At 42.5% G+C, this 144,179-nt stretch overlaps 2 protein-coding genes, 1 non-coding gene and 1 pseudogene across 6 annotated transcripts; 1 reads left to right on the top strand and 3 right to left on the bottom strand.

Annotated features, from left to right (window-relative positions):
* Positions 1-1,252: 1,252 nt before the first annotated feature.
* HTR3B (5-hydroxytryptamine receptor 3B) lies at positions 1,253-35,802 on the bottom strand. Its single transcript, XM_066253632.1, has 9 exons — positions 35,763-35,802; positions 31,427-31,587; positions 14,462-14,506; positions 13,671-13,780; positions 13,094-13,263; positions 12,251-12,408; positions 2,816-3,026; positions 2,496-2,678; positions 1,253-1,488 (listed from the first exon to the last, which is right to left on the bottom strand). Exons 1-9 carry the CDS (start codon positions 35,800-35,802, stop codon positions 1,253-1,255), a joined length of 1,314 nt encoding a protein of 437 aa, XP_066109729.1.
* A 41,000-nt stretch (positions 35,803-76,802) lies between these two features.
* Positions 76,803-142,065, top strand: USP28 (ubiquitin specific peptidase 28). Of its 4 annotated transcripts, none has more exons than XM_066245030.1 (26): positions 76,803-76,917; positions 90,694-90,771; positions 91,769-91,901; positions 95,432-95,537; positions 96,461-96,620; positions 102,547-102,633; positions 103,330-103,467; positions 104,316-104,389; positions 105,742-105,821; positions 107,582-107,730; positions 109,848-109,975; positions 113,826-113,921; positions 118,485-118,664; positions 124,970-125,175; positions 126,569-126,639; positions 128,306-128,444; positions 130,232-130,426; positions 131,586-131,725; positions 131,885-132,070; positions 133,031-133,126; positions 133,789-133,967; positions 134,081-134,159; positions 135,532-135,611; positions 136,138-136,261; positions 138,300-138,495; positions 140,502-142,065. In XM_066245030.1, the coding sequence occupies exons 1-26, from the start codon at positions 76,861-76,863 to the stop codon at positions 140,675-140,677; spliced, it is 3,333 nt and encodes a 1,110-aa protein (XP_066101127.1). In that variant the 5' UTR covers positions 76,803-76,860; the 3' UTR covers positions 140,678-142,065. The 4 variants fall into 4 exon arrangements, with proteins under 4 accessions (XP_066101127.1, XP_066101112.1, XP_066101136.1 ...); XM_066245015.1 differs by having other exon boundaries at positions 128,216-128,444; XM_066245022.1 differs by lacking the exon at positions 76,803-76,917 and adding an exon at positions 84,498-84,548 and having other exon boundaries at positions 128,216-128,444.
* Positions 121,767-123,245, bottom strand: LOC136322727 (pleckstrin homology domain-containing family M member 1-like; annotated as a pseudogene).
* On the bottom strand, positions 126,382-126,457 carry TRNAS-GGA (transfer RNA serine (anticodon GGA)). Its single transcript has one exon. It is a non-coding gene; the product is annotated as a tRNA-Ser (tRNA).
* Positions 142,066-144,179: the final 2,114 nt, after the last annotated feature.

Raw genomic sequence — 144,179 nt, 5'->3', positions numbered from 1 at the left:
CTTGTACTTCTAGCCTCTAGAACCATGAGAAAATAAGTCTGTGTTTAAGCCACCCAGGCTGTGGTGTTTTGTTATGGCATCCCAAGAAGACTCATAGAGGACAAGCGAATTATAAATTCCTCACACCTGAAGGCCAAGTGTTAAAGCCTGTCCCCTAGCTTGGTGCCTTTCACATGGTGCGTATGGACTGCGTGTTGTGCTAGACTACACCTGGAAGCCTGGGCACCAGGATTCCCTCCCGCAGGAACGCACTAGCTGCTGATGTGTCACACAGAGAAGATGGACTCAACTGGGGAAGTGGAACTAGAGCTTCAGGATACAGTTATGGTGAAAATTCTGTATTCCGGTCAATACAAGGTTGACCTTAGGAATCAAGTCAAGCACAGAAATGATCTGTGACTAATGTGTTTTGTGTTTTCTGGTGTGCTTAACATAATGCCTAGAACTTAACCGACCCCCAATAAAGGTTTTGCTGAATGACTGACTAGGTAAGTGACTGAAACAGAGATGAGAGATGAAGGGATCTTACACTTAAAAAGGAAATCCTGGCCCTGGTCGGTTGGCTCAGCAGCAGAGCGTTGGCACAGCGTGTGAAAGTACCAAGTTCGATTCCCGGCCAGGACACACAGGAGAAGCTCCCATCTGCTTCTCCACCCCTCCCCCTCTCCTTCTTCTCTGTCTCTCTCTTCCCCTCCCGCAGCCAAGGCTCCATTGGAGAAAAGTTGGCCCGGGTGCTGAGGACGGCTCCATGGCCTCTGCCTCAGGTGTTAGAATGGCTTCGGCCTCAATGGAACAATGACCCAGATGGGCAGAGCATCGCCCCCCTGGTGGGCGTGCTGGGTGAATCCTGGTCGGGCTCATGTGGGAGTCTGTCTGACTGCCTCCCCGCTTCTAACTTCGGAAAAATACAAAAAAAAATCCTGCTAAAACATACATATCTGCTTGCATATACCTAGAAATCTTCTCAAAGAGACTGCTAACAGTGGCCACTTTTGGGGAGTGAACTGGGGTAAGAGGCAGGCTAACTCTTTCGCATAGGCTATACTGTTTATGCATTTTTATCACAGCAACATTACTCCTGGATCATTTACTAGCTCATCAGATATGCACACCTGGACTGAATGGGAAGAGGGAGCAGGGGCTGGAGTAGTGTTTAGCCACCACTCTTCTGCTCTGACCTCCCCACAGAAGATTCCCAACCTTCTCGAAGTGCTACGAGGGCATGTTGACTGAGACCAACCAGCTCCAGTCTTCACAGGCAGCTCCACTGTGCCCACAGGGAGCACAGGGTGACCGTGTAGAGTCCCAGCACGACCAAGTAACCTTGGAAGAGCAGTCGGTCAAAGCGTTCCAGGAGGGCCAGCCACCTGGCTTCCTGCTGGTCTGCCTGGTCCTGGGTGTGGAAGTAGTTGCTAATGGTTTGAAGCTGGGACAACACTTCCTTCAGGGTCCCTGACTGGGCGTGGCACTCTTGAGGAACAGGAGACTCTGTGTGAGAGAGAAGGACGTCTTAGATGAACCGGAGACTGACAGAGCCCCCCTGGACTTCCCCCTGAGGCTGATGCCCTCATCCTTCAGGGAAGGTTGTGGGTGGGCAGAAATGGGCAGTAGGTTGAGTCAGGATGGGAGACTCTGTCCCTGCTTGCTGGGGGAAGGCCAGACTGTGCTGAAGGAAGTCCCAGGTAACACGGCAGAATGGCATTCTCAGCAGGGTGTCTAAGCTAGATCCGCCAGGAGAGTTTCTGAATGAGTGGCCAGCTCTTGTTGACTCAGTCGGATTGTTAGTGGTTGAGATGATTCTTTTTTTTTTTCTAAAGTGAGAAGTGGAGGAGGCAGACAGACAGACTCCTGCATGTGCCTGACCAGGATCCACATGGCATGCCCACCAGGGGACGATGCTCAGCCCATTTGGGGCATTGCTCTGCTGCAGCCAGAGATGTTGTAGCACCTGAGGCAGAGGCCATAGAGCCATCCTCAGCACCCAGGCCAACTTTGCTCCAATAGAGCTTTGGCTGCAGGAGGGGAAGAGAGAGACAGAGAGGAAGGAGAGGGGGAGGGATGGAGAAGCAGAAGGGTGCTTCTCCTGTGTGCTCTGGACAGGAATCGAACCTGGGACTTCCGCACACCAGGCCCACATTTTACCACTGAGCCAACTGGCCAGGGCTTGAATGATTCTTAAACCTTCTCACATTGAGCAACTACAATTCAAAGCTACACATACAGTGTGTGTGGTGTGTGTGCACACCTGAAAGACAGAACCAGCTAAGGGGGTTGGGGATTTGACCTCCAAGCTAAAATGAGACTTTCCAGGAAGCCAGTAGGAGGCGGCCTTCAGTCCCCAGAGAAGTCATTGAAATGCAGCACAGAGGCCAAGAAGCAGATGTTTTCAGTTTTCCACACAGCCCTACACAAGGCCTGGTGCCCCCACCTACGGGAGCTGGTGCTGAGGGCGATAGAGCAAGACAACTGTAGGGACCTCAAGCCTTCTCACAAACCTGTCACCCCAACGAGCTGGGCCCCAGGGTCCACTCTAAGCCCATCAGCATTGGTGTCCTTGCGAAAGCACGAGAGGGGCTGCTCCTGTGTGCTGCACTTCTCGTCATGAAGGAACTTGACCAACAAAATGGACTTGGATAAACTGAGAACCAGGAAGGCCATGCAGACTGTGAAGAACACCCCTGAGGGAAGGAACCAGAGGAGGAGGAGTTGACTGGAATCTTAAGGAACTCTCCCTCCCCAAATCTGAAACACAACAGCAAGTCTTTGCTAGGAGCCATGCAAGATGAGGGTGCTGGGTGACCCCAGGGCTGCTCACCAATCAGAGGGGTGCTCACTGTGCTCCACGGCATCTTATCGGACATGTTGACCCTGAAGATGGTGTAGCCTACCAGCACGCTGGTCTTGAACACAACCCTGGCCCGGCAGGTGGGGGGTATGTAGAAGCTCCCCAGGTCCACAAGCATGAGGAAGATGCTGGGGATGAGCAGGCTCACGACATAGACCAGCGGGTGCCGGCGGATCACCACCTGGCCAGGAACAAGACACCTGTTGAAAAGCCGGTGGGCTAATATTTGGCGAAACCCATAGCCAAGGATGAACCCTGAAGTGCCAACATTTTTCATGATGTGAAAAGTCTATGTAGTTTAGGAACAGGAGACTATTTTGTGGTTTAGAAGTAGAAAAAATAATAATCCTTTAAGTTTTTACATAGAGCTAATATCAATCCAGGCATCCCCAAACTACGGCCCACGGGCCTCATGTGGCCCCCTGAGGCCATTTATCCGGCCCCCCCGCCGCACTCCCGGAAGGGGCACCTCTTTCATTGGTGGTCAGTGAGAGGAGCACTGTATGTGGCGACCCTCCAACGGTCTGAGGGACAGTGAACTGGCCCCTTATGTAAAAAGTTTGGGGATCTCTGAACTGTACTAATATGGAGAAGCTGCCATTTATTCACCACTTTCTGTTTGCGAAGCGCCAGACTGTTTCATATGTTTTGTCTTAGTCCTCACAACAACTCTGAGGGCTGGATGTCTTCTCCATTTCACAAACAAGGAAGCTGAGGTTCATAGAGATGAAATTGCGTGTCTAATCTCACCTAGCTGATGAGCGAGACACTGTTTTAAAACCAGGTCTTACACCAAAATCTTCCTTCCTGTACCACTCATTACACATCAGATTGCAGCGTTTTTGGTTTAGTCTACTTGGAGCACAGGCTCCTTAGCACCCGTGACTGTGTCTGTCAAGTTTGGGCAGGAACAAAGCATAAATAAACTGGGACATCTGAGGAGGGCGTAACAAAGAGACTGTTCGCAAGGTGTGGGCAGGGCATAGGAAACCACAAGAAGGGCGGCAGTGCCCCAGGGATTTGGGGGCCTGGGGGAGCTGGTCCTGCCCTTCGGCCTGAAGGGACCTGGGAGAAAGCTGTGTGGGGAGGACTGCAGACAGCTGTGGCTTCCTCGTTGAGATAAAGCTAGCATGGTGGTGACTTCACAGTGACACTTACTCCCCTCTCCTGCCACTGCCCCCTATTGACCAAACATGTTGAGAGATTCCCATCGTCGCGGGCCACAGCTCAGTCCCAGGAGCAGGGAGCCCGGGAGAACGGGCAGTTGGATGGCCTCAGGGCCACCCGTAGACCCAGTGTGGCCTGCAATGTGGCGGGGGCACATTGAGCTGCTGAGGGGTTTCATAGTTGGGAATTTGAGTCTCATAAAATTACTATGACCTCTGTGGCCTTTTTTTTTTTTTTTTTTTTTTTTTAGTTTCTCTGAGATAATGATAGGAAGCATCTTTAATAAAAACAAACAATTCTCATTCTCCCTGGAGAGATGCCAGGAAATGACAGAGCTGCTTTCCTCACCAGACAGTGGGCCCTTTGAGGATGAAAGCAGGAACTTTTTAAAAATCTCTCACAGAGCCAAAAATAATGTCTATTTTATAACGGGTATTTGATAAATGTTTACCAAACAAATGAACGGTCTGGGCCCTTTACTGTTGGATTTGGAAAAAGATATAAGGTCTGAAATTTCCCATTTCTCTGATTTACAAAAGGATGGGAAGTTTTCTACACATTAGAGAGTGCACTCGATGTCTTTATGCATGGGTGAGATTTATTTAACCCCCACTGTGTGCTTGTTGACAGGTAGTGTAATACCCCCACTTTACAGATATAAAAAATAAAGCTCAGCTCCCTAACAGAGGTGCGTGAGTGGCAGAGCTGGGCTGTGCCCACACCTTCTGAGTCCACGCCCTGTGTTCTTTTTCATAGAGCATAGCTGCAGCTCGTGGTCTGGCCAGACCTCTGCGTAGAGCTCTGAGTTCTTCTCCCTCATCTCTGTCTCCTGCTCTGGAGGAGAAGCACAGAAACAGAAGCAGAGGCAGAGGCCATGGATGGTGCACACCATGGCAGGGAATGAGCTTGACTAGGTGAGGCCAGACATCACCTTGTGGATGGGAGAGGGGAACCCCCTTGCAGTCACTGGGGCTGAGAGCCTGTCCAACCTCAGTGGAGCCTGACAGGCCAGCGCCGTTGGACGGATTATAGTCTGGCTGTTCTCTTTCGCATTAAACATAATTGGCTGCGGATACCTAAAGCAGAGCAACACTCACTGCTTTGCAATAATTTGGTTAAAACACATTTCTACCAAAGTGCAATCAACAAGAAAAACAACAGCAAAATGAACTGACATCAACCTGCACCTCGCTAGCTCCCTTCATCATGCTGGGACGGAGCTGGCTGTGGCTTCGTGGGGGCAGTAGGCAGGGAGCCCAGTGCTCAGAGTCTGTGGGGTCCTGGGCTATGGGCCAAGGTGGGCCTACTGGTGATCCGGACATATGGTATGGTGCTGGTGGGGGGCAGGGAGGTGGGGATCAAGCCTGCTGTCTCTTGTGGGTAGAAGCAGAAGACGGCCTAGAGACTTCATAGTGGATACATGACGGGGATGAAACACATGATAATACCACCTTAAAGAAAAGTACAAGTAGGCGCACTGGTTAGGCAGAAAGGGTCCAGACATACTCAGGGGAATAGGGTTCCTGAACCCTCGATTCTAAGTACCTACATGTGCTAGTCTCTGTGATTTCAGGTGAGGTATTTAACCTCTCCATACCTGATTTTCCCTCATTTAAGAGAGCGTTTCACTTTTGCCTTGCCAAACATCTCAGGTACACTTGAGGTTAGCTGTTCTGCTCTTTAAATAAAGTTTCTATGTCAGTAGCAACGTGCTGAGATGTCTCCTCTCCATCCAGAGGCTGATGCAGACAGTAAGTATAATCTGGGCCAGCACCAAGGAAAAGCAGTGTGGCTTCCAGGGCCCCTGACTTCCAAGACGGCGCAGCTGCCAGGGGAGAGCTGAGGCAGTGCCAAGCGGTGAGCAGGCGGGCTCCACGGGCACAGACCCGCGCAGTCACACAAAGCCCAGCATTTATGAAGGCTCTGTACTTTAACGTCCTTAATAACTTTTGGACAAGGTCTCCATGTTTTCACTTTGTACGAGGCCCCCACACATTGTGTAGCAGTCCTGTTGGAGATGTTCCTCTCTGTTTCCCCAGAGGCTGAATGCAGAGGGAATGCAGTAGGAACAGAGGACCATCAGCTTCTGCTGTAACAGAAAGCAGAAATCTTTCCTGTCTACGTTTGGCCTAAAAACTATAAATCTAGACAAGCCCTCCTCTGTCTTCCCACCTTCCGCAGGATGTTCCCATTCCTAAGACAGACCCAATAGCACCTGCAGTTTTGGTTTTTCTTCAAGAACAAATGGTCTGCCTTTTACTGTAGGCTGATTTAGGGGCAATGTTCCCTATGCACTATGCTAATTTTCTCTAAAAACTCAGGACAGCCTAAAGAAACATTAAATTTTTTTTAAGTGAAAGGAGGAGAAATAGAGAAACAGATGCCCACATGTGCCCCAATCAGGATCCACCTATCAACCCCCATCTGAGGCCAATGTTCTGCCCATCTGGGGCCATGCTCGCAACCAAACTATTTTTACCACCTGAGATGGAGGCTCCACGGAGCCATCCTCAGGGCTTGAAGCTGATGTGTTTGAACGAATTGAACCATGAGGGGAAGAGAGAGAGAAAGAGAGAAAAGGGAGGGGTGGGGGAGAAGCAGTTAGTCGCTTCCCCTGAGTGCCCTGACTTGGAATTGAACCCCAGACTTCCATATGCCAGGTTGACGCTCTACTGCTGAGCCAACTGTCCAGGGCCAAGAAAAATTAATTTTATCATCTAGTTTTCAGACATGCCTAATTGTTGTTATCTCATTTGATCCTCAAAGGTCTTCATTCTCCTGTTCAAAAAGCATGAATTGAGCAACAGAGCATCAGGCACTACCATGAACACCAGCCTCGGGGCTGTTAATAAGAAAGGTCCATCCCTTACCTCCCTCCCCATTGTATGGAATCAAGAACCAGACTCTGGTGGTTAGTTATTTCACAGGCCCACAGGTGAAGAGGAACTTTACCCCAGAATGGATCTTACCCAGAGTCTATGCCTGATCTACATTATGAAATTTGGATCCTTTTAAGTTTATATTTAGATGATATTTTGATTTTAGAGCTGGAGCAGGAATGGGTAAGATGTTCAGGGAGGTTGGAATAAGGTGAATGTGTTTTGCAAGTAGAACAGATATGAATTCTCAGGAGCCAAGGATGGGTGGACTATAGTAGGTTGAATAATGAGCCCAAGTATTCATAACCTTCCTGGAAGTTCCTATTGTGACTTTATTTGGAAATGATAAGTAGTTAAGATGAGGTGTCACTTAAGAAGATGTGCCTTCATCCAATATGACTAGTGTCCTTTCTAGAAGAAGAGAAGAGGCACACAAAGGAGAAGACCATGGCAAGGTAAAGGCAGAGACTGGGGTGACACAGCAATGAGCCAAAGGACACTAAGACTGCCGGCACCCCCCAGACACTCGGAGAGAGTCGGAGCAGTCTCCCTCAGGGTGCCCTGGAGGACCCAACCCTGCTGACAGCTGGGTTTCAGACGTCTGGGCTCCAGAGCTGTGCAAGACTAATTTCCGTTGTCTGATGTCACACGTTTTGTGGTGCTTGGTCATGGCAGTCCTAGGAAGCTAATACAGGTGGCCTGCCCAGTAACACACAGTGGACAGATGCCAAAGAATGGGCAAGAATGTCCTGCATTATGGTTAGTTGTGTCATCATCATGCAGACTTGGACACACTGTTTCTTGACTTAGAGTGCCTGGGTTCAAGTCCAAGCTCTACTAACTCCCCTGTACCCTAATTCACCCATGTGCAAAAATGCAGTTACTTAGGGCACCCATCTCATCGTGGTGAGAGGGTAACACACAGACAAGCTCTTAAAATGGGGCATGAGGTGGAGTAAATGATTAATTCTATGGTTATTGTTATTATGTCTCCCGGGAAGATGTTCAGGTCTGTGACAGGGAACAGGAGCCTTGTTTTATTCATACTTCTGTCCTTGGTGCTGACCACTGAGCTTGGCACAGACATAACTATGTTTGCTGAGTTGCTTTGTAGTCTTATTAATAATGTTACTGTCAGTTCATTGGGGTGGGAGTGTGGAGTTAGCCCAGAAGAGGGGCTCAGCCCTCTGAGGGCTGCCTCTCTGCAATCCATGCCCAGGGCAGCTGCCCCAGCTCACTCGGGGGGGAAAGGTATGTCACCAGCTCAGTGAGACACTGCTCTCCACGGAACTGCCCCTACTTAGAGCCCATCATTTCTAATGGACTAAAGGAGCTGGTGCCTTTAAATTTCGCAGAAAGGGAAGAAAAAGCACTTTAGTTTCAGTCTGTGTTCTCCATTAGACACCCTTCAGGTGTTAGCAATATTATGCCACAATTTCATTATCCATTAAAGCCAGGTAATAATAAGTACACAAAGGTATTTGAAGCCTATTGTTGGTAATGAAAGAGATCAATCTAATTCAGAATGTGTGTGTGGAGAGCTCCTTGGAGATGGGATAGGACCCAAGGTTAGCCTCTAATTGCCTCCTCGATGGTAGACCCCACCAGTACTCAATTTTGCATGACCGTCTTTATGACATAGTTGGAGTTTTGACACCCAGGCTCACGCTTCATACAGAAGCCCATTTTCTTCCTCTCCTGAGCCCCTCCCAACATTCCTAATTCAGAAAGAATGGGAAAGTTGCTGCCATTTAAGTAAGATCCTTCCACCGGAGTGAGAGTTTCTCAAATCTGGACCGTGGCTCAGCTGGATTAGCAGAGTCCATGATTCCAGGGCTACCTGAGTGATCCTGGAGAGGTTTCTAGGGCTCTAAGGTCTCTCCTCTCTCCGGACCTGGTGAGCTCAGGAGGGTCTTCTATCGAGTTTATGAGCTGTGTTCAATAGAAACAACAACAAAACATCCCTGCAGTGGGTCAGTGGATAGAGTGCTGGCTTAGTATGTGATGTCCCAGGTTCAATTCCCAGCCAGAGTGCACAGGAGAAACCACCATCTGCTTTTCACTCCCTCCCTCTTCCCCTTCTCTCCCTCTTTCCCTCCCACAGCCATTGGCTTGATTGATTCAACCATGGCCCTGGGTGCTGAGGGTAGCTCAGTTGGTTCAAATGTTGGCCTCAGGTGCTAAAAATAGCTTGGTTGATTTGACCATTGGCCCCAGAGAGTTTGCCAGATGGATCCCGGTGAGGGTACATGTGAGAGTCTATCTCACTATCTCCCCTCCTCTCACCTAAAAAAACAAAACAAAAGAGAAATATCAACAAAACAACTCTACCCTAAACAAGAAAACTATGTCAGAAAAAAAGATAAATGAGGCCCCTTTCTTACCCAAATGTCCTTCTGCATTTTTCTAGAAGTTTCCTATGGAGTCCCCAAGTCCTGCCTGAGTGAGCACTACTCCGTGTGAGGGTCTTTGGTTGGACTCACTTTAGTTCACCCAGCTGTCCACCCTTTTTAGTCCAACTTAAGTTTTTAAATTTTATTCCTACCTCCTCTCACTTCTACCCTCACTCTTTAGAAAAACAAAAAACAAAATGCCACTATACAGAAACTGTTCCCCTGCTGCTTCTAGGACCAGTGCCTCAGAGAGTGTACTGGGGGGACCTCCTCCTGGGGCTGCAGGATCCGTTCTGGCTGCACACAGAGACCCTGTAGGCAGAAGTGCCTGTGAGCTGGGCCCTTGTGGGACGCAGTCCGACCCCGAGCCTCGGCAGTGCCCTGTGATACACGACAGTGTCCTAGCGCTAGCTGGTGGGTCGGACTGCACCTTCGCTAGAACTAATGGGGCATCTGGAATGTTTGATTCCATTTTAATGGCAGCAGTGCACACCAGGCCCACAGTGAGAATGTATGTCGAATAGATCATTATGCCTCCAGCCTGGCCCACCTCTCCCCAAACCCCTACTGGGCAGCTGGACTGGGACACAGCAGGTGATGAGATTAAAAGGGGGGTGACTGCTGTCAGGAGCCCACTGGCAGGCCCAATGTTTGAATGGGACTGGGCTATACATTCCACATCATTGGCCATGGGCGGTTGAAGGACCCGAGTGTCCTGGTGGCTAACTTCAGAGCAGCACATCTGGTACGGAGTAAGAAAACATGAGCCAAGTCGCGTGCACGTAATAGGATGGGGAGGCAGGGAGGCTGCGAGAAATGGAGGGAGACAGAGAATGGGATAGTTACCAAACCTCCTTTATGCTCCTGGGTCTTGCTGCCTGCTAACTCCCCTGCTACCAAATATGATCTGTGACTCTACTGAGGACTCTCTCCCTACCTTGTTCCAGAGGTCTAGGGTGGAAGGCAATCTACTAGATAACTCACCTCAGCCCCCAGGGGGAAGGGGCCGAGAGAGGAGCGCTGCCCCCCTCCAGCACGCCTCAGGTATGCACACTGATCAAAGAGGGAGCGCGACAGTGAAGAGGACACAGTACCCGGACCACGGTTGCTGAGGCCCAGGAAGCCTCTCCTCCCTTGAGCAACACTTTTCCCTTTTGCTCATCATGGTTCCTAGGAAATCTCTCACCACTGTTGAGAAGACACAGGAATACTTAGGGCGCAGGGTGACATGTCTCTACAAACACGGCTGCCCTGCGGAGTGAGTGTGTGAGCTCACCTGCCCGGCTCCTGCCCGGCTCTTCCGTGCAGTGTAGGTAATGGCGTGTGCCGTGTTCTCCGGAGTGCCTGGCAGGTGACTGCGCCCCACCTTGAGCGTGCTACTCCCTCACATTTCCCTTTAATGCTCTCCATTATTCAGGCTGCATTAATAATGTTTGCGGGCTGATATCTTTAAAATTAATGAGGTGTTTACTCTTAGCCAAGGAAGTCATAGAAATTAAAAAGCTTTCTTTTTTTTCCCCTTTCTTTCCCTTGCTAAAAAAAAAAAGTGGACAAACAAGCCACCATGCAAGCTTTGCTAAAAACCAAGCAGAACACGCAAGCACCCAAACCCCATCACTAGGAGGGCATGAGTTGTGATTAGCTAGTACCCAGGGTTATACGTTAGCCAGGTTCAAACCGTAGCTGTGTCTAAGAGGCTCCGATTTAACAAAAGCTTTCCTTGAAAGCTTCACACAACATCTTTTAACCAACAGAGGGGCACCTGTACCCTCAATAACAGCTTACTTTATCACTTCCATCCCTTAGCACATAATTATCCACTGTAACCATAGCACCTTAGCCTAGTCTGAATTTTCCTTCTTGTTCAAAAGCTTTATTTCCAGGAGAACTCACCTTCTATCTAATTCTGATCTGTCTGTAGTCTCTATATATTTTTTTATTTTTTATTTTTTTTTTGAGAGAGAGAGAGAGAAGTAGAGAGAGAGAGAGAAACAGGAACATTGAGCTGCTCCTGTATGTGCCCTGACCAGGCAATCAAACCAAACCGACAACCTCTGTGCTTCGGACGATGCTCCAACCAACCAAGATGTATTCTCTATTTTTTAATCTAATACATTTTCTGGTTTAAAGCCTCTTACCTCCCCCAAACTACTACCATCACTAGCTAACTTTGTGCAGAAAAATAAAGCTGAATACTAATGATGTGAGTCTACTGGTTGCATGAACTCACTGTAGCCCACTTGTCAATGTCAGGATGGTTTGCCAGGAGGGCCGTGGAGAGGCCATGACTGTCTCTGGAGTGCAGAGCATTGGGCTTCACTGTCCTGTACCACACTGCTCCCCAGAGCCCTGCCAGACAATTTCTCTGTGAACAATGTAGCCAAGAGCATTCTAGGCAGTCCATTTGAGCAGTTCGGGTTTTCAGCACATCTGTTTAAGGCAGTTCTTTCTGATCCAGAAACCACCAGTGGTCTCTGAGGATGCTGCAGGTGATTTGTTAGCTAATCCCTCAAGACATTTAAGTCAATAATATGGTAATGTTATGCATCTGCATCTGGAATTAATAATTTACTCAATCAGAAACAGGACAATAATTTTAAAGAGATGCACTTCTCCCAATTTGCTGTTAGTGCTGTGTGTGGGTTTCCTTCCTTTTCTTTCCTAGCACCTGGAAGTGAGGGTGTGGGTGTGGACTAACAGGCATGAGGGTTCCTGCTGTGTGGGCAGTGCCTGTCTCTGGTGTCTGAGGACCATCCTCTTTATATTCACTTGCGAAATCCAGGATCAGTGACTGAACCTCTGGCCTGAAATGCAGGTGGCTGTACAGAGTCATCTGAATCAGCTGTTCTTGGATGATAATGAATGAGACACTGCAGCAGAACAGAGATTTCTCAGCCCTGTACAGGGGCCAGAGGTTGCAGAGAAGTGGGAGGCAGAGACAAAGGGAAGGGAAAGGAAGGACCTACATGAAGCTGAATCTGTGCAACATCTCCAGCGCTGCTCTGCAGGAGGTTGTATGTTGAGGACACAGAAAGAAGTTCCCACTCACTGTCATTCAAAAATGCCTTTTTGTCATGCTTAATGTCTTCTCTGCTCCTCAGGAAGGCCAGGTCTACATCTTCCACTAAAAACAACAGAAACAGTTGACTTTCCCATAGACAGAGAGGCACCAACATCAAATCCTTCCTGTCACTTCTGCCTCCACATGTACAGTCTTATTGAGATGGGGTTGAATATAATAACCATTTTTCCCAGTGACTTGGGGTGGGAAGGGAGAGAGAGAGAGAGAGAGAGAGAGAGAGAGAGAGAGAGGCATCAACTTGTTCCACTTAGTGGTGCATTCATTGGTTGCCCCACTGGGAATCAAACCCACAATGTTGATGGATCAAGATGACACTCTATCCACTGAACCACCTGCCCAGGATTGTAACCATTTTGAATTAGCAGTAGAGGTGTGGAATAAAATCTTTTTAGCCATAAAAAACCCTATGAATTTAGGATTCAGATTCCGCTATTCATAGAACAAAGGAGCTGCTCCTATAACTTGTATAACATTCTCAAAGGCAGTGGGGGGCTAATATTGTATTCCCAAACCAACAGTAGCAATTGGGCTACACATCTGGGCACAACACTACACTTGGTCTGAATTACAGCAGGAGCCAAATAACTGCAGGAAGATATTTAGATATGTAAAAAATCAATTACACACAGGAATAAAATAGACTGGAATAGTGTGGCATGATATAATTACACGTAAGTGTGCCAACAATCCAGCCCAGGTGTTTCTCCCTAGACGACTGGTGGTTTACCTGTGTGCAGAATGCTATTGAAGGTGAGGCTGCAGTTCTGGATATCAAATGGAAAAGCATATGTCTCTAGACTGCACACAGAGACCACCTGGATGGACTTAGAGTTCTTAATGGTCCCAGACGAGTTCACATAAACATAGGGAAGCTCAGGTAGTCTTTCAATGTCCACACTGTATGAAACACAGAGACCTTGTTGTTACAGGGAGAGCGTTAGTCATTTCAACACACAGAACTGATCATGGGATGGTAGTGACTGTACACCCAGGACAAGCCTAGAAGTGCAAAGAAAGAACCACTTTTCCCTGAGATAATTCACCCTCACAAAGATGGATTCAGCAATGACACTTCATACATGAACTCACTTGCTTCTGTTACAACACAAACATAATCTGTGAGTCATAAAATCTGTATCTTAAATGATATTGACTCATGGCACTTTTAATCTGAATATTCCCAACAATGTGTTCCTCTTCAAATTGAAAAATAGAAAAATAGCAATGAGTGAGCAAGTCAGCAGAAACTGGCCTGAATATTCTAAGCAGTCTAAACCCCATAGAAATATACCCAACGCACTTACAATTCATTAATGATGATATCAGGGGCCCAGATGGCACTTAGAGGTAGAGAGATCTCCTTAATATCATCAAACATGCTGGAATTCCATGATAAAAACTCGTCATCCCAAACCTGTTAGGAGTAGCCAAAAAGGCAACTTATCAGAAAGGGGCAATATCAATCTTACCAAAGAATTAAAGAGCCTGACCAGGCTGTGGCGCAGTGGATAGAGCGTCAGACTGGGATGCCAAGGACCCAGGTTCGAGACGCCAAGGTGGCCAGCTTGAGTGTGGGCTCATCTGGTTTGAGCAAAAGCTCACCAGCTTGTACCCAAGGTCACTGGCTCGAGCAAGGGGTTACTCAGTCTGCCGAAGGCGCACGGTCAAGGCACATATGAGAAAGCAATCAATGAACAACTAAGGTGTTGCAACACGCAACGAAAAACTAATGATTGATGCTTCTGATCTCTCCATTTCTGTCTATCTGTCCCTTTCTATCCCTCTCTCTGACTCTCTCTCTGTCTCTGTAAAAAAAAAAAAAAAGAATTAAAGAGAGGTTTTCATAAATAGCTCAGTTGATCAGCCTATTGGTACTATGTATCTAATAAGGTAGGGCTTTCCCTCCAACTCCTAAAGATGGTAGCCTCAACCTGAAACCACAGCATATACACATATATGAATTCTAATAAACCAAGTTTGCTGCAAATCTAAGGAACTGTAAACAAAAAGATACTATTTATTCCTTAGAGTCATAATATTTTCGAACAGATCAAGATCAGTAGTGCAGCAAGCAGGGAAAGAAACAATCATTTACCTCATGATACCATACACTGGTCTTTAATTTTTGGTTCTGCGCATCCTGTAAATAAATAAATAAATAAATAAATAAATAAATAAATAAAACGCACACCAAACATAAGCATGTCAGTAAATGAAAACCCATTTCAACAATATGACAATTCAGAAGGAGAGAATCAAATGTAAATAAATAATGCTGATTTTGAAAACATTATCTTGACTCTTAAAGATCTGAGTATTTTCAGTTCTTATTTATTACACATACCTGTCACTATGAGCATTACTATATTTCTATGACAAAATGGCAATTTGACTGTACTTGGCATCTTGAATGATTTACTAATCTCTTTCCCATTCTAATTAGTTACTCAGCCATAAATCAGACTAAAAAATGATATGTAGTCGAAGCCAATTCCAGGCTAAAAGGATAAAACCAAGCATTTATTTGTAATCAAGATATTATTCATACTCATTCAGCTAGTGTTACCTCAGCTGCCATTCTTAAGTTACCTTATGTTTGGAGTTCTTATAAAATAGACTAAATGAGCATGTAAATGGGGTACACTTTTGATGATATAAAAAGATGTAATTTCCCATGTCTACAATGAGTCAGTGATTTTTTAAAAAGACCCCCAGAAACAAAACCAAAAACATACTCCTCTTTATTAATTTTTTCATATCTAATCTGTAAAGAACATTCTAAAATGACCATGTTCTTAGAGATTAGAAGAAAAAAATCTTATATCATAATAATAAAAAAGTTAACTCAAAATGAATCATAAGTCTAAATATAAGAGCTAAAGCTATAAAACCTTTAGAGAAACACATGATAAATCTTCATGACTCTGAATTAGGCATTGGCTTCTTTGCTATGATACCACAAGAGCAAGCAACAAAAGAAAAAATAAATGGGTCTTTATCAAAACTAAACATATTTGTACTTTAGAGGATATCATCAAGATGTTAAAAGACAACTCACAGAATGGGAGAAAATATCTGCAAATCACTTATCTGGTAAGGGCTTTGTATCTAGAATAAACAAATAAGACATAATTCAACCATAACAACAACAAAACTTGAAATGAACAAAGTGCCAAATTCATTTTGAGAAAGAAAAATAAAGCTGGATGCACAAAGTTCCCTGATTCCAAACTCTATTGCAAAGCTTTGGTAATTAAAACAGTATAGAATTGTCATAAAAACGGACACATAGGCTCATGGAACAGAATAGAGCCCAGAAATAAACTCACACATATATGATCAATTCATTTACAACAGAGGAAACAAGAATATACAGTGTGTAAAGGACAGTCTTTTCTTTTTTTGTGGGTGACAGAGACATAGAGAGGGACAGATAGGGACTGACAGACAGGAAGGGAAAGATAAGAGAAGCATCAATTCTTCTTTGTGGCACCTTAGTTGTTCATTGACTGCTCTCTCATATGTTCCTTGATCAGGGGCTACAGCAAACCAAGTAACCCCTTGCTCAAGCCAGTGACCTTGGGCTCAAGCTGGCGACCTCGGGGTTTCAAACCTGGGTCCTCTGTGTCTCAGTCTGATGCTCTAGCCACTGCACCACCGCCTGGTCAGGCAGTCTTTTCAATAAATGGTGTTGGGAAAACTGGACAGCCACATGCAAAAGAATGAACTGGACCACTACCTCATATAAAAATTACCTCAAAACGGAATACGGAATGTAAGACCTGAAATCATAAAACTCCTAGAAAAACACATAGGCAATAATCTCCTTGACATAATTTTTGGCGATGATTTCTTTGACTCTGACATCAAAAGCAAAAATAAACAAGTGAGATGGGATTATGTCAAATTTAAAAGCTTCGGCACAGAAAAGGAAACCAGCAACAAAATGGAAGGCAACCTACTGAATGGGAGAATATAACTGCAAACCATCTATCTGATAAGGGGAAAATATCCAAAATATATAGAGAACTCACATAACTCAGTAACAAAATAATCTAATTAAAAATGAGCAGAAGATCTGAATAGACATTTTTCCAAAGAAGACACACTCAAGTACATGAAAAGATGCTCAACATCATTAATCATCAGGTAAGTGCAAATCAAAACCACAATGAGCCTGACCAGGTGGTGGCACAGTGGATAGAGCACTGGACTGGGATGCAGAGGACCCAGGTTCGAGACCCCAAGCTCACCAGCTTGAGCGCAGGCTTATCTGGTTTGAGCAAAAAGTTCACCAGCTTGGACCCAAGGTCGCTGGCTCGAGCAAGGGGTTACTTGGCTTCCTGAAGGCCTGTGGTCAAGGCACATATGAGAAAGCAATCAATTAACAACTAAGGTGTCGCAACAAAAAACTGATGATTGATGCTTCTCATCTCTCTCCGTCCCTGTCTATCCCTCTCTCTGACTCTCTCTGTCTTGTTAAAAAAAAAAAAATCACAATGAGATGTCACCTGACACCTATTAAAATTGCAATTATCAAAAGACAAGAAATAACAAGCGTTGATGAGGATGCGGAGAAAAGGGAACCCTTGTGCACTCTGAGTAGGAATGTAAATTGGTGTAACCACTATACAAAACAGTATGGAGGTTTCTCAAAAATTTAAAAATAGAACTACAGTATGATCTAACAATTCCACTTCTGGGTATTTATTCAAATAAAATGAAAACACTAATTCAGAAAGCTATAAGCACCCCCACGTTCATTGCAGCATTATTTACAATAACCAAGGTATAGAAACAACCTAAGTGTTCATCGATGGGTGAATGGATAAAAGAATTGTGGTATATGTATAGAATGGAATTTTATTCAGCCATAAAAAGAATAAAATCATGCCATTTCTTCAACAAGGATGAAACTTGAGGGCATTATGTTAAATTAAATACGCTAGACAAAGAAAGACAAATATAATACGATGTCTCTCAAATGCAGAATCTAAAAATCAAAAACAGGCCCTGGCCGGTTAGCTCAGCGGTGGAGCGTCAGCCTGGCGTACGGGGGACCAGGGTTCGATTCCCGGCCAGGGCACATAGGAGAAGCGCCCATTTGCTTCTCCACCCCCCCCTCCTTCCTCTCTATCTCTCTCTTCCCCTCCCGCAGCCAAAGCTCCATTGGAGCAAAGATGGACTGGGCACTGGGGCATGGCTCCTTGGCCTCTGCCCCAGGCGGCAGAGCGACACCCCAGAGGGGCAGAGCATCGCCCCCTGGTGGGCAGAGCATCGCCCTTGGTGGGCGTGCCGGGTGGATCCCGGTCGGGCGCATGCGGGAGTCTGTCTGACTATCTCTCCCCGTTTCCAGCTTCAGAAAAATACAAAACAATAATAATAATAATAAAATTAAATTAAAAAAAATCAAAAACAATAGCAAAATTCCAAACTCATAGGTAGAACAGATTGGTGATTGCAAGAGGTGGGAAGTGGCAAAAATATGTGAACTGGTTTTTTTGTTTGTTTGTTTAATTAAGTTAAAATTTAAAATTGTAAAAGAAAACAAAAGAACAGCTTGATTTTTAATCATAATAAAGGTTTAAAGGCGTTGGAAAGCACTATAAGACTTAGTGATTGTAAAAAGCCACTTATGATACAACATTAGTTTTCTAGAAGATAATTAAAATTGAGCGTAAAAACTATGATTTTTTTTTTTTCTTAAGAGAGAAAGTGGGCAAACCCAGGGTTTTGAACCAGCAACCTCAGCATTCCAGGTCAAAACTTTATCTACTCTGCCACCACGGGTCAGGCAAATTATGACTATTTAAAAAGAAAAAACTTGTAGTAAAAATAATAAGAAATTTTGTATTTCATAAGAAAATCTTAATATTCAAAATAAAACACTCAAGAGAACATCTACAAAGGCTTTGAAGGTTATGTGCTTCGTGTAATATTTATTGGCTTCCAGTTGATTTCTTTTTACTAGTAAGGATAAAATTCTATTCCTCTATGAGAAAATCCCATACAAAAAGAAAAAATGAACAAAGGACTGAATAGACATTTTTCTGAGGGAGATATATAATCATGCACCACTTAACACTGAGCTGTGTTCTCAGAAATGTGTCATTAGGTGATTTTATTATAGAGCCAACATCATAGGGTACACTTACACAAACATGGATGGTATAGACTACCACACACCTAGGCTTAAGGAATAGCCTATTGGTCCTAGGCTATAAGCCTATATAGCATGTTACTGCACAAAATAACAGGAGACTTAATCAAACACAGGAGAAAATGATGCAGTCAAGAGGTGCAGTAACACAAGTGTACAAGGCTGCTGCTAGCATATCACAGCACACTGGTAATACAACAAACTTTATAAGTAGAAAGAGTACATACACTCTATAATGAGAAAAAGCATATATTGTCGATACATAACCCAGCAGTAGAGTTGTGTATTATCATTATTATGTATGTACTATACATAATTGTGTGTGTTACACTTTGATATGACTCAGTGCACTAGGTTTATTTACACCAGCATCACCACAAACAACTGAGTAATGGGTTGTGCAATGACATTACTAAGTGACAGAAAATTCTCAACTGTCATTATTATCTTACTGAATCACTACCATCTATGCAGCCCATCATTGACCAAAACATTTTATGCAGCACATGACTGCACAAAATAGCTAATAAGCACAGGAAAAGATGATCAACACACTGCTATTAACCAAATTGTGTCTTTCAAAAGTCATGTGACTGTTTGGAGATAGAGACTTTAAGAGGTAATTAAGGTTAAATAAGGTCATAAGGGTGGAGCCCTAGTCCATTAAGGTTGCTGGCCTTAGAAGAAGAGAAAAAGGTCTCTCGCTTCCTCCATGTGAGAAGGCAGTCATCTACAAGCCAGGAAGACAACTCTAACCAGGAATAAAATTAGCTAGAATTTTGATCTTGGAATTTTCAGCCTCCAGAACTGTGAAAAATAACTTTCTGTTGTTTAACTCAGTCTATGGTATTTGCTATGGCAGTCCAATGTATGCTAAGTGACAAAAGTCAGTCACAGAAGACCATTGATTCTATGATTCCATTTATATGAAATGTCTAAAATAGGCAAATCTATAGAGACAGAAGTAGATTAGTGTTTGCCTAAGGCTGGTGGAGGTGGGCTGTAAGATGTGACTGCTAGTGATATGGTGGTTCTTTCTGAAGTGTTGACATATTCTAAAATTAGTGGTGATGGTTGTAGAACTCTGATCATACTAAAAACCACTAAATTATTAAGCTGCTGTTCTAAAATTGTATTGATGGAGAAAAAATATATTCTGAAGATATTTCCAGAAAATTTAAGTAAGAAGGCTGATACAAACCATTAATGAAATCAACTTGAACATTAATGAATCAACTTTTATACAACTTGAATATGTATAAAAATTGTACCCTTAGAGAGGAAGAGATGTAAAATTAAATGTGTAAAACATTTTCCCTAATGACTTAAGTTGAGAGCTAAGGAGTCATTTAGATAACCTTTATGTTTCTGTAATATTTAGTACAATCAAATTTTAATAAAATAATAGAGTTAGGGAAGTTGATGGCATGAAAGTAAATATTCCATTTTACTCCCAGAACAGGCTATATTAAATTCATTATCCAGTCAATTATTCAACCACATCAAAAACGCATGATTTTCATGCATAGGGTCAAGACTACCACTCTCTTCAATCCAAGTTGGGTGGGTGAGCAGGAAACACTATTGATGTTTAGTCCATTCGAATGGTGTACCTGGAATTGTGTAGTACACAGACTATACAGACATACACAGAACGGCATCATTTGAAAGAGAAACAATAAAATTTTTAGATTAAAGTTCCCCCTTTTTGCAATCATGGAAGCAAGTTGCTAATGAATAATCACTTCTAAGTACTTTGAGAAGAAAGAAGGAGTTGTGCAGCTATGGAGTGTCCCTGCTTTCGTGACTTGATAGCAGCTAGTACGAGCAGACTTGCTCTACACATTTTTGTGGACTTCAAATGGATGCTTGAGAAAGGCAGGTTTTAAAACAGAATACAACATGGAAAGGCTGAACTCAAAAGTAGTTCCACAAGTAACAGCTGGGAGGAGGAAGAGAGGGGATGCCCAGCCAAGATTAGCAATGACGGGGCCTGGCTGTAGAAAAAAAGACTTCTCCTGAGATCTTAAGGTTACATGACGCCATGACTTCCAAGTCTTACCAGCTGAGAGATCCTGAAATAAGTCACGTCTCACCCATGAAAGCATAAAAGGATTAGTTCTAGGCTTAGTTGCAATCAATGAGGGTCTCCCACAAATAGGAAGAAAAACAAATCCAAATGCAGTTCACATTACTGGGAAATATAGCTGTTCACTACTGTTTTTTTTCTTCCTCTTCTTTTCCGAGTGAAAAGAAGGGAGATAGAGAGATAGACTCCCACATGTGTTCCGAGCTGGATCCACCTGGCAATCCATCTAGGGCCAATGCTCTCTGCCTATCTGGGGCCATGCTCGCAACTGAGATATTTTTAGCACCTGAGGTGTAGGCTCCATGGTGCCATCCTCAGTACCTGGAGTTGATGAGCTTGAACCACTTGAGCCATGGCTGTGAGAGAGAAAGAGAGAGAGAAAGAGAGAGAGAGAGAGAGAAGGCGGAGTCTGAGGGGTGGAGAAGCTTCTCCTGTGTGCCCTGACCAGGAATTGAACTCAGGACATCCACATGCCGGGTCACATGCTGGGCCAACACTCTATCACTGAGCCAACTGGCCAAAGCCTTCACTGCTCTTTTACAACAAATACACTTCTCCATCTATGACATGCCTTGATCAGTTTCTTCATCACTGGCATGCCAAGTCACCATACCGCGTTGGCCCAGTCATGTGGCTGGGGGAAGGTTTCCACGCTTTATTTTCACTTTATTTTTGTTCAGTTGATTCCTATTAAGTGCCATGTTGAAGCCTTAGCTCATTTTTTCTCTCCTTACCCACTTGCTTCATCATATTATATGTAATAATAGTGTGAAGAATTTCTTTTCCAACATATGGGGGTGTCTGGAAGGATTCATCATTCAGCTAAAGAACACAATGTCAAAAAGGAGTTGGAGGCTAAAACTGAATCTTTTTTTTTTTTGTCAAAGGAAGTAAGTTTCTCAACACCAGCTGGTGAACATAATTGGTTCTCTAGTGGCGTTATTCACAGCGTTTCTGTGTGTGTGTGTGTGTGTGTGTGTGTGTGTGTGTCTTTTTTTCTTTAGATACCTTCCATCTTGGCTTGTTAAAAGCAAAGGATATTTCAGAGAATTGGAATTCATTAGTCTTCCTAACAGAGGGAGTCTATTTAGGTCTAAATTGGCGGTTAGCAAATATACAGATACTTCCCACACATCCTTATTTATCTTCCCCATTTCTGAAGACTATAGGAACAGATGCCTTGGCGTCTGGCTGGGAGGCGCTAGTCAGAGTACTGGAATACAAAGGTATCTGAGATTCCAAATTGACAAAACTCAATAGAAACAAATTGAAATAGAGTAGAAATTGAGTAGATTATCTCTATAATCAAATGTCCCAAAGGTACTCATAATACTCAGACATCTAAGACCAGACTGTAGTCTTTCATGTAAACAAAGGAAGAGGCAAACCATTCTAATGGCAATGAGATGTGGTGATGGAAGCTGAGCTGGAAGCTCTTCCTTCCAAACAGAAGTTGCCAGCAGTTCAGCTGTGTGCAGATGCATCTAGCAAGTTATCTATTCACACTGGGGGTGTCCTTGTCCGAGCAGAATCTGTGAAAGATTTGGTCAAGCCCTTCAAAACTGACCTTAGCCTCTGGAATGAACTCTAGGCTTTAACCCACCTGAATGTAATAAAGACATTTGCAAAGCATATTAGACTACTAATTCACTCATGAAAACAAGCCTAGAATTCATAGTTACATATTTTAATTGACTAATTAGTTTGTTAGTCAAATATCTCTTCAGTATCTTTGAAGTAAGATACTGTTTTGCATATTGGGGGGAATATGAGCAAGAAAGACCAAGTAGCTTATTAATAAGTTAGAGTACAGGACTTTTTTGTGTGTGACAGAGACAGAGAGAGGGACAGAGAGGGACAGACAGACAGGAAGGGAGAGAGATGAGAAGAATCAACTCTTAGTTGTGGAACCTTAATTTTTCATTGATTCTTTTCTCACATGTGCCTTGACAGGGGGCCTCAGAGAGAGTGACCCCTTGCTCAAGCCAAAGACCTCGGGCTCAAGCCGGTGAACCTTGCTCAAACTAGATGAGCCGGCACTCAAGCTAGCGATCTTGGGCTTTTGAACCTGCGTCCTCCGCATCCCAGTCCGACGCTTTATCCACTGTGCCATCTCCTGGTAGGTAAGTACAGGACATTTTAACAAATAACTATATGCATTGAGAAATATACAGGCTTCAGTGGATTTCAAGAAAGAAGACGTTGCTGTCAGCTGGAAGAACTGAGGGGAAATTTTACGAAGAGCTGAGATTTGAAGGACTATAATATTTTGCAGATGGAGAATGAAAAGGAAGACGTTCCATGGAGGAAACAGCAGAGTGAATGGCATACAAGCAGGAAACAACAAGGGGTTCAGTTGCAACGTAGTATTGAGCACATGTAGACGATAAGGTTCAGACAGCAGATGGGGATAAAAACAGAGGAATGGAATATAAGATATTTTCAGATTTCTCAAGGGAAGTTTGCCATATCCAATAATATGCTATGTCTAACACATTCTAGTAAAAATTAGTATTGTCCACACCAGTGGAGAAAAGCACATCTATTTAATTACCATAAGGGATCTGATTTTATTCTTTTTTTAAAATTAAGGTAGGAAGAAAGAGTTTGATAAAACTTTTCAGCTTGGTATAGTTGTTCTAAGGGAAAATATTAATATAGACACCTTACTCGTTTTCTATACTTATCTCCATAAAGCCTCTAAAGGAAAGTCAACAATTTTACTTTTTTCTTCTGCTTTTCCAAGTGAGAAGAGGGGAGATAGTGAGACAGACTCCCTCATGCACCTTGACTGGGATCCATCCAACAACCCCTGTCTGGGGTCAATGCTCTGCGCCTCTGGGGCCATGCTTGCAACTGAGCTACTTTTAGTACCTGAGGCAGAGGCTCCTGGGAGCCATCTTCATCACCTGGGGCCAATCTACTCAAACCAACTGAGGCATGGTTGTGGGAGGAGAAGAGAGAGAGAGAGAGAGAGAAGAAGAGAGATTGCTTTTCGGCCTTTTGGCTAAGATCAAGTGTAGAGAGAGAGGAAGAGAGGGAAGGGGGAAGGGTGGCAAATGGTCGCTTCTCCTGTGTGGGCTGGGAATCAAACCCAGGGCATCCACACACCGAGCCAATGCTATACCACTGAGCTAACTGTCCAGGGGGAATTTTGTTTTATATTAATCAATTTGAATTTAGAAAGTGGAAGGATGAGGAGAGGGCTACAAGGTAGTTTTAATTCCTTACTCAAGGCTAATTATTCCTCTGCCTGAGGTTTCACATAACATGACTCATATCATATGTCTTTTTTCAAATCCTGTTTTTTTTCTTTTTGCCAGTGTACAATTCTGATAATAACCCATTGACAACTAAGTAACAAGGATTAATTTTCTTAAGTGGGTGAAGATATAGCCCCAGGAAATTGTCTCTAAAATTCTCAGTTCAATATACAATTAGGAAGAGACTTAAAGGAGTTTTTATTGGAGTTTTGTGTAAGAGTAGATCTTTTAGAATAGAGGTGGGTATTTCCTAGCATTTAATTAAATAATATTTTCAGGATCATCAATCTATTTTTTCTACTAGTGCGAGTGAGAAATAAAGCTAGGAAAAATAAAATTGGTTGCTAGAAGTGATGGGGTTTTTTGTATTAGTGAAGCTATCCTACTGACAAAGAAATAATGATTAGGGGTTTATCTAAGCTGGAAGAAAATTATTCTAAAATAACTTGCATAAGACAGAAATAATTTAAGCCCTATTATAACATATCAATTATACTTTCAGTTTCAAATTACTTTTTATCAATTGCAATGTCTAATTCTCAGTCAGAAAACCAGAGTCTATGATTCAGAGCATAGCAGTAAGATATTGACATGGAAAAACACCTGCACTGGTTCCTCAAAAAATTTAAAATGAGACTATCTTATGACCCAGTGATTTCACCTCTGGGGATATACCTGAAGAAACCCAAAACACTCATTCAAAAGAATATACGCACCTCTATGTTCATTGCAGCATTATTTATAGTAGCCAACATATGGGAGCAACCAAAGTGCTCAATAAATAAGTGGATGGACCAAGAGGATATTCTGCTAAGTGAAATAAGTCAGACAGAGAAAGACAAATACCATATGATTTCACATCTATGCGGAATCTAAAGAGCAAAATAAATGAACAAACGAAATAGAAACAAACCTGTAGATGCAGAGAACAGACTGATAGTTGCCTGAGGGGAGGGGAGCTTTTGGAGGATGAAGTGAAAAAAGTGAAGAAATTAAAAAGTCCAAACTGGTAGTTACAGAAAAGTCACATAGGGAATATAGTCATTAATGTTATAATAAGTACATATGATGCCAGGTAGGTACTTAAAATATTAGGGGGATCGCTTTGTAAAGTATATGATTGTCTTACCACTGTGCTGTACACCTGAAACTAATATAGAATAATATTGAATGCAAACTGTAATCAAAAGATAAAATTTTAAAAAGGAAAGAAAAAACACTTCCATTAAAATAAATCAAAGAGGAATTATTTTAATTTAATTCAATTTACATATTTTAAAATGACATTGCATTGTAGAGTATATTATGTATATAAATGTAAAATTAAAAACAAAAGTTGTATAAAGGATGGGGAGCAGGTAAATGAAATGTTACTGCTATAAGATTTATACATTTTAGGTGAAGTATGATAACATTAATTCTAAGTAGATTATATTAAGTGAATAATGGATATGGAAATCCTTAAAAAATCATTGAAAAAAATATATATAAAGAGAGATGCTAAAAGACCAATAGAAGAACTAAAATCAAATATTTTAAAAGATCAATTTACCTAAAATAAAGTAGAATTAGAGGGAAAAAAAGAACACAGGACAAAACAAAACCAATGGGACTACCAGAAAACTAGTAACAAGATGGTATCAGTAAACGGACAAAACACTTCAATTAAAATGTGTAGATTGACCAGTTCAAAAAGCAATACCCTGGAATACTGCTCAGCAGCAAAAATAAATGAACTATTGAAAGGCACACCAGCTTTGAATAAAATGAAGGGAATTATACTGAATAAAAAATACTCAAATCTCAAAGGTTACATACTAAACAGTTCCATTTACATGTAGACACAAATCAGAAGCAACCCACATATCCAACAACTGTTAAATAGATAAACAAATTGCAATACCTTTGATGTACACAACAACGCAATGTGGATGATCCCAACAGTATTATATTAAGTGAAATAAGCCAAAACAAAGGAAAAAACACTATATGATTTCATTTATATGGCACTCTGGGAAGGCAAAACTATAATAAGAAAATAAACTCAGTAGTTTCAGGGGACTGGTGGGTAGAAGGAAAGGCTTTGCTTAAGAAAGATGAGTTCTGGTCCTGGCTGATTGGCTCAGTAGTAGAGCATCAGCCCAGTGAGTGGATGTCCCAGGTTCGATTCCTGGTCAGGGCACACAGGAGGGATGCCCATCTGCTTCTCCACCCTTCCCCCTCTCCTTCCTCTCTGTCTCTCTCTTCCCCTCCTGCAGCCAAGGTTCCATTGGAGCAAAGTTGGCCTGGGTGCTGAGGATGGCTCCATGGCCTCTGCCTCAGGTGTTAGAATGGTTCAGGTTGCAACAGAGCAACGCCCCAGATGGGCAGAGCATTGCCCCCTGGTGGGCTTGCCAGGTGGGTCCCAGTTGGGCACATGCAGGAGTCTGTCTCTCTGCCTCCCTGCTTCTCACTTCAGAAAAAAACAAAAAAATAAAAAATAAAAATGAAAAGATGAGTGCCATTTTGTGTCATTTACACTTCAACTTAAAAATGTTTCAGTGTTATAAGATGCAGCAAAAACAGTGCTTAGAAGGAAATTTAGAACTTTAAATACTAAAATTATTTAAAAAATTAAAATCAATAATGTAAGTTTCTACTTTTAAAAACTAGATAAAGAAGAAAAATTAAATGCAAAGTGAGAAAATAAATAAAGATATGAGCAGATATCAATGAAATAATAAAACAAATGATAGAGAAAATTTTAAACCAATATTTCAATATTTGGTTTTTAAAAAAACAACAACACACAAACAAACAAGAAAAATTGATTAACCCTTGGCAATATTGGCCAAGGGAAAATAAGAGAAAACACCAGTTACTGATATGAGAAATGTAAAAGACAATATCACTAGAAATCTTATGGACACTAAAAGAATAAAAAATAATACTATAAACAAATAAATTTGACAACCTGGATGAAAGAGACAAATTCCTTGAAAAATACAAAATACCAAAGCTGAAACAAGAAGAAATAGAAAATTTGAACATTCCTACATATTTCTTATCCCAAAAATAAAAAGGAATAAAAATGGTGTTGGAACAACTCCTACAAAAACACAAACAAAATAAAATAAAACAAAGAACCCAGATACCGCCTGACCAGGTGGTAGCGCAGTGGATAGAGCGTCGGACTGGGATGCAGAAGGACCCAGGTTCGAGACCCTGAGGTCACCAGCTTGAGCGCGGGCTCATCTGGCTTGAGCAAAGAGCTCACCAGCTTGGACCCAAGGTTGCTGGCTCCAGCAGGGGGTTACTCACTCTGCTGAAGGCCCGCGGTCAAGGCACATGTGAGAAAGCAATCAATGAACAACTAAGAAGTCACAACGAGAAACTGATGATTGATGCTTCTCATCTCTCTCCGTTCCTGTCTGTCTGTCCCTGTCTATCTCTGCCTCTGTAAAAAAAAAAACAAAAAACAAAAACCAGATACCTTCCCACAAAGAAAATCCCATCCCAGATGGTTTTACTGGTGAATTCTATCAGACATTAAGAAAGGAAAATATTTGTACTACACTCCTTCAGAAACTTGAGGAACATTTTTAATTAGTTTTATAAGGCCAACATAAACCTGGAAATGAAAACTATAACCCACTCACTAACATAGATGTAATCTATATTAAGTAGGAACTCAAATCCAGAAGTATCTATATAAAAGAAATGACATATCACAATCAAATGAAGATTATTCTAAGAATGCAGATAGTTTAACATTTGAAAATCAATTAAAATAATTTATTCTTTTAACTGCATAAAACAGAAAAAGGATCATACGATCATCCAAATAGATTTTAAATACCTGATGAAATTATTATTTAAAAAATTCTCAGCATACAAAAAATAGAAGAGAAGTTGTTCAACCTGATAAAGACAATTAAAAAAAAGATATCTAGCATTCTAGTTGATGTAAGTTTTTTCCCCCTAAGAATGGGAACAAACAAGCATTTCTGTTCTCAGTACTTCTGATAACATTGTAACAGAAATATATATATATATATATATATATATTTTTTTTTTTTTTTTTTTTTTTTTAATTCAGTGAGAGGACGGAAGGCAAAGGCAGACTCCCGCATGTGCCCCAACTGGGATCCACCCCGCAAGCCCCCTGGATGCTCTGTCCATCTGGGGCGTTGCTCTGTTGCTCAGCAACTGAGCTCTTATTAACACCTGAAGTGGAAGCCATGTAGCCATCCTTAGCACCCAGGGCCAACTCACTCCAATTGAACCATGGCTACAGGAGGAGAAGAGAGAGAGAGAGAGAGAGAGAGAGAGAGAGAGAGAGAGAAATGAGAGCAGATAGGGGTGGAGAAGGACACTTCTCCTGTGTGCCCTGAACTGGAATCAAACCTGGGACATTCACATGTCAGGAGACTGACCCAACTGGCCAGGCCAGGAGAAACCTTAAGCAATGCAATAAGACAAAAAAGAAAAATAAAGAGCTTACAGATTAGAAAAGAGGAAATAAAACTGCTTGCAGATGACATAATTGTGTATGTAGACAGTATTAATCTACAAAAACTCCTAAAACACATAAGTGAATTCACCAAGGTTGCAGGACCACAAAGTCAATATGCAAAATCAATCATATTTCTCTATGATAACAATAAATAACTAGAAATTTTAAAAAAATTAGTAAAAAATTTAAAATAATATTTTTAGTGACATTTAAACACTTTGGGATAAATGTAATAGGAATATGTGTAAAACTTCTACATTAGGATTATAAAATACTACTGAAGGGCCAACTAAATGGAGAGATGTACCATGTTCAAGAATTAGGAAAACTCAATATTCTTAAGATGTCAATTCTTCCCTAAATATCTCAATAGATCCCACATCATTTGATAATAAAATAATAATAATAATAACAAATTCCAAGCAGTTTTCTTAAAAAGTAGAAAGTGACAGTGGCTCTCTTTCTCTGGAGAATGCCAGTGCCGTCCCCACTCCTTCCACAGCTCATCTCTCTAACTTTTATTTTTCTAAACTCCAAAGAAAAAAAATTACGCCCTCTTTTGCCTCTGTAACCTATTCCCTAAGCTCACACAGCGCAACTGGCTCATGTTTTCTACCTCTGTGACTTTCTAAATAAACTTTGTCTTTAAAAATGATAAATAAACAAACAAACAAATAAATAAAATTGAAATAGAAATGGACAAGGTTATTATAAAACTCATGAAGATATACTAAGGTTATAAAAAGCCAAACTATCTTAAAAATAAAGAACAAAATCCAGGGACTTACAATATAGTACCTGGTTTCCAGAGAAATAAACCAACACTTATTAGTTCATTTAATTTTCTATCAAGGCACTAAAGTAATTCAATGGGGACAGGAAAGCCTTACCCAAAAAATAAAAATGAATAAAAATGGTATTGGAACAACTCCTACATAAATGCAAACAAAATAAAATAAAACAAAAAACCCAAACATTGACCCATACCTCATACTATAACAAAAATTGTCAATAGATCACAAAACTAAATCTAAAGAGCTAAAAACTATAAATATTCTGACAGAAAATATTTTTGTGAACTTGGAATAGCAAAGGTTTCTTAGTACCCAGAAAGTACTAACCATAAATAAAGAATTGATAAAAATGGACTTTACTAAATTTAAAATTTTCTGTTCATCATTAGACCCATTAAGGGGTGAGTAGACAAGCTACAAACTGGAAAGAAACGTTCACAAGACATATCTAACAGAGGACTTGTATCCAGAACACATAAGCAACATCTATAAATCTATAATAAAAAGACCGACAACTAAATTTTAATTAAAAGGAAAATAATTAAATAGCAACTTCACAAAGAAGCTATGAAAGTAGTCCATAAGCATGTGAAAAAGATCCCTAATCATTAGTCATTAAAGAAATGTAACATAAAACCACAATAGTATACCGCTACACTGTTACCAGAAGGGATACAAGGTAAAGAATCTGATACTATCAAAGGTTGATGAGGATATGGAACAATGGGAATTCTCATGGCTGACTGGCAGGAGTATAAAATTACAACCACTTTGTAAATCATTCTGGCAGAGTCTTAATTATTTGACTTCTAGGTTTTACCTAAGAGAAATGAAAACATACATCCACAAAAGAATTGTATAAGAATGTTTATACCAGCTTTATTAACAATACCCTAAAATTGGAAACAACCCAAATGTTTATCAAGAGGAAAATGGATAAACAAATCATGGTCTAGCCATAACCAAATACTATTTATCAATAATAGTGATAATAATAATAATAATAATAATAAAATTACTGATACACTCAACAACATGAGTGAACCTCAAAAAACATTACGCTGAATGAAAAATCCCAACACAATAGAGGATATACAATAAAATTTCATTCATATCATGTTTTAGAAATGGCCAAAATAATCTACAAGGAAGGAAATCAGAACAGTGGTTGTATCCCTGGGTGGAGAGGACGGGGACTGACGGGGAAGGAAATGGGGAGTCTTCCTGTCTTCCCGGAGTGATGAAAATGTCTGATATAATGATAGGCATGGGGTACATAGCAGGACACAGTTCTCAAAACTCATCAAACTGTACATTGAAGACCTATGCCTTTCAATATATGTATCTTATACCTCAATGAGGAAAAAAATAGCTTTGAGAAGTAAATTGAAAAACATTCATTAAACTACTTTAACAATACAAGCTCAGCAATACCTGCTTATCAGAGAAATCGATGTGCAGTGCCAGGTGTGTTCTAGACTCACTGAGTAGGTCACCTTGTAAGGTATGCAAATGTCTTAACTGCTATGTTGTGCACTTGAAACTAACACAATATCGTATGTTAACTCTATTGAAATATAAATTGAAATAAGAGAAATAAAAATAAACCAGGGACCTATTGATATTGAAGACTTTGTAATTAAGGGATAGTTATCAGGGCCACCACTTATTGAAGACTCACTAAGACCTCTGCTGGCGGAGTCACCTGAATTTTTCTCATTTCATTCTCACAACAACCCACTTTTCAGGTAGAGGAGGAAAACATACTTTAGCAAATAAATCTTTCCCCACAATTTTTAGCAAAAACCTTAGGTATAAGGTTCCTTAGAAACTCAATATCAAGGCACTTTATTCTCTTATATTTCAAGGAGTAAGTGACAAATGTTTTCTTACATCTACTATCACTAAGAAATGTGAACCATAAGGGGGAAAAACTGCTTACTACCATTTTTTGTTTGTTTGTTTCAGCGATACTCATAAAATGTGTACTATATCTATGACCAGGATTCTTGAAACATTTTAATTCTGTGAAACTTATATCACTTGACTATCTGCCACTCACAATGTAAGGTGGGGGCTAGAACTCATGATCTGCCTAACAAATAGTCTCCTTCGTGCCCACTGCTAAAATGAGCCCCCAGCACAACTCTGCCTTCTCAACCAGCACCTCAAGAATAAAACAGCTCCCAAGCCTCTGCGTAAACAGTGGGTGGTTCTATAAGAGGCAGCTGGAGCAGGAAAGGGTCCAATGATCCTCACCACATCCAGCACAGCACGGACAAACACATCCAGGTACACTGTGGTAGCCTCCGTCCAGTCGTGAACAGGTCTCACTTCCTTGCGGTATTTCTGTAATAGCTGCTCGGTGAGATGGTACAGAGCACAGTTCCTGGGGTGCGGTCCATGGATGGCTAGGATTCCTGGGAAAGAAAACTCACTGTGAGAAGAAAACAAGAGGAACTCTACCTCTTTAGGAGATTTCAGGCTATTCCCAGACTCGGTGGCTCCTAGCAGACAGAGTTTCAGCTCGCCCCAATCTGCTAGGAGCCACTGGGTGCTAGATTAGTTGGCAGACGGTTTTAAATAACTGACAGTTTGAAGTAAGCTTATGGCCTAAGTGCTTGACAGAAAAGTCTCATTGCAAAGATAAATAAATCAACCCCATCTCCAAGGATGTCAAACTACACCCACAATTTCATTTTTACACCAGTCATGCCTCTTGGAGATGGAATCCTTTCTTCATTCCTATATCACCTCTACCTGGTACATGGAAGAAATCTTCCTAAACACTTAGCCAAAGCTGAGTGTTCCCCTTGGACTTGTCTGTTAGTCTTCCATCTGTAATGCAACAATTAATAGGAGACCCAAGCAAAAACATGGACAAACCAATGAACCCCAAGATCTGCAAGGATTTCTAAATAATGGAATTAATGAGGTTCTAATTCTTACTTTTCTAGAAAGAAAGAAAGAAAGAAGAAAACAAAAAGAAAAGAAAAGAAAAAAGAAAAGAAGGAAGAAGTCACTTTTCTCATTCAGCCTCTCAGAAAATTATATCTTCATTTTGAGGAAATTCTCTCTGGTTCCAGGGAACAACCAATTCCTATGACCCAGGGAACCCTGATTTGTTGCGGGGGGTGGGGGGCAGGGGAAAAGAGGCTGGAGAAATGAGCATCAACAATCGGAAGTGACAGATTTGTGAGGACTTTCTCCAAATTACAGAAAGATATTTTGTTCCCAAGCTTTGCCGGGCCTTGAGGAATTCGGAGCTTTGCACACCTCCTGGCACAGTGTGAGTGAAATCCGTCTGTAGCATCCTGCGGCATAGATTCACCTGGGCTCTCTGTGGTTTTGATAGTTATTTTGATGAGCTGCTGAAGGTATGCGGGATGTAGCAGGCAACTGTAAATGAGGTGTCTTCTCCCTGTGCGACAATCTTGTTTGTACCTATTTCTTTATGAAGGATGTCATGTCACTTGCTGCCATAGGCAGCAATTTCTATGATTTATCAATGTCATTGTGACCAAAACGCTAACAACAACGCTGGAGGTGAATTCCAGACTCATGGCAGGCAGTGGAATATTCATTTCCATTACCATCTGAACTGGGAACGTAATGAGAATATCAACTCCCTAGCTGTTCACCCGAGAAGATGCCTGAAGTGGCATCAGCTATTTGGGCATGCGAGACTAAGGTGGGTGGCTGGCATCAGGCATCATTTTTAGGGTGTTTTGTGAACTGTGATTGTCAAAAAATGGATACCAAGCTCTCTGAGATTTTTTTTTTTTTTTTTTTTTGCATAGCCCAGGGGAGAGAAGTCAGAAGCACAAAGCAAAGCTGGTGTGGTGCTTTTCCTGTGAATTTAGCTTTGGGCAACTTCACCTTTTCCCTCACTTGGAAGTTCCCAATTCAAGTCCCAGCTGAGGAAATACTGAATTTGCGTGTTTTAGTACAGGAAACAGCCTAGACAGATTTCAAACACAATGCTGAGAAATGAACATGCGTTTCCTTCACCCTCCACTCATAAAGATTCCGATTCCCATTACTATCTTCTCTAGGAGACAATCAATAGGTCTGTGATGGATAAACACATATTTTCTAGAACAGGTCAAACTCCTTGGGTAAAAAGAAAGTTCTAGGAGCTAGAACTAGGAACAAAAAAGAAATAAACAATGATAGGAGAAAAATAAAAAGCAAAAGGAAGTGGGTTTAAATAAACTCTAAGGGGAAAGAGATCTTTGTTTAAAATGGGAAGAAATAATAAATTACATTTCTACTATGAATGCAAGTTTGCCTGAGGAGAAAGATCTATTACAGGAGAGAGATTAAGGATTTAAGTGACCATTAATTAACATTAAATTATGCCCCTTGAAAGCTAATGTGACATTCACACCAGCACTAAATGACTCACAGTTAAGTGATGTTTCAACAGACACCAATGGACACTATCAACAGACCCAGGGAAAATTCCTTACTAGTGCTGCCTTCTAATAATCAGCTTCAAATAATTCACTTGTAAGATTTCTGAAAAGTATCATAGAATGTGTCAGGAACTGAGACACTTTTTAAGTGAAAAGAGATTTTAAAAAAATAGATAAGAATATAATAGAATTATACTTTGTTTTCTTTATTAGAATGAGTCTCTCTTACACACACCTATCTTAAAGTGTTCTGAGCACTTTGATTAAAAGAGCTATTCTGGCTTTAATGAGTATACTATCTTTAGGATTATGAGAGTTATGCATACATCTGAGAGGTTAAAAGAAAGACAAGTTTTGGTTAGTGGTGCTATTAAATACCTAATACGAATTGACTACTTGCTGTATGTCAGGTACTAAGCTGAAAACCCTTCACATGGATTAACTCATTTATCTTTTCCAACACCCTATGAGACAGATACTCTCCAGCCCTGTGAGTCACTATTATCATAGGTGAAGGTCTATAGACTTATGAGGTTAAGACCACCTAAGGTCATACAGCTTGCAAGTAGAGAGGCTATAATTTAAACACAACTGATCTGTGATCTGGATCCCCTCAAAGTATTAGGACCAGCAGGGAGTAACCCTTCAAAGAAGCACAGACACACTGCGTGCTATACATTAGAGGGCAGAAACAGCCCACTGCTATTTTCTGTATGTGTGTTTTCAGGTCAACAATATCTTACATTTGTGCTGCACCTTCCAATTTCACTATGCACAAGAGTACTTATAGGGAAACTGAATCTCTAAGAGACTGATTGGCTTGTCCAGGGTCACCAGGCTGTGAATAGCGGAGCGGAAGCTAAACAGTTCTCTTAATCCCGGCCCCTGACCCCAGCATACCGCCTCTGGGGAGTGGCCTGCAAATGTGGTCAGTTCAGTGACCTTCTCTTTAGAAATCATCTTGATATTAACCCACTTAAAATTCCAAAGGATGGATTTTTCTCAACAAATGTATGATTTATGTTCAAGCACAGTCTACTAGACATTGTTAAGACACCTTTTTCTGCCACATTTAAAACAAAAATCAAGCATAATACAAAAACAGGGACATTGTTAAGAATTTCTTCTATTCCCTACCTTCATTTTCTATTTTATCTTATTTTAATGCTCATAATTATTTTCTGCTAGGAAACCCATTGGCATTTAATGAAATTTTCTCTCTTTTCATTTTTATAATTAAGACAGGCTTTTAGCTTTTAAGTTCAATATCCAGGATTTTTATATTTTAATGGTAATGGCTACTTTTTATTCTCCATTCAATAAAAAAAACCATTTCCAGTTTCTTGAGTACTGAATTCCTTCCTCATCTCCATAATTAACCCATTCCACTTCCAGCTATATTTTAGAACACAGAAGTTCAGATACGGACTCTAGGAGAACTCACAAGAAATGAGGATACTGGGAAAGAATAGCATAAACATAAATTCTTGGTTTGTATGTGTTTTCTAGGAACCGATTGCGTCCTCACTAAAATGGTTCAATTCAGTAGAGTTAATACTGGCACCATGGAAGTTTGGTTCCAACTATTAGAATAAATATAATTGTATACTAAAAACATTCAAGGTGATGGTGCTCATCTTTGGAGACATGCTCACCTACATAGACTCTGTGTGGCTGGTGAAAACCCCTAATCCCAAGTGGTATTCAGGTGTTTGGGGCCGTGATGAGTCCCAGGGACTCTTTCTCTGGGTGACTAAAAGCTCATGATGAATCCAAGACTGTCTTGGATAATGAAAATAAATGATTCAGACACAAAAGCGAATCTGAAAAAAAAATGCCCTGTGCTCTCAATGTAAATTGCAACAAAGAGAGTGATTCCCAGAGAAGCAGAAGCAGAGATTTAGCAAGCAGAGCATCTCAGAGCCCATTTTCAGCTCTTAGCGAAAGCCTGCCCTCCCCACCATGACCCTGTGTGTACATGTGTATACAACTGCAGGAGCAAAGTCGTCACAATATATCGGTCTCCTTGTCACTTCACAGGACCAGCATTTACTCATGAATACACACAAACACTCGTGAGGAGTTCATTATATGGCACAATGAGGAAAAACACCGTCTCTCATCTCTCGTTTCTAAGAGTTACTATTCAACGCCGGGTTAAATCATTTGGGACTCACCTGAGGCAGCCACCAGGATGAAGGGCCAGAGAGGAGCCATCGCCTTTGCCAATGTTGCTGTGCAAATAGGAGAAAGGCACACTTGCCTATTAGATGCAGTGCCACTCAATTTTTCCTGAAAGGACTCCTGTCCACCCCATTCTTCCCTGTTGGCCAGTTCATGCTGTCCTTGCTAGTGCTGTTTTGCAAGCACTAAGAGGAAACCAGAGGCAACACTGGCACCACAGAAATGTTTTGGAACTGGTGCCATTGCACTATCCCTCAACTTCTCCATTTGGTTCTGCCCCAGGGTCAGATCATGGCCAACATTTCAATTTCCCTGACATCCTGGAGCTATCTAAGTGAATAATGCAATCTAAGAGGAGCCCCTGAGGAGAGGAAACTCCACACTAATATAATTTCCCTTCCAGCCTTTACCTAAAGCAATGCTCTTGCTAACAGTCAGGACACTAATTTCATTAATAATTGAGACCCAAATAGCTGTTCTAAATATGCACTGACATCTTCAGCATTTCACAGTGGTTATTGGACTCTTGAATTACACAAAGCAAATGGAAACTTGGTATTGCCCAACAAAGAACAACTGCTAACAATACAGTGGTAACACTGCTCTTTGTTTTTCCTAAGCCCCTTTAATTAAAAGAAACATTCATTTTTGATAAAGGGGAGTGCTTTTTAAATGTTCGTTGCCCACAGTTCAGAAAGTAACTGTGTAAGAGAGGATACTCTAGCCTTATGGAATATGAAAACTGCTAAAGTTTAGCATCATTCAATAATTTTTTCCCACTTTTGCCTGAGTACCCTCACTCTTAATTAAAAAAAAAAAAAAAGGATGCATAGTTCTATATATCAGGGGTCGAGAACCTTTTTTGGCTGAGAGAGCCATGAACACCACATACAGTGTGTCCGTAAAGTCATGGTGCACTTTTGAAAGGTCACAGGAGAGCAACAAAAGATGATAGAAATGTGAAATCTGCACCAAATAAAAGTAAAACCCTCCCAGTTTCTGTAGGATGATGTGGCAGCATGTGCACATGCACAGATGATGACGTAACACTGTGTATACAGTGGAGCAGTCCGTGGCCATGCCAGTCGAAATGTGGATGGTTCAGAGGAAAAGTTCCATGTGTTCTGTGGCTTGCGAAATTTGAGTCTGTAACCAAAGTGCAACGTGAATATTGGGGCATTTATAACGAAGCGCCACCACATAGGAATAACTCAGTGACGAGTCTGTAGAGGCTATACGGGATAGCTACCTAAGGAGCCCTAAAAAATCTGTGCGTGAGCCCACATCGAACTGCACTGAATAGGTATGAAACTGGGAGAGTTTTCCTTTTATTTGGTGCAGATTTCACATTTCTATCATCTTTTGTTGCTTTCCTGTGACTAGTCAAAAGTGCACCATGACTTTACGTAAACACTGTATTTTAAAATGTAATTCCGTGAGAGCCATACAATGACCTGTGTACCTTACGCATTATCCAATAAAAATTTGGTGTTGTCCCGGAGGAGAGCTGTGATTGGCTTCAGCCAACCGCAACCATGAACATGAGTGGTAGGAAATGGATTGTAATACATGAGAATGTTCTATATTTTTAACGTTTTTATTTTTTTTATTAAAGATTTGTCTGCAAGCCAGATGCAGCCATCAAAAGAGCCACATCTGGCTCATGAGCCATAGGTTCCCGACCCCTGTTCTATATAATAACTCTATCTTCCATTGGTAGACTCCTAGATGCTATGGAAACAAAGACTATGTTTCATACCCTTTTCAAGAGCTGTATTCTTTTCCCTATAAATGATTGTAGAGGCGCATGTGAGACAAGTTTTCACAGAACAAATTGAGAGGGGGGAAGGTGTATAACTGATCCCTGTTATCCTAATTATTCAGCCCCTTTGTTTAGCATCTATGCAATTCTCTTCCTGATTCTCATCTACCAATCAAATGTAGTGTGACTGGTTTTCTACTGTCGGTGAAGAGTTTCAAATATGCAAAAGGAGAAAACTAAGATGGCCCTTGTGGTGTGGAGTTGGTCTGGGGGATATCAGTGTGAACTCAGGGTTTTCAATATAGAAATCAATACCGATGGCCCTGGTGGGTAGCTCAGTTGGTCAGAGCATCGTCTCAATATGCCAAGGTTTCATTCTCGATTCCGGGTCAGGATAAGTACAAGAATCAACTGATGAATGCATAGATAAGTGGAACAGCAAATCAATGTTTCTCTTTCTTCCTTCCTCTCTCTAAAATCAATCAATAAATTAAAAAATACAAGCATAAATGTGTATATACATATTTGTGCACACTCATATCCTTAGTTCTGTCTACTGAAGGGCCTGTGATCAGGGACACCCCAATAACAATGAGTAAGTCAAGCACCAGGATCTTAGAGTCTAAGTACCATATCACCTAAAAAAAGAAAACAGAAAAAGAGGGGGGGGGAGAGAGAAAGAGAGAGAGAGAAAAAGAAAGAAAGAAAGAAAGAAAGAAAGAAAGAAAGAAAGAAAGAAAGAAAGAAAGAAATGGAGAAATGACAAGTGCCAGGGCTGAGAGGGAGATGGTGTAAGAGCCTAGAACATCTTGTTGTGTCATAAAGTAATGTTAAAAGAATGATAGGGAACGACAAAGGGACAGAAGAGATAGCTTGAAGGGGCTTCTAATCGCCAACTTTGGGACAATTCGAGCATCCAGATTAATAATGATGGTGAAAAGTGATAACCTACCAATTAAGGAATAATCCACAAGTCCATACCGATTTAAATAAATAAAGGAATGGGAAGAAAGGGAGGGTTTTCCTTAGATTAAAATGCCAACTAATCAATGTGGAAGGGATGTTGGAGCCTTCCTAGTAAACATTCACTCAAGAAACATCAATGATGATAAAAGCTTGTTGGTGGAAGTTTGATGAGGAACAGGACATTTATACAATATAGCAATCACAAAGATTGTGGGGGGGGGTTGGGTGGAGAAATTTGGCAGACATGACAAAAACGAACATCAGCAGTCACGAGCATTGTGTGGCACAAGACGGGACGAATGGAGAAGGTGCCGTGGACTTCTGGTATCCTGCCAGACATTCACAGCCTGGCCTATCAGGGAGAAACAGACAGCCCACGTTGTGGGACGTTCCATGAAATAGAAGGTATGTAGCCTTCGAAAGAGTCAAAGTTATAAAAGTCAAGGGAAGGCTGGCTGAGGAACTGCATCAAACAAAAGTGGATTAAAGATATCTGATAGCTCAACGAAATGTGTGGTTCTGAATTAGATCCTTTTATTACAAAAAAAAAAAACATTTGGGGAGAATTGGTAAAACTCAAATAGAGTCTGTGGATGAGATAGTAGTAAAGTAGCATTCCAAGAGGTGAAGACCCTTGCCCAAGATTATAGGGCAAAGAAAGGTGAGCCTGGCCAGAGCACTCACCTGTCCAACAACCCTCAGACATGCACACAGGCAGACTAAAGAATTAGAGCAGTGATTTTCAACCGGTGTGCCACAAGAATTTTTAAGAGATGCAATCCCTGACTATTTAGTCAGGGACACTGAGTTCTTTCCAGTTAGATTGCCAAAATTAAAAAAACGACAACTGCCATGAATCAAACGACAACTGTGAATGAATCAAAATTACACCTATTTTTTGTCAGATTGGCAAAAAATATATTCCTTGGTGTGCCACATAATTTTAGTAATTAGTTATGTGTGCCATGAGATGAAAAAGATTGAAAATCTGTTAATGTCAACAACTTGCGGTCATCCAATCTGTTAACACGACCATCTTCCTCTTTTCATCCAACTTCTAATCCCTCAGCTTCTCCTCTCACACTGAATCAGCAGTTCAACTGTTGGCTCTCCTTCCACACTGTTCTTGGTTTTGATTATATTGAAATTATATAAAAGAATATTCTTGCTTCTTTTTTTTCTCTTTCTTCTTTTCCAAGTAAGAGGAGGAGAGATAGAGATACAGACTTCTGCATGAGCCCTAATTGGGATCACCTGGCAAACCCTGCCGGGTTGATGCTCTGCCCATCTGGGGCCATGCTCACAACCAAGTTATTTTTAGCACCTGAGGTGGAGGCTCCATAGAGCCATCCTCAGAGCCTGGGGCCAATGTGCTTGAACCAATCAAGCCATGGCTATGGGAGACAGAGAGAGAGAGAGAGAGAGAGAGAAAGAGAGAGAGAGAGAGAAAGCAAAGGAAGATGGTGGAGAAGCAGATGGTCACCTCTCCTGTGTGCCCTGACTGGGCATTGAACCTGGGGCATCCACATGCCTGGCCAATGCTCTACAACTGAGTCAACCAGCCAGGGCTGAATATTCTTGTTTCTAAGAATAAAACACTAAGTACTCACAGATAAAAAGGCATCATGTTGGCAACTTACTCTCAAATGGTTGTTAGAGGGTTGAGGGGGTGAAAGTTCTACTAATTTTGCTGTACATTTGAATAAAAAACTAAATATTACCTAGTAGAGGAATTTTGATACAAAGTTATAGAAAGTTTATTGGAGAATTATTCCTTAGAGCTATTTATCTCTAGGTTTATTTATCTGGTGACCATGGATTGATCTGGCCATCAAAGTCCCAGCACTTCTCATCAGTTCCCTGAATCGTTGGCTTCTGCCAATGAGATGCACTTGGACAAGAGGAAGACAAGCTGCAGGCAGCATAGCTATGCAGGTAGCACTTTCCATGGGAAAGGGACACAGAAGCTTGCCACTTAGGCAGAGGTATAATTGAGATGGTGATTGACGTTTTATTCTTGCCCTGCATTTCAGTAAGCTATGACTCTAAGTCAGGCCTTCTGGGACAGGCTCCCTCTTCGTTTTCCTCTCACTTTTTCAAATGCACATCTATTACTGGAAGGCCGTTGCTAATGATGTGTAATACAGGTACATTACGACCTTCATTAGCTAATTTAAGAACAGTCTGGCGATCCTGCCCATTAGAGCTCCTTATTGGCTGATAAATTCTGCCAAGATGGGAAAGGTTTTGTGTGAACAACTTACCTTCAAAGTAGTTTATATACAGAGGCTTCCTGGTCACTCTCTGGTTGTCCTGCCCGAGCAACTAGGGGGCTGAGGTCTTTCTTTTCCCCACTTTCTCACCCTCTCTGCATTTAGTGCCTCTCCTCTACTCAACCTATAATTTTTTATGAAAACTGGTTGCTTTTCACTCCTAAAATACGGCAGTTTTTACTAACATTGTTTCTTACAACCTTTTAGTAAGGGATTTTGTCTCCCTTACATATCTCCTTAAGAAGGATGAATATTGGGGATGGGGACAGTTCCATTCAGGCCCTTTGAGAAGACTATTGTTTAAATCAAAAATTAGAATTTTCAGAGGCTAAGCATTCAGGTTTCTTGAACACCACCTAGAAGGAAGAAAGATGCATTAATCTAAGGTTTGAATCTGCCATTCTCAGACAGCAGTTCAGAGCAGACTTATCATTAAGCGAGTCCCTAGAAATATTCTTTTTCCTGAAGTCCCCTCTCCACATTCCCATGAGCCTGTGCGCTTGTTTCTCCATTACTTCCAAGTACGATATGGCATCTCTTAGATGGACCAGTGTCTTTTGGAGGAAGCAGGGGGAGAGGGCTTATTATGCAAATATAATAAGAAAGTGTTTATTATGCAAACAGCAACTGAGTTATGTGTCCTTTAAGACTGCTAAATAGTTTTTAATTATGGCTATATCAGTAATCCCATAAATATGCAAATGCAATTAGTTCACAAAATAGGCCTTTAAATATCTTTATTCCTCTCCAACAAAGTTCTTTGAAGTTAATCGCCAACTCCCTTTGTTCAGTCCCTTGGCAGTCCCGCTAAAAGTGACAGAAATTTTGACAGATGTACATATTCAGAGGGAACCAAATTTTTTTAGCATATCTGGTCAGGCTAGAGGAGAAAAGCAGAAATGGACACTCTGGCCAAACTCACATATTTAATAAGGATGATCCCATGTGGAATTTCTTTTACTCTATTGCACCGTCCTCTGAAATGAATACCACGGAACCCACTGGGGCACCATTGCAAATCCAAAGCTACACTCAACATTTTATTTTCTTCTGGTCCAGAATTTCATTAATAATAATAATAATGAATGCCCTGATTGGTGACTCAGTGGATAGAGCATTGGCCCAGCATGCAGATGTCCTGGGTACGATCCCTGGTCAGGATACATATGCTTCTCTCCCCCCTCCCTTTTCCCCTTCTTTCTCTTCTCCTCCCACAGCCAGTGGCTTGATTGGTTCAAGTATTAGGCTCAGGCACTGAGGATAGCTCTGTTGATTCAAGCATCAGCCCCAGAACGGGAGTTGCTGGGTAGATCCCAGTCGGGGCACATGTGTGAATCTGTTTCTATATGTCCCTTACTCTCACTTAAAATAGTAATAGTAGTAGTAGTAATAATAATGAACTTTTTTCTGATCCCTAAAAAATAAAAATTAACAAGGAAGTAGATTCCTGATGGCTCTGGCCTTCATGGTTCACAGGACATGTTTTCTATGGGAAGTCACAGAATATAGGAGCTAAGGTTCCAGGCTTTAAGGTCAGAAACACCTTATTTTGTCATCCAGCTCATTGTTAGATACTCACAGTCTGCATAGCCTGAGTAACAGCCTTGGTCAAATTGCTTACTGTTTCTAAGCCTTAGTTTTCCAATCTGTAAAAAGAGTACCATAGGTTCTGTTTAGTTTCTAAGGCTGCCTAACAAATTACCACACACTTAGCCACTTAAAACAAAACTCAAGTGGCTGACTACTCATGGGTCTGTAGGTGAGAAGCCCAGGTACCGTGTGGGTGAATTCTCTGTACAGGAAGCACAGTGGCAACCTGGAGCCAGGTCTCACCACTCCACCAGAGCAGATGGTGTGCCTCCCTTCCCGACTGTGCTCGGTGACATCAGGTGAGTAGACTGGAATGGGCCATGATGAGAGGATGTGCCACACGGAAATCATAAAACACAGCAAACCAGGGCCACTGCACCTGCTGGTCACTAACATCTCCCAGCGCACCATGGCCCATTCCCCGGAATAGCCAGGGTCTCAGGGACACCTCCATTATCACACTTATTCAAGAGTAGGGGGACTGTGTGTTTACTTCCCCATCTCTCCTGGAATTTTGTGAGTTCCTTGATGGTGACCTCTGGTCTTATTCATCTTTATCTGTGGCCCAGAGTTTGGTACTTGGTGAGTGCTCACTGAACGTTGGAGAAGAATAGAAGAAAGAGAGGGTTGGAAAATTTAAAGAAGCAGGAAAGAACTTTAGTTCATGCACAAAGGGTGACAGCAAGAAGGGCCTAGCTTTTTCAAAACTATGGCCACTACACTTCTCTCTCAGCACCCATCTCACAAAGATTGGGAGAGAACGAGTCTGAGTTTGGAGTGAGATTGCTTTTCCTCGGTTTGCTGCAGGACTAGCTCGCAAGCCATGCACGGGGTGAACCTGGTACACAGGCTCAGAGCATTCATGCTCCTCTGTGACTCTCTCAGAGTGCCTACAATTCAGTGACCTCAATGTTACCCAGATGGAGGTGCCCCCAAAGCCAGAGGAACAGAGATCCCTGGGCTTGTTGCTGCTGACTCCCCCACCTGCCGCAGCTCCAGCCAGGTGCTCCAGCTGCAGCCTAAACAGACAGTGTCACTCAGCACACCGTGCTGTCAGGATTCCGCACAGAGTGTGGGCCTTGTGGTCTTGCTGTGCCAGCATGAGGGAGTCTCCTCTAATTTGTGCTCACGCAGGGCCCAGGGCGTCTATGAGGCCTAAGTAGGAATCTTCTCTGCAGAGGCCTGGATATCATTAATCGCAACCACCAGTAAGATGTTCTGGTTCGGGTCTAAAGTTCTGGATGTTTTCATTTCTGCTGTGGACTCAAGATGGGACAAAGTCTTTGATCCTTTTGAGCTTGTTTTATTCATTTACTCATTCATCCATCTGTTCACTATGAGGGGAATCATGACGGACACTGGGGATACATAAAGACGAGGAAACTCAGGGAGCTCAGGGCAGAGGTGACAGACGGGAAGCACTGAGAACACAGCAAGGTCAGGTGAGTGACCTGAGAAAGAGGAAGGTGAGGGAAAAGGAGCCCAGACTTGGTGTGGGCTGAGGAGAGACAGTAAGCCAGGGGGGAGAGGGGACTGGATCTCCCAGCCAGAGGCCGGATGGCAGCACCAGAGAGCAGGGCACCTTCCTGGAGGCTGGCAAGCCGCCCTTTGTACAATTGGGGGAGAAGGGGAGAGATAACTCCAGACTAACATGGGTTGCGTGGATGAACAAGTTCGTGTTATGAAGGGTTCAGGGAAATAAAATGGAAAAGTGAAATATGGTATAAGTCTACCCAAGTGCTGTGATTATAAAGCTGTCTCCAAATGGCCTGCAGCAATTATTCTAAAACGCACAGCAGCTGTATTTGTCCCCTTTCTGCCATGGCTGAGATTTACACTGTCATTGCACCAGGAGGAAAGCTTCACACTAATAACAGGCTGGCTGGCTGTGGCTGGAGTGTGACAGACCTCTAGTTAGAGCCCTAGAGTCTACAAGCAAAGTGGGAAGTGGAAAGCTCCGTGGAATCAGAAGTGAGTGTGGTCAGAGCGCCACCTTGTGGCACCTCTTATACCTGCAGCCCCAGAAAAACAGCAACGTGTTTAACATTTTATTACACCACGATTTTCAACCCAAGGTGCTGCAAGAATTTTTAAAATATGCACCACCTGACGGTTTAGTCAGGGGCACTGACCTCTTTTCCCTCAGATTGTCGAATAAAAAGGTTACAACAATCCTGGGCGGCAGGCTCAGTGGTAGAGCGTCAGCTGGGCGTATGGACGTCCTATGTTTGATTCCCAGTCAGGGCACACAGGAGAAGTGATCATCTGCTTCTCCTCCCTGCTCCATCACCCCCTACTCTTTCTCTTCTCCTCCCACAGCAAAGGCCCCGGGGCTAAGGATAGCTCATTTAGTCCAACAGTCAGCTTCAGGCACTAAAAATAGCTTGGGTGATTCAACCATTGGCCCAAAAAGGGTTTGCCAGGTGAATCCTGATCAGGGCGCATGTAGGAGTCTGTCTCTCTATCTCCCCTCCTCTCACTAAAAATAATTTTTAAATGACAACAGCCAACACAATAGCCGCCCAGTATGAATGAATCAAAATTATACTATTTTTTTTATCAAGTTGGCAAAAAATATATTTTTTGCTATGCCACAGAATTTTAGCAATTAGTTTATGTGTGCCATGAGATGAAAAAGGTTTAAAACTGTTGTATTGCACTGTGCACTTTTACATGACTTGAGAGTTATGTCATGCCTTTCATTTGTGTCCTCCCTTCTTCCTTCTTTGCTCTGAACATCCCTCCTAAGGTTCCCCAACGCCAACTCACATCGCCAAGTCTACTTCATTTCCACTCTGTTCCAGCCATCAAGAGATCGCTCCCTGCTTCCTTCCTCACTCTCCTTCTTCCAAACTTTCTGTCCCTGGGGCTCCCAGCTTCCCCAGTGATTCAGTGACTTCTCCGGGTAAAACTTCTCTACTCTCTCCTCCAAGAGCAGAAATAAATAAAGCTTGGTTGTCCACTTCTGAAAACTTATAAATAGTATTATTAAAAGGTCATATAGAATTTTAATATTAGAAAAGTAAACTTCCAGAAAGCTGACTGTCTTAGGCTGGGTTTTGAGATAATTTAGCCGGACCATACCAGGAAACATGACAGTGAAAGATACACTAAGAGTTGTGCATTAGTAAGGGAACCTGGCTGTCATACTGTCACTCACACCTGCTGGGGCAGGGAAGCAGTGGCAGGTGGCGAACTCCCAGTCATTTTAAGCTCTTTTCCTGGGCAGGCAAAACATTCAGTAGCCCAGGAAAAGAATTTTGGTGTGAGCCTTTCGAAGCAATAGAATAAAGAAATCTAGAGAGGGAGCACAGAAACAGTTTAAAAGGGGATCTGTGAAGACCTGGGAAGACCACTGAAGGCTTCCCCTGCAGAGACAGTGAAGGTTTATGAGAGCTGTTAAGTTTCTTATTTCTCCAGAATCAGTCACTTTCTGAGGAATCTGGAGATCAACTTTGTCAGAGCCTAATTATACAGCAATATACAGATATAACTATTCTCAAATTGAGACTATTCCTCCTGAAGGAAACTCTTCTCTCCTCAGAATACTTAATGATGATTTTGCCATAAATTTTTTTGACATTTTTTATGGGTTTTTTTATTTAGAAATTAAATTTAATGGGTGACATTGATCAAAAAGAGTACATAGGTTTCTGGTGAACATCTCTATACCATTTGAAATATTGATTGTGTTGTGTGCCCATCCCCCAAAGTTAGATCATTTTCTGTCACCATATATTTGTCCCTTTATACTCCCCTCTCCCCATCCCTTCCCCCAGGTCTTTTGTCTATGTCCATGCCTCTCAGTTTTATATCCCACCTATGTGAGACATATATTTGTTCCTCTTTCTTTTATCTATTTTGAATTAATTTTTGTGCATGGGGACAAACTATAGTCAAGTTTCTTTCTTTTACATGTGGCTTTCTCATTTTCCCAGCACCATTTACTGAAGAGGCTATCTTTTCTCCATTGTGCATTTTTGGCTCTTTTGTCAAAGATTATTTGTCTATATCTATGTGGTTTTATTTCTGGACACTTGGTTCTGTTCCATTGGTCTGTGTGTCTGTTTTTCTGCCAATAACACGCTGTTTTGATTATCATGGCTCTAGTATAATTTGAAGTCAAGTAGTACAATACCTCTAGCTTCAGTCTTTTTTCTCAGGATTGCTTTAATTTTGCCATCAATTTTTGCAGAGGCAGGTGATTCCTAACTTGATCACACTTTTTAAAGAATAAAATATGAAATCATAAAATCTGAAGTCTTAAGTTAAGTCTAAACAAGTAGTTTGCAACCCTGGCAGAACAATAAGATCATCTGGAGTGTTTTAAAACTTTAAAAAAAACGTTCTGCTCAGGTAGTTCAGTTGGTTGGAGCATAGTCCCAATGGACCTGGATTGTTGGTTTGAGCCCTGGTCAGTGTAATCAACCAGTGAATGCATGCATGGTAGGAACAACAGATCCATGTTTCACTTTCTCTCCTTTCCTCTCCCTCTAACATCAATCAATTAAAAAAAAAAAACAATGATAAAACAATTGTCAAACATTGTTAAAACAATGATATTTTGGCCAGGTACTTACTTTGTGCCAAAAAAATATCTTTCTGTTGGGTCAAACACATTGAGGAATGTAAGGATAGTACACACACATTTCTGAGACTGTGGAGAAATCATTCCTCACTAGAGGTCACTTAGTCATCCAGCCGTCACTTAGCACAGTACAGTGTAGAGTGGATGTTCAATAAGTAATCATTGAATTCAACTGTTAGGCTTGTCAAATAGTGTGTGTATGTATGTATTTTTAAGGCTGCCATAACAAAGCACCATAAATCGGATGGCTTAAGCAACAGAAATGTATGTTCTCACAGAAGTCCCGGACGAAGGTGTCAGCAAGGGTGGTTTCCTTTGAGACCTCGCTCCCCGGCCAGCAGGTGGCCAACTTCTTGCTGTGACTTCATGTGGTCGCCCTTGGTCTGTTTGTTTCTGTGTCCTAATCTCTTCCTGTGAGGACCCCAGTCATGTTGGACCAAGGGACAGAGGCAGATTTAATGGTGGGCACACACACTGGGCACGTGCCCTGGGTCCTGACTTCTGAAGGGCCCCGCAAAAGCCCAACTTTACGCTTTTTTCTAACGTAAGGGGCCCAATATTTTCTTCTGCACCTGGGGCCTCAATTGACCTTAATCTACCTCTGCTTAGTGTTCCCATTTTAACTTAGTCACCTCTTTTTTTTTTTTACAGAGACAAAGAGAGAGTCAGAGAGGGATAGATAGGGACAGATAGGAACGGAGAGAGATGAGAAACATCAATCATTAATTTTTTGTTGCAACACCTTAGTTGTTCATTGATTGCTTTCTCATATGTGCCTTGACTGCGGGCCTTCAGCAGACTGAGTAACCCCTTGCTCAAGCCAGTGACCTTGGGTCCAAGCTGGTGAGCTTTGCTCAAACCAGATGAGCCCATGCTCAAGCTGGCGACCTCAGGGTCTTGAACCTGGGTCTTCCGCATCCCAGTCCAATGCTCCATCCACTGCGCCACCGCCTGGTCAGGCAACTTAAAAATCTCTTTAAAATCTCTATCTGCAAATGCAGTCACATTCTGAGGTCCTGAGGGTAAGGGTTTCAACTCAAAAATTTGCGGGAGACACAATTCAGCCCATAACAATGTTGGTTTTGGGGTTTGTTTGTTTTTTCATTTATTTTGCTCCACACTTTCATTGATTAACTGAAACGGGCCTAGTGTCTCCAGACGGAAGACTCTTGAGTGTTCCGTCATGGCTCCATGTGCCGGTTCCTTCAGAGTCTTAGTTCCTAACTTCCAAAGCATCTTATAGATTGAATTACTCCAGATGGCATGATTAACCTTTGGAGGAAATCTAGAGCTACAAGCTTCAGTAGAAAAATAGGTAAGTTCCCAGCACACAGTTTTGTTATCAAAACTGGAATGGATGCTTAATTTTTAAATTTTGCTTTATTTTCATTTTTTAAAATTAAGACTATTTTTTACAGCAATTTTTGGCTTAAAAACAAATTAAGGAGCAGGTACAAAAATTTTTCATATGTATCCTGCGCCTACACATGCATAGCCGCCCTTAGCATCAATGTCCGTCCCCAGGGCAGTGCAAACGTTACAGCTGAGAAACCCACGCCGACATGTCATAGTTACCCAAAGGCCATCGTTTACGATACAGCTCATTCTTGATGTTGCACATTCTGTGGATTGGAAAATAATGTATAATGACATGTGTCTATCATTATTGTGTCACACAGAGTATTTTCACCACCCTAAAAATCCTCTGTGCTCTCTCCACCCTCCCTTCCTAACCCATAACAACTGATCTGTTCTCTGTCTCCACAGCTCTACCTTTTCCAGGATGTCCTATAGTTAGACTCAGACATTTCAGATTGGCTTTTTCACTTATCAGTATTAATTTGAGTTTCTTTCATGACTTGATAGCTCATTTGTTTCTTAGTGCTGAATAATATTCCATTGTGTGGATGGACCACAGTTTATTTATCCATTTACCTATTGAAGTACATATTGGTTTCTGCCAGGTTTGGGCAATTATTAATAAAGCTGCTATAAATGTCTGTGTACAAGTTTTAGTAAGGACATAACTTTCCAACCCCTTTGAGTAAATACCAAGGAGCATGCTTTGGGGATCATGTGATAAGAATATGTTTAGTTTTGTAAAAAACTGACACTGCGTTCCAAAGTGCTCTATCGCTTTACTTTCCTACCAGCAATAAATGAAAGTTCTTGTTGCTTTGCATCCTCACCAGGGGTTGGCGCTGTGTTCCAGGATTTCTTCATTTTAATGGGTGTGTACGGGTACCTCATTGTTTTGGGGTTTTTAAAAAAATGTATTGGGGTGACTTTAGTTCACAAAACCATATAGATTTCAAGTGTACAACTCAATAAAACATCATCTGCACCCAGCATCATGTGTCCATCACCGCAAAGCAATGGCTCTTTCCAGCCCCGTCGCCCCGCCCCTTGCCCACCTACACCTATCCCTGGGCCCCTGGCTATCCCACGCCTCCCTGTTATTTGAATTCGCACTTCCCTGACAAAAAAAATGATGTGGAGTTTCTTTTCATATTCTTATTTGCCATGTTTATCCTCAATGGGGTTCTGTTGAGGTCTTTGGCTCATTTTTTTTCATCAGGTTGTTTGTTTTTTGTAATTGTTGAGCTTTAAGAATTCCTTTTATATTTTGGGTAACAGTCCTTTATGAGACTTGTCTTTTGTAAACATTTTCTTCAAGTCTATGGCTTGTCTTATTCTCTTGACAAAGTCTTTCACAGAACAGAGGTTTGATTTTTAATGAAATCTAGGTCATCAGTTATCTCTTTCATGGATTATGACTTTGGTATAATATCTAAAAAACTCATCAATATACCCAAGGTCATCTGGAGTTTTAGTGCTGTGTTTTACGTTTAGGTCTATATCATATTTTGAGCTAGTTTTTGGAGGGTATAAAGTCTGTGTCTGGATTATTTATTTTTTTTTGCATGTGGATGTCCAGTTGCTCTGGTACCATGTATCAAAAGGACTGGCTTTGCTCTGTTGTATTACCTTTGCTTGTTTGTCAAAGACCACTTGACTATATGTATGTGAGTCTAATTCTGCACTTTCTATTCTGTTCTATTGTTCTACTTGTTTATTCTCTGGCCAGTGCCCCACTGTGTTGATTCCTCTAACTTTATAGTAAGTCTAAAGTTGGGTAGTGTCAGTCTTCCCAATTGGCTCTTCTCTTTCAATACTGTGTTGGCCATTCTGGATCTTTTGACTCTCCTTATAAATTTTAGAATCAGTGTGTCAATATCTGCAAGATAAGTTGCTGAGATTTTGGTTGGAATGGCATTGACTCTATAGATCAAGTTGAGAAGAGCTGACATTTTGACAGTATTGGGCTTCTTATCCACAAACATGGGATATCTCTCCATTTGCTTATTAAATTATTTTTATTTTTCAATTACAGTTTACATTCAATATTATTTTGGACTAGTTTCTCTCCATTTATTTTGTTCTTTGATTTTATTCATAACAGTTTTCTAGTTTTCCTCATTGGATATAGTACACACTTTTTTTTAGATTTATACCTAAGTATTTCATTATGTGTGTGTGTGGGGGGGTGATGTAAATGATTTTGTGTTTATAATTTCAAATTCCTTTTGTTCCTTCTAGTGTACAGGAAAGTGATTGACTTTTGTATATTAACCATGCATCCTACACCCTTGCTATAAACACTTAATAGTCCCAGAAGGGTTTCTTTGTTGTTATTATTGTCAATTCTTTTGCTTTTCTCCATAGATGATCATGACATCTCTGAATAAAGACAGTTTTATTTCTACCTTCTCAATCTATATACCTTTTATTTCCTTTTCTTATCTTAAATGCATGAGGTAGATTTTCCAGTAGGATGTTGAAAAGAATAGGGAGACAGAACTTCCTTTCTTTCTACCTGATCTTAGCGAGAAAGCTTTGAGTGTCTAACTGGTAAGTATAATGTTAACTGTAGGCTTTTCTAGCTAGTCTTTATCAAGTTGAGGGCATTTCTTTACATTCTTAGTTTACTGACAGTTTTTACAATAGATGAATGTTGAATTTTTGACAAATGCCTTTTCTTCACCTATTGATAGGATCATGTGATTTTTGGAAACACTTTTTTTTTTTTTTTTTTTTTTTTTATAATTTTATTTTTTTAATGGGGTGACATCAATAAATCAGGATACATATATTCAAAGATAACAAGTCCAGGTTATCTTGTCGTTCAATTATGTTGCATACCCACCACCCAAAGTCAGATTGTCCTCTGTCACCTTCTATCTTGTTTTCTTTGTGCCCCTCCCACCCCCTATCCCTCTCCCATTCCCCCCTCCCCCCCGTAACCACCACACTCTTAGCAATGTCTCTTAGTTTCACTATTATGTCCCACCTACGTATGGAATAATACAGTTCCTGGTTTTTTCTGATTTACTTATTTCGCTTCGTATCATGTTATCAAGATCCCACCATTTTGCTGTAAATGTTCCGATGTCATCATTTCTTAAGGCTGAGTAGTATTCCATAGTGTATATGTGCCACATCTTCTTTATCCAGTCATCTATTGATGGGCTTTTTGGTTGTTTCCATGTCCTGGCCACTGTGAACAATGCTGCAATAAACATGGGGCTGCATGTGTCTTTACGTATCAATGTTTCTGAGTTTTGGGGATATATACCCAGTAGAGGGATTGCTGGGTCATAAGGTAGTTCTATTTTCAGTTTTTTGAGGAACCACCATACTTTCTTCCATAATGGTTGTACTACTTTACATTCCCACCAACAGTGTATGAGGGTTCCTTTTTCTCCACAGCCTCTCCAACATTTGCTATTACCTGACTTGCTAATAACAGCTAATCGAACAGGTGTGAGGTGGTATCTCATTGCCGTTTTGATTTGCATTCCTCTAATAGCTAAAGAAGATGAGCATCTTTTCATATATCTGTTGGCCATTTGTATTTCTTCCTGTGAGAAGTGTCTATTCATATCCTCTTCCCATTTTTTTATTGGATTGTTTGTTTGTTTGTTGTTGAGTTTTATGAGTTCTTTGTATATTTTGGATATTAGGCCCTTATCTGAGCTGTTGTTTGAAAATATCATTTCCCATTTAGTTGGCTTTCTGTTTATTTTGTTATCAGTTTCCCTTGCTGAGCAAAAACTTCTTAGTCTGATGTAGTCCCATTCATTAATTTTTGCCTTCACTTCTCTTGCCATTGGAGTCAAATTCATAAAATGCTCTTTAAAACCCAGGTCCATGAGTTGAGTACCTATGTCTTCTTCTATGTACTTAATTGTTTCAGGTCTTATGTTTAGATCTTTGATCCATTTTGAGTTAATTTTTGTACAGGGGGAGAGACTGTAGTCCAGTTTCATTCTTTTGCATGTGGCTTTCCAGTTTTCCCAGCACCATTTATTGAAGAGGCTTTCTTTTCTCCATTGTGTGTTGTTGGCCCCTTTATCAAAAATTATTTGACTATATATATGTGGTTTTATTTCTGGACTTTCTATTCTGTTCCATTGGTCTGAGTGTCTATTTTTCTGCCAATACCATGCTGTTTTGATTGTCGTGGCCCTATAATAGAGTTTGAAGTCAGGTATTGTTATGCCCCCAGCTTCATTCTTTTTCTTTAGGATTGCTTTGGCTATTCGGGGTTTTTTATAGTTCCATATAAATCTGATGATTTTTTGCTCTATTTCTTTAAAAAATGTCATTGGAATTTTGATGGGAATTGCATTAAATTTGTATATTGCTTTGGGTAATATAGCCATCTTGATTATATTTATTCTTCCTAGCCAAGAACAAGGTATATTCTTCCATCTCATTATATCTTTTTCGATTTCCCTTAACAATGGTTTATAGTTTTCATTATATAAGTCCTTTACATTCTTTGTTATGTTTATTCCTAAGTATTTTATTTTTTTTGTTGCAATCGTGAAGGGGATTATTCTTTTGAGTTCCTTCTCAGTTGTTTCATTGTTGGCATATAGAAAGGCTATTGACTTCTGTATGTTAATTTTGTATCCTGCGACCTTACTGTATTGGCTTATTGTTTCTAGTAGTCTTTTTGTGGATTCTTTGGGGTTTTTGATGTATAGGATCATATCATCTGCAAAAAGTGATACCTTTACTTCTTCTTTTCCGATATGGATGCCTTTTATTTCTTTGTCTTGTCTGATTGCTCTGGCTAGAACCTCTAGTACCACATTAAATAAGAGTGGAGAGAGTGGACAACCCTGTCTTGTTCCTGATTTAAGGGGGAAAGCCTTCAGTTTAGTGCCATTTAATATGATGTTAGCTGATGGTTTATCATATATGGCCTTTATCATGTTGAGATATTTTCCTTCTATACCCATTTTGTTGAGAGTCTTAAACATAAAATTGTGTTGTATTTTATCGAAAGCCTTTTCTGCGTCTATTGATAAGATCATGTGGTTTTTGTTCTTTGTTTTGTTGATATGGTGTATTACATTAACCGTTTTCCGTATGTTGAACCATCCTTGAGATTCTGGGATGAATCCCACTTGATCATGATGTATTATTTTTTTAATATGTTGTTGTATTTGATTTGCTAGTATTTAGTTTAGTATTTTAGCATCTGTATTCATTAGAGATATTGGTCTGTAGTTTTCTTTTTTTGTGCCATCCTTGCCTGGTTTTGGTATGAGGGTTATGTTGGCCTCATAAAATGTGTTTGGAAGTATTGCTTCTTCTTCAATTTTTTGGAAGACTTTGAGTAGAATAGGAACCAAGTCTTCTTTGAATGTTTGATAAAATTCGCTGGTATAGCCGTCAGGGCCTGGACTTTTATTTTTGGGGAGGTTTTTAATGGTTTTTTCTATTTCTTCTCTACTGATAGGTCTGTTTAGGCTTTCTGCTTCTTCTTGACTCAGTCTAGGAAGGTTGTATTGTTCTAGGAATTTATCCATTTCTTCTAGGTTGTTGAATTTAGTGGCATAAAGTTTTTCATAGTATTCTACAATAATTCTTTGTATATCTACGGTGTCCGTGGTGATTTCTCCTCTTTCATTTTGTATTTTGTTTATATGAGTTCTTTCTCTTTTTTCCTTGGTAAGTCTTGCCAAGGGTTTGTCAATTTTGTTGATCTTTTCAAAGAACCAGCTCCTTGTTCTATTAATTTTTTCTATAGTTTTTCTGTTCTCTAATTCATTTATTTCTGCTCTGATTTTTATTATCTCCTTTCTTCGGCTGGTTTTGGGTTGTCTTTGTTCTTCTTTTTCTAGTTCCTTAAGGTGGGAAGTTAAGTGGTTCACTTGGGCTCTCTCTTGTTTGTTCATATATGCCTGAAGCGATATGAACTTCCCTCTTATCACTGCTTTTGCTGCATCCCATAGATTCTGATATGTCGTATTGTCATTTTCATTAGTCTGTATATATCTTTTGATCTCTGCACTTATTTCTTCTTTGACCCATTCATTTTTTAAAAGTATGTTGTTTAGTTTCCACATTTTTGTGGGATTTTTTTCCTCTTTTTTGCAGTTGAATTCTAGTTTCAAGGCTTTATGATCAGAAAATATGCTTGGTACAACTTCAATTTTTCTGAATTTGCTGATATTGTTTTTGTGGCCCAACATATGGTCAATTCTTGAGAATGATCCATGTACACTGGAGAAAAATGTATACTCAGTCACTTTGGGATGAAATGTCCTGTAGATGTCTATCATATCCAGGTGCTCTAGTGTTTTGTTTAAGGCCACTATGTCTTTGTTGATTCTCTGTTTGGATGACCGATCTAGAGCCGTCAGCGGTGTATTGAGGTCTCCAAGTATGATTGTATTTTTGTCAGTTTTTGTTTTAAGATCAATAAGTAGCTGTCTTATATATTTTGGTGCTCCTTGGTTTGGTGCATATATATTAAGAATTGTTATGTCTTCTTGATTCAGTGTCCCCTTAGCCATTATGAAATGGCCATTTTTGTCTCTAAGTACTTTTCCTGTCTTGTAGTCAGCATTATCCGATATGAGTATTGCTACACCTGCTTTTTTTTGGATGTTATTTGCTTGGAGTATTGTTTTCCAGCCTTTCATTTTGAATTTGTTTTTATCCTTGTTACTTAGATGAGTTTCCTGTAGGCAGCATTCAGTTGGATTTTCTTTTTTAATCCATTCTGCTACTCTGTGCCTTTTTATTGGTGAGTTTAATCCATTTACATTTAGTGTAATTATTGATACTTGTGAGTTCCCTATTGCCATTTTATATCTTGCTTTCTGTTAGTTTTGTGTCTTGTTTGATCCTTCTCTTTCGTTTTTCTATCTTTTGTTTTTATTTGGTTGTATTCCATACATCTTTCCTCTGTTGCTATCTTTTTTATCTCATGTGCTTCTGTGGTGGTTTTTTCAATGGTGGTTACCTTTGAGTAATGAAAAGGGTCCCTACCCTGTTTATTGTAGCAAACTATTTTGTGAGTACTTTTGCACTCCATCGTCCTTTGCTACTGTTAATCTCCGTCTTCTCCCCCTCTTTCTTTTTGTTGTTGTCACAGTTTAAATTTGGTTTTATTGTGTTCTTCTTGGAGCTTTTACTTGTGGCTCTGTTTTTTTTTTGTTCTTTGTATCTGATTGGAGAACCCCCTTTAGTAATTCCTGGAGTGGGGGTTTTCTGATGATAAATTCCCTCATCTTTTCTGTATCTGTGAATGTTTTTATTTCTCCTTCGTATTTGAAGGATAGCTTTGATGGGTATAGTATTCGTGGCTGAAAGTTCCTCTCTTTCAGGACTTTAAATATTGGGGTCCACTCTCTTCTAGCTTGTAGAGTTTCTGCTGAGAAATCTGATGATAATCTAATGGGCCTTCCTTTATATGTTGTATTCTTCTTTTCCCTGGCTGCCTTGAGAATTTTTTCTTTGCTGTTGGTTTGTGTCAATTTCATTATGATATGCCTTGGAGTAGGTTTGTTGAGGTTAAGAAAACTTGGAGTTCTGTTTGCTTCTTGAATTTGAGGCTTTAGTTCTTTCCACAGGCTTGGGAAGTTCTCATCAATTATTAGTTTAAGTATGTTCTCCATTCCATTTTCTCTCTCTTCTCCCTCTGATATACCTATTATTCTTATGTTATTCTTTTTGATGGAGTCAGATAATTCTTGTAGGGCTATCTCATTTTTTTTAATTTTTGAGTCTCTTTCTTCTTCTCTCTGTTGTGCCTCAAGTTGCTTGTCTTCTATTTCACTAATCCTCTCTTCTATCTGACCTGTTCTATTAGCTAAGCTTGTTACTTCGTTTTTCAGCTCGTGAATTGAGTTTTTCATCTCTGTTTGATTTGTTTTTATAGTTTCAATTTCCTTGGACATATATTCTTTGTGTTCATGGAGTTGTTTTCTGATTTCCCTATATTGCCTTTCTGTGTTTTCTTGTATATCTCGGAGGATTTTTAGGATTTCTATCTTGAATTCTCTGTCATTTAGCTCCAAGGTTTCCAATATATTAAATTTTTTCTCCATAGATTTTTCCTCATCTAGCTGTGTTACCTCTCTTTCTTTTGTATCCATGATATTCGATTTTCTCTTCCTTAATGGCATCTGAGGGTGGTTTTGTTGATAGTATTAATGAGATTTAATAAAGAATAAAAAGTTAAAAAAAATAAAAAAATAACAAATCGAAAAGAGTTGTTTATTTAAAAAAAAATTAATAATGAAATAAAGAAAAATAAAATAAAATAAAAATTTTTAAAAAAGGAAATTATTCCCCCCCTCTTTTTTTCCTCTCCTCTCCTCTGCCCTCTTTCTTGAGAAAATCTTGTGGTGGACTGTGAGTTATAACAAACAATGCCTGTGATGGAGGGCCTGAATTGGGGAAAAGTAATAAAGGGGCAAAAAAGAGAGAAAGAAAAAAAAAAAAAAAGGAAAAAAAATAAAAGAAAAAAGAAAAAAAAAAGAGCGTATGGACCCACAAAAAGCAAATAAGGAAAAAATTTGGGTCAAGAATAAAATGATTTGCTTTTAGGTGTTGGTTTTCTAAGAGTTATGATGAGAGGAATAAGAGGAAAATGGAAAAATGGGGGGACAAATTAAAAACTTACTATTGTATTTAGTGGAACAAGAACTAGATGATATGGAGAGCCAGGGATGGGAGCACTGCTAGTGAGTTAAAAAGGTGAAGTAAAAACCCCCCAAAATGCCACAAACATAGGTTTGAGTCCCAGATAAGATAATTTGTTTGTTATTGAGGTTTGAATGAGAGGAGATGTAAAGGAGAAAGGAAGAAACTAATATAGAGGGAGAAAAGAAAGAGAGAGAGAGAAAAAAAAAGAGGGAACCACTAAAAGAAGAAAAAAGAAAGGAGAGAGAGAGAGAGAGTTAAGGGTTTTGGAGTGCAACCCTCATAGAGAGAAAGGAAGAGAAGAGAAATGATAATGGGAGATGTAACACTTATGGGTAGTGTAGTTCAAGGAGAGGAGAGAGTAAGACCGGCAGAGAGTTAATCGGCCAAATTGGAGGAGGAAAAAAAAGTCTCAAGAATGAAGATAAGAGAAACAAACGAACAAATATAATAAAATGGGATAGGTTATAAAGTCTGCAGATTATTCTTGATTTTGAGAGGTTATCTTCTTGCTTTTTCTTTTCTCTCCCTCTTCCTGGTCGGTGACTCTGTACCCCGGGTTCTGCCCCTTTGGCACGCTCAGGTAGAGGTTTGCAGTTGATAAGTCTCTATGGCAATGTCATGTATTGTGCTTTATTCTCGTTGGGAGTCGAGGCTCATTAGCATTTATAGGCTCCGACAGTGAGAGAGTCCGTGTTCCTGGAGCCTTTCTCCTAGTCTTTCCTTCCTCAATTAGTAGCCTGATAGTCCAGGTATGGGGTTGCTGCTGCCTCTGCCTGGATAGTAAGAGGCTCAAATTGCTGGCAACTCCCCACTCTATTTCCACTCAGCACAGGGCTCTGGGTAAGGCTCAGTCAGTCAGAGCTGCTAGCATAATCAGGCGGGCTTTCCGCCCACTCGAAGACCTCTGGCTCTGCCACTCTATCCGGTAACACAAGCGGGCGCCCACTTCCGGGGCGCTTGGAGGAAACTCTCACTCACTGTCTGCAACCAGGATATCCGGCCAGCAGTCTCACGCTCTGAGTGAAACCCCCAACCGCAGGGAAAAGTTGCAGCGTTGGAATTGAGTCTCGCTCCGTCCCCGTGTGCGGCTTTTGCAAGGCGCTGGGGCGGCCCGAGATTCCGCTTTGGCCCACACAAAGGCCCCTGACTCTGCCCCTCTCTGCGATAACACGGGCGCGCACTGCCGAGGCACTCGGAGGAATCGCTCACTCCTTATCTGCGCGCGCAAACCAGGATATGAGGCCGGCCGTGGTTCCCTCTGAGTGAAACAGCCTCCAGCACGGAAAATCTCCACCGTTGGGATTAGTTCTCACTCCCTCCCGTGCGTGGCTTTCCCAGGGCGCTGGGGCTGCCCAGAGATTCTGCCCTCAGCCCACAGAAAGGCCTCTGACCCTGCCTCTCCGTGGGGCAACACGGGCACCCACTTCCGCGGCTTAGGAAGAAATCTCTCTTCCACTAACTGCGCACCGACCAGGAGACCGGGTAAAATGGCCGCTCCGCTTGTCTTTCTTTGTTTGGGTTTGGCGCGAGTGTTAGCTTGTATTGCCCGGGTTGCCACAGGATCAGATTTTCCTCGGCTTGGATCTCTGAGCCACAGCCTGGTTCGGCCGTTTTTGCTGCGGGGGCCTGGATCTATTCACCCCCTTTGCCCGCCTCAGTTTCTATATTCACAGTTACCAGAGAAAGCCGCCCTGTTTAGGTTAGTGAGGAAGGCGGAGCATTTCTTACTCCCTATTTCCTTCGGGGTTTGGTTATATATTTAGCCAATTTTTCACTCAATCATACCTTTGGGTGTATTGCGAAGAATCTGGAAGCTCCAAGTATAGGTTTTTCTGTTTCTGGTTGAAGATCTTGTTGAGTTTTGGGGGAGATTTATCGGTATCGCTTCCTACTCCGCCATTACTCTGACGTCATCTCCTCTGGAAACACTTTTTTAAAGGCTTTCTTTCTAGCTTATAGCGTAAGTTTGGCTAGCTTACTTTTTAATTTTTTTACTTTTTTTTCTTCTTTTCTTATTTTTTTTTGTGCTTTGCTGTGTAACTGTTCAAAGGAGGTGATAATTTAAAATGCACAGATCTTAAATGTACAGACTGATGAGTTTTGAAAAATGTATAAATTCACATAACCAACATCCCTATCAAGATATGGCCCATGTCTAAAATGTTTCTTCATGTTTTTGCTGCCAGTTTTTAAAATGTCTATACAGTAGTTAGAATCACGTACAGTATGTAGCCTTTGTGTTAGGCTTCTTCCTCTCCACTTAAGGTTTGTGAAATTCACATATGTTATATACATATCAATAATTCTTTTATTTTTATTGCTAAATGATATTTTATTATGTGGATATCACATAACTCATTTATCTAATCTCCTATTGATAAACATTCGGTCATGTTCAATTTAGGACTATTACAAAGAGAGATACCATGAACATTCTAGAGCAAGTCTTTTCATGGGTGCACACTTTCATTTCTCCTGGGTAAAAACTCAGGAGTGGATTGTTGGATACCAGATGTGTATGTTTAATTTTTAAGAAACTAAGATTTTTCCAAAGTGGTTTTACCATTTTATATTTCTACAAGCAAAGTATTGAGTTTGGGTTGCTCTACATCCCTATCTGATACTTTATAAAGTATTTAAAATTATAATCATTCTAGTTGGTGTGTAGCAGTATTACATTATAGTTTTAATTTACATTTCCCTGATGACTAACAATGTATTGGCCATTTATATATCTTAATTGTAAAGTATCTGCTAAAGTCTTTTGCTCATTTTTAAATTGAGCTGTCTTTTTAAAATAAATTGTAAGAGTTCTTTATAGATCTGATTATGGATATTTTTTGCGATTATGTATTATAAATATTTTCTCCCAGTCTGTGGCTTACCTTTCCATTTTATTGTCTATAGAAGAGCATAATTTTTAAATTTTGATTAAGCCAGTTTATCAATCTCTTCTTTTCTGTTGAGTGTACTTTATGTTCTGTCAAACTAATCTTTGCCTATTCCTAGGTAGAGAAGATAATGTCATGTTGTCTTGTCTCTAGAAGTATTAAAATTTTAGTTTTATGTTTATACATATGGACCATCTTAAATTGGTTGTTATATACGATGTTAGATAGAAGTCAAGTGTCACTTTTTCCATACACATACAGTATCTCATTGTTTATCACTATTTATTGAAAAGACTTTTTTTTTTCTCCACTGAACTGCATCTGCATCTTTTCTGAAAGTCAATTGACTCTGTAAATTTATTTCTGGACTCTCAATTCTGTTGCATTGATATGTTTGTCTATCATAAGGTTTCTCACCCTGGCCGGTTGACTCAGTGGTAGAGTGTTGGCCCAGCATGTGTATGTCACAGGTTCAATTTCCAGCCAGGGCACACAGGAGAAGCGCTCATTTGCTTCTCCACCCTTCTCCCTCTCCTTTTTTTCTATCTCTCTCTTCCCTTCCCAGAGCCAAGGCTCCGTTGGAGCAAAGTTGGCCCGAGCGCTGAGGATGGCTCTATGGCCTCCACCTCAAGCACTAGAATGGCTTTGGTTGCAACAGAGCAATGTCAGATGGGCAGAGCATCGCCCCCTGGTGGTCATGCCGGGTGAATCCTGGTTGGGCGCATGCAGAAGGAGTCTGTCTCTCACTGCCTCCCTGCTTCTCACTTCAGAAACATGCACACACACACACATGCGTGCACGCACACAAAGGTTCTCAACTTCAGTGCTATCGACATCTTGGGCCAAATAATTCTTTGTTGTGGGAAGCTTTCCTGAGCATTATAGAATATTGAGCAGCATCCCTGACCTCTATTCAATAGATATATGCAGTAATCATCCCTTAAAAGTGACAACCAAAAATATCTCCACACATTTCTAAATGTCTCCTGGGGGACAAAATTTTCTCTGGGGAAAGAATCAGTAGCATATCTTTTTGCTGACACCAGCTAACTTAAAATGAGTGGAAAAAGCAAAAGATGTATCTTAGCTTTTCTGGTATGGTTAAATACTGAGAGTGGGTTTGTAACCACGAAAGTAAGTCAACGCTTTAGCTTTACAACCTTGTTTCAAGCAACCTGCCTCATGCTATATTAAGAGTCTGCTCTGAGGCCCTGGCCGGTTGGCTCAGTGGTAGAGCGTCGGCCTAGCGTGCGGAGGACCCAGGTTTGATTCCCGGCCAGGGCACACAGGAGAAGCGCCCATTTGCTTCTCCACACCTCCGCCGCGCCTTCCTCTCTGTCTCTCTCTTCCCCTCCCGCAGCCAAGGCTCCATTGGAGCAAAGATGGCCCGGGCGCTGGGGATGGCTCTGTGGCCTCCGCCCCAGGCGCTGGAGTGGCTCTGGTCGCAAAATGGCGACACCCAGGATGGGCAGAGCATCGCCCCCTGGTGGGCAGAGCATCGCCCCTGGTGGGCATGCCGGGTGGATCCCGGTCGGGTGCATGCGGGAGACTGTCTGACTGTTTCTCCCTATTTCCAGCTTCAGAAAATTGCAAAAAAAAAAAAAAAGAGTCTGCTCTGAATGTGTAAGCTTATTTAATAAAGTCCACAAAATAATGGAAAAGGGGACTCTTTATCTCACCAAATTGAGTGATGCATATTTAGTTTTTGTAAAAATCAAAGCTTTTTCAAGTGTCACTGCAAAATGTTCAAAATATTTTCATCATGTTCTTCAGACAATCTTATAATCAGATGAGGCATCGAAAGACCCATCCCATAATCAAGTTGTAGCGTTGCTTTTGCCCTCATCCCGTTGTCTTTGTCTTGCCAATGAAAACTGAGAGTTAGCATAAAACAATAGTTGTTCAGATCACTGCTTGTCTTTTCATAAAGCTGAGGAAACGAATGTTGAGAATTCTTTACTTCAAATGGTATGACTTACAATTTTGTTAAAATGCTTTCCTGAAACTTTTTCTCCTTGTACTAGAGCAGTGGTTCTCAACCTTTCTAATGCCGTGACCCCGCAATACAGTTCCTCATGTTGCGGTGACCCCAAACCAAAAAATAATTTTGGTGACTACTTCCTAACTGTAATTTTGCTACAGTTATGATTCGGAATGTAAATACCTGATATGCATTATGTATTTTCCGATGGCTTTAGGCGACCCCACAGGGGTCGCGACCCCCAGGTTGAGAACCGCTGTACTAGAGCAACTTGATTAGCATAGGCCAACTCTCTGATCTGCTGGCCCCAGGAACACAGTACTTCACCTGTACCCGTCAAAGCAGCTGACATCCACTCTACAGGGGTACAGCTCTTCACAGAAATGGCTGAGGAGGCCCTGGCTAGTTAGCTCAGTTGGTTAAGAGTGTCATTTCCAACACAACAAGGTTGAGGGTTTGATCCTCAGTCCAGGCACACAGGGGAAGCAAACCAAAAATGCACGACTGAGTGGAACAACAAATGCTTCCCCTTCACCTTCCCTCTCTCTCTCTTCCTCTCTCTGTCATTCTACAAATCAATAGAAATTAAGCCCTGGCCAGATAGTCAGTTGGTTCTTATAGTGTCATCCCAGAAGGCAGAGGTTGATAAGTTTGATTCCTCGGTCAGGGCACACAGAGGAACAGCTTGATGTTTCTCTCTCTCTCCTCTCTCTCTCTCTCTCTCCTCTCTCTCTCTCTCTCTCTCTCTCTCTCTTTCTCTCCCCCCCCCCTGCCTCTCTCTCTCAAAAAAAAAACCCTAAAAAAACAAAAACAAAGAAAAACACCCAAAAAACAAAGGCTGAGGACTCTAGACAGTCTATTCAGCACCTGTTCCTTTGGTGTTAAGTTTCTTGCTATATACAGTGTGTCCGTAAAGTCATGGTGCACTTTTGACCATCACAGGAAAGCAACAAAAGACAATAGAAATGTGAAATCTGCACCAAATGAAAGGAAAACCCTCCCAGTTTCTGTAGGATGATGTGGCAGCATGTGTGCATGTACAGATGATGCCGTAACACCGTGTATACAGCAGAGCAGCCCACGGCCATGCCAGTCGAGATGTGAATGGTACAGAGGAAAGTTCAGTGTGTTCTGTGGCTCGCTAAATTCAAATCCGTGACCAAAGTGCAATGTGAATATCGGCGCATTTATAACGAAGTGCCACCACATAGGAATAACATTACTCGGTGGGATAAGCAGTTGAAGGAAACCGGCAGTTTGGTGGAGAAACCCCGTTCTGGTAGGCCATCAGTCAGTGACGAGTCTATAGAGGCTATACGGGATAGCTACCTAAGGAGCTCTAAAAAATCTGTGCATGAGCCCACATAGTACTGCACTGAATAGGTATGAAACTGGGAGGGTTTTCCTTTTATTTGGTGCAGATTTCACATTTCTATCATCTTTTGTTGCTTTCCTGTGACTGGTCAAAGTGCACCATGACTTTACGGACACACTGTATTACTCTGGAGAAGAAGAGACAATAAATACTACAAAAAATAATTGTGTTCAGAACTAAAGAGTTCACACCTTTGCCATTCCACATCTGATATTCTAAAGCAGGGGTCCCCAAACTTTTTACACAGGGGGCCAGTTCACTGTGCCTCAGACCGTTGGAGGGCTGGACTATAAAAAAAACTATGGCCTAACCTGTGGTGGCGCAGTGGATAAAGCGTTGGCCTGGAAATGCTGAGGTCGCCGGTTCGAAACCCTGGGCTTGCCTGGTCAAGGCACATATGGGAGTTGATGCTTCCAGCTCCTCCCCCTTGTCTCTCTCTCCTCTCTGTCTCTCTCTCTCTCCTCTAAAATGAATAAATAAAATAAAAAAAAAAAAAAAAAAAAAAAACTATGAACAAATCCCTGTGCACACTGCACATATCTTATTTTAAACTAAAAAAACAAAACGGGAACAAATACAATATTTAAAATAAAGAGCAAGTAAATTTAAATCAACAAACTGACCAGTATTTCAATGAGAACTATGCTCCTCTCACTGACCACCAATGAAAGAGGTGCCCCTTCCGGAAATGCGGCGGGGCCGAATAAATGGCCTCGGGGGCCGCATGCGGCCCGCGGGCCATAGTTTGGGGACCCCTGTTCTAAAGTCTGTTCTCTAGTGGTACAGAAAGCCGTATCCATCTCCAGCTTCAGTTTTTACCACTGGCAGAGAGAGACCACTGACTATTTTTCCTTATCCTTATTCCAGGGAGATCTTCCTCTCTTCAAGGGCTGCCCTGAGGCTCCCAAGCCTAAATGACAGTAGGATTTGGCTTACAGGGTTGAGAAAGCTGCAGTCTTCAAGATGGAGCTCCTTCTATGACCTCTGGTTGTGTAAGTTAGAAACAGATTAGCCAGTCTTTGTTAATGATGCGTACTTATCAGATTTGGCTAGGAATCTCCATGTTAGATATATCTGAAAGACTTTGAGAGATACTATGCTAAGACTGTCTAAGACCATTGCTTAAATTCAAGATGAACTGATCTGTTAAGTAGGGTGACCATATAATCATTCTCCAAACCTGGAAGTTTGAGATTGCTACTAGCAATCATGCTGGGAAAACAAGAATAAACAAGACCTGCCCCAGGCAAGCTGGGACCTGTTGTTACGCCAACCACAGCTAGCCTTCTCGCTGAATGCCAAGTCTCCCACTGTCTTCCCCTCAGTTCTCCCCGTCTTTCTCAACTCACTCAGAATCGTTTTATGGGCTGCTTCTGTAATAATATATGTTTCCCAGTGAGGGTTTCTCTAAATCAGAATCTTATCTTATACCTCATCTATAGATGAAGCTAGACTCCTTGACTTAGAAACCTGGCTCTACCTTATTAGTAGAAAGACCTGGGGCAAATTACTTAACCTGTCTACTCATTTGTAAAGCAAATATTTATGGTAACAACACGTATTTTTGTTGACCATAAAACAGAATTGGGCCCTAGCATGTTGGCTCAGTAGTAGAGCATTGGCCTGGTGTGTAGAAATCCCGGGTTCAATTCCCGGTCAGGACACACAGGAGACGTGACCATCTGCTTCTCCACCTCTCCCCCTTCTTTCTCTTTCTCTTTATCTTTCTCTTTCTCTCTCTCTCTCCTCCTCCCACAGCCATGGCTTGGTTGGGTCAAGCACATCAGCCCCAGGCACTGAGGATGGCTCCATGGAGCCTCTGCTTCAGGCGCTAAAAAATAGCTCTGTTGGAGCATGACCCTAGATGTGAGTTGCCGGGTGGATCTTGGTCAGGGCACATGTGGGAGTCTATCTCTCTATCTCCAGAATTGAGTAAGTATTGCATTAACAAAAAGAATTTATTCAGGAACGAGAAACATTGCAATCCAGTGCCTACAGCCATGGTGAGCCACATGGAGCATCCTGCAGAAATAAAGGGGGCAGGGCAGGTACTCTACAGTAGAAAAAAAGTGAAGGAAAGGTGTACCACAACCAGAGAGTTTTGTTGTAAACATGGAGTTCTCCTATAGGGCTTTTTCAGGACAAAAGGTGTAAGAGCTTCTTCTACAGTGCCCCCAACTCATCATGTCCAGCTTGAGATCTCAGCCATAAATTTAATCACTGCATAGCTCATTGTAGGGATAAAATGAGTTCATGCATGAAAAGCACTCAAAACACAACCTACCCTCTAAACACTCAGTAAAGTTAGCTGTTACTTTCTCTAAAAATGTCCTTTTTATTTTCCAGATTCAACTATTCAAATCTATAAAACCTCAGTAAAAACATTTGCATTTATTTATTTATTTAGTAACTTTGAGAGAGGTAGGGAGAGAGTGACAGGAACATTGAGCTGCTCCCGTGTGTGCCCGAACCGGGGATTGAACTTGCAACCTCCTCACTCTGAGCCTACACTCCAACCAACCCAGCCATCCGGCCATACTTAGTTTTTATTGACTGATTTTTAGAGAGAATGAGAGAGGAAGGGAGGGGCAGGGGAACGGAAGCACTAATTTGTTGTTCCACTCAGTTGTGCATTCACTGGTTCCTTCCCATGTGTGTCCTGACCAGAGATGAAACCCACAACCTTGTTGTTTCAGAACGGCACTCTTAATCAACTGAGCTAACTGGCCAGGGCCACATTTGCTTTAGGAAAGTCTGTATAAGCCTTTTGGGGCCTTGTGGGGAAACAGTTGTGCTAGGCTTGCTTGCTGTTTTCTTGGCTGCAAGCACATCGCATGATTAGTGAGTGAGCATGGGGCAGAAAGCCACATGTGTGTCTCTATGAAAAGCTATGGGTGCTTTCCCTCAGGGGTGATTCTCCCAGATCGCTCTCCCACCACTGCGGGATGTGGTTCCTGATTGCCGCAGCCGCCACCATGAGGGCTGGTGTTCCTGATCCATTGCCTTCCACTGCAAAAAGTGATTTTTCTTTCCTTATTCACTGGACCCTCTCTGCAAGCCTCCAATAAACAGGTAATAGCCCAAAGCTTTCTGGCTCCGCAATTTCTCTACCGTCTGCCCGAACCCAATGTAGACCTGCCTGACCTTGACCACTGGCATTACAGACCTCTTTTATTCTTTCAAATTTTGAATTTTCAATTCAATGATGTCCTAGGTGAAAAAAAATTAGTCCCTGGTGTCCCAATTTATGTCCCAGTACTTGCAGCATTGTACAAGTTTCTATTTGCTTTTTCTGGGTAGTTTTTCTGGTTTTCATCCTGAGTCATGCTTTTAAATTCTGTAGAAGGCTTCTGTAGAATTCTTTCCCTAAATGCTTGGAGCTAAAAGAGAAAATATTGTGCAAAACAGGCTTCAGAAGCTCCTTGAAGATCATCTAAAATCTGGATTTTTTTTTTTGGCACACTCTGCATAAAATGGAATGGTAAAAATTTTCATTTGTTTTATCTTGGAGACAATCAAATCATAATTTCTACTTATTAGGAGAGAATGTAAAATCTTTGCCTCATGCATCAGCCAGCATTAAAAAGTTATCTTCTGTAAACTGAAGAAACTATATTTCTTGGTAGTTTTTGTGCACACAAAAATATTAGTCGAGAGTGAGGATGGTATGCTTTTAATCTTTATTGTTAAAAGTGTTCTTTTGATCTTTTTTATTAAGTGTAGGGAAAACAACTGAGTTAGGCTTGCTCACTTGCACTCTGAATGATTAGTATGTGAGCACGTGGCAGAGCCATGTGTGCATAGCCTAGGTAAGGCTACAGGTGCTTTTACACCAGGCAGTGTTTGGCGGATCACTTGCCTGTCACTATGAGGGGCTGTTTTGCTGTTTGTTCACCTGCTGCCTTGAGAAGCGCTTTTCCCCTGCCTATTTGCTCCCCCACCGTTGGGATACTCTAATAAGCAGAATGGTCCAAAGCGTTCCAGCTCCATTGTTCCTCTACCATCTGCCCAAATCCAATGTGAACCTGCCTGGCCTTGGCCATCGGCATTACATCTGGCGTAGTGGGCAGGATTTGGATCAGACTGGTATGGAGCTGCCACCACCTTTGAAGGGTAGAATAGACGAATTGCCGTTCTTGAGCATGTGGTTCCCTGTGGCTACCCTGTTCGGCTCCCTGGGCTGGGTGTTTTTTACAGCCCAACAAACAGAAACAGAAAGCTCTATGTGAAAGGTCTCCTGGCCTGACCAGGCAGTGGCACAGTGGATGGAATGTCTAACTGGTACACAGAGGATCCAGGTTCAAAACCAAGGTCTCTGGCTTTAGTGCAGGCTCATCCAGCTTGAACGCAGGATCACTGGCTTGAGTGTGGGATCATAGACATGACCCCATGGTCACTGGCTTGAGCCCAAAAGTCGCTGACTAGAAGCCTAAGGTCTCTGGCTTGAACCCAAGGTCACTGGCTTGAGCAAGGGGTCACTTGCTCTGCTGTAACCCCCCCAGTCAAGGCACATATGAGAAAGCAATCAATGAACAACTAAGGTGCTGCAATGAAGAATTGATTGCTTCTCATCTCTCTCCCTTCCTGTCTGTCTACCTATCTGTCCCTCTCTCTGTCCCTCTCTCTCTCTCTGTTTGTCACAAAAAAATAAAATGAAAGGCCTCCCCGGTTTGAGAACTCCAGGATGAGCTGCAGACTGAGCACCAGCAATAGCTTGAACCGCAACAGTTGCTGGAGAAGGAATTTTGGGTTCAAGAACTTCAGTTTGCCCTAGAAGCTGAATGCTGGCCTTTGACATTTTTTTTTTTTGTATTTTTTTTTTCTGAAGCTGGAAATGGGGAGAGACAGTCAGACAGACTCCCGCATGTGCCCGACCGGGATCCACCCGGCACGCCCACCAGGGGCGACGCTCTGCCCACCAGGGGGCGATGCTCTGCCCCTCCAGGGCATCACTCTGCCACCACCAGAGCCACTCTAGCGCCTGGGGCAGAGGCCAAGGAGCCATCCCCAGCGCCCGGACCATCTTTGCTCCAATGGAGCCTTGGCTGCGGGAGGGGAAGAGAGAGACAGAGAGGAAGGGGGGGGTGGAGAAGCAAATGGGCGCTTCTCCTATGTGCCCTGGCCGGGAATCGAACCCGGGTCCCCCGCACGCCAGGCCGACGCTCTACCGCTGAGCCAACCGGCCAGGGCTAACATTTCTTATAATACAGTTTTGGTGGTGATGAACGTCTTTAGCTTTTCCTTGTCTGGGAAACTCTTTACCTGTCCTTGAATTCCCTTTTTTTTTTTTAAGCGAGAGAGACAGAGACAGAGAGAGACAGAGAGAAGTACAGGTAGAAACAGACAGATGGGAAGTGAGAGAGATGAGAAGCATCAATTCTTCATTATGGCAACTTAGTTGTTCATTGATTGCTTTCTCATATGTGACTTGACCTGGAGGCTACAGCCAAGCCAGTGACCCCTTGCTTAAGCCAGAAACCTTAGGCTCAAGCCAGAGATCTTGGGCTAAAGCCAGTGACCACGGTATCATGTCTATGATCCCACACTCAAGCCAGTGACCCTGGCTCAAGGTGGTGGGCCTACACTCAAGGTTCTGAATTCAGGGCTTTGAACCTGGGTTCTCGGCATACCAGGCTAACACTCTATCCACTGTGCCACCACCTGGTCAGGCTGTTCTTCAATTCTGAATGAGAGCTTTGCTGGGTACAATAATCTTGCTTATAAGTCCTTGCTTTTCATGACTTTGAATATTTTGTGCCAGTCCCTTTTGTCCTGCAAAGTTTCTATTGAGAAATCAGCTGATGGTCTTATGGGAGCTCCCTTATAGATAACTATTTTTTTCTTGCTGCTTATAATATTCTCTCTTTGAATTTAACCTTTGTGAACCTTGAGGGGGAAAATGACACCCACTAAGAAGGGCTTCTGGTGGCTAACTGGACAAAAAAGAAAAAAAAAGAGCCCAGCAGTCATTTCTTCCTCGGGACCTCTCATACAAACTGCAACCACGCAGAGCTGGCACAGGACCACCTGCCTGCACTGTTTCTGCCATCTGAGCCAGTCTTCTTAAAGGAGTTCCTAGAATACTATTTAACCAATAGGACTAAAGCTTTCCCCTTCTAATCAGAACTGCACAGTTCTGACCAATCAGAACAGCTCTACTCTAACCAATCAGGACAATGCTTTTTGGACCAATCAAACTGTGAGGATTTGGAGTCCTCATTTGCATGAGATAGACCAATCAGGGAGCAGGGACTTCTGTTCATATAACCCAACTCTCATCTAGCTCAGAGAACACACAGTCCACCAAAGACTGAGAACTGCATTTCCTTGGCTAAACTGAAACACTGAAGATGTCTTGCCAGAGCAGAGGGAAACAGATCAATGTAGTGCAAGGTAGACTGGCATGGAACAGAGCAGAAGTGTCTGGCTAGAAAGCAGCCTGGCCCCAGGGCTGCCTCATAGCCATGCAGTTTTCATAGCTGTGCTGTATCATAACTGAGCTGTTTTGCACTGAATAAAGTTTTGTTCTTCACCACACGTCAAGTTGGGGGTTCCTGTTTGTGTTGATTTGATGCCAATGAGCATCAGTTGACAGCATTTTAATTATGATATGTCTTGGCATAGGCCTCTAAGTGCATCTTGTTTGGGACTCTCTGTGCTTCCTGGACTAATGTGTCTTTTTTCTTCACAAGGTTAAGAAAGTTTTCAGTCATTTCTTCAAATAGGTTCTCAATCCCTTGCTCTCTCTTTTCTCCTTCTGTGGATATTGCACTAAATGTTGTCTCAGCGATCCCTTAAACTATTTTTTATTCTTTTTTCTTTTTGCTGTTCTGATTGGGTGTTTTCTGCTACCTTGTCTTCCAAATCTCTGATTTGATCCTCTGCTTCAACTAATCTGCTGTTGATTCCTTCTAGTGTAGTCTCCACTTTAGCTATTCTTTATTTCTGAGTGTTTTTCATTGTTTCTATGTTTTTTTTATGCAGCTGAAGTTCTCAACAAATTTCTTCAGCATTCTTATAACCATTATTTTGAACTCTGTATTTGGTAGTTTGACTCCATTTACTTAGTTCTTTTTCTGGAGATTTATCCTCTTCTTTCATTTGGGACATGTTTATTTGTTTCCTCATTTTGACTGTGTCTCTGTTTTTATGTATTAGGTAGGGCTGCTATGTCTCTTAGTTTTGGTAGAGTGGTTTTCTGTAGTAGGTGTTCTATAGGGCACAGTGGTGTAAGCTCCCTGGTCACCCAAGCTGGGCAGTCTGAGTATGTGCCCCCCTTGTGGACTGTGTGAACCCTTCTGTTGTAGTTGAGCCTTGATTGCTGTTGGCACATCAATGGGAGGGATTGACTCCCAGGCTGATTGTTACTGTTACCTTTTTATCTGGAAACTAAAGCTATTTCACTTTCCTATAAAAAGAAAATTGGACCTCAAGTATTTTTTATGAATTCTTCAGAACTCATAATTTTAAGAGCTTTTTCTTTTAGTGTTTCTATATTTTGTAGAGAAACAAATGGAAGGGGGTATGTGTTCGTTATTTTGAATACCAAGGCCAAATACTTCTAAAATGAAAATGAACTCTCTAACTTTATTGCAAGTTGTTTCAATTCTCCACAAACCACATTTGCCTACTGTAAAAATTTCAGGAAGGCTGAAGACCCATTTATCTGTCAACTAGCATTTAAAAAGTCTTTTCTGAGAAGCTGGCCCTGAAGAATATTTCTAACCAGATCATTCCTGGAAAGAATCCTGTGGCTCAAAGAACAGCCACACCTGCCCATCAGTCTCAGCCGTTAACTTCCAAATCCAGTTGCTCTGGAGCCAGTGGCAAAAAAACTATTTATAGAATGAAGCCCAGATGAAATACAAGTGCACATTTTTCCTTCTCCCTTCTCTCTTTTCCTAACACCTTCCCTTCCATCTCACTGATCCCACACAAGCTTTATACAAGTATTCAATAACATTGAAATGAGATTATTTTACTATAATACAAACTATGTTTGGATTTGTGGTGAATCAGAAGCAGAAATATAAATCCATGGACTAAGAAAATAACCTAGAATTGGGACAAAAAGTTTTCTAGAAAAGGAAAAAATTCAGTTTCTTCTTTAGGAAAATGCTCTGGAAACTACCCCCCCCCTTTTACAGATCAACTATTTATTGCTCCATATTAATATTATTTTTCCTGAATACTCTTGAAAAATGATTACCAACTAATAACATAATTATTCTAGAGCCTTCCTGTATAAGTTTTAAGGAGCAATAAGAGAGAATTTTCTGTGGTGACAGCAAATATTCCATGATACCCACTTTTATTTGATCACCATGAAGCTTGCCAACCGATTGCCAAGCACGAATGTAGTGTGTTCATTAACTATGCTGGTTAGACAGTTTCTCTAATTGATTACCCTGTCCAGGGCCAGGTGATAGTTAAACCCAATGGGGCTATAGCCCTCAAACTGATTAGGTCAAGTTTATTAATCTGGAGCCCTATTGAGAACCATATAGCAGAAAGCACTTAATCAAAACTCAGGGACCTGTATTTACCAAATGGTCTGTACATACTTGTTTCAAAGACATGGGTAGAGGCAGTCTCTGGTGTTTTAAGAAAATTTTCATTCCTTCATACTTGAAGGATAGCTTTGATGGGTATAGTATTCTTGGCTAAAAGTTCCTCTCTTTCAGGGGTTTAAATATTGGGGTTCACTCTCTTCTAGCTTGTAGAGTTTCTGCTGAGAAATCTGATGATAATCTAATAGGCCTTCCTTTATATGTTGTACTCTTCTTTTCCCTGGCTGCCTTGAGAATTTTTTCTTTGTCATTGGTTTGTGTCATCTTTATTATGATGTGCCTTGGAGTGGGTTTGTTGGGGTTATGAAAACTCGGTGTTCTGTTTGCTTCTTGAATTTGAGGCTTTAGTTCTTTCCACAGGCTTGGGAAGTTCTCGTCTATTATTTGTTTGAGTATATTCTCCATTCCATTTTCTTTCTCTTCTCCCTCTGATATACCTATTATTCTTATGTTATTCTTTCTGATGGAGTCAGACAATTCCTGTAGGGCTTTCTCGTTTTTTATTATTTTTGAGTCTCTTTCTTCTTCTCTCTGTTGTGCTTCAAGTTGCTTGTCTTCTATTTCACTAATCCTATCTTCTATCTGGGCTGTTCTGTTAGCTAAGCTTGTTACCTCGTTTTTCAGCTCGTGAATTGAGTTTTTCATTTCTGTTTGATTTGTTTTTATAGTTTCAATTTCCTTGGTAATATATTCTTTGTGTTCGTTGAGTTGTTTTCTGATCTCCCTAAATTGCCTTTCTGTGTTTTCTTGTATATCTCTGAGTATTTTTAAGATTTCTATTTTAAATTCTCTGTCATTTAGCTCCAAGGCTTCCAATATGTTAAATCTTTTCTCCATAGATTTTTCCACATCTATTTGTGTTACCTCTCTATCTTTTGTATCCATAATATTCGATTTCCTCTTTCTTATTGGCATCTGAGGGTGGTCTTGTTGATAGCACACAGGCGCACTCCCTCCACGGCTTGAATGAACGTCCCTGCGGTAGTTAGCTTCCTCCACACCCTCGTCTCTCAGATTCAAGTGATAACAGTCCTTTCGCTTTCAGTTTGTGTGGAACTCCGGAATGCTCCGAGGATAAATTTTTCTGTTTCTAGTTGATAAATTTGTTCAGATTTTGGGGAGATCTGTCGGACGCGCTGCTCACGGCGCCATTTCCGTGACGTCACTCCGAAAATTTTCATTAATAAGGGTAATAGGATTCTACCAACTTACACACATTAAATAAGCAATTTCCTAAAATGAATGTGCAAAGATGAAACAAGAGTTGCTCCAGAGACATGCTAAAGACACACAGAACTCAGGCTTTCTAGCAACATACAAATATGCAATGCTGCAAAGAAACTAAGAAATCAACTTGTTTTGCAATGATCCCCCAGGCTGAGACAATGAACATGGGTTTCTTTAAATTATTTATTTGTTTGTTTATTTATTTGAGAGGAAGGATAAGAGAGAGAGAGAGAGAGAGAGAGAGAGAGATCAATTTGTTGTATATGTGCCCTGACCAGGAACACAGGTTTTGATTATTCATGAAAAAATGGGTGTGTGTGTGGGGAGCCACAAAAAGTAGTGTTACAAGTACTAGACATAAACACAGTCAGCCTGTTAAATGTGGAAGACTCTGATCACTTTAAAAGTTACTTGCCAGGGGAAGGGGGCTCCCATATCTTCAGGAGAAGGAAGTATCTATCCCCAGTCATGGTTCAGGCCCCTAAGATTAATCAGGTCTCCCATGGAAGCTGCACCTCTGTCCTTATGCCACAAGCTATGGCCACATGCAGACTAGAAAGACCTATAAGTGAAACATCACCCTCACATGGAAAGCAATGCAGGAGTACAGGAAAGGCCACCCCTCCAAATAAAATTAACACCAAAGGTGCTGCCCAGGGGCGGGACCAGAGCAACAGTAAAAGGAACCCAGCAACACATGAACAGCCAAGAGTGTGCCCAGTGAACTGCCGTCATGATACACATGAATGTGACACATGGTTTGTACAATTTCCACCAGGTTGTTGAAAATAAAACTCAATTTACGGTACCTTAGCTTTAAAATACTATCATAAGCATCTAGCTCAAACATAACAAAATAGTACAACATTTTAGTTTGAACTGCAGAAAGTCTAAAGTAGACCAGCTTAACAATATTTTTCTATTTTATTGTTTTTAAATTTTATTGGGATAACATTGGCTAATAACATTATATAAATTTCAGATGTACAACCTCATAATGCGACATCTGTACACCACCCGAAGCCGAGACTCCTTCTGACACTGTGTATTTAACTCCCTTTACCTTCTTTGTCCTTCCTTCATCCTACATTCCCTCTGAAAATCACCAACCACCATTCTATTGTCTGTGTCAAGGTTTTTAAAACTTTTATTTGTTCATTTGTTGCTTTTTGTTTTATGTCCCACTTATAAATGTAACTTTACAGTTCTTGTCTTTGTCTGATTTATTTCACTTAACATAATACTCTCAAGATATTCCCTGTTCATGGATTGAAAGTATTAACATTGTTAAAATAGCCATATTACCTGTAAAGCCAGTTGTCAGGGCCACCATCACAGCCACCTGGCCCATGCAGATTTGCATTGGATTCGGACAGTCGGTAAAGAAACAACAGAGCCAAAAACTGATGGACCATCATCTTTAATCCTAGCTTGCACGCGGCAGGCAAGTATTATAAAAACACACACTGGGCTCCAAAACCCACTCATTCAGTGCTCACAAAGCTACTGACTTATCCGAGTTTCCTAGAATCAAAGGTTTCTAGCTCACCAGACTTATTCACCTCTGTTCCCCATCTCCTTCCTTCTCCCTGCACAAACTCTGTACAAACTGGCCTCTCACTCAACACTCTGCCATCTTGGCTGCTTCTCCTGGCCTCCTCCACGTGGCCTTTCTCTGCTCTCTCCTCTAATGCTAATCTCCCGAACAGAGAGAGCAAGCTTCCATTCTGCCCCCATTTTAGAGTGTAGAAATTAAAACCTTTAATTCAATATACAATATAAGGAAGTCTCTGATACAAAGTCACTTAACTGAGGCATAATTGGATTACACCACCCCACATCAAAAAGGGTGGGAAAGGCTTAGTCCTAAAACCAAGCCCCAGGCTACAAGGATCCTGCTTGCCCACAGCTCGCCCCTAACACACATTAATATCACCTGGGCGACAGGCTTCCATGTGGGCAGCGCCATCTTTAACAAAGTGAGCATAATATATTTTATCTGCCCAACATTACCTAAAACAATATACACATTTATTGCAATCCCCATCAACATCTCAATGGCATTTTTCACAGAACTAGAATAATCCTAAAATTTATATGGAACCACAAGAGACCCTGAATAGCCCAAGCAATCCTGAGCAAAAAGTACAAAGCTGAGGGTATCATACTGACTTCACATTGTACTACAAAACTACAATAATCGAAACTATACGGCCTGACCATTGGTGGCCCAGTGGATTGAGCATCAGCTGGGGACACTGAAGGCCCCAGTCCCAAACCCCAAGGTTGTGGCTTGAGTGCAGGTTTGAAAGCTTGAGCATGGGGTCATAGGCTTGAGAGCAGGATCATCATTATGATCTCATGGTCGCTGGCTTGAGCCCAAAGGTCGTTGGTTGCCAGCATGAGCCCAGGGTCATGGCTTGAAGTGCAAGGTTGCTGGCTCCAGCAAGGGATCACTGGCTTGACTTGAGCCCCTGCTCCTCCCACCGCCTACCAGTCAAGGCACGAATGAGAAGCAATCAGTTAACAACCAAAGTGAAGCAACTGCCAGTTGATGCTTCTCATCTCTCTTCTCCTCTCTTCTCCCTTCCTCTCTAAAATTAAAAATAAAAAAATTGCATAGCACTGGCAGAAAAACAGACACACAGACCAATGGTATAGACTTGAGAGTCCGGAACTAAACCCATATATAGGTGAGCAACTAATTTTCGACAAAGGAGCCAAAAACATACAATGGAGAAAGGATAGTATCTTCCATAAATGGTGTTGGGAGAACTGGAAAGTCACTCGCAAAAGAATGAAACCAGACTGCTGACACTGTACACAAAAATGAAGGTAGGATGGATCAAAGACTTGAATAACAAGACCTGAAACCATACATGGGCAGTAAACTTATGAACCTTGGTCTCAGTAGGGTTTTTGTGAGCTTCACCCCAGAGGCAATTCTTGCTCCAGATAAAGATTTTTGACTAAGACCTTAAATCAACAAGACCAGTAGGAGTGTCCGTGGGAGGAATCAGCGGCTACAGGAAGAGTTCTCTAAGTCCGTGCAGAGGACCCTGTAGGAAGACCATGAGCACAGTAGAGCTCTGCGTCCTCAGTGTCCCTCCCTTTCTCTTAGTCTCTCTGCATCTGAGCAGCTGCCCGGCGCGTGCGGCTCGCCCGGTCTGCACACTCGGAGCTGCACCTTTCCTTCCCCCTCCCCCGCCCAATGCTGTTTGGTGACAGAACACCGAGTCTCCCCATGCCAGACGAATGTCACGGCACCACGCTGGGCATCAGTGAACACAGGTTTGGTCAAGTTTAGAAAGTTCTCCTCCATTCAACCTCTGCCTCTCCTGTTTTTTAACGACGATTAATAACTTTTCATGTCACCATACTTGGAAACAGCTAAAGAACCAGGCGGGAAACCCCGTTTACGCGGCCACTAGACAGGGTCCCTAGTCGGTGAGCAGTTATGACTCGTTGGAGGAGAAGACTGAGCCGGTGCTGCGCCCAGAAACGATCGCGCCTCGAGGACGCCGCGCCGGCACTCCGAGAAGCCATTTCCTGGGCGCGATAGTCACCGCCCAGGACCGCGACGCTGACCGTTAGCCGCGCGCAGGGCCCGATCACGTGGCCGACGCCCAGGCAGAGCTGCTTGACCCTCGGCCGCGCGCCTGGCGTGCGCGCGAACCCCGGGGGGCGGGGCGTGTAGACCAAGCCTCGGGCGCGCGGGGGGCGGGGCCGTAATGGGGCGGGGTGGAGGGCCGGACGGGGCGGGGCCTCCTCCACCTCCTCCGCCTCCTCCTCCTGGAAGGCTGGGCTGGCGGAGGTGGCGGGAGGTCGGTGACCCGTGGAGCTGTGTCTCGGCCATGACTGCGGAGCTTCAGCAGGACGACGCGGCCGGAGCAGCCGATCGCCACGGCTCGGTGGGCCCCGTGGCGGCGATGGGAGCCAGGAGTTAGGGGGCGGACTCCATGCCCGGAATGGGGAGGGTGCGGGGCCAGACGGGAGCGCGCGGGTCGCGGCGGGCCTGCGGGGCTGGGCGCGGGGCGTCGAGGGCGCAGAGAGAGCCCGGAAGGAGGCTGAAGTTTGCGCGGCTCGGCTGCGGGGACCGAATCGGGGCTGTGGGAGTTGGAGGGTGTGTAAAGGCTGGCGATGAGCTGTCTGCACCGGGACCTCTACGGAGACGGGGGTGCTCCCGGGCCGCTACCCGGCGTGAGGCTCCCGGGGGCGGCTGTGCAGGCTTCTTTGCTTTGTTTTTATTTTCAAATCCGTTTTCCGGCATGCTGCTTTCAAGAGTCCCACGCAGAGAAAAGTTACCTAACTTAAGCCCGGGATCTTTCCACCCCTTGTGATAAACCGGGGTCTCAGGTACCACTTCCTACTCCCCCGCCCCCGCTGTTTTAAAATAGCACCCACCCCTTGCCCCCAGTGATGAGAGTAATGATGGTAGTAGTTACTCCAGATTTTTTTAAAGAAGGGGAAAGGAGCAGCACCATACATACAAGGTATGCGGATAATGTTTTCCTATTCTGTTATCTCAGAAGATCGAAACAGTACGAGGATTTTTGGGCCGAGATGGTGAGTGTGAAGGAACATTAGTTAGAGAGAAGATCCACAGGCTGACGTCTGTGTGGAGAAGCTTGGGAAGTGGGCAATCTGAGACTGTCTTCTAATGTTACTTTGGAATGTTATAACCTCACACTGTCTCATCACCCCCTCAAGCACTACTCTTTTTCAAGACAAAATGGGAAACTTGTGCCAAGTATTCAAGTGTGAGTTTGGAAGTGAGGAATTTCATAAAATAATATTTAAAATGCAAAGCTGTCAGATACCCCCACGTGAGAAACCTTTTATGGCTTTTTTTTTTTTTTTTTTTTTTTTTTAGAGAATGAAAGAGGCAAGGGAGAGAGAGAGAGAGAGAGAGAGAGAGAGAGAGAGGAACATTGATGTGTTCTTGTAAGTGCCCTGATCCGGTGTGGAACCTGCAACCCCTGTGCTTCAGGATGGATCTCCAACCAACGGAGCTTCCCAGCCAGGGCTTAAGTATTTTATTGATTGATTTTTTATAGACAGAGGAAAAGAGAGAGGGGGGAGGGGGAAAGGAAGCATTCATTTGTTCCACTCAGCCGTGCATTCATTGGTTGCTTCCTGTGTGTGCCCTGACCAGGGATGGAACCCTCAACCTTGTCGTTTTGGGGTAGGATGCTCTAATTGAAGTGACAGAGCTAACGGGCCAGGGTGAACCTTCTGCGCCTTTTAACTCTTTTCATGCACTAAGGCAGGCGTCCCCAAACTGCGGCCTCCTGAGGCCATTTATCCGGCCCCCACCACACTTCCGGAAGGGGCACCTCTTTCATTGGTGATCAGTGAGAGGAGCACTGTATGTGGCGGCCCTCCAACCGTCTGAGGGACAGTGAACTGGCCCCCTGTGTAAAAAGTTTGGGGACCCCTGCACTAAGGAGACCCGTAGTGTATAAAGTGAACACACTTCCTTTCTAAAACTCCTGTAGTAAAAGGTCCTTTCATCCAAAATTAAAGTATGTGCTGATTTCTAATGGAAGTAGTACTTTTATTTTTATTTTTTTACAGAGACAGAGAGAGAGTCAGAGAGAGGGATAGACAGGAACGAAGAGATGAGAAGCATCAGTCATTAGTTTTTCGTTGCGATTGTGACACCTTAGTTGTTCATTGATTGCTTTCTCATATGTGCCTTGACGGGGGGGGGGGGGGGGGGGGGGGGGGCTTCAGCAGACCAAGTAACCCCTTGCTCTAGCCAGGGACTTTGGGTCCAAGCTGGTGAGCTTTTGCTCAAACCAGATGAGCCCGCGCTCAAGCTGGCGACCTCAGGGTCTTGAACCTGGGTCCTCTGCATCCCAGTCCTATGCTCAATCCACTGCGCCACCATCTGGTCAGGCGGAAGTAGTACTTTTAGGTGTTCAGCAATGCCTCCTGAAATCTGAGTCAGGATTTTCTCTTGTTTCAGAGATCAATCAGTTCTACTAGTTTTAGAACAATGTTTAAGAACAGGTGGGACGATCTTAGTTTTGAGACAGTTGTGTTGATTTAGAGAAGAGACTTTTAAGGGTGAGCAAGTCATAGTTAAATTTATCAGGACTGGCAGTTGAGACCATTTGCCTGTTCATCAGTTGCATCTTCATTTCCCTTTGCCACAGTTTGAGCGCGGTGAACACTGTCTCATCACTGTCTATTTGAGACTTTTGTGTGAGAGGTGTTTTGTGAACGCTTGTATATGTCATAGATATTTTTGGAAAGTTTGGAAGTCCAGTGGCTGTGGTTGGCTGGAGTATCCTGATTGCTGGTGACCTACAGAGTGATGACATTAACTGTTCTTCCCAGTGATTCACCCCATACAGACAGATGATAAACTTGGTATGTTTGATAATGTGTGTGTCCTTTTTGTTTTTGCTAATGTAAAATGCTTGAAGCTAGCAGGCTAGGTTGAAGGAATCTTACATGGGGGAATTAACTTTCCCATCTCAGAGGAAAGATTTTTAGTAACTTCTTCCTCATCTTGATAAGTTTCCTGTTAGAATAGACTCTATTTTGAATTCTCTGTAGTATTCTATGTTTTTCTTTGAGAATCTTTCATTGTTCTAGTTGAGAAGAGGTTTCATCCAAAAACACTGAGAAGCTATTTAAAACCTAGAATGCTTCCCTTCCTTATTGGTCATTTGTACATGGGCAAACCTCTATAGCCTCCCAAGAATTTTAGTGAGGGAAAAATATAGTACTCTTTTTTTTTTTTTTTTAAGTGAGAGGAGGGGAGCTGGAGAGACAGACTCCTGCATGCACCCTGACCAGGATCCAACCGGCAACTCCCATCTGGGTCTGTGCTCAAATCCACTGGGCTATTTTTAGCACCGGGGGCTGATGCACTCCATCAACCAACCTATCCTCAGCACCTGGGGCCACACTCGAACCAGTCGAACCTATGGCTGCGGGAGGGGAAGATAGAGAGAGAGAAGGGAGAAGGGGAAGGAGGGAGAAGCAGATGGTCACTTCTCCTGTGTGCCCTGACTGGGAATCGAACCCAGGACATCTACATGCCCAGCTGACGCTCTACCACTGAGCCAACCAGCTGAGGCCACATCACACATTCTTTATGCTAATTGAAGCTCTATAAAAACCTGCCAGCTTCAGTGAAAACTTAATGCCCTTTTTGTTTTCCCTTGATTTATTGGCTTTCATTCCCTTTTACCTTGTCTCGTTAATTGTGATTTTTGGAGCATCAGTAAATGAGTGTTTGGTTGGCTTCCACAACCCTCATGCCTCCACATGAGTACATTGTTCGTAAAACACATGGACAAATAATGCCTCAGCAGGCCACATCTTTCCATGTGATTTGTTTCATCAAAGAGATGTAAAGCAATAGCCAAGAGAAGCAGATATTTTTCAAGGACAATAATGATGTTGATAATAATATAGTAGTTAACGTTAAGCATGTACTGTGTACCAGACCCTGTGCTCAGAACTTTACATGTTATCTCAGTACTTATGATTCCTCTATGAAGTTTTCTTATAAGAAGGCTTAAAATTGTTCATTAATTTGCTCGAGGTCACCTAACTAGTAAGTGCTACCGCTAGAATTGAACCCAGGCAATTCTGACTCCAGGAACTGAAGATATCCCTGATCCTACTTTTTAGTTGGTGAACCAATATTTTCAGGCCAGAACCTTTATATTACTCTCTAGACTTCCCCTGATATTTTAAACTTTCAATCCTCCTTGCACTCTTTCTAGATAGATAACCTCTTTTTCCCATTCCACTGAACTTGCTGACATCTGAAGGGAGCTCTTTGTCTCATGGTCTCCCCCTGGACCCCTGCCTTCAGCATCTCTTTTGTCAATGGAAAAGATACTCATCCTTCTTCCTTCATTTGTAAAGATGAATCTAGATCACTGGTGTCTAGAGACCTTTTTGATTGCGCCTGTTGGAGGAGGAGGATGCTGGCATCTAGTGGACAAAAGCCAGCAATGCTGCTAAGCACCCTACAATATATAGTATATCCCCTAAATCAGGGGTCAGGAACCTTTTTGGCTGAGAGAGCCATGAACGCCACATATTTTAAAATGTAATTCCATAAGAGCCATACAGTGACCCATGTTCTTTACACATTATCCAATAAAAATTTGGTGTTGTCCCAGAGGACAACTGTGATTGGCTCCAGCCACCCGCAACCATAAACATGAGTGGTAGGAAATGAATGGATTGTGATACATGAGAATGTTTTATATTTTTAACGTTATTATTTTTTTTATTAAAGATTTGTCTGTGAGTCAGATGTAGCCATCAAAAGAGCCACATCTGGCTGGCGAGCCATAGGTTTCTGACCCCTGCCCTAAATGCAGAGTTGTCTGGTCTAAAATGTCAGTAGTACTAGGCTTGAGAAACCCTGGTCTGTATGATGTCTCTCCTTACTCCTAAATTATTTCATGTCTACTTGTTTACTTTATCCTAGCCTAACCCTCCTCTCTGCCCTGTCTCAGCTGTTGCCTTGTCCACCTCCTTTCTTTCACTTTGTTCAGTTTTTAACAGTTTCTAAATCTTCCTGTTTCTTTTTAAAAGTTTTTCCAGTAACAGTTTAATTCTGCTACATTGTAGAAAACTTGGAAAGCACGGACCCAACAAGATCAGCTCTTGGCTGGTAGTAGGCACAGCCTCTAGACTGAGACAAGTTGATTCCCAGGTTCCACGACAGCTTGAGGTAGCAGTGACAGGTTCTGCAAAAGCCCTGTTGGGAGTTGGCTGTGGGGACCAATGTAGTCTCCAGCAGGAGGGCTGATTGCCCAGAGGCCTGCAGAGAGGCTGACCGGGCAGCAGAAGGTTAGCTTGTAGGGTAGTGAGTGGTTTTATGTGGTCAGCATCTCCCGTGCTGCCCAACGAGAGCCTTGCCAAGAGTAGGCTTTTAGAATTTGTCACTAGCAAATGAAACGCATCTCTTGGAAATGACCAGTGACTGACTACCTTTGGTCTAATCAGTGGCCTTTTAGTAATAATTCTTTTTAACATTTTCCCTTAGTTATTCAGGTATTTCTCGAGTCCTGTTCTCATGCTTTTATTTCTAATGATTCTTTATTGCCACTTATTTGTTATTTATTTTTAAATGAGAGGAGGAGAGATACAGAGACAGACTCCTGCATGTCCCCTTACTGGTAACCACCTGGCAACTCCTTTCTGGGGCCGATGCTCAAATCAACTGAGCTGTCCCCAGCACCTGAGGCCAAAGCTCAAACTAACTGAGCCACTGGCTGTGGTAGTAGAAGAGAGAGAGAGAGAAGAGGGGAGAGAGAGGGACAGAGAAGCAGATGGTCGCTTCTCACGTGTGCCCTGACTGGGAATTGGACCTGGGATATCCATACACTGACCTGACGCTCTGTCCACTGAGCAACCAGCCAGGACTGAAAATGCATTTCATATGACTGTATTGTAACTGTTTCCTAACCTAATTTATATTTGGTTTCTGCATGCAGATGTGTTCTAAAGTAAGAAAAAGGCAAGGTACAGGACGTGGTGGATATTGTAAAAAATATTTATGTGCAGAGACCATTTCTGGAAAGATACATCAGAAACTATTAACAGTGGTTACTCCTGGGAAATGGTACTGGGATAGGAAGTAAAGGAAAATTTCCTACTCATTTTTTTATCTTTTTGTACTGTTGGAATTTCTTAGTGCATTTAAGAAGAAGATATGAGAAAATTTTAAGGTTAATAATAATTAGTTCCTTTTTTCCTGTTAATTCCAGTTTAAACCCCTCTATATGCAATATAAGAGTGACGAAATTTTAAAAGCTTTTAATGCAGGGGTCGGGAACCTATGGCTCGCGAGCTAAATGTGGCTCTTTTGATGGCTGCATCTGGCTTGCAGACAAATCTTTAATAAAAAAAATAACGTTAAAAATATAAAACATTCTCATGTATTACAATCCATTCATTTCCTACCGCTCATGTTTATGGTTGTGAGTGGCTGGAGCCAATCACAGCTGTCCTCTGGGACAACACCAAATTTTTATTGGATAATGCGTAAGGTACACAGGTCGTTGTATGGCTCTCATGGAATTACATTTTAAAATGTGTAGCGTTCATGGCTCTCTCAACCAAAAAGGTTCCCGACCCCTGTTTTAATGCTTTTTAACAACTTTAAGCCAGTTAATGAACTGAAACAGTCATTTCAAAATGCACCTATTTTTTGCATCATTAAAATCAGTTATCTAGTAACCTATTTCAGGAGGTTTAGTTGTATCCATAAAAAAACTGATATTTGTTATTTTTAGAGAGTCATAGCCTTATGGCATTTTCATTTTATTTTATTTTATTATTTTTTAAATTTGTAATATTTTTCTGAAGTGAGAAGTGAGGAAGCAGAGAGACAGACTCCCACATGTGCTCGAACAGGATCTTCCTGGCATGTCCACAAGGGGGCGATGCTCTGCCCATCTGGGATGTTGCTCCGTTGCAACTGGAGCCACTCTAGCGCCTGAGGCAAAGGCCATAGAACCATCCTCAATGCCCAGGCCAGCTTTGCTTCAATGGAGCCTTGACTGTGAGAGGGGAAAAGAGATGGAGAGAAAGGAGAGGAGGAAGGTTGTATAAGCTGATGGATGTTTCTCCTGTGTGACCTGGCTGAGAATTGAACCCGGGACTTCTACATGCCGGGCTGATGCTGTACCACTGAGCCAACCAGCCAGGATAGCCTTATGGCATTTTTAAATAAAAAATCTCAAGTTGCACTCTGAAAGTCTTTATTAAACAAAACGGTTTACCAGGACTTTGCTAGTAAAAGAAGAAGAAGACATGTCTAGGGACATGTATCGAAACCAACCATAGCAGCATGGCTAGGTAAGAAGGACAACATGTCCATCATCCTGGAGTTTTGCAAATGTTTTTATACTTCAAGTGGGGGGGGGAGAGAAAGATGTAAGCTGATTTATGTTAGCTCTAGACTGAGGGGATAAAAGAAGGTGAAATGGGGCAAGTGTGGACTAGGGGTTACTAAATTTCAACATATTCTAGAATGTGAAAAGTCTTTTGTCAGAGCTGGTCCACAGCTATTAGCAGGCTACTTCTGTTCTGTCTCTCTCGCTCTCTGTCCACTGTGATTTTAATTTAGACCATCTCAGAGTTTTTTTCTTATTTTAGTGTATTAGATTTCTGCTTCATTAGTAAATTGGACCAAAAAAGAGTTGTTACTGGAAGAAAAACTGAAAAAGCCGAAGGGTTCTTATGGACTGTTCCTTGTTTTGTGCAAGTTGGAAAGGTTAGTGGGTGTTTCAGATTGCATTAGGACCTGATTGCCCAGGCTTTGGCCAGATGGCACAGTGGGTAGAGCGTCATCTCAGTGCGTCGAGGTTGTGGTCTGTCCCATGTCAGGGCATGTATGAGAAGCAACCAGTGCATGCACAACTAAATAGAACAAGTACATGGAGCAACACATTGATACTTCTCTTTCTTTCTCCTCCCCCTTTATTTTTCTCTTTCAGATCAGTGGGGGTATAAAAGACCCTGTTTTCCAGGTTGAATTTCTGGAGTTGCTGCTGTATGTTTTCTTTCACTTCTAGAAATTATTACTTTTATTTTACTTTTCTTGGGTACTTAAGTTTTATTTTAAAATCAGAAAACAAAATCTTTAATTTTGGAGGGAACTTTATTAGGCATATCTTGTAAGTTCTTTAGAGTAAAGAAACATTTATCAATATTTATTTAGTTTTAAGTGTAGCAGTGCCTTTGTAAAAAATACACAATTGAGATCAGGAAATATGTACACCAGATTGATGAAAATATCTTCCTTGTTTGAAGGAATGAGATAATCTAGAATGCTTCTTATCTCAATACTAAGCTGGGTATTTTAAAGATAAAACTCAAGTCATCTCACAAATTGGCCTCATCTGATTAAAGAGAATTTAAATTAGTTGCAGTAGATTAGGCCAGTTATTTATTACCAAAATTTGATAGCTTAATGTTTTTATTGTCTGAATAATCCTGTTTACTGCTTATTACAAGATGAGGGACCGTCTTTGCCATAAACAAGCCTCAGCCCTGAGGAGTGCACTGGATCACACCAAACCACCAAGTCGCTGAGATCAGAAAGCTTGAATTCCTCCTTTCTAGTGCCTTTCTTCACTGCCTCTGGGCAAGAAAAGCGAGTACTTTTGGTTTTATAAAAACAATGTGAATTTAGCTAAGGAAATGCAAACCTGTTGGTTCTTGTCAATTATTTGACTTATGACGGGAGCACAAGCTTTGTTTTGTCTTGTGTTAGATGTGTACTGTGTGTGTGTGTGTGTGTGTGTGTGTGTGTGTGCGCGCAGCATCATAGTGGTGAAGTTAATATTTAAATCAGCTTCCTGTGAAGTTCCAGGAGAAACTGTGACTTAGTAATATAGTAGGATCCTAGTGATCTTAGTTTATCCATTACTGTAAAGTACACATTTAATATATAGTACTTACTAGGATTTTGGTTGTGGGTACTGTTTGAGAACTTAGGTTTAGCTGAATATTTATTAAGACTGAATCATGTAATAGCTGTTGTTTATGTTAACAGCATAGCCTACCTAATCCTTTGTTATTCAAACTTTTTTTTTTTTTTAGTGAAAGAGAGAGCATGCTTTGTTAAGCTGATTATATTATCTCCAGTTTGGGAAGGACTAGGTGCCTTTTCAGACTACCAGTCAGCTTCTCAGTTGTCCCTGGGTTTGGTCTTGGCTGCTTCCCCTAACCAGTCCATTTCTTATATCAGGGGTCCCCAAACTTTTTACACAGGGGGCCAGTTCACTGTCCCTCAGACCGTTGGAGGGCCGGACTATAAAAAAAACTATGAACAAATCCCTATGCACACTGCACATATCTTATTTTAAAGTAAAAAAACAAAACGGGAACAAATACAATATTTAAAATAAAGAAAAATAAATTTAAATCAACAAACTGACCAATATTTCAATGGGAACTATGCTCCTCTCACTGACCACCAATGAAAGAGGTGCCCCTTCTGGAAGTGCGGCGGGGGCCGGATAAATGGCCTCAGGGGGCCGTAGTTTGGGGACCCCTGTCTTATATCTTCCCGGGTTCTGTGTCCCTTATCCAATCTTATCCTTTTCCCAGGATAGGCTCCACCCCTTGTGATCACTGTCTTAGTTCTAGAGGCAGGTGCCCAGCAGAGGGATTTCTCCTGCTGTTTTTATTCCTCAGTCCTTCCTTCCCCTTGAGGATTAGGCCCTGAGGGCGGAGGATACAAGTCCCCTGGAGAGCCTATGAAAGCAGCAGCATCCCAGCGCAGCAGGTCCAATACCGGATTCAGCATCCCAGATGATTACTAGAGTTCTTAGTGTCTGATCTCTTTTGATCCTTCCTTTATCCATATTTAGCTACCTTCTGAGCTCTGTCCTATGGATAATTCAAATGAGGTAGTATGTTGTATCATTCTTACCTTTATGGAGGCTAAAATTTCATAATTAAAACAATTGGAGTACCCCATGATGAGCAAAACCTGGTAAAGACAGACTTATTCATTCACAAGTTCATCTGTTCCCTCAATAGCGAAGTTAGAAAGGGGAGAGAATAGTAAGGACCAGAGTCCTTGGGAACACCTTTAAAGAAGACGTAAGGTGAATATAACCCTTGACTGTAGATTGGCATTCCATGGTTAATCTAGGTGGTATTACCAGAAATAGTAGAAGTAGCCCTTTAAGGCGTGAGAGGGTGAGTTTGTGAGGTAAGGAACTGTGTAGGAGAAAAGGTGAGAGTAGAATCAAATAATGGTCTTTGAATAATAGCAAGATGAGGAATTGGGATTTGAATTACCATGTAGAATATTGTTCTTAGAGCTGTAGAGAATGATTTACAAAGGTGTCACTTCTGCCCAATAGCTTTGAAAAGGGTAAATTGAGAGTGTTTTTTCCTGAGTGTACTATTCTAGATGTATTGATGTCCACCGCTACCCATTACAAAGTAGAAAAAGAGTGGGGCTTTAACCCATGGCCAAACGTACTGATTAGTGAATTAGTTCATACTTGTGTACTGTACATCACTGATTTGCATTTATTTGGCATTCTGAGAGCTCTGAAATTGAGATGATCCTTACATTTACTGTCATCTAGATGTGATATAGTTATCATTGTAGGTTTGGTCATAGCTGTTTCCACTGTCAAAACAGTGGGGTTATATGCACTGTGTGTACTATATGGTTTGTTTATTTGCCATTTAAAGTATCTTTAAAAAGATGACACTATGAGTCAACATTTAAATAAAAAAAAGAAGAAGAAAGGCATAGGAACAAATGCAGGATATATATTTGATTTTATGTGAAACAAAGGGATTGCAATTTCAAGTTTTTGTGCAAAGCTACACTCAAATGCTTTATGGGACCGAAGAAGGAAAAATGCTATAGGTATATTGTTTTGTGACTGAGAAATGTGCAGAAGAATTGCCTAGTGCATGGCAGGCCTAGTACATCTGGAAGGAGGGGAAATTGCTATATTTTTCAACATAAATAAGAAATTGTAGAGCTACAAGAAGTTGGTGTGACCAATTCATGTCTCCTAGGACTGTCCTGAAGACACTGTGTCATAGATAAGTGGAAACAGTTTTTCTCAGTGTATAAAATACTTTTTATAGCTGATGGCACCTTAGATTCCATCAAATATAGTATTTACCTCAAATACAGTATTTACCTCAAGTATAGTATGTATTCTCCCGAGGCTAGCTTGTTTAGAGCTGACTGTACTATTAAGTAATCATATTTGTGATTATATAAAGGCAAACGAAAGAGATAGGAAACTTGATGAGATGCGAAGGTTGAAGTCAAAATACAAGAATAAAATTTTGTATTGTTTTGCATCAAGTAGGTATTTTTTTAAATGATTTGAGAGACAAAGAGGAAGAGAGAGAGAGACATCAACTTGTTGTCTTGCCTATTTATACATTCATTGGTTGATTCCTGTGTGTGCCTTGATCGGGGATCAAACCTGCAACCTTGGCGTATTGGACAACACTAAACCAACTGAGCTACCTGGCCAGGGCACATCAAAGAGGTATTCTTACCTGTTTTGTTTTCTCAGATACAGCAGTGCATAGAGGTTAGAGTGCAGACTGGAGCCAGCAGCTTGGGGTTAAATCTCAAGTCCACCCTTTACTAGTAAGCAATAACGTTGCGTAAGTTATTTAACTTCTCTGTGCCTCAGTTTTTTGTCAAATGGACATAATATCTGTCTCAGGTTTGTGTGAGGGGTAAATTAGTTAATACATGAGAAGAACACCCAGCTAAGAGTGAGCAATGTGTGTTATTTATTTTTTACTGGGATTATTTTCTGTGAATCCTAAGTGTCAGTTGATATACAGAGTAATTTGAGGTGGAGATGTGATTATCTATCTTACTGTTACCTTCTAGGCTCCAGTTTAGGTTTAATGTGCTACTCTTTTACCTCTCTGTATTATTCCACCTCTTTTTAGGGCATATTGATTTTGATTTCTTAATGAACTGTATGTAATTTTTGATGTATAGAGAGCCATATACTTTTACCCAGTAAAATCAAATGTAATTAGAATTAGTTTGGAGAAAACTTTTTAACATTTAATTTTCTAAAAATTACACGTTTTTTGTTTTCAGCATTTGCCAAGGCTAAATCTGGACACCTGCTAGTCTAGTCTGATAGTCGCTCTCCCAGTCCACAGGCAGTGACTCCTTTTGACAAGACTCATAGCCTCAAAGACTGATGGTCTCAGCAGGGTCGGGTTTCATTTCTAGCCTATGACTGTGGCTTATCACTAGAACAGAGAGACTGACTGTAGGGATGTTTCATTTAGTTATTTCTAGTCTTATGATACTTAAGTGTGTTGCACTGGGCCCTCAGCTGTTGAAGTACCTAGGATACTGTTTCTGTTGCAGCTGGTGGTGATGCACAATGCCTCTTGAAGACATGCTACTAACTGAGATTGTTAATGGTGACGTGTTAAGGATTTGTTCTGGTTTTAATTCTTGGATAACTTTAGGAATGGTTTACATTAGATTTCTTCTCACTGACATAAATTTGAACTGTTTTGTTTTAAATATTCATCTAAATCAGTGGCAGTCAACCTGGTCCCTACCACCCATAGTGGGAGTTCCAGCTTTCATGGTGGGTGGTAGCGGAGCAACCAAAGTATAAATAAAAATATAGATTTAACTATAGTAAGTTGTTTTATAAAGATTTATTCCTCCAAACTTAGCGAAAATCTGACATAAAGTACTTGGTAAGTAATTATTATTACATGCTTTAACTTGCTGTAACTCTGCTTTATAAATTTTATAAAATAAAGTTACTTCCCTACTTTATAAATCACCATTACCGTGGAACCAGTGGGTGGTTAGAAAATTTTACTACTAACAGAGATACAAAAGTGGGCAGTAGGTATAAGAAGGTTGACTACCCCTGATCTAAATGATCAGTGTCTTCAGTTGGACAGCCAGTTTAAATTGAGCTTATTTGTAAGTAGTTTTTTTTGTATGTTAACTTTTTTCTTTATGTAACACAGGATAAAATATTCAGTGAAGATTTTAAGGCTGAAAAGGGTTATTATAAACTGATCTTGTGGGAGCTGAAAGTTACCACAGGGTCAGTTTTTCTGTGATTCAGATCAATGAAGAGAAAACATCCCACTGTTTATTACCCCTGGCATTTTATTTATAATTCAAAAAATTCTAGCTTTAAACTTAATTTTAAGCAATTAAACCTAAAGTTTTAACTATGATGTTGGTGATCTCATTTGTTAATTACATGTTGGAAACTTAATGTCAGTGAAAAATGACACATACAAAAGGCATGTGCACTGAAGCTTAAAATAGCTCATCTTCACATCCATGCAGATTCCCCGAACTCCAGAGATGACCTACTTACTCTTGTACTACTCACAAAAAGAAAAACCTGAGGCACTTTAAGCATCCCTTTAGGATAGAATACTACGTTTAAATGTTTTATATACTTATAGTTTCACTGTTTACTCATATTTTTTCCACAAGTGCCAAAAACATTTTCCACGAGTGAGCATTTAAGAGAGTAATAGATTAGGTGCTTTAGCACGTGCCTGGACCATGTTGTGGCTAGGGGAACTTTCCCCTTTAGTTCTTCTGGCTGATTGAATAATTCACATGACATACAGCAGCAGTTAACAGGAGAAATAAAATTTAATATGTGTGCACAGAGTACTCACATAAGCGTGAAAATTATGAAGACTGAGGCAAAATGAGGTAGCTATGTCAGCTGGGACAAGAGTCTGGGATTTCAAAGGGGAAAGAAGTGATTCACAGGGAAGACACCAAAGTAGACAGCAAGTTCTTGCTAGGTGACTCAGAAACAGTGGGACACACATAATTCACATGTGCCTAAGTGAATTTGCTAAGGTGATTATGCTAAGAGTTTCTTCCTGAAGCAGAGTTTTCTATCCGAATCTCTAGGTGAGAAAGGAGAAGCTAACTTTTTCTATTTTGTTAAACTTTAATTGTTTTCAGCTCACAATGATCTGTTTGTCAAGGTGGCACATTCTAGAAGACTCTGACAACAGCCAGTATCTTGTTGCTCGGAAGTTGTCAGTTCTTTAAAGTGAAAAATGCGAGTCTCAGACCTGTTTTTTCAGGATACAGGTACTCATTAAATGTATCCAAGCTTATGTTCTGACGGACAAATGTCTATGTTTTTGCCACTCAAATGTAGAGCTGCCAGATGCTGGTAAACCAGCTGAGGGAAATCACAGGCATCCAGGATCCTTCCTTCCTCCACGAGGCGCTGAAGGTCAGTGTCAAGCTTTATAACAGTTGTCCATGTCATAGTTATGTCAGTTCAGGCCATTTTAATGCCAGAATGAAAGTGTATACAGGGACAGAAGCTCTACAGGCTGAAACACCCAGTATCTTCAACATGTAAATTATAAAGGGGGTGGGATTTCGATGGGGGAGACTCTCAGTGGCAGAACATACAGGGCAGGAGAGATTTATGAAACATATCAACCAACTGTATTGTATAAACATGGATCTGCTCAAACAAATGAACTAAAAATATCTGAGTCTGGGAAGTTTGAAATGGTTATTTGTTATTTGAAAACTTGTTACTTACTCTCCAGATGTGATAATAGCATTGCTTGTTCTATTTTGAAAAAGATACATTCTGAAATGTTGACTGAAGAAGTAATCAGATGCTTAGGATTTGTTTAAAACACTCTGGGAGACTTGAGCAGAATGGGTAAAACAAGATAGACCACCTTGGTAATTGTTGAAACTGAGTGATAGGCAATAATTATACATTTCTTCTACTGCTATAAATGTTAGAGAGTTTTCCTAATAAAAACTTCAAAACAAACAGAAGTATGGTCATCACTACAGAACATGGCAGCTGCGTGGCATTTTTATTGCAGAGCCTGACTTCATGCAGGAATCTCTGGTTCTTAGCCAGCCCCCATTTATACATCATGCCCTGACCATTCTGTTAAACGAGGAGTAGCAGCATCCAAAACAGTGAGAAGGAATCTCTAGCAAGATTTTCCTTTTTGCACATTGTGGTAAATCAGAACCTAGCAGCTCCTTCCCTGGAACTAGGAATTTGATATACGTTCTAAGCACCGTCTCTTACCATCTTCCACCTTACCCTTGTGTTCTGATTCTATGCTAGACATATGCTTACACTTGGTATGTCACCAGGGTAGTAAGGAATTATCACCAAAAAACTAACTGGCACTACTTATGTTAAATGCTGTGATGCTTTACTTTTGAAGTTTTTATTTTTTTCTCCTTAGGCTAGTAATGGTGATATCACTCTGGCTGTCAGCCTTCTCACTGATGAGAGAGTTAAGGAGCCCAGTGAAGACAGTGTTGCTGCGGAACCAACTGAAGCTGAGGAAAGTGCTGCCAACAAAGAAGTCTTAGCAAGTAAGTATGTCCTCTCTTAGTCCTGCTCTGAACTAGCAAAAAGTAAGTGTATGAGTTTCCTATCGATCATGTCAGTGTTTGGGAATAATGGTAATGATAGCGAATTATTAAACCGTCACTGCGAGCCAGGCACAGTTCTAAGCACTTACGTGGATTCGTTCATTCAGCACTTATTTGCTGAGCGCCTACTTTGTGTAGCACTTTTGATGAACTGGAGATGAACAGAATAAACAAGAATTCCTGCCCTGGTGTTGCTTATTTTTTGAAAGGAGATGGACAAACAAATAAATTATATAGCACGTTAGAACATGATAAGTCCCATAGAGAAGGAGTAAAGGAGGGAGTAAAACAAGGAGTTCTGAGAATTAGATATGAAATAGGATGGCCTTTTGAGAAGGGGGAGTGAGTGAGCCTTCCGGTGGGAACGTGGAACGTACAGTGGTTTGCTTAAGGGCCAGCCAGGAGGCCAGGGCTGTGGCTTAGTGAGTGAGGAGGGCAGGAAGAGATGAGGCTGTGGAGGGAACAGGAGGCAGGTCACGCAGAGCCTTCACATGTGCTTGGTGTTTACTGTGTGTGAGCTGGCTAGCCATGGGAGCATTTGGAGCAGAGGAGTGATAGAAACTATTTCTATTTTCTGAGATTATTCTGACTGCTCTGTTGAAAATAGAATGTGGGGGAGTGGGCAGTGAGCATGGGTCTGAGTGGGCAGCCAAGGACCAGTCAGGGAGCTGTTGCAGATGAAGTTGGGTGGACCAGGATGTAGTGATGGAGGTGTGAGAAGTGCTTGCTATATAGGATTTGCTTACAGGATAAGGGTTGTGAAAAAGAGGAGTGAAAGGTGACTCCAGGTTTCTTTTCCCCAAGGAGCTGAAAGGATGGATTTGCACTTAACTGAAGTGGGAGTAGCAGCAGATGGAGCAAATTTGGGGCGGAAGATGAAGCAGTTGGTTTTGGAATATTAAGTTTGGATGCCTGTTAGACATTCAGGTGGAGTGTCACAAAGGCAGTGGAGATCCAAATGTGCAGTTCTGGGGAGAGATCTGGGCTGGAGCTAGAGAAAACTTGGAATCATAAACTTGTAAATGGTGTGAAAGTTACAAGACTGGATGGACTCTCCAAGGGAGTGGGTATAGAAAAGAGAAAAGGTGCAGTGAGTAAGCAGTGGGCACTCCCAGTGTTAGGAGGCCTGGGCAGGGAACAAAGTGTCCAGGGGGAAGCAAAGGAGGTTTCCAGGGGAAGGGAACCATCGGCTGGGTCAGATGGTTTTAACGGATATTTGGTCTCTTTGCAGTTTTGAGCTCTTCTGAATAATGCTGGTATGAATATTCTCGTATACGTCAGTGCACATAGTGACTTTTTTCTTAATTTTTTTTATTTATTCATTTTAGAGGCGGGGGAAGAAGGTGAGAGAGGCTGAAGGAGAGAGAGAGAAGGGCAGGGGGAGGAGTAGGAAGCATCAATTCCTGTATGTTCCTTGACCAGGCAAGCCAAGGATTTTGAACCAGTGACCTCAGCGTTCTTGGTTGATGCTTTATCCACTGCACCACCACTGGTCAGGCCATAGTGACTCTTCTCAATCACTATTTTTGGATACTCATCCATGTTGAAGATTATACAGTTCATTATTTTCACTGGTGTGTATTACTTCATGATTTGAATATGCCCCAGTTGATATATGTATTTACTGACTTTGAGGTTGTTTCACAGTTTTTGCTATTATAAACAAGGCTTCTGGGAGCTATTTGGATTCATGTTACTTGTGCATGGCTAATGATGTTGAGCATTTTCTCATGTGCTTATTTAGTTGCAGATTTTAGATAGTTTGTATATAAGTCCCTTCCTTGATATATGGTTTGCAAAAATGTTCTCCCATTCTGTAGGTTGTGTTTTGACACTCTCGGTGGTGTCCTCTGATGCCCAAAGATGGTTTTTTGTTTGTTTGTTTTTGTTTTTATGTCAAATTTAAAAATTTTGTTCTTTGGTTGTTTTTGCTTTGGATGTGATCTCTAAGATGCCATTATTAATCCAAGGTCACAGAGGTTTACAGTGTTTTATTCTAAGAGTTGTATAATTTGAGCTGTTACCTTGAGGGCACAATTCACTGTAAGTTCACTTTTGTAAATGATGTGAGACATGGAGTTAAGGTCATTCTTCTGCATGTGGGTATCCAGTTGTCTCAGTGCCACTTGTTGAAAAGATAGTCTTTCTCTGTTGAATTGTCTTGGTACCTGTGATGAAAATCAGTGGACCATAAGTATGAGGATTTTTTTCTGTTCCATTGATTCTGTTCCATCTATCTCTGTATTTGTTCTTATGCCAGCAGCCCACAGTTATAATTACTGCAGTTTGGTGGTTTTTTTCTTTTCAAATTAAATGTTTTTCACTTCTCATATAGAAATTCACTTAACTATTGTACATTGATCTTTTAGCTAGCCACATTTTATTATAACTAGTATTTTTTTAGATTTTGGGTCTTCCTTGTAGGTGATTATTGTCTGTGAATTATGACAGTTTTGTTTCTTATTTTCCAATTCTTATATTAAAAAAATTATTTCTTATTTCATTTTCTTATTTCACTGACTGGGACTTTCAAAACCATAGTTAATAAAAGTTTTGATAGTATACATCTTTGTCTTAGTCTTGGTTTTAAAGGAAACATGTTTAACATCTCACCATTAAGTGTAATGTTTGCTGTGGGGTTTTCATGGGTGTGTTTTCTCAGTCTAAGGACATTCTCTTCTCTTTTTAGTTAACTTGAGGTTTTTATTCTTGAATAGAGGTTGACTGTTATTAACTATTTTTTCTATATCTATTATCATTTTTTCCTTTAACTTTTTTTTGTGTGTATTTTTTCTGAAGCTGGAAACGGGGAGAGACAGTCAGACAGACTCCCACATGCGCCCGACCGGGATCCACCCGGCACGCCCACCAGGGGGCGACGCTCTGCCCACCAGGGGGCGATGCTCTGCCCCTCTGGGGCGTTGCTCTGTCGCGACCAGAGCCACTCTAGCGCCTGGGGCAGAGGCCAAGGAGCCATCCCCAGCGCCTGGGCCATCTTTGCTCCAATGGAACTTTGCTGTGGGAAGGGAAGACAGAGACAGAGAGGAAGGAGAGGGGAAGGGGTGGAGAAGCAGATGGGCGCTTCTCCTGTGTGCCCTGGCCAGGAATCGAACCCGGGACTTCTGCACGCCAGGCCGACGCTCTACCACTGAGCCAACCGGCCAGGGCCTTCCTTTAACTTTTAAGATAGTGAATTTTACTGGTTTATTTTCTAATGTTAATTCAATATTTTCTACAGTAAACTCTTAATATTTAATCTTTTAATATATAATGGTATTAATATATAATCTTTCTTTGTACATTATCAGGATTCTGTTTGCTAATGTTTTATTTAGGTTTTTTGCATTTGTAATCATGTGTGAGTTTGAGTCTTTCTAGTTTTGTGAATGCTTTTATTTTTTTTCCTCAGTAGAGACAGGAGTACAGTGTTTCCTGCATGTAGACTGATTAAGTTTCAATGTGTCTTACAGAAGTAATAGATCTTACTCATGAGAACAAAGATGATCTTCAGGCTGCTATTGCTTTGAGTCTACTGGAGTCCCCCAGTGTTCAAGCTGATGGAAGAGATCTTAACAGGTAATTAATTGAATTTATAATCTTTGCTCCTCGCATTAGTATGTAGGTCAAAGGCAATAGCTCTGTGAGTGTCACTCAGGAACAATTCTGCTAGGTTCCTTCAGTTGCACTGGAATTAAAAAAATTTTAGAAGAGAATTTTTGAGCTTACTCTGGTTCACTTTTAAGTGTAATGTTTGCTGTAGGGTTTTCATGGGTTCTGTTTGAAAAAGCCAGCTATGATAAGTGTCTTATGCAGCCTGTGGTCCTGGAGTAGAACCCTGCAGATTTTGTAGTTGAGAATTGCTAAGTGATGGGGAAAAAACATCTTAGTGCAAGTATCTGATAAATATGCGTGCCCTTTGTAAATGTTGAAGGTTATGTTGACTGTTTGAAAATGAAATTATGATTCAGCTACCCTCTCTCAGAAGTGCAAAGGGGATATATTTTTTGAATTGGTACTGATTTGATGGTTGTCTGGAATTGTCCACACACATCCAGGTCCAGTGTGTCAGTTTCCAGATGTGTTTTTCCCTCATACTGCTGAGCTTTGCTTTCAGGGAAACCCAGGGCCAGGTTTGGGTGCTGGATGGTTTGGAGGCTCTTACATTAAGCAGCATATCTCTCTTGCCTCTTTCAGTGACACAATCTGAGACAAAGCACTGTTGTTGAAATGTAAAACTTTAAAAATGATAGCTATAAATAGTCTTGAGTCTCAATTCAGTTTCATAAAAAACTGTATTAGTAAAAATCTGTTATGTAAGAATTAACATCTCTATGTTTAAACATTTTCACTTACAGTATGATCTTTTAATTACTGTATAGCTAATGATTACCCAGTAAATAGGTTAAACTACTTATGAAAGACTACCAACATCCTCCATCTAGCATGTTGTTCTTGAACTTTTTTCTTTTCCTGTTATGTGGTGTGTGGGCACAATACAGGATGCATGAGGCAGCCTCTGTGGAAATGAAACGCTCAAAGAGAAAACGCTGTGAAGTCTGGGGAGAAAGTGCCAACCCCAATGACTGGAGGCGAGTTGATGGTTGGCCAGTTGGGCTGAAAAATGTTGGCAATACGTGTTGGTTTAGCGCTGTTATTCAGGTATGACACTTTAGAGAGACAGCTGTGTCTTCTGGAAACAATACTGTAATTGGTTAAAATGAAGTATGAGAAACATAGTTTTTAAAAAATGTAAACACAGATAAAACTGGGGAGTTTTCTCCGTGGCATCACTATGTTTGGTTGCTTTCTTGTGTTTTGGATTTATCTGCTCTGGTGTCTAAATTGGGCAGTACTAAAAGCAATCTTCTGTGCTCTAAATATGTTGAGGAGGTGTTTTGGGTCATCATTAGCAGAGCAAGAGTTAATGAGAAATCAATTATTGGGAAGCTATTGTAAATATCCAGACAGGTAAGGATGGTAGTCTGGAGTAGAGCTGTGGCATAAGCCATGAAGGAAGAGAAGTGAGAACATTCTAGAGGTGTTCAGGGGTCAGATCTGCAGGATTGAGTAAGGTGACTAGATTCAGGATCTCTAGAGGAGAGAACTGAGACAGACTCCCAGGTTTCTAGCTTGAATAACCAGGTGGATGGTAATGCCATCTGACACTTCAGTAGGGCTGATGTAGATGTGTGTTAAGAGCAGGATTTCAGTCTAGTTTTTTTCTTTTCTCTAGTAATATTTATAAAGTGGCAGAGCCAAGATATGTGACAAAAATAAGATAAGTCGTCCCTTAAAGAATCATAGAGTGTGGATAAGAGAGGAACCTTTAAGATATTCCAGTCCAGAGTTCTTGTTTTAACTTTTTATCTTCTCTGAATTTATATATGATGATCTTTTCATTGAAAAGATTTTTAATACTAAAAAAAAAAAATTAAAAAAAAATCATGTCCTGGACATTGGACTCTTAAAGGCAGAGCCAGTGTACAGTTCCCCTCTCAGGGGTTCTTGAAGGGGTAAATGAATGAGCAAGTGAGTGAACAGAGTGGTGGAAGAAAGTGTGTCACGTGCTGTGACACACAGGGGTTGAAAGAACATACCCAGGCTTTGAGGAAGCCTTGGGAAGCCAGGTGACCCTCCAGGGCAGATTTCACCTGTGACCCCATCATGGCTTTGGAGTCAGTCCTTCATGTGAGGGTGGGGCAGATTTGGCCACATTTTCCTCCTCCTGAAGCAACATGAACACATCACCTGGGTTGCTGCCAGCACAGGTGGGTGGCCTTGGCTGCCCCCATCCCCACTGAGCTTCCCCAGGAGAACAGCTGAGCTCTTCTCTTGATGTTATGGTTGAGTTTCCTGTCTTCCCTGATGTTCATGTGCAGGTTTTTAACCTAGGAGTCTCCAGCTAAAACCTCACAGAAGCCATCTTCGTTCTTCTGTGTAGCCATCCAGGGGTACTTTGCAAAGTAACGTTTAGGATTAACTTATCAGTGGGCTTCCAGCTTTAACCTGAATCCAACAAGAAGCCACAGAGAACCCCCCTACCCCTCACCTCCACTTGGAAAACTGGCCGAGGACACCCTCCCCAGACAGCTGCTGACATGTGCTCAAATGTGTGTCACCCTCGCATCTGCTCCATCACACTCCTGAAACCACCTGCTTCTGGACAGAGAAGAGCCGTGAGGGTGTGCAGGGGGTCGTGGCCGCCAATCCCAAAACTGGCCACACAGCCTAGCCCCTGCTCTGATGTGGGACTCTGATGTTTGGGTGTCCTGGAAACAGCACCTCAAATCACTTGACTCTTGGGAAGCTGACCTCTGGATCAGTTCAGCTTTGTACACACTTGATTTGAGGTGCCACACGGAGGTATCCCATAGACGGTTAGCTGTGTAAATCTGTACGTCAGTAGAAGATCTGGCTGCAGATACAATACTGGGAATTAGTGCACGGGTGCTGACAAAGCCCAGGGATGGTAAGTTCCCTTGAGAGAGCCGCCTCTCTGGAACTGTCTCTAGGCATCTGGACTGACATGGCCATAAAATGGCACATGGTCCTGCTCCTGTAATCTTCTCCGTCCTAGTACTTAACATCTACCCAGCTGCTCAGCCAAAGGTGGAATCCTCCCTTTCCATCCACAAAAGTCCATGGATTTGTGTGTCTGGCACTGTTTTAGCCCTGGGAAACCACAGTGAATAAATCACCCTTACTCTCATGGAGTTCACTCTGAAAAGAGCGGACGTGCAGTAAATAGAATGTGTCAGGTGGTGACGAGTCCCATGGAGACAGTTCAGTGATGGTGAGACGGTCCAGAGAGGGTCAGCTGCAGAGGAATTGGCTGCTGTTCATACAGGGTAGTTATGTGTGGCCTTTTCGATAGGTGGGCATTTGGTAAGTGGGTACCTTTTTGTGGTTTTTAAGAACAGTGGCATTTTGGGGGAATGCCCAATTTTGGTGAAGGTGAGGAACGGTGTGATGTGACTGAAATATAAAGCAGTTTTCTCGTGGAGAAGACGTCCTAGAGAGTGTCCTGGGTGATGAGCAGAAGAGCAGTGATACTGGGAGAGTGGAGACATGTCCAGTAGACAGCCGGGGTGGGCAGAGAGGACATGGGCCTGGGAGGGTGGAGACATGTCCTGTAGACAGCCGGGGTGTGCAGAGAGGAGATGGGCCTGGGAGAGTGGAGACATGTCCTGTAGACAGCCGGGGTGTGCAGAGAGGACATGGGCCTGGGAGGGTGGAGACATGTCCGGTAGACAGCCGGGGTGCGCAGAGAGGACATGGGCCTGGGAGGGTGGAGACAGGTCCGGTAGACAGCCGGGGTGTGCAGAGAGGACATGGGCCTGGGAGGGTGGAGACAGGTCCGGTAGACAGCCGGGGTGCGCAGAGAGGACATGGGCCTGGGAGAGTGGAGACATGTCCGGTAGACAGCCGGGGTGCGCAGAGAGGACATGGGCCTGGGAGAGTGGAGACATGTCCTGTAGACAGCCGGGGTGCGCAGAGAGGACATGGGCCTGGCAGAGTGGAGACATGTCCTGTAGACAGCCGGGGTGGGCAGAGAGGAGATGGGCCTGGGAGGGTGGAGACATGTCCTGTAGACAGCCGGGGTGTGCAGAGAGGACATGGGCCTGGGAGAGTGGAGACATGTCCGGTAGACAGCCGGGGTGGGCAGAGAGGACATGGGCCTGGGAGGGTGGAGACAGGTCCGGTAGACAGCCGGGGTGCGCAGAGAGGACATGGGCCTGGGAGAGTGGAGACATGTCCGGTAGACAGCCGGGGTGCGCAGAGAGGACATGGGCCTGGGAGAGTGGAGACATGTCCGGTAGACAGCCGGGGTGCGCAGAGAGGACATGGGCCTGGGAGAGTGGAGACATGTCCTGTAGACAGCCGGGGTGGGCAGAGAGGAGATGGGCCTGGGAGGGTGGAGACAGGTCCGGTAGACAGCCGGGGTGGGCAGAGAGAACATGGGCCTGGGAGAGTGGAGACATGTCCTGTAGACAGCCGGGGTGCGCAGAGAGGACATGGGCCTGGGAGAGTGGAGACATGTCCTGTAGACAGCCGGGGTGGGCAGAGAGGAGATGGGCCTGGGAGGGTGGAGACAGGTCCGGTAGACAGCCGGGGTGTGCAGAGAGGACATGGGCCTGGGAGAGTGGAGACATGTCCTGTAGACAGCCGGGGTGCGCAGAGAGGACATGGGCCTGGGAGAGTGGAGACATGTCCTGTAGACAGCCGGGGTGGGCAGAGAGGACATGGGCCTGGGAGAGTGGAGACATGTCCTGTAGACAGCCGGGGTGGGCAGAGAGGACATGGGCCTGGGAGAGTGGAGACATGTCCTGTAGACAGCTGGGGTGGGCAGAGAGGAGATGGGCCTGGGAGGGTGGAGACAGGTCTGGTAGACAGCCGGGGTGTGCAGAGAGGACATGGGCCTGGGAGAGTGGAGACAGGTCCTGTAGACAGCCGGGGTGGGCAGAGAGGAGATGGGCCTGGGAGGGTGGAGACAGGTCCGGTAGACAGCCGGGGTGTGCAGAGAGGACATGGGCCTGGGAGAGTGGAGACAGGTCCTGTAGACAGCCGGGGTGGGCAGAGAGGAGATGGGCCTGGGAGGGTGGAGACAGGTCCGGTAGACAGCCGGGGTGTGCAGAGAGGACATGGGCCTGGGAGAGTGGAGACAGGTCCTGTAGACAGCCGGGGTGGGCAGAGAGGAGATGGGCCTGGGAGGGTGGAGACAGGTCCGGTAGACAGCCGGGGTGGGCAGAGAGAACATGGGCCTGGGAGAGTGGAGACATGTCCTGTAGACAGCCGGGGTGGGCAGAGAGGACATGGGCCTGGGAGAGTGGAGACATGTCCTGTAGACAGCCGGGGTGGGCAGAGAGGACATGGGCCTGGGAGAGTGGAGACATGTCCGGTAGACAGCCGGGGTGCGCAGAGAGGACATGGACCAGTGCAGTTGCACACCTGTCTTCATGGTGGGACCCAGGAGACCTCACGATTGCATGACGAAGCTGGAGTCTCCGTCTGCCCAGGCTGCCGCTTCACAGGCTCCGGGTGCGGGCAGCAGGGCTCATTTGAGGGGTGTATTGCAATGAGTTGTAACAGTTATATGAGAAATTTGAAAACAATATCCTTCAAAAGATACTCATTTTAGAAAAATGTGTGATTTACAGAACAATTCAAAAAATACTTCTCCCTAACTGTCAGCCAGAGGTCTGTGCTGTGACCGTTTTAAGTGTGCTACTCTGATGAGTGGGGATAGTAGGAGCGCCGTGCTCACTACCGGCTCCAAAAGTAGATGTTACAGCCTCAGTACCGTTGAGTCCCGGTGTTCCTGTCCCTAGTCCCTTCTTTCCCCTCAGACATACCCATATCTGTAGGAATCCTGAACAGTATATGATACTGTTTTATCTATAATTATACATGATATAAACAATGTAATACTCTATTTTTCTTTGACTTTTTCACTCAAAATACACGTCTCAGGTTTATCCATGGTGATTAGTGTAGCTCCTGATCATTCATTTTCACTGTTGTGTAGCAGTCCATTTCATGAAAACATTACTTTTCTACAGAAGTTTGTTTTCTTTTTCTTTTTTTCTTTTTTTTGTATTTTTCTGAAGCTGGAAACGGGGAGGCAGTCAGACAGACTCCCACACGCGCCCGACTGGGATCCACCCGGCACGCCCACCAGGGGGCGATGCTGTGCCCATCCAGGGCTTCGCTCTGTTGCGACCAGAGCCACTCTAGTGCCTGAGGCAGAGGCCATAGAGCCATCCCCAGCGCCCGGGCCATCTTTGCTCCAATGGAGCCTTGGCTGCGGGAGGGGAAGAGAGATACAGAGGGGAAGGAGAGGGGAAGGGGTGGAGAAGCAGATGGGCGCTTCTCCTGTGTGCCCTGGCCGGGAATCAAACCTGGGACTTCCGCACGCCAGGCCGATGCTCTACCACTAAGCCAACCAGCCTGGGTCAATACAAAATTATTTTAATGACTACATAATAGTCTTTTTGTTTTTCTTTTTTTTTTTTTTTACAGAGTCAGAGAGAGGGATAGATAGGCGCAGACAGACAGGAACGGAGAGATGAGAAGCATCAATCATTAGTTTTTCGTTGTGTGTTGCAACACCTTAGTTGTTCATTGATTGATTCTCATATGTGCCTTGACCGTGGACCTTCAGCAGACGGAGTAACCCCTTGCTCAAGCTCAGCGACCTTGGGCTTAAGCCGGTGAGCTTTTGCTCAAACCAGATGAGCCTGCGCTCAAGCTGGCAACCTCGGGGTCTTGAACCTGGGTCTTCTACATCCCAGTCTGATGCTCTATCCACTGCACCACCACCTGGTCAGGCCATAATAGTCTATTGAATGAATGTACTATAGTTTATTTACTCTGTTCCTCTTGTTAGCCATTAGGTGGTTTTTAGTTTTTCCTCAAAGGATTAATGTTCTTTCAGCTCAGTTTTTATGCATAACCATTATTTTCTTCAACATAATAGAAGGAGAATTACTGTATCAACATCTATACATACTTTTAAGGTAAAAGAAATATTGTTTTGCTGCAATTATTTTGAAAGAAAGGCTATGAATTTATTTCTTTATTTCAGTCTCTCTTTCAATTGCCTGAATTTCGAAGACTTGTTCTCGGCTTCAGTCTGCCACAAAATGTACTTGAAAATTGTCCAAGTCACACGGTGAGTTGCTGTTGAGGAATCTTCACTGTTTAGTCCCTGTCATCCCAAAGTTTGCCTTTTTTTTGGTTACAGCTGATAACTGTGATGCTCTTTGGCTTGTGCTAATATTGTTTTCACTTCCAAATGGCTCTTTTTCTTCTTTGTGATAAGAAATAAGGATTTGTTTTCAAAAATATAAAGTTAGTAGGAATAAAATTAGAAAATCAGTTCCAAGAAAAGGGTGAGTCACTCCTCCAGCATCAGCACGTGGTGGTCAGAAGTTCCTGTTCTCTTTGTGTGTCCTTCCGCTGCATTAGCACTCAGACTGGTGACAGAACGAGGGCCTGGTGCTGAGCCCTGCACCTGTGCGAAGAGGCATTAGGGCTTCCTGCCAGGGGACAAAGCCTCCTGCCAGTGAGCTAACCCTTCCCAGGGTGCCACCTGGGTGAAAGGAGCAAGGACAGAGCCTCAGAGAACAAATGTGTCTCCTTCTCTGGCAGTGTTACCTATCTCTCTTGCTTCTGCACAGACATTCCTTCAGTTTAGGGGGTCCCTACAGAGAGCTGACCAGAGCACCTATAACACAGTTGGAGACCTGTCCCTGGTCTAGATCTAAGTCAATATAAATTAGGGAGTGATCGTTGACAGCTTTTCTCTGTATGTTCTAGTTTTCCAAGTAAGAGGTTGTAAGAATACACATTGCTGTGTTTTCTACAGGAAAAGAGAAATATCATGTTTATGCAAGAGCTTCAGTACTTGTTTGCTCTGATGATGGGATCAAATCGCAAATTTGTAGACCCTTCAGCAGCCCTAGATCTCTTAAAGGGAGCATTCCGATCACCTGAGGAACAGCAGGTACAAGGAGAGTGTTTTCCCTCAAACTCTGTGGAATTTGAAATCATGTTTAATGTTACTGTAGTCTCTGATAAACTGGGAACACACTGCATGGGACTGCGGATGCCTGCCTTTGCCCTTTATAATGTCTAAGGAACAGATGGTTAAAAGAGAGAGTGTGTGTGGGGGGGTGGAAGTGGAGGGAGGCTGGCAATTCTAAGGAAAGACGTAGTAGTAATAGAAAGAATAGAATTAGAGGCTGTTGAAGTAGGAGGAGATTGGAAAATATCTCAGTGAATTCTAGCAAGGGTCACTGAGAAAAGTCAAGTCCTTTGCACCTTTGTCTGGGGACAGCCCAGAGAAAAATCTTATGTTTTAAACTATCTAAACTTGAGTTCAGTAGCTTTTCTGAGCAGTCTTCTAGATGTCAGTACTTTCTTTTCCTCACTTCTAGTTAAAAAGTGAAGCTGTCACCCTTAGAGCAGCTTCTTTCTCATAAAATTGTCTTTCTCTAACAGTCCTACAGTTCTACAAAATCTCGAAACATTTCAGTTTTCTTTCTCTGTTTAGATTGCATATGAATTCTAGAGAGCTACAGTGTAATCTTTGGACCTTTTTTGGTAGTGGTTGTTAGTTTGCTATAAGATGTGGCTGGAATTGGTAGTGTGCCCGTTTCCTCTGGCCACACTTGTCAGAGGTTGCCTAGCATGCTGTTTTACCTGTGGCAACTGGGCCCAGTGTTCCATGGTATTTGGCCCTAAATTAGAAATTCTTCCACAGTAATAGAATCGTAGTCATTGATGGGATAAGAGCAGATGTTTGTTTCCCTAAGTATAGGGTGAGTCTAACTCTTATTACCTCTCTTGTAGCAAGATGTGAGTGAATTCACACACAAGCTCCTGGATTGGCTGGAGGACGCATTCCAGCTAGCTGTTAATGTTAAGTGAGTGTCGAGTATTTGTTTGTACATCCTTCCTACTCACAGTGCTCCAGTGAGAGTTATGAAGGGGGGAGGGGGGAAGTTCCCCATCTTATGTAGAAATTGCTGGTTTTTACCAAGCTTCATAGGGTAACCACTCAGATATTTGTCATTGTGTATCCCCATTGCCTTTGGTTTATCTCTTTGAGGATATGATCCTGTTAACCCATAATATTTTACTAGGAGGGTCATAATTATTAACTTTGTTACATCCACATCCTATTCTGTAAAATGTGTTAAGAGGTTAAGTCAATATGGATACATTAAATTTAATCTAAGACAACTTGTAAAATCCATGTAGAATGTTAGAAAGTAGCTTTTGGTCATATCACTCACAGACAGAAGTGAATTTCAGGGAAAAGATACAGGTATCCCTCACCCAGCTAAGAAATTTGTCTTCTAAGCTGTTACAACTTTGGGTAGAAGAAATGCATATCATAAAACAGCTTTGCAAATAGAAACATACAGTTAACAACAATTTAAGATGGGCTTGTAGATATAAACTACAGTTGACCCTAGAACAACATGGGTTTGAACTGTGCAGGTCCATATATAAGTAAATGTTTTTCAATGAATATATTAGACGGCATTTTTAGAGATTTGCTAAAATTTTTAAAAAACTTAAGAAATGAACCATATAGCCTAGATATATCAAAAAATTTAGGTATATCATGAATGTGGAAAAATGCATGTATTTATTTTCTTTTATGATTTTCTTAATTTTTTTTCTCTAGCTTTATTATAAGAATATATATAGTATATAATGCATAACACAAAATATATGTTAATCGACTATGTTACCAGTAAGACTCAATAATAGGCTATTAGTTGTTAAGTTTTGGGAGAGTAAAAGTTATTCGTAGATTTTCAGTTTTGCCCCTAACCTCCTCATTGTTCAAGGGTCAATTGTATTTTCACTTCATTACTATATGCCACTGGGAAAACTTATTTCTACTGATTTGCAGAACTACACAAGAGGGTTCATTCTTATTTCTACTTTGATACCTTGGAGATATACATATACATATGTATATGTATATGTATGTATGTATTACATATAAATACATGTGTTAGACTTTGAGCTCCTTATGGCCAGAGCCAGAGATCATACCTTACTGTTGTAGTATTTTCAGATTTAGCATGTACTTATTCAGTGAATGTTTGGACTGAAATAATTCGTTACTTATTTTAGACCATACCTGGCTCTTTAGCATTAAATGAAAATGTACTGTTTTTGCCTTTGAATAATGGCTGGGTTTAGTGTGATGCTTATCTTATCCAAATGATACCAAGTTGTCTCCTTTTTTTTTTATAAGCGGCAGTCCCAGGAACAAATCTGAAAATCCAATGGTGCAGCTATTCTATGGTACTTTCCTCACTGAAGGGGTTCGTGAAGGTAAATCCTCTGCTCTCAATGCTAATGCTGATCCTCTGTCTTTACTGTGTCCATTTGGGGATGCAGTGTAGTAAAAAGGGTTGAGAATCAGACAAATGCAGGTCTGATTGCTGGCTCGCCTCTTAGCATCTGTGTAATTGCAGACAAATTACCTGAGCTCCTGGATCCTTGGTCTCTTCTTCTGTAAGAGGGGCCCAGTCATTATTAAATCGTGTAAGATTTGAACTGTCAAAATCTAGTATTAATTTTAGACATACAAGGATGTTACTCAATTTTCTATGTTTGTTTTTTTTTTTTTTTTTTTTTTTTATTTTTCTGAAGCTGGAAACAGGGAGAGACAGTCAGACAGACTCCCGCATGCGCCCGACCGGGATCCACCCGGCACGCCCACCAGGGGCTATGCTTTGCCCACCAGGGGGCGATGCTCTGCCCCTCCGGGGCATCTCTCTGCCACGACCAGAGCCACTCTAGCGCCTGGGGCAGAGGCCAAGGAGCCATCCCCAGCGCCCGGGCCATCTCTGCTCCAATGGAGCCTTGGCTGCAGGAGGGGAAGAGAGAGACAGAGAGGAAGGAGGGGGGGGGGGGCGCTTCTATGTGCCCTGACTGGGAATCGAACCCGGGTCCCCCGCATGCCAGGCCGACGCTCTACCGCTGAGCCAACCGGCCAGGGCCTTTTCTATGTTTTTATTCCAATGTAATATCTAATCTCAAAAGGTCTTATTGTATTAGACTGCCAAAGATGTGTGTCTGCTGTAGAAGTTGCATGTTGGATACCTGAGATTTTTTTTCCAGCAGTAGAGAATTTTGAACACATATAGATAGACCGGTATGAAAACCTCCATGAACTCATCAACCATATTTAGCCCATGACCAGTCATTCCCCATGTAACCCCTATTTACTCTTATCCCTCTGACGTTTTTTTAAACTCTCTAATATGATTAATGCTCCCAAGAAATAACTTTTCTTTTTAGAAATTAAATTTAATGAGATGACATTGATCAATAAGAATACATAAGTTTCAGGTGAACATCTCCTGGCATTTAAACTATTGATTGTGTTGTATGCACATCACCCAAAGTCAGATCAGTTTCCACCACCATGTATAAATTTGTCTCCCCTTAGAAACAGCATTTCTTACATACCTAGTCACTGTTCAAAATTTTAATTTATTGTATAATTACATATGGAAAGGGAATGTGTTTATTTTTACATTTTCTTTTAACTAAGATCCAAATGTGGTTTACTTTTGATTGGTTGATAGATCTTTTAAGTCTCTTTTAAAAGTCTGTAGACTCTCCCTCCTCCCCCAGTCTTTTTTCTTGGAAAAAAAAATTTTAAGAAACTAGGTTGTTTGTTCTGTCATATTTTTATTCCCCACACTCTGAATTTTGCTGCTTGCATATTTGTGATATAGTTTAATGTGTCTCTTCCTCTCCTCTTTTTATAAGTTAGTAGTTGTATCTAGAGTTTGACTGGATTTGAAGTGTTCTTAGGCAAGACAGATTCGCAGCTGGGGGTGGCCTTGATCAGGGGCATGTAGTGCCCGGGTACCTGCCCTTCTGCCATGATAACAGTTGCTAGTGATCAGTGCCGGGGTCCACTGGGTCATTAGGGATTGCCACCCAGGCTCAAGTGTGCTTCAGACCAGTTCTCAAGATGTTGCTGAAGTAAGAAGATATTCTCTCTGTGGTACCAGAAAAAAGGCTTTAGATAGCAGTGTGGTGGTGATGTTCTCTAAAGCAATTGTTTCTTTGTCTAGGAAAGCCCTTCTGTAACAATGAGACCTTCGGCCAGTATCCCCTCCAGGTAAATGGTTATCGCAACTTAGACGAATGTTTGGAAGGGGCCATGGTGGAAGGGGACATTGACCTGCTTCCTTCCGGGCATTCGGTGAAGTATGGACAAGAGGTGAGTTGGACATTTTTATCAGGTGTGCAAATGACAAAGCCAGTTAACTAGAACTGAGCTTTTTGGCCAATAGTTTTCCCACCACATATCAAATAACTTCACACTTAACAAAATTTGAACTAATCTGAAGTGTCTCACGAGTTCATATGAGTTAGTAAGTCTTGCTATTTGATAAATAAATTTATTAAAAGGATGAATTTGGAATTTGAGTTAATCATGTAAAGGTTGTTCTGCTTCTGATGTTTCAAGTATGATCAAGTTTTTCTCTTTCTGTTGAAGCCTACCTGTACCTGAGTAGGGAGAACCCACTGCCTCCATATTTTCGGAGGGTAAAAGTACAGTGATTAACTCCTATGGTATGCCATTTAGACTATTTTCCCTATTACAGTATTTACTGTTTTCAATTGTAACTTCTGCCTTTGCTTTAACATTTAAAAAAAATTTATATTCATTCATTTATTTTTGTGGGTTGGGAAAAAAGGGGGACATTAAAGGGAGAGAAAGTGTAATCAATATCTCATAAGTCCAGCTAGGTAAGGACTTGTGAGCTGCATTTATAATGTTATTGTCAGCATCACACAGCTTGGATTATTCTCCTTTTGTCAAAATTGCAGCTTGTCTCCCAAGTCCAACTCAGTAATTACCATAGGGGAAAGAAAAGCTTTCTTGAATTAAAATAGGGAGCCTACCATGAGCCTTGTCAAAGTGCATTAGTGGCTGAGCAGGACTGGAGCTGGGAGAAAGGAACAGGCCTGGTTCGGAGGGCTGGGTGGAGCCCGCTAATGTGCTTCCAGGAGAGGGAGTGTTTGTTAGCTACCCTGCCGTCTGCAGACTTTTACTCGAGAGTGGGACGTCTCTGTACATGTGTGTATGCATGTGAAAAGAGCATCATTACACTTGCTTAGATGTAGTCCTGAGGTAGTCACACAGGCTGTCTGGATTTGCCTCCTGCTGACAAGCGTATGTGAAGGGAACAAGCTGCTTGCACCTTTGGTAAAGGGAACGTTTCAAGCTGTTCATACAGACCTCTGGCTACAGATGAATTGAACAGGCATGCCTTTCCTGGTGGAGCTTTGCATCATCTGTGGTCAGTGACAGTTGAGCTCTTTCTTTGTACAAGTCAGGGCTTCCTTTTCTTGAGCCTGAAGGTAACATTGTAAATTCATTTGTCTGGGTCTCTTAGAAGACATTTGTAAACTGTTGGAATTGAGATATTTTTCTCAGAAACTTTTTATTAAGTGAGAGGTGGGGAGGCAGTCAGACAGACTCCTGCATGTGCCCCAACCAGGATCCACCCAGCAACCGCCTACTGGGAGATGCTGTGCCCATCTGCAGCTGCTATTCTGTTGCTTGGCAATCAAGCTATTTTAGCACCTGAGGCAAGGCCATTGAGCATCCTCAGCACCTGAGGCCAACTCACTTGAACTAGTTGAACCATTGAGCCATGGCTGTGGGATAGGAAGAGAGAGAGAGAGAAGGGAGAGGGGTGGGCAAGTAGATGGTCGCTGCTTCTGTGTGCCCTGACCAAGGATCAAACCCAGGACTTGCACACACCAGGCCAACGCTTTACCACTGAGCTAACTGGCCAGGGCTTCAGAAACTTGAAAACTCATGAAGCAATTTCTAGTTTCCTTTCTAAAGATAAAGGGGATTTGATTATAAATAAATAGTGTGTGATATATGTACCCATATTAATCTTTTTAGCAGATTAGTGGAGTTGGTTGTCTCCTTACTTATATGCTGCTTAGATCATCATTTGTAATTCTTTGGGTAGGTGAGCTATCTTCCTCAGGTTGTAAAGTTCTTTTGCGTCCTGATGGCGGAATGAATGAGTGGTATAGGTGTTTGGTGCAGTTCACATATTTAGGGTTGCTTGTTTCTGAGAATGATGGTTGAGTTGTGGTACTGGGGAATGTTTAACTATATTCTCAGTGAGGGCATGATTCTAAGTGGTCATTTCTCTTAGGATTTGAGAGTAAACAAAACCTCTAGTATGAGTTTGATTTGAATATAAATTATATACCAAAAGAACAAATTTGATGAGGGGTATTTTAAATCTGGCTATTGACATTTCCTAAAAATAACTTCTTTCTCCCACATTTCTACTCCTGACATAGTGTTGGTTTACAAAACTACCTCCAGTGTTGACCTTTGAACTCTCAAGATTTGAGTTCAATCAGTCCCTTGGTCAGCCAGAGAAAATTCACAATAAGCTGGAATTTCCTCAGATCATTTATATGGACAGGTGAGTTCTATGGTTGATTGTATTCATGGTACATTGCACAAAAGCGAGCCCATACCTGTACTGTGTATGTGAGTCACCTTGAAATTTGAATTTAGTGGATCTAGGTTGGGACCTAAAAGTTTGCATTTCTAAGAAGGTCTCAGAATGATGCTAATGATGCTTCTGATATCTGGGTTATCAGATATTTGAGAGCTAGACTTTAGTTGAACCCCTGCTAATTTGAGGGTAAAGAACAATGTGTGGAATAACCAGGCTTACTGATATATAGTTTATGTGTGGAAAAAGTTACCATTTTTAAGAGTACAGCCAATGAGTTTTGGCAAGTGTATATAGCCAAGTAACCACCATTATCATCAAGATACAGAACACTACCATCACACAGAACATGATGTTGTGCCCTTCCCCCCACACACACATGTTTTCTGGCCCTAGAGTTACGCACTTCTAGAATGTTAGAATTAGGGACATTAATATTTAGCATGTACCTTGTTGTGGCCATCTTCTTTCATTTATGAGTATGATTTTGGGATTCATCCATGCCGTTGCATATATCCATGATTTGTTCCTTCACGTTACTGAGCAGTACATTGTGTGGACATACCACAGCATGTTTTCCATTTACCAGGTGGTGGACATTTCCGATGTATCATACACTTCTAGGCTATTCTGAGGAAAGCTGCTGTGAACATTTAACATAAAGTCTTGGTGTGGGTTTTAGTGCTTCTGGGTAAAAAAACAGGAGTGAGACTGCGAGGTTGTATGAAAAGTGTATGTTTAACTTTATAAGAAATTTCCAAACTGTTTTCTAAAGTGGCCGTGCAGTTTTGCATTCCCACGAGCAGTGTGTGAGAGCTCTGTTTGCTCCCTGTCCTCACCGGTATGCGCACCTTCAGTCTTGTAATGTTAGCCATTATAGTGGGTTTGTGTAGGGCTGTCTTAGCTTTCTATTGATTTGTATTTCCCTGATGACTAATGATGTTGAGCAGTTTTTCATGTACTTAATTAATGGTCATTTCTGTATTTCCTTTGGTGAAGTGTTTTTCTAATCTTTTGTCCTTTTTTTTTTTTTTTCATTTTTCTGAAGCTGGAAACAGGGAGAGACAGTCAGACAGACTCCCGCATGCACCCGACCGGGATCCACCCGGCATGCCCACCAGGGGCGACGCTCTGCCCACCAGGGGGCGATGCTCTGCCCATCCTGGGCGTCGCCATGTTGCGACCAGAGCCACTCTAGCGCCTGAGGCAGAGGCCACAGAGCCATCCCCAGCGCCCGGGCCATCTTTGCTCCAATGGAGCCTTGGCTGCGGGAGGGGAAGAGAGAGACAGAGAGGAAAGCGTGGCGGAGGGGTGGAGAAGCAAATGGGCGCTTCTCCTGTGTGCCCTGGCCGGAATCGAACCCGGGTCCTCCGCACGCTAGGCCGACGCTCTACCGCTGAGCCAACCGGCCAGGGCTCTTTTGTCCATTTTTAAGACTAGGTTTGCTGTGTTCACAGAGTTATAAGAGTTTTTTATGTATACTGCTCACAAAAATTAGGGGATATTTCAACGTTTCATATTTATTTTGAAATACAGTGGTCCCTTGTCTATCACGGGGGTTAGGTTCCAGAAACCCCTCGTGATGGGCAAAAATCCGTGAAGTAGCGACCTTATACTTATTTTATTATTTATATATATTCTAAGGCTTTATAAACCCTCCCCACACTCTTATAAAACTTTTCAATGTTTTAGGCTAGAAAATGCTTATTTTACAAAAAATAATTAAAATAATAAATATATAAAGATACCACAAAATCCCGTGATATAGTGAAAAATCCACGATACAAATTAGATAAATACAATTTAAAAATCCACGATACAGTGAGACCGTGAAAAGTGAACCGCAATATGGCAAGGGACAACCGTATCCCCTAATTTTTGTGAGCAGTGTATTAAATACAGATCCAAATAGTTTCTCTCTGCTTGTTGCTTCCATTTAGAAGAGCGGGAGTTAGGTTTGGTGAAGTATAGTGTCAGTTTTTCTTTTATAGTTTTTGTATTTTATGTTCTAAGTAAGAAATCTTTGCCAAACCAAGGCCACAAAGATTTTCTTCTATGTTTTTCTAAAAATTTTGTAATTTTAACTCTTAGGTTTATATCTATGGTCCTTTTAGAATTTATGTTTATGTACAGTGTGAGAAAGGCAGTTTTTTTACACAGGAGTGGGGAAGATGGCATGTGGCTCTTCATTTATTCTAGCAGCATTTGTTAGAGATGTTCCTTTCCTCCGTTGAATTTTCTTGGTACTTTTATTGTCAAAATTAATTAAACTTATATTTCTGCATCTATTCTTGTCTCTATTCTTTCTATTGCCTAATTTTAGGACAGTGCTACATTGTCTTGAGTACTGTGGTTTATTACAAATCCTGACCTCATTATAAGTTCTCCAACTTGGCTCTTCTTTTTTCAAAATTGTTTTGGTTTTGGTTATTCTGGTCCTCTGCATTTCTACATGTATATGTTAGAATCAGCTCATCAGCTTCTAATAGTGATTGGATATTCATTGGGATTGTATTGAATCTTTAGATCAGTTTTGGGAAGTTGATTTAACAATCTTTAGTCCTTCAATCCGTCAACATATAGTATACAGCTAGTGCTCAACTTACAACCACGATTGGTTCCGACAGACCAGTTGTAACACGATTTGGTTGTAAGTTGAGTAGCCTATATGTACAGTACTGTGAAATGATGTTATAAAAATCTTTAAGTCATATTTTATCATAATTTTCTTTCATTATTGTTATATATCATAATTCTTTGTTCATTTTATGCCATTTGTATCATCTCTACACCATTTTGTTTCTTATTTTTACATTCGTCAGGTTTAAGTAAAACACTGCATTACCAGTACAACTGGTTTAATATTTGCAAAACATACAAAATTACAAAATACAGGTGCATACAAAAATACAAAATACAGGTGTAAAAAATACCATAGGAAACATTTTCCCAATTGCAAAATATATCAAAATATATAAACATGTACGAAACATTTTATTGGCCAGCACTGTCGCAGGCCCAGCTGGGCAACACTTGCGCTGCCAGACGCGGAGCAGTCGTGGCTAGTGATTGTGGTCATAAAGTCGAATGGTTGTAAGTTGCATAGGTTGTAAGTCAATCAGTACCTGTAGCTCCATTTATTTAATTCTTTGTAGATTTCTTTCAACAGTGTTTTGTAATTTTTAGTGCACAGGTCTTGTACATATCTAATTGTTTATCCCTTAATTCATGTTTAATTTTTTTTTTTTTTTAGAAATAACCACTCTTTTTTTTTTAATTTATTATTTTTACAGGGACAGAGAGAAAGTCAGAGAGAGGGACAGACAGGAACGAAGAGAGATGAGAAGCATCAATCATCAGCTTTTCGTTGCGCATTGCGACACCTTAGTTGTTCATTGATTGCTTTCTCACATGTGCCTTGACCACGGGCCTTCAGCAGACTGAGCAACCCCTTGCTCAAGCCAGTGACCTTGGGGCCAAGCTGGTGAGCTTTTTGTTCAAGCCAGATGAGCCTATGCTCAAGCCAGTGACCCCGGGGTCTCGAACCTGGGTCCTTCCGCATCCCAGTCCGATGCTCTAGCCACTGCCCCACCGCCTGGTCAGGCTGTTTAATTTTATTGTAAAATTTTTTTTTAAACTCATTGCCTCAAAGTGGCAAAGCCTTCAGTCTTCACCATTGAAGTATGATGTTAACCGGGTGTTTTCATAGAAGCCCTTTGTCTAATTGAGGAAGTTTCTTTTTGTCCCTAGTTTGCTGAGACTTGTATCATTAATGTTTTAAATATAAACTGTGTTTCTGGGCATATTTGCTTAGGTACATGTACAGAAGCAAAGAGTTTATTCGAAGGAAGAGAGAGTGTGTGCGGAAGCTGAAGGAGGAAGTAGAAGTCCTGCAGCAGAGACTGGAGAGGTACGTTGCAGGCGCCTTGGTGCTTGGAAATATGTGAGTAGGATGTTAAAATCAGATCATTTGCTTATATTTGAAAATTAACCCTTTGAGTAGTACGAACGTTCATGTATGTCCTCGTGCTTCCTGACCATCCAGAGTACGATCGTACAAAAATTATTATTTTAAAAATGTGTAAAGCAACATTAAAAAAAAGTCAAATGTATGTTCTCTTCATTTCCATAAATTGGTTATCAAACAAACATGATTTTAAATTAATAAAACTGTAACTGGAACTAATTTCATTTTTTGAAACAAAACTCACTCCCGGGGGTCAATGAGCATGAAAAAAACTCACTACTCAAAGGATTAATTCAGAGTTTAAGTATTAAGTACATACGTAGTTTATTTTATAAAATAAGAGAATTTTTTTTCTAAGTGTGATGCAGTTTTCACAATGCGCTAATAGTGTCCATGGGCAGTTAGTAGTCCCTGGAGACCAAAGTGTGCTGCAGTTACTGACAGTGTGCTGCAGAGAACCCACGTCCTGACTCTGTAGCCCTGTGCTTTTCCTGAACCTTGCCACCTTTTTCCCAAACACAGGGGAGGTCACTGTCACAGCACTCCTCTCCCTTTGTCTTGGGAAAGCAGTTTCTGCAGTGCTTAGGAAAGGTAAAAACCAGAAACAAGGCTGGAGCAGTGTTCACTGATTAAGAGACAAATATATTTGACACATTCACAGTCCTTTCCCATATAGAGGAATCAGCCACTTTTGTGTGTTTGTTTTAAGCTATTTCTGTGGAATCACCCCTAAGACTTCCTAAAGAGGATTCAATGTCTAGTCAAGATAGAGCCCATTGATTTAGCATTTAAGAAGGAATCCCACACAACAGGGGTTGGGAACCTTTTTGGCTGAGACAGCCATGAACGCCACATATTTTAAAATGTAATTCTGTGAGAGCCATACAGTGACCCGTGTATGTTACGCATTATCCAATAAAAATTTGGTGTTGTCCCAGAGGACAGCTGTGATTGGCTCCAGCCACCCACAACCATGAACATGAGCAGTAGGAAGTGAATGGATTGTAATACATGAGAATGTTTTATATTTTTAACATTATTTTTATTAAAGATTTGTCTGCGAGCCAGATGCAGCCATCAAAAGAGCCACATCTGGCTCGCGAGCCATAAGTTCCCGACCCCTGCCATACAATGTCAGTGGCTTTCCCCTCTTTATCTGCTTAACAGTTCTGCTACAACCATGACCCTTCCTATTCCCACTCATTGTTAGGTTTCATTTCCCTGAGAAGACCTAGCACCAATAGGCCCCCCACCTCCGGGGTCCTCTCAGCTACTTGTCTTAATATAGACGTAAGCTGAGGATTGATTCCTCAAACACTGTCCTGGAAGTGATTTTCAGGACTCTACTTGCAATAATATTTTACTTTTAAAGTTTTATGATAATTCGTTAGACTGGAAAATTTGAATTGTTTTATAGAACCAAATATACCTGATGTATTATAGCTCAAAATCCTCAGCTTTCCAGTAACCAAAAAGGCATTCTGGCTTATTTAGATTTTAAAATAGTGTATTAGAGCATTTTGTATGATATGATATTACTTTTTTTAAAAAAAGTAAAATGACTTTTAAAATTTCAGATAATTTAACTTGGGTAAGTTTTTAAAACTTGCTTGTGTATGTGTGATATACTCCCAGGAAGATATACAGGAAACTGCTAATGAATACCATTAGGCGGTAGAAGTGAGAGATGAGGGTGGGTGACTTTTATGGTTTGTTTTACACTATTTTACATTTGCATTTTCTTATCAGGCGATTGCATTTCTTTTATCATTTAAAAAATTCTTTTTCACCATTTCTTCTCTAAGATACCTTGATACAATATTAAAAATAAGATTTCTTGTGTACAGTGTAGACATCTTCTTTGAAAACTGCTTTGTAGGAAGTAGTCAGTTTAAAGGAATTCAGTAAAAGAACAGGAAAATTATTAAGTGACAAAATTGAAGATAAGTTTCTTAGAAAAAAGTTTTCCCTGAAATTTTGTATGAGTATTATATTAAAATACAGCACACGTGTGAAGACTTAAGATGTAAAATGATGGCTTAAAATCCCACGACATAGCCTGACCAGGCAGTGGCACAGTGGATAGAGTGTTGGACTGGGATGTGGAGGACCCAGGTTCGAGACCCCGAGGTCACCAGCTTGAGCGCGGGCTCATCTGGTTTGAGCAAAGCTCACCAGCTTGGACCCAAGGTCACTAGCTCGAGGGGTTACTCGATCTGCTGAAGGCGCATGGTCAAGGCACATATGAGAAAGCAATCAATGAACAACTAAGGTGTCACAACGAAAAACTGATCATTGATGCTTCTCATCTCTCTTCGTTCCTGTCTGTCTGTTCCTATCTATCCCTCTCTCTGACTCTCTGTCTCTGAAAAAAACAAACAAACCCACAACATACAAATCAGTGCCTTGTCGCTAGTAAGAAAATGTTTCCTGTGGCCTTGGCCAGCTATTTATTAGTTAACTCAACAGATGTGGAGGGCTTCAGCAGACACATGGACTAGATGAGGGGTTAGGTCGCGTGCTCTAGGAGCTCAGGGAGAGGAGATGGTCTTTGCGGCATTGGGGAGACAGCGTGTTGAGGATTTCATGGAGAAAGTGGATCTGGAAGGACAGAGTTTAGATAAACTGATAGTAGTTGATTTGAAGGTAAGGAAATACATCTAAGGAATGGAACAGTTCTTTGAGGTTCCTCTGGCCTAACATGTTCAACATCCTTTTTAATGAAAGCTGCAGCTCCTGGTGGCATCCAGACCCACAGGAGCAGAAGTCCATCTCTCCTGTAAACTGGTGACGGTGAAGTATTTGCTCCGTTGTCCTCTAATCTGCGGTTGACTTTGAATTGCACTATGATTATTTCCCACTAGTGTTTTCATTTCATAAGGAGCTTTCTTTTTTTTTTCTTTTTTTTTATAGGGACAGAGAGAGAGTCAGAGAGAGGGATAGACAGGGACAGACAGACAGGAATGGAGAGAGATGAGAAGCATCAATCATCAGCTCCTCGTTGTGACACCTTAGTTGTTCATTGATTGCTCCTTCATATGTGCTTTGACCGTGGGCCTTCAGCAGACCGAGTAACCCCTTGCTCGAGCCAGCGACCTTGGGTCCAAGCTGGTGAGCTTTTGCTCAAACCAGATGAGCCCATGCTCAAGCTGGCGACCTCAGGGTCTCGAACCTGGGTCCTCCGCATCCCAATCCGATGCTCCATTCACTGTACCACCACCTGGTCAGGCATAAGAAGCTTTCTAATATGAAAACAGTTTTCCTTTTTCCTAGTTCTGTACCTATTTCTTTTTTTTCTTTTTTTTACTTTATTCACAGAAGAAAAACGTGAAGTGCCTCTATCCTTTGTAAACAGAATTCCAGAATTGTTGAGTTTACCTGTGCCAATCAGTCAACTTAATTATTGTACCGTTTAAACTTGAGTTCATTAAAGTGAATTGCTTTACTAAGTCTGCATGCTAGTAATGGGAGCATAGTGGGTATTATTACTATAATATGTTAGTTATTTTGGTTACATATTCCAGATATTTATGATTCACTAATCCCAAAGAAACCATTACTAAATCTTGCCTGGCCTGTGCCGGGAATGAGTGTATGAACAGTAGTGTTCCTGGGACTCTGCGAAAGGAAGGTTGGCCAATTGTTTTAAACTCTGGCCTTTATCAACACCTATTGCTTATTTCCAGCTTTCTCTCATTTTTTTCTAATACTTGCAAAGTGGTCAATCTAAAGAGCAGCAAAGAGAAACACCTTTGGGTACTAGTTCACCAGCATTATTGTCAGATTGGAGTACTGTTAATATTTCTTTTTTTTGTATTTTTCTGAAGCTGGAAATGGGGAGGCAGTCAGACAGACTCCTGCATGCGCCCGACTGGGATCCACCCGGCATGCCCACCAGGGGGCGATGCTCTGCCCATCCGGGGCGTCGCTCTGTTGTGACGAGAGCCACTCTAGTGCCTGGGGCAGAGGCCAAGGAGCCATCCCCAGCGCCCGGGCCATCTTTTGCTCCAATGGAGTCTCAACTGTGGGAGGGGAAGAGAGAGACAGAGAGGAAGGAGAGAAGGAGGGGTGGAGAAGCAGATGGGCGCCTCTCCTGTGTGCCCTGGCCGGGAATCAAACCCGGGACTTCCGCACGCCAGGCCAACGCTCTTACCACTGAGCCAACCGGCCAGGGCCTCTATTTTTCTTTAAGAAACAGCACTCAATTTTATGACCAGAGCCTAAATGTGCTAAGACATCAAGAAAAAGCACAGTAGGCATGACTTTGATTAGGAGCCCATTTGAAATGTTTTCTGCTGGATATAAAAATTTAGGTTGTTAACAATTTTTACATTTGTAGTTAGAGATATTTTTACCCTATAGATTGCTTGAATAATGTATTAAATATTGTGTAGTCTTTAGAGATAGCTCTCTGTTGACTCTTCATACAGTAATAGATGTTTTGTCAGCAAGCCTCAAAATACCAGATAGACAAGGCCAGTAGCGTGCACTGTGCTTGCCTCTTAGGTATGTGAAGTACGGCTCAGGCCCCACCCGGTTCCCACTCCCGGACATGCTGAAATATGTCATTGAATTTGCCAGTACAAAACCTGCTGCAGGAAGCCCTACATCTCAGAGTGACACACGCGCAGCATTACCACTTTCTTCAATGCACTGCCCTGTTTCTGACCTGACATCCAAGGAAAGGTAATGGAAAAAACTTGTTGCAAATAGTTAATGTATATGTTTTTGGTTTCATTTGAAATGTGCACCATCTTTCCAGCTGATGAACATTCACGCATATGAGTTCAAGGTCTGTGAGCTCTTTGTCTTAAAGGGAGGGATTTTGCCAAGCATTGAGAGAATGTTCATAATTCCCACCCACGCACTCATCTTGCCCATGGGTGGTTGGGGTTCTTTCAGTGGCTTCCTGGGCCACATGGAATAGTGTTCGTGCGGCACCAGGGCTGCCTTTTATGAGCTAGCTGTAGTCTGGCTGCACCAAAATTTTTTCTAAGAGGAAATCTTAGCCCTGCTCTTTTTTTTTTTTTTTTTTTTTTTTTTTTTGTATTTTTCTGAAGCTGGAAACAGGGAGAGACAGTCAGACAGACTCCCGCATGCGCTGACCGGGATCCACCCGGCACGCCCACCAGGGGGTGACGCTCTGCCCACCAGGGGGCGATGCTCTGCCCCTCCGGGGTGTCGCTCTGTTGAGACCAGAGCCACTCTAGCGCCTGGGGCAGAGGCCAAGGAACCATCCCCAGCGCCCGGGCCATCTTTGCTCCAATGGAGCCTTGGCTGCAGGAGGGGAAGAGAGAGACAGAGAGGAAGGAGAGGGGGAGGGGTGGAGAAGCAGATGGGCGCTTCTCCTGTGTGCCCTGGCCGGGAATTGAACCCGGGACTTCTGCACGCCAGGCCGACGCTCTACCACTGAGCCCTGCTCTTTTATACTTCTTACTGTCCCTGCTGAAAGTCTGCAGGACTAAGTAAACATCAGGGAAGGAGATACTGACTGATAAATAGAAAATTAAAATGTGACAAGAACTGCTAGCCGTGGGCGAGGACAGCCTTGAGGGGCTTGTGCAGGGAAGACTCAGGGAGGAGAGTGTGAGTTGGGCCTGCAGTCCTGCTCTGCAGCAGCCTCCGCAGCCAGGGGGCGCCACAGGGTCAGCTTGGATTAAAGCTGATGTGTGTGCCCTAACCAAAAAGCAAAACAGAACACTAGAACCTATTTTAAAAAGTTAGATTTTTTTTTTCTTTTAAGAAGGACCAGGTCCTGACTGAAAAATCATTCAAGAATCACAGGGCAGCCGTTCCTTCACCACATTGTGAAGCACCTCTCAGGGCCAGGGCCCCACACTGCCAAGTTTATTACATAAAATGACAATTTAAATATAGTGTGGCCGCTGCTGAGGTTCACATCAGCTTCTGTTGGGGGTAAAAGTCTGCTCATCTGAAAGCATCAGCCCCTTTTGGTGGTGGGGGAGGGTCAGCTCTGGGCTACTAATCTCCACAAGGCAGGGGTGGGGTGGGTGGAGTGGCGGGGGGACAGACGAGTACCCCAAGGCCTCACTGCTGCTGCCTCCCACACACAGAGCCAGGCTCCCGCGGCACTGCCCACGGGGCTGGACTCCACCCACTCAGGATGGCAGCGTGGCTGTGTCAGGCCGTCTTTCCAGTGGAGCACGGTTGCCACTGGGGCAAGGGGAGAGCAGGGCAGGGCAGGACATGGGGACAAGGAGTTATCCTTGATCTCTTTCTCTTGCACACACATCGGATCCATTAGCAGATCCTGTTGGCACATCCAGAATCTTCCATTTTCACCACCTCCACCACCTCACAGGTTCAGTCCACCAACACCCCTGTCAGGGTGATGGCAGTAGCTATCTAACTGGTCTCTCTCCCTTAGTCCTTCAACACATGAGCCAGACGACTCTCCCATTTAGATGTCAGGTCATGTCCCTCAGCCTGAAACCCTGCAGTGGCTGCTGTGTCTCACTGCAAAGTCAGCATCCTTTCTGTGGCCCACAGGTCCTTTGCCCCTCTGACCTCGCCTCTGACGGTCTCCTCTCCACTCCTCTCATCTCTTCTGTTTCATGGGTGCATCAGCTATGTTCCCGGGCAGGGTCTTTGCATTTGGTCTTCCTGCTTGACCCACAGAGCTCGCCTGTGTCCTCCTCTGTCCCTTTCTCCACATCTCCTCCATTGTTACCTCATTACGGGCCTTCCTCAGCATCCTCAGCATTCCCCAATGTACTGTTCTTCATAGTAAGTGTGATCGCCTGCCCATCCTGTATGTTCACTGGCTAATTTCCTTATTTCCTGTCTCTCCCACTAGAATATAAGTCCCATGAAGCTAGGGACTTTGCTTTTCCCTGCTGTGTCCCTAGCACCTAGAACAGTGCTTGGTGCATCACAGGTGCTTAGTAAATATTTGCTGAGTGAGTGAGTGAGGGCCCATGTGCCACGCACTGCTCATTGCCCCTATTCCAGGGGTCTGCCACCAGCTAGGAGATTCAGAGGACACACAGTTCTCTCTCCCAGCCTGGACCAGCCTTGGAGATTTCAAACCATTGCACACAGTCTGCCTACTCCTCGGGGAACCTGACAGCCAAGCACAAAGCACACCTCTAGAAGGTGACAGCTGTCACATAGGCTGACAGAAAACTGAAAGCAGCCAGCATGGAGACAGGGCTCTGTGCGCAGTCCCCAAGCCAGAGCCTGGGAAATGGTCAGAACTCTCTGCTGGGTCGCTGCAAAAGAAAATGGTAAAGACTGACCAGAGAACACACTTCTTTGTGTGAAGGACGAAGCTATTTACGAGGATCACGGAAAAGTTCAGTTCTGATATTTTAGCCCCTTCTGGATTCATGGAGGGTTGAGATGGAGACCAAGCTGGCCTCCTGTAAATGGCACTGGAGGGCACTGAGCAAACAGCTGATCAGGAAACAGGAGATAGGCCTCGGGAAGGAGCCCTGAACGCCTGGGCTTCCAGAGGGGTTGCTCTGGCCACGGACAGAGTCGGGTGCTGTTTGTAAGAGGTGCAGGGCAGTTACAAGGAAAATAGTTTCCATTTCAATATATGAAATAGTGTTTTTGTGCTCTGTAGACAATTTTGGGCATTATTTTGTTAAGATTGAGAAAATATAGTACTTTTCCTGCAGTGCTTTCTTGAATTAGTCAGCAAGGGTGTTCCTTATTACATTGTGGAATGAGGGTTTTCTTGTGAGAAGACACTACCCAGTTGGGAATGGAAGAGAGGACTTGTGCCGTCCGGTGAGGCTCCTCCTGCCCCATGCAGTGCACTCCTCAGCTGCCCTCCTTGTCCTGTCCCCTGGAGAAGCACACAGCTTTGTCTAAGGCCCCCACAGAAGAACTTTCTCTCAGTCCTTAGGAAAGGTGCCCGAGGAGACCAGGCCTGAACTCTGGAGTCCCTCTGGAAGAAGCTAGGAGCTATGGGAAAGACTCTGGGGTTGTGCTGGGGAGGCCAGTATGACTCATCTTCCAGGATCCAGCTCGTGCCTTTCAGATTGGTGAGTGAGGACCCCCTGAGGCTCAGTGCAGCTCCCCCATCCACCCAAGACCTGCTGGCCACTCCTCAGCCAGCTGTGCTCACAGGACTGGAAGGCTGCTGCTCTGAAGTGCTCCCCGAGTGACAGCTTTGGCAGTGCCCACTTGCTGCCAGCCCAGGATGCCAGGTGCCTGGGGAGATGGTTCCTGCTTGTGGCCACCATCTGGAGTCCCAGAGGCCGTCATGCAGAGAGGGGCTCTGGGGGCCCGTTGGTGTGCAGGCACGTGCTGGTGTGGCAGAGGCTGTGTAGGGAGAGGGAGGCCTGCCGTGTGGGAAGCTCTGGTTCTTGGTTCAGTCTCTTGGTTGGTACAGAGTGTGCCTGGGCTCTGCTGAACTCCGACCACACTTCCTGCAGAGACGGATCCGAATCTCAGCATTTGCTGTCCCCAGGTCTGAGTCACGTGACAAAGGCTCCCCAGAATCCTCTAGACTCTTGCTGCCATTCTCTTGGAGTGGGCAGCTATCAGAGTTTAGGCTGCGGACTGCTGATATGAACTGGCCACGTCCGGGCTGGGAGTCAGGGAGCTGTCTGTTCTGTTGGATGTTGTGGCCCAAGTACTGGACTTCGATGTTCTCAGAGCCTGAAGAAGGGAAATGGAGTCTGGAGATGCCTTCTACTGCATTTCTGTGCTAGAAGTAGTGATGGGGTTGAGCGCAGACAGTGGGCGAACTCTAGTAGGAGAAGTGTGCGCTCGTCTAAAATGGTGGACTTGTACAGTCGGCAGAAGTGCGGGAAGCTAGGAGGAGCTTGCCCCCCCCCCCAGGCATCCTGAGCAGGATGGTGGGTGGGCTGATGTACCCGCAGCAGGCTTGCTCCCGGAGATGCGGTTGCAGGTAGCACTATCTCAGGTCAGGCCGTCCTCAAAGGCCAGCGCAGTCAGGCCTGCAGTGGCCCACATTCCTGCCGACAGAGACCAGGTGCTCCAATTCTGAGATGGTGTGTTTGTGGTGACAGCTTTCAGGAGGGGCCAGAAGACACACTGAGGCAGAGGCTTCGGGTGGCACTCTTCTTCCTCCCCCCCACACTTTGGCTCAAATGTACTTAGCGTGCAGCCTGGATAAACACAGCTCCAGTCGGCATCTCCGTCTTCACTAGTGACCTCTGTGTCTGCGGACATGTCCTGCTGTGCAGTGCCTTTATGGGTCCCGCTAGCTTCTTGGTGACCAGATGGCAGCCTGGGCTCCAGTCGTTTTTCCACCACCGCCACTGAGAGCATTTCCCCTCATGCAGCAGCTCCCCAGGGGAATCACATGACACCTGCAAAGGGCTTGGGGAGCAGGCAGGGGGTACTCCCGGCACAGCGCCCCAGAGGCTCCAGCCCGACCCTGTGACCTCCTGGTTACTGACTATAAAAGGTTAGACTTTTTATGTTAAAAACCCCACCCATTTCCCAGATCCCCATATGAATAGTTATTCATCCGTGTGTGTGTGGAGGTGCACATCTGCGCAGACCTTACCCAGCGTCTCCAGGGGTGGCACATGTCAGGGCACACGGAAGTCTTTTACTTTCTATACTCTCCTGTGTTGCTGGGTTTTTTATAGAATGGTTTCATGTTCTTTATGAAATATAAATTGTTTTAAATTTTTAGAGTGGTTGGGCAGTCTATTTAACCACATAAAATACTACTGCCTGTTGCTTGACATTATTATATTTTAAAGTTACTCTGTGTGGTGTCTTCTGAGATGGAGAGATCTCTCATATATGTGGGTCCTTGGGGAAGAGGTGTTTTCCATTATATTGTGTGAGAGAGCAGGTGGGAATAGTAGGGAGTGGGGGTTTCTTTTATGTCAGAGCTAAAGGAGGTTTGTGTTCTTTAGGGGTTTTTTTTGTTTTGTTTTGTTTTTTCCATTTTTCCGAAGCTGGAAACGGGGAGGCAGTCAGACAGACTCCCGCATGCGCCCAACCGGGATCCACCTGGCATGCCCACCAGGGGGCGATGCTCTGCCCATCTGGGGCGTCACTCTGTCTGGGCCATCTTTGCTCCAATGGAGCCTTGGCTGCGGGAGGGGAAGAGAGAGACAGAGAGGAAGGAGAGGGGGAGGGGTGGAGAAGCAGATGGGCGCTTCTCCTGTGTGCCCTGGCTGGGAATTGAACCCGGGACTCCTGCACGCCAGGCCGACGCTCGACTGCTGAGCCAACTGGCCAGGGTGTTCTTTGGTTTTGATGGTGAAAAAAACTTAACTACAATTAGAAGCTTAGTGTATATTTCTGCTGGTTTGTCTGTGTATCGTTTGTTTGACAATAGTTAACTAGTAGATAAGTTAACGTTTACATACTTTATTCTGAGTTTAGGGCAGAGGAGTAAAAGTTAACACTTTAGAGCTGAGTATTGAGTTACACCTGAGTCTGCTAACTTTCCTTGGGCATTTAGCTGAAGAGTGGTGCAGCTGGGCCCACCTCATTTGTACTCCTGTGAGTTGGGTGTTCAGCTGATCCTCCGTTTTTCTTGCTTCTGTATGTTTTGTTTCTGGATCCCTGGATCCATCCCACTTTAATTGGTTGCATATTGAAAACTATAGTTGGCTTCTAGATTCTTCCAGCCCTAGCTTTCCCTTCTGTGTGTTCTCTCTCCTCCCTTCCTCATGAGAAGGCATCGTAATGAGGGGTTAAGAGTGTGTGAGCCGTAGACTCAGGGCCATCTGGGTGTACTGCCTCTCTGTCACTCACTGGCTGGGTGAACTTGGGTGAGTTGCTTAATATTTCTAAACCTTAGGTTTGTAATTGTTCAATAGGGGTTGTATCTGTATATTAGCAGTATCTGTCTCATAAGCAAGTTGTGTTAACGAGAGGATGCGTTTATATAAAGGACAGATTTGGCTAAGTACCTGTGCAGAGTAAAGACCAACTCACAGTTGTCCTTTCTCATGTAGCAGCTTGCTTTTTTTACGCCAGGACGTACTTTGGAAATCATTGTATGAGTACAATTTGTCTTCTTTCAGTATAAATAAGGGAAGCTCTTGTGAGGATGTCGCTTTGCCCGAAGACTGTCTACCCAAGTCTACAGTGAATATGCCACTTACATCTTCCCGGTCTTCTGTGGAAATGCCTGCACACCCAGCTCCTCGAACAGTCACAGATGAGGAGATAAACTTTGTTAAGACCTGTCTTCAGAGGTGGAGGAGTGAGATTGAACAAGACATACAAGGTTGGCTCTTTTAAAACTTGTCAAACAGCACTTTTTGCCATCTCTGTTTGTTTGAATATTTGGAATTGGTCCCTTGGTTCTACTTGCTGCCATTGTCATATATGCTGTTGAATTCTGCCGTATGTTCTGTTAAACTCCCACATGGGGTGTGACTTCTTCAGCTCCCTGTAAGATTGGCTCACACACTCCCATTACACAGCTGTGAACAGGTCCCTCTTAGCATCCCTCCTCCCATTTGTGGCAATTCTTGGTTGGCTAGGATTCTTCTGTATGGTCTCATGGTCATGCTGCTCAGACTTTTCTTTGTCCCTTACTTTCTCCTTTTATTGGGGAAGCAAAAAATACTAATAAAAATTCAGATTCCTCCCAATTTCTTATTCACAGAAATTTAGCCCTGTCCTGTTCTGCCAGCGTCTTTTAGGTCTTGTCTCTGGGATATTTATTTACACCCAAGTGGCCCATTACATCTTTCTCTAAGTAGGCTTTTTCTTCTTAAGAAATGTTGGTGCCAATTATAAGAGATACTGTATTTCCCCATGTATAAGACATTCCCATGTATAAGACACATGGGAATGTTGGGGCCCGAAATTTTAAAAAAAAAGTATTACATGAAGTTGTTGAACTTAAGTTTTATTCATTATAAAATTCATACAACTCCTCATCATGGTCAAAACTCCCATCCATTAGTTTGTCCTCATCTGTGCCTGATGACAAATCACTGTCTTCAACAATTAGCACAAAAACAAGCATGAAAAAGTAGGAAATGCAAGTATAAAAAAACTACAACCACTATATAAGACACACCTGGTTTTTAGACCCCAAATTTTTCAGAAAAAATGTGCATCTTATACATGGGGAAATACAGTAATTTTTCTAAATTTTAATTTGATTATATTAAACTAATAGCTTTTTTTTTTTTTTTTTTTTTTTCATTTTTCCGAAGCTGGAAACGGGGAGGCAGTCAGACAGACTCCCGCATGAGCCTGACCGGGATCCACCCGGCATGCCCACCAGGGGGCGATGTTCTGCCCCTCTGTTGCATCCAGAGCCACTCTAGCGCCTGAGGCAGAGGCCACAGAGCCATCCCCAGCGCCCGGGCCATCTTTGCTCCAATGGAGCCTTGGCTGCGGCTGTGGGAGGGGAAGAGAGAGACAGAGAGGAAGGAGAGGGGGAGGGGTGGAGAAGCAGATGGGCGCTTCTCCTGTGTGCCCTGGCTGGGAATCGAACCCAGGACTCCTGCACTCCAGGCCGACGCTCTACCACTGAGCCAACCGGCCAGGGCCAACTAATAGCTTTTGTAAGCAGAAGCACTAGCTGCTGTAAAACCGTGCACTCCTTCGTGGTTCACGGAGGGAAGGGAAGCTCATCTTAACTGACTGTTCTTCTTCAATAGATTTAAAGAACTGCATCGCAAGCACCACCCAGACTATTGAGCAGATGTACTGTGACCCTCTCCTTCGTCAGGTAAAATGAAATGGATGGGAAAGCAGTCAAGGCATGTGATGTTGCTGACGGCAGATAGAAAGTTAGATTGTTTTCTTTGAAACTGAGTGGGAACATTTCTGAGATATAAGAATAAACTTAGGAAAGAAATTGATAGTGCTCTATTTTTTTACTTTAGGCTAAAAAAAAGGCAATATATCTTTTGCCACCAGTATGTGCCAAAATATATTTGTTTTAATTCTGCCACATATTAGTTTTTGACATATTACAAAGGTTTGCTGTCAAATATTAATAACAATTTTTACAGTAGTAATTTAAGTAGTACAATGGGGAATCTGAACTGAGGACCAGTTACCTAGCCTTCCCAAAGCACTATGTGTGGTCTTTTGTTTACCAATGTGCTGTCAAGTTTATTTTTCTAATGACTCTAAAAGGGAAGTGGACAGGGCAGAAATTCTGTTGTCCACATAAATTGTTGATGATAACATTCTGGGCATGGAGGGGAAAAGAGGTTCCAGGCAGGGGCATGGCCTCTTCATGGCTCTGTGAAAGTGGCCGGAGAACAGCTTGTCACCGGGGCTGCATGAGGCCGGTCCTGTGCACAGCAGGATGCATCATGTCATTCTTGCTTTTTCCCCATTTTGTTTCTTGTATTATTTCAAAAATTTTACCACAAGTAAAAACATATCCAAGTACTGAGTAAATGTAAGTTTAACTTGATTCTATAGCTGACTTTCCTTTTTCCCACCATGAGTTACTTGGCACTAAAGCATTCTTTATTTTCTGCATATTGTAAGAAAGAAGTGCTTTTCAAATGGTGAAACAAATTGTTATGTAGTTAAAAGGCCTTTACCCCAGATAGAGTGTTAGTACTCAGGGAAGAAATAGAGGGGCCATGGGACTGATTCATAATGAAATACGCTAAATTATGTACCAAATAAAATAGATTCAGAGCAAGATAACTGTTAAACTTGTTGTAGGTCCCAAATGTGATAAACATTAAGCATTTTCTCAACATGAGTAATCAAGGTGATTCTGTTTTTAGATAAATTGGGTTTGTAATTGTGGGGATAAATAGGTCTAGGTTATCTTTGTATGTTTTTTTTTAAGATTTTTATTTATTGATTTTAGATAGAGGAGAAAGAGAATCAGGGGGGTAGGAGCAGGAAGCAACATCTCATAGTTGCTTCTCATATGTGCCTTGACCAGGCAAGCCTGGGGTTCTGAACTGGTGACCTCAGCATTCCAGGTTGATGCTTTATCCACTGCACCACCACAGGTTAGGCATCTTTGGTTATACATCTATAATTGTAAGACTTTTAAAATTGAATGAGGTCTCAGGAGGTTATCTAGTTCATCGGTCAACTATCTGGTTTTAAAGGTGTGGGAACTGACACATAATTGGTAGGTTCCAAGGCTGTGTCTTTGTAGGTTCATCTTGCTTAAATCACCAGGATATTTGGATCTGAACCCTGTAACAAACACACGTATAGTTTTCTTACGTCTTAGATTTGGGAATAATCTTGAATTTGATAACCTAAATTTTGTCAGGTTACTGTGCTTACTCTAACTTAAAAATATGCTTTCCAATGTGCAGGTGCCTTATCGCTTGCACGCAGTTCTTGTTCATGAAGGACAAGCAAATGCTGGACACTACTGGGCCTATATCTATAATCAACCCCGACAGGTCTGGCTCAAGTACAATGACATCTCTGTTACCGAATCTTCCTGGGAAGAACTTGAAAGAGATTCCTATGGAGGCCTGAGAAATGTTAGTGCTTATTGTCTGATGTACATTAACGACAAGCTACCCCACTTCAATGCAGGTAAAAGTATCTCAGCAGAAGCCAGAGATGCGGGAAATATGTACTGCTCAGGGAAGGGGGAACAGTCTTAATAATTTAAAATTTTTTAACGTAGAATTTATTACAAATAAATAATGCATTTAAAAAAATACAAACAGTACAAAAGAGACTAAAGAGGAAAATCAGGTGTGCACCCCTTCCATCCTTGAGCCCAAGTCTCCATGGTGAGGTTTCTTGCGTAATGTTCCGACGGTGCTCTGTGCAGCAGCTGCATGTCATTATGGACATCCCCTCCATTCCATGTTTTCCCATTCTGTTCTGCATCCTTTTTATTGTGTAATTAGGAACCTCTATTTTTTCATAGATAAAATTGACATTCTTTTTAACAAGTCCATAATAATTTTATTGCATGGACTATATATGTAATCTGTTAAACCAGCCTCCTGTTGATAGACTTGTAAATTGTCTCTAGTTTTTTTCTTTTTTTAGTAACATTTTTCTATACATATTTTTGCACCCTTAGGAATATAGCTAAATTTTATAAATAGATTTACCTGAGTAATTATACACTTCTCATAATGCTATTATTCTAAGAGCAATCATACTTATCATTTATGTTGGTACTTCTTACTGCATGCTTTTAGTTTCTATTTCTCTAATAACATAACTCTAAAAAGGAAGGTAGGTGGGGTAAAAATTCTTACTATTCACACTTTCTAGCTGAGGCTCTCTCGTTCAGGAAATAAATGACAGACCCACGATTCAGACACCCAGTTCTGAACCCAAATTCTGTGCTCTTTTCCATTTCCATTTCCATTATTCTCTGTCCCTTTCATATTTTCTCTGAGAGTGTTTGTTATGGGAAGCATTTCACATCTCAGATCACAGAAGCCTTTTTTTTCTTCGGTGTTTAAACTTGACTGAGTTGCATAGATAAGAAACGCTTAGGGTACTTCTTCCAGGCAGCACATTGTCTTTCTGATTTGCTAATGAGACTGGGGATGGGAGGGGTGGAAGAACATCACCTGACAGTAATGATCTTCCTAATTGCATATTTGCAGTGGGAGAGCAGGGGCAGCTGCTTGTGGGTGTTACTGTGCCAGTGGCCCTGCTGGCTGTTGGTACAAAAGGGCCTGGTATTACATATTCTAGAAACAAACAAGTGGGAACTGTCATTTGCTTAGTGACAAGCCTGGTTAATGACAACCAATAAGTGGATGTGTGGTTCTGCTGTAGGTTTTCTGTTTTGTTTGCTTTTATTTTGGTCAAAACAAAAAAAGGTTAAAAATGAAATTTAATATGTCCTTGATATCCAACCATTTTTTATCAGAGCTTTTAATGAACCAGGTATTATTGACTGTCTAACTGTGGTATCAGACTGCTTTCTGATGACACCTAATTGCATGAAACTTGAGACAGCATGAAAGTGTTAAAATTTATCTCTATAGATATTCTTAGCAATAATAGATACAGTGGTTACACTGACAAAACTGTTCTACTTAAAATTTCTATCAGATCTAATGATTTCTGAATTTCCAAGAAATGTCTGTCCCATTCTAACTATTGTGCCAGTGATTGGCCTTTATTTTAAATCTTTATATTCATTCGTTTAAGCATTCATTTGTTTTAAGAGCTACTCAGTGTGTACCTGCTGATACGCCAGGCACGGCTAATGACGTGGCTAATGACGTGCTGTGACTGCTGGCCTTCCAGTGTCATCACTTCTGATGCATTAAGTATATATTATGTATGTATGCACTTCTCATTAGGAAGGACCTTTTCATTTCTCCATCTTTTTTCTTTCTCAGAGGCAGCCCCAAATGAATCAGATCAGATGTTAGCAGAACTGGAAACCCTATCTGTTGAACTTAAGCATTACATTCAAGAAGATAACTGGAGATTTGAACAAGAAGTAGAAGAGTGGGAAGAAGAGCAGTCTTGTAAAATTGCTCAGATGGAATCCTCCATCAACTCACCCTCGCAGGATTTCTCTCCATCACAAGGTGTGCGAGAAGGGCCAATGCCATGATCCAGTAGTGTTCGCGCTGCACCCTTTCAGCCGGCCTGTGTGCTTCAGCCCATGGGGTGATGCCGCGGTCTGTAATTACAGCAGGCTTCAAATAGAGTCGGCATTGCACAACCTCCTGGAATAACTGTGGCTTCTGATGAGTAGAAGTAATAGCAGAAAAATTAGCTCCTTGTACTTTTACTCTGTTTAGTTTTTGCTTATTTCCCAGATTGTAGGAGGAATGATGACAGGGTTGATAGGTAGGCTTTATATAAATGATTCTCCGCAGGTGACCTTCCACCAGGTCAGATACATGGTAAGGGAAGGAAATTAGACTTTGGGTGGGGAGTACACAATAGAGTACACAGATGTCAAGTTATAATCTTGTACACCTGAAAATTTTATAATGTTATCAATCAGTGTTACCCCAATAAGTTTAATAAAAAAATTATAGCATTAATTTTAATGCTGTATGCAAATGTAAATGTGTCAGAACTCAAGAACTTTAAAAATAAATATATGAATTTTTTTTCTCTTTTAGGTGAGAGAAAGGGAGACAGTAAGGCAGACTCCCGCATGTGCCCCAGCGGGGATCCACCTGGGAACTCTGTCTGGGCCCTATGCTTGAGTACTGAGCTATGTTTAGCATCTGAGGCTGACTAGCTTGGACCAGCCGAGCTGTCCTCAGTGCCTGGGGCTAATGCTCAAACCAGTGAGCCACTGAATGCAGGAGGGGAACAGGGAGAGAAAGGGGGAGAGAATCAAATGGTCATTTCTCCTGTGTGTCCTGACTGGGAATCAAACCCAGGACATCCATATGCTAGGCCAACGCTATATCCAGAGTTACTGGCCAGAGCTGAAAAAATTTTTTTAACAAATGTTATCTTCTTAACAGATGGCTGTTTGTATTGTAGCAAGCCTTGTTGGCATAAAGGAATATGGCAAAGTTGGGTGCACTTTAAATTTTACAGGATCATGATTGGGGATTTTGCTGAAGTAGCCTTTTCTCCTAGTCAGTTTCTAGGGGAAACTTATATAGATTTTTTTTTAAAGGGTTGTATATTAAACTACGTATCTATCCTGCTTGTCTTTTACAGAGTGTTCTAGACCTCACTGGTCATCAGATGCTAATTCCTCTGTACATTCTTTACCAGAGCCTTCAGTAGCCCCTTCTCATGGGGCTCGCTGCTTGTCCTCTGAGCACGCCGTGATTGTCAAGGAGCAGACTGCCCAGGCCATTGCAAACACAGCCCAGGCGTACAAGAAGAGCGGTGTGGAAGCAGCCTTGAGTGAGGTGAGTGAAGGAAGAAGCCCAGCTTCACGCGGGTGGGCTTCCAGCAGTCATCACCACAGTGTTCTCCCATTTCTCTTACTTTGTGTCTGCTGCATTTGACCATCCCTCTTTATTTCTCCTATTTTTTTCTTACTCATGCTCTCCTTTCTGCTGCCACAGCTTAAGGAAGCTGAACCCAAGGAGCTCACGCCCCCGGAAACAAACCTTGCAGAGCAGTCAGAACAGCCCCCAAAGGTCCATGCTGCAGAGCCGGCTGCCCCACCTACCTCTGAGGTCTCGGAAGTGGAGATCCCCAGTGTGGGAAGGATCCTGGTTAGAGCCGATGCAGATGGCTATGATGAGGAGGTACAGAGCTGAGGCAGGGCTAGCTGCTGGCGGGCTCACAGCCCCTTCCGTGTCGCTGACTGTGCTGTAGGGTGTTTGGCAATGGTTGGTATTTTCTAACTGAAACAAGAGGGCCTATCTTGTTTGACCTCAGTTACTGTTTTTACAAAGATAGCCTCGATTCACCGTACACTGCTCCCGGCCTCTCTACCCAGGCACCTATTTACGGGGGCCCCTGCAAAGTGTACGTGGCTCAGATACAACTTAGTTCCTTTTTTGGTATTAGGAACAAAAAAATTGCCTTTTAGATTAGGAGTCTTTGTCTTTGTAGTATTAGTTCATTGTTTTTCCTCCAGGTGTAAAATGTTCAGTTGTCTAGTGAGAAAGTAAATGTGAGTTGAAGGAAGAAGCTTCAGAGTCCAGGTTGCTGTGAATCTCCATTATGGTTGTCACTGCACATAAGCAATCATGAGTCCTGTCCCTCGGATTTCTGTTTTCTCCTGTGGTATATTCTTAATTTATTGAAAGGTTTCCATTTTATAAAGTCATATTTGTGCATCCCTTAGTTTCCAGACTAGTTTAAATGTACTGTTTGTTCTAGTAAAAGTCTAAGATAGTTGTGTGTTTAGGATATACACCCAAACTACAGAACAGAATTAGACTTCTCAGCTCAGACAGACCCCACTGAGGGCTCTGATATATTTTAGATCCTTGAGCAGTGCTGTAATAGACAGTTTTACACACATATGTATTCCCCTGTAAGTTACGGAGACCATGCAGAAGGAGCTTGTCTTGGACACTGTGTGGGGCAGGGCTGTGAGTGTGCATGGGGACAGGTGTGTGGAACGAGATGCTCAGTAGACGCTGACCAAGCAGCATGCCGCCCGGCTTCCCTCAGCTGTCGGCTCAGCTGTCTCCCATGCACTGTTCTGCTGAACCTTTCTTCTTTGCTTTCTCTGTGTTGTGTGCCCTCTGTGGTAGGTGATGCTGAGCCCTGCCATGCAAGGGGTCATCCTGGCCATAGCTAAAGCCCGTCAGACCTTTGACCGGGATGGGTCTGAAGCAGGGCTTATTAAGGTATCTCTGTTTTTTCATTTCTCATCCTCATACCACAGGTATCATCACACTGGGGCAATTATTCTAATAGATGGTAAACTGGATTAAAAAATGCCTTTCATTGAAGTAAAACTCCCTTTCCTGTCCACCTGTCAGCCGGCCCACCACACCGACGGCCCCTCCTGGCCTGCACTAACGCAGCCGTGGTGAAGCGGTGCTGGCCTGGAGGGGGCTTATTCTTAGGGAATGTCTGTCGGTAAAGGTGGGATGGAGTCAGGGCCTTTGTAATTGGGGTTGTAATATGAGAAAGTAGGCCACGCTTTGTAAGGTACCTGAGTAAAATTTAAGGTACATGAAAACATTGCATTTATGTGGGTTTTTTAAAATTTGAGTCCTTGGGACTCAAGGTATGCCTGAAATAAGTAAAACTAAGTAAGTTTTTTTCTGAGAACTTTATGAAAAAATGTTTCTTAAAAGTATAATAGGTCTCTGGTGCCAGAATGCTACAGGATCTTCATCCCTTATGAAGTGCAGACTTCAGATTCTGTAGTTGCCTCTGTCGTTCCTCAATGAGAAGACCTTTCTTAGCAGCCCTCTTAGTACGGCAGCCCCTCTGCCCATAGGCATCAGGTTCCGACCGCGGAGCCGCACTGCACCCTCTCACTGTTACCTGTCCTTGCTAGGCATTCCACGAGGAGTACTCCAGGCTCTACCAGCTCGCCCGGGAGCCCCCCGCCTCGCACAGCGACCCGCGCCTGCAGCACGTGCTCGTCTACTTCTTCCAGAACGAAGCCCCCAAAAGGGTCGTGGAGCGAACCCTTCTGGAACAGTTTGCGGATAAAAACCTTAGTTATGATGAAAGGTGAGAAGGGTGTGCTCAGGTGAATGCTCGTCCTCCTGGGTCTGGCTTGGCTGACATCCTGGTGGGGAAGCTGCACTGGGACCTTTCATTGCTCTCTGAACTTGTCCACATAGATCCATCAGTATCATGAAGGTGGCTCAGGCTAAGCTGAAGGAGATTGGTCCCAATGACATGAACATGGAGGAGTACAAGGTGAATTTTTATCTTTAAAACTACAAAGCCACAAACATTCATTCCTGTGTCTTGTTCTGCACCTCACCCCCCCAAAAAAAAACTGGGTAAGAATGGATAAATGATCTTTTCTGACCCTCACAACAGCAGGTTTCTTTATTCCATTCTTCTGTTAACGTGAATCAACATTTCATTTTCTTAATTACATACTTCTTTAGCCTTGTTCTAGGCAATGAAGTTCTTCAACTCATGGTCTGGGTTTCTGTTAAATAATGTAGTTTTCTAATATTTCTGTATTAGAAATTAAATTCTGTGCATTAAAATGCATATATAGGCCCTGGCCGGTTGGCTCAGTGGTAGAGCGTCAGCCTGGTGTGCAGAAGTCCCGGGTTCGATTCCCGGCCAGGGCACACAGGAGAGGCGCCCATCTGCTTCTCCACCCCTCCCCCTCTCCTTCTTCTCTGTCTCTCTCTTCCCCTCCCGCAGCGAGGCTCCATTGGAGCAAGGATGGCCCGGGCGCTGGGGATGGCTCCTTGACCTCTGCCCCAGGCACTAGAGTGGCTCTGGTTGCCACAGAGCGACGCCCCGGAGGGGCAGAGCATCGCCCCCTGGTGGGCAGAGCATCGCCCCCTGATGGGCGTGCCGGGTGGATCCCGGTCGGGCACATGCGGGAGTCTGTCTTGACTCTCTCCCTGTTTCCAGCTTCAGAAAAATACAAAAAAAAAAAATGCATATATAACTACGAATGTAAAATAAAAGCATTCTGTTGTACGTGAACACTGTTGCACTACAGCCAAGGTGTGCCAGCCCACGCTGCCTGCGTGTTGTCCTGAGTGGTGGGTGGCCCCTGTCACCCTATCACAGCTGTGGGCTCCATCAGACCAGGGGAGGCCATTCATTACACCAGAGCCGAATGACTGGGTGTTGGAAATTAAGATGATGGACTCTGAGGCTCATAAGAAACATATACTTCTGTTCCTCAGGGGAAGGAATAGGACATTAAAAATTAAGATCAACAGTAGACTTATTCTAAATGTTGAATGTTTTTATCTGAAAGTTTTTGTTTGTTGCTTTTGTGCTTGGCCATATATGCTCAGTGAATAATTGTGTAGAGTTACTTACTGTGATGGAGGCCCTGGCCAGGTAGCCCAGTAGATAAGAGCATCATCCTGGCATGCCAGAGGTCGCAGGGTAAGTCTCCAGTCAGGGCACATATGAGAAGCAGCCAGCAAGTACACAACTAAGTGGAACAACGAGTTGATGGCTCGCCCTCCCTCCCTCCTTCCCTCCCTCCCTCCCTCAAATCAATGGAAAAAATTTTTAAAAACTGTGTGGAAAATGTGGAAATAGTCTATTCTGGTCATAATCATTAATGATCGTCCTTCCTTTTCAGAAGTGGCATGAAGATTATAGCTTGTTCCGGAAGGTGTCTGTGTACCTCCTGACAGGCCTTGAACTCTATCAGAAAGGGAAGTATGTTGTCTTTTGATGTCACTAAGATTACTGGTCAGGACACTGTTATTTACTGCTCTCAGAGCACAGCGTGCACTGCCCTGTCACGCACACCAGGTTGCTCTGCTTTTCCCAGTGTTCTTCCTTCACACAGAGATGGATTCATAAGTAAAGAGACATAATAGCCAGATGTTCTTTGTGGTAAATGAGCTCAGAGAGAATGGATTTTGGAGTTGCTGCAGCTCTTAATAAGCATCGACCCCTTCTTTGATTTGGAGTTAGGAAAAGCTGAGGCCCCGGGAGGTTTCACGATTTGTCTCAGGTGTCTGGCCAGTTTGTGGAAGAGCTGAGACTGGCCGTAGTCCTTGCCCTCAGGCTTTGCCTAGAGCTGCCTCCCTCAGGCTTGACCCAGCGCCCGGTGCCACCTCCCCCTCTGAGTCTCTTGTAACTGCCACCACATCAACCCTTGTATTTGGGAACAGTGAGGTCTAAGCCCTGGATTTTGGAGAAGGAGCATTCAGCTGTTGTTTATGTACCACTGTCTCAGGTACCAAGAAGCCCTTTCCTACCTGGTGTATGCCTACCAGAGCAACGCGGCCCTGCTGACGAAGGGGCCCCGCCGGGGCGTGAAGGAATCCGTGATCGCTTTATACCGAAGAAAGTGCCTCCTGGTTGGTCCTGTTTGCCAAGCTTATGATCGTTATTGTTTGATAGTCTTTACCTCTGCTCCTAGAAGCCATGAAGAAGTATAACTTAGAAAAACTAAATGATCTCCAACTGGCTTTAGATTTTTTTCCCAAGCTCTCAAAAGGAGTTTAACACTGAAACAGATTATTTTAAATTACTGATGTTCCTCAATCTCTGATAGAAGTTAAGTTGAAAATGAGTTACCCCTTTTTCTGTCCTTTATATAGGGTTGCGTTGACCACACTGCTTTCCCCCAAGTGGGGGGCTCCTTGAGCTCGGTCTTCTCTGTCAGCTGTTCTCCTGTGTCTGGAACACAGGAAGCATGTCTAAATGTGGTACTGGGAGGCAGTGTTTTTCTGTGTTCCTCGCTAGTAGATGAGAGTTTAGTGGCATCTAAAGAGACTCGGTCTCTTTTTAAGGCATGAACCATTAGACCTGGTCCTGCGTCCTGTCATTGTTGGGTAACACTGAAGGCCTCCTGGCCTGTTTACATGCGGCAGCCACGTGGAAAGGCAGACTTGTATCCACTCTGCCTACCCAAGAGTTGAATGGGGTGCTTGTCCTCCAGAATACTGTGGGTGCTGTCCTTGGACTGTGTGCTACGTGTGTCTTCCTGATGGCAGATCTGCCTTCAGGGGACACAGGCCTGTGTTTGCATCACTGCCTTGTCAACACCTGGGGAGGGGGGGGGGTTACGTCAGACGTGTGCTGACCTCAGGAGCTCCGTGTTCTGGTTTATGCTGTGGCTTCTGTAGGAGTTGAAGGAGTGCTGGGCATTTTGAAGCTGAAGAAGAGGGCTTGTAGATTTGATGGATCTGAATTTTATTAGTCATACTCTTATTTGTTAAATCACCAAGTACAGATTACATTTGGGAAGTCCTGCTCACTTCCCCAGGTAAGCAGTGACAGGGGCTCGAACTGTCTCATATTGGCTCTCCACCCTCGGGATGTCAGAGCCCCCTACGGCAGTGGTTTCTAACCCTTTTCACTTGAGGACTGGTGAAAATGGAGAATTATTTGGGGGACCGCTAAGGCAGAAATCACCCTGAGCATGAGCAAGTTAGACTAAGATCATTGGGTCTATCATCTTCATAGAATATTAGTGTGCTTAACTCTTTCAAAGACTTGCAGGAAATTTCTGAGGGACCACGGTTCGAAAAACACTGCCCTAGGGAACTGGCGCACACAGTGATGCCACATAGTGGTGCCACATATCCCCCCCCCACCCCCCACCTCTGTCCCTGTCCCCCGGGGCAATTACACTGGGGCCTGAGGGATCACTTATCTTCTGCTGGTGATTTTGGTGCTCATTAGGGCAGAGGACCATTGAATAAGTCTTTAGTGGAAGCAGGATTTTGACTGGTAAATTGGGGCCAGTGGGTCAAAGGCTTAGCTGCATTAGAACCACGTTGAGAACTTTTTTTTTTTTCTTAAAGCTATTCTTTTTTTTTTTTTTTAATTTTTTTAATTTATTTATTTTTTACAGAGACAGAGAGTGAGTCAGAGAGAGGGATAGACAGGGACAGACAGACAGGAACGAAGAGAGATGAGAAGCATCAATCATTAGTTTTTCATTGCACGTTGCAACACTTTAGTTGTTCATTGATTGCTTTCTCACATGTGTCCTGACCGCGGGCCTTCAGCAGACCGAGCAACCCCTTGCTGGAGCCAGCGACCTTGGGCCCAAGCTGGTAAGCCTTGCTCAAACCAGATGAGCCCGCACTCAAGCTGGCGACCTCGGGGTCTCGAACCTGGGTCCTTCCGCATCCCAGTCCGATGCTCTATCCACTGCGCCACTGCCTGGTCAGGCACACGTTGAGAGCTTTTAAAGAATCCTAGTGATCAGGTCACCTCCATGCCCATTATATCAGCATCCAACATGGGTAGGGGGCGAAATGGTTTTTAGAGGTTCCTTGGGCAATTCCAATGGGCGATCAAATTTGTAAACCACTTGTTAGGATCTTTTAAAACAGATGTTTATCTTTTTCAGACTTTTCTTTCTCCCTGTCCCTTTGCCTATAGGAGCTGAATGCCAGAGCGGCATCTCTCTTTGAGACAAATGATGACCACTCTGTGACAGAGGGCATCAGCGTGATGAATGAGTTGATCATTCCCTGCATTCACCTTATCATTAACAATGATATCTCCCAGGATGACCTGGATGCCATTGAGATCATGAGGAAACACTGGTGCTCTTACCTTGGGCAAGATATTGCAGGTATGTTGTCTTTAGCCCTCCTAGTAATTTCTGAGGCTCTTAAGAATTATAGACAATACAATGATCTCACTGTATAGCACCGGTGGCCAAGCCTTTTAAAGAGATTATTGGAACCCCTGGGATGTGAGTTAAATCTGCTCTGTTGAAACAAGGAAAGGTAACCTGGGTCTTTGTTTCTCTTAGCATTTGCCAAAATCTGAACTCTTAATTTTTCAGTTTAAAAATCAAAATGTGCTTATATGCAGCTTGATTTCCTGATGATGTCATCCCTAAATTTTCCTCCGGCTTGAAGTATCCAGACATAATCATGTTAATTCCTGTGCCTTTGAGATTAATAAATAACTATATGGGATAGTCTTGCTTATCCAAAGTCTTTTAGGGAGGGAGCCTAAAACTAGTTCTTTTTAGGTGAGTTTGATAGACTTAGAAAGTTGTTGTATATACTAATATGAATCCTCTTTGTTAGTTTCTTACTGATGTAAAAATATTCTGTTGACCTATTGGAAAGTGTTCAAGTGGGTAATATTCACTGAAAATTTCTATTTTAATTAGTAGGTATGAATTTTCTTTTAATGTCTTCAGTTTTTTGTTTAGACCAGTGGTTGGCAGACTCATTAGTCAGCAGAGCCAAATATCAACAGTACAACGATTGAAGTTTCTTTTGAGAGCCAAATTTTTTAAACTTGAACTATATAGGTAGGTACATTCCTTATTGAGGTAGCGACCACACGTGGTATTTTGTGGAAGAGCCACACTCAAGGTGCCAAAGAGCCGCAGTTTGCCGACCACTGGTTTAGATCATGTGTAATGTATAGCTTTACTTAATGCTCTTTGTGCACACTGTATATTTTAATCATTTGAAAGACAGTGGCAACATTATATTTATGGTACAGACGGTTAGATCTACTTTGTCCAAGTTTAAAAGGATGATTGAGCCCTGGCCGGTTGTTTCAGTGCGTAGAGTGTCAGCCGGTGTATGGACATCCTGGGTTCAATCTTCCGGTCGGGGCATACAAGAGAAGCAACTCTTTGCTTCTCTTCCCCTCCCTCCCACTCTTCTCTCCCTCTCCTCTCCTTCTTCTCTTTCTCTCCTCTCCTTCTTCCCCTCCTATCAGCCAGTGGCTTGGTTGGTCCTAGCATCGCCCTGGGCACTAAGGATAGCTTGATTGATTCAAGTGTCTGCTCCAGACTGGAGATGGCAGATGGATCCCAGTTGTGTGCATGTGGGAGCCTGTCTCTCTGTCTGTCCTCCTCTCACTTAAAAACAACAACAACAATAGTAATAATTGCCTGACCAGGCAGTGGCGTAGTGGATAGAGCATTGGACTGGGATGCAGAGGACCCAGATTCAAAACCCCAAGGTTGCCAGTTTGAGCGTGGGCTCACCAGCTTGAGCGCAGAGTTGCTAGCTTGAGCGTGGGTTCATAAACATGACCCCATGGTCAATGGCTTGAGCCCAAAGGTTGCTGGCTTGAAGCCCAATGTTGCTGGCTTGAAGCCCAATGTCGTTGGCTTGAGCCACGGGTCAGTTGCTCTGCTATAGCCTCCCACCACCTCCCACCCCCCGTCAAGGCACATATGAGAAAACAATCGATGAACAACTAAGGAGACTAAGGAGCTGCAATGAAGAATTGATGCTTCTCATCTGTCTGTCTATATCTGTCCCTCTCTCTGTCTCTCTGTCCCTGTCACACAGACAAAAAAAATAGTAGTAATTATATGATTGATTAGTAGACCTGTCCATAGTGAAGTCAGTATGTAGTGTTATTCTCCCATATGTCAGATGGCTTCAAGCTGTGACCTAAAGCTTTGCTATATTTGGGAAGTAGGTCTTTGCTCATGGTTTGGCCTGAGGAATTACCGTTTGTTGTAGGCTGGCCAGAGGAATGCCTTGAGGTTGTGTAATGAGCTGTGTAGAAGACCTTTTCGTATAATTGCAGGCTTGATTAGTTTTTACTCAGAGATCTGTTTAACTGTATATGCAACCATCCATTTTCTCTCCACAGAAAATCTGCAGCTGTGCTTAGGGGAGTTTCTACCCAGGCTTCTAGATCCTTCTGCAGAAATCATTGTCTTGAAGGAGCCTCCAACTATTCGACCCAATTCTCCCTATGACCTTTGCAGCCGATTTGCCGCTGTCATGGAGTCAATTCAAGGGGTTTCAGCTGTGACAGTGAAATAAGCCGTTACTTGTTTAGGGCCGTCCTGGTCTTTGGTGCCCACCTGTTAAACAGAAGTCTGGTATCACAGTGTTTACCTTGGAAAAGGTATTAGATGAAAAACTAAGATTCAGATCCACACCCCAACCATGCTGTCTGTCTGTGTAACAAAAGATTGAAAATAAAATTGCACTTTTTCAGAACAGAATCACTAAAGCAATTTACTAAAAAAAAAAGACAGGAACCAGCGTGTTAAGGTGTTGAAGTGTGCCAGCAGACCTGAGCGGCCCCTTGTACCTGTGAGAATGCTTGGGCTTTTCTGAGCCTTTTGCCACTTTTTAATTACCCGACAGGCATAATTACAGCAGAATAGAACCGGGTGATTCATCAGAAACTGAGCCAGATGAACAGCTACCACTTACTGCAGATGACATCTGAAATTCTCACCTGCGAGAGGTGAGAAACACAAGCCTTCCCTGGCCGTGGGCAGGAGATGACCACCGCCCTCTCACCTGTGGGTGGAGTCTAAGGTCATGTGGCAATAATGCTGCCTCTCCTTTTTTTGCTTTTTTATTTTATATTTTTAAATAAACCGGAAAACCTCATGCTCAATCCTGAGTGAAAGAAAGGAAAGTATTAGTTAGACAGAATAACATTGTGAAACTTGACTAAAGATAGCGGGTTTGTTTTGTTTTGTTTTTAAATGAGAACATGAGTGTATGTAAACTCTCGGGTGTCCCATACTAACTAGTACAGTTGACCCCTTTTTGTGTGTGTTTTTTGGTGAGGGAGTCTTTATTTTATTTTATTTTATTTTTAATTTAAGTATAGTTGACTTATAATGTTATAGCTGTTTTAGGTGTACAACATAGTGATTGACATTTATGTACCTTAACGCTGTGATCACCACACTAAGCCCAGTAACCACCTGTCACTGTGCAAACTTGTCACAATGTCAATGGCTATGTTCCCCTTCACTTTTCTCACCTGTCCCTCCTGCACCCCCCCCCCCCCAACAAAACAAAACAAAAACAGACTCGGAGACAGAGGTCAAACTTATGGTTAAAGAGAGCATTTTGATAGTTGTTAACCATCTAGGTAAAATTTCCTAGGGTCTGAAAACTGTCAGAAACATGACTAAGGCTGCTGCTAGCCCGAGAGAGCAGTCAGACAGATGCTCTCTCCATTTTTCTTTGAAAAAATAAAGGATGTGAGTTTGTACAAAGAAAAACAAATCTGTGTATATGTATATGTAGAGAGAGAAGTATCTCTGTTGACCATTTTTAAAAGGCTGCAGTTTTGGTATTGTATTTTAAACAAATTTTAAGATGGATGAGGGCATTGTGGGAGGGAAGAATGATTGCTACAACTATGCAGATCTTATAAATGTGCAATAAAAGTATTTGTTTTACCTTTGGTGTGCAGTACGGCCTTTATTTAAATACATGTTTTCTATTTTGGAAATGGATGGACTTGGTAAGTATTCGTCATGATTCAGTTTTTCTTTTTTAGTTTTTATTCTTGAATTTGAAAAAGAGAGAAAAAGTAACATTGATTTATTATTCTACTTATTTATTGGTTGATTCTTGTATGTAGCCCAACTAGGGATTGAACCCACAACCTTGGCGCTCTGGGACAATGCTCCAACCAACTGAGCTACCTGGCCAGGGTCAGTTTCTCTTTTTTAAAGAAAAGAATAGATTAAAGGGTTGAGAAACTTCATGGGGTTGAAATAAGACCAGGCAGCAGTCAGTTCTTGAGCGGCACCTGCTGGTGACTGGTAACTTTTTATCTCATTTGATAGTTGTATTGTGTGTAAGTGATCTACTTTATAATTTGTCAAATTTAGAAAACAAAGTTTTTATAACAATTTCTTATGCTTTGATTAAATTAACAGTTTGGTCATGTTTTACAGATATTCAGAGGTACCTTTTTTGTTTTCAAGTTCACTGTAAAGATTTGTTTTATGGGAAATGGATCAAGTTTTTTTTACCCATTGATTACCTTTTAAAATTATAAACCACTTGCCTTTCACCTTGAAGTCCCTGTCATTAGTGAATACTGTGCAGTGATATTATTTCACTTAATGTAACAGCCTTGAGATGATGGGGATGGACTGTGGTTTGCCCAAGGTCATTAGATGTCCTAAGTAGTAGAGCCAGGACACTAACCCTTGGTAGTCTCTGCTTCTAACTTTATGGCCTTTGCTTTTAACAACTTCTCAACAATACTTGGTAGTCCTGAAAAAGCTTTTGCTTTGTACCTGTCCACATTGGTTTTTTCCTAGTTAGCTGCCTGGAATCTACAGGTGGCCAAGACACTAACACATGGGCATCTGTAGGGTGCAGTGTTGGAGTGGTTTGAGATCTGGGATTCACTCACACTGCCAGGGGGAGTGCTGAGAATTAATTTCTTTTTCTTCTCATTAACTAGCTGCTTTAGGTGCAGCCTGGTTTCTTACAGAGTTCACAGACTGTTTCAGGTGAAGAATGGTTTTTACTGTTTAAAGGCTTGTGTAAAAAAGAATGAATAGGGTGGCAGGAGGAAGGAGAAGAAACCTATGTAACCCTTACCTAAAATCCTAAAATGATTTGAGTTTGGGCACAGTACTCAACCTCAGCATAAATTCCCTTGAGGCTGGATTTAGACTCCCTGGTTAACTGGAATTATAGTGCTCTTCAGTTTGGATTTGTTAGCTCTTTAAAGAACTAGGAGACATACAGGCTCAATTTTACCCTACCTACTTCACAAGAGAGGTGTGTGGTGGTAACATAACAGGACAACTTGAATAATGAATAAACTAGAGGCCAGTATTGATTGAAGGGTTGGGAGGTGTCCTGGGTGGGACAGAAGGTGGGATCAATTGTAGTTGTGGTTCATACATTTCCAATGCTCGGTTTATTGTATTTTATTTTATAAACATATCTTCTGATTTCTTCAGTAACTGTTACTTGAGTGGTCTCAGTTTTGGGCTGCTACCCAGAACAAGTGTGTGTCTGTCTTTGAATGTACACATGAATGCCTTTCTGTTGGTAGTATCTGAAGTGAGAGTACTGGGTAATAGGAATAGATAGGTAGTCTTTACTGGGTACTGCCTATAGCAGGGGTCCCCAAACTACGGCCCACGGGCCACATGCGGCCCCCTTAGGCAATTTATCCAGCCCCTGACGCACTTCCGGAAGGGGCACCTCTTTCATTGGTGGTCAGTGAGAGGAGCAACAGGATGCATCCTCTCACTGTATGTGAGTACTGTATGTGGCGGTGCCGCAAAGCAAGTTGTCACTCACATGCAGTACTATTTCGGGTGACGCGGGACACACACATGCGTCACGGCTCCAGAAGTGCATCATATCACTTCTTACGGCTAGCAAGGACAAATATGGACCCGGACATTGACCATCTCATTAGCCAAAAGCAGACCCATAGTTCCCATTGAAATACTGGTCAGTTTGATTTAAATTTACTTGTTCTTTATTTTAAATATTGTATTTGTTCCCATTTTGTTTTTTTACTTTAAAATAAGAT

This window comes from Saccopteryx bilineata, chromosome 1, assembly GCF_036850765.1.
Source record: "Saccopteryx bilineata isolate mSacBil1 chromosome 1, mSacBil1_pri_phased_curated, whole genome shotgun sequence".
NCBI lineage: Eukaryota > Metazoa > Chordata > Mammalia > Chiroptera > Emballonuridae > Saccopteryx > Saccopteryx bilineata.
The sequence above is the reverse complement of the archived record's forward strand: the minus strand, read 5'-3'. Positions and strand labels throughout refer to the sequence as shown.

Excerpts from the sequence above, each read along its gene's own strand:
- USP28 (XM_066245015.1), top strand. The coding sequence starts at position 76,861 with ATGACTGCGGAGCTTCAGCAGGACGACGCGGCCGGAGCAGCCGATCGC. Across the intron at positions 107,731-109,847 it reads CGGTGAAGTATGGACAAGAG|TGTTGGTTTACAAAACTACC; the intron begins GTGAGTTGGACA and ends CTCCTGACATAG. Across the intron at positions 130,427-131,585 it reads GGATTTCTCTCCATCACAAG|AGCCTTCAGTAGCCCCTTCT; the intron begins GTGTGCGAGAAG and ends ATTCTTTACCAG.
- HTR3B (XM_066253632.1), bottom strand. The coding sequence starts at position 35,802 with ATGGCTCCTCTCTGGCCCTTCATCCTGGTGGCTGCCTCAG. Across the intron at positions 13,781-14,461 it reads CCAGTGTATGGTATCATGAG|GTTTGGGATGACGAGTTTTT; the intron begins GTAAATGATTGT and ends TACTCCTAACAG. Across the intron at positions 13,264-13,670 it reads GATATCATCATTAATGAATT|TGTGGACATTGAAAGACTAC; the intron begins GTAAGTGCGTTG and ends TGTTTCATACAG.